The sequence below is a fragment of the Gastrolobium bilobum genome, unplaced genomic scaffold (assembly GCF_033153095.1).
Source record: "Gastrolobium bilobum isolate Gb01-03AN ecotype WA unplaced genomic scaffold, APGP_CSIRO_Gbil_v1 utg1827, whole genome shotgun sequence".
Taxonomy (NCBI): Eukaryota; Viridiplantae; Streptophyta; class Magnoliopsida; order Fabales; family Fabaceae; genus Gastrolobium; species Gastrolobium bilobum.
The window spans coordinates 385,765-529,943 of record NW_026898477.1 but is presented as its reverse complement, the minus strand read 5'-3'; the positions used below and the strand labels follow the sequence as shown (position 1 = coordinate 529,943).

Here is a 144,179-nt window from a genome sequence, read left to right as displayed (position 1 = left end):
TCTCTGACCACCACCCCTCTTGAATTGACCCGGAGGCTGCCTTACCTGCAACCCCCTACCTCTATTATTATTCTGATGGTAGCCACCTCTGTTATTATTACCAGAAGGACAGATTTCCTCGCAGAACTAGACTTCGGATACCTGTTATAAACACTTTCAACCCTTTTGCACTGGGTCACTAGATCAGCAAAATTTCTAATAGCTGTATTGGACATTCTTTTGAAAATCTTCTCATTTAATCCCCTCTGAAATTTAGCAGATAAAAACTCAGGAGTCGGCAGCACACCCTCGTAATTTGCAAACTTCACTAATTCATTAAACTTCGCCATATAGGCATCAACAGTCATGGTACCCTATACCAATTTATCAAACTCACCTTGTTTGGCTTCCCGAACATCCCTGGGAAAATACTCTTCATGAAATAGCCTTTCATATAATGCCCAAGTAATTTCTTCCCCCTGAATAATAAAAGGGCGAGATGCATTGTACCACCACTCGTGGGCATCCCCCTCAAGCATATACACAGAATAAAGTAATCTCTGGGGATCCTGGAACCTCATAACCTGAAATATTTTCTCCATCCCCATCAGCTAAGTAGTCACTATCTTCGGGTCCCTTGACCCCTGAAATGCTGGTGGTTTATGTTTTCGAAAAGATGTGAGCCTCTGTTCATCAGTACCAGCAAATACCTGCCCAGCAACCCCAAAAGACTGAGCAACAACAGAAGGATCCACAGAAGGCTCTGGGATATAAGTAGGATCAGTAGTGTGGCAACTAGCCTCCTCAGAATGACGACTAGCCCCACTCCCCTCCTGATGAGGTGTAACAGATGGCGTACGGGTATGAGTCTCTGTAGCCGTATGTGGAGGAGAATCATCCCTCCTGTGCCAAGTCCTATCTGCCTTATTTCATTCATGAAGGCATGCATCATATCTTGATTATTCTTCATCAGGTTCTCAGTAATTGTTCTATTCGCAGCAGTCTCTTCCTGCAGAGCATTTAGAACTGCAGTAATAGGATCTGGTGCTGCTAGACGACCTGCACCTCGAGTTCCACAGTGACCTCGTGCCCTACTCATGATATCTGTACATGTAACACAAAGGAATGAGCTAATCAGACCCACACTGCGGCATCACATATACATTAATCATAAACAGTTCACAGATAGCTATGCAACACAAAATACAGTTATACATTATCAGAGTTCCCTTACAAAACTGCTCTGATACCATAAAATGTAACATCCCGTTGTACACCGGTATTATTAACATTAATTATGATATTAAGCACAGTTACAATCACAACAATTCATTTATAAAAATGCGAGTAAACTTTTTTCGTTTATTACGCGAGTATTTAAAACAATAAAAAGCGTAATAATAAAAGCTGTGACCGTAACTGTAAAATCTTTGCGGAATAATTATTTAAATTAATTTTATAACATATTTTACTTTCCACAAGTCACTAAGGGGTTCCCATAAACCCACTTAGCATAAATCTCACTTTTACGTTTTCTACCCTTCCGAACATGGCTCAGTCTCTAATTTTCTGCGGACAAATCGCATACGACAAGACTCCCATATTTTAGTATGTTATTCTAGACTCCACTAACTTTCTATTAAGCTATTACATGAGTCATAAAGTTCTTGTTTGCTCCGGATATCGCCGTTTGAAGTTGGACAAGCAAATCTGCCAGCCAACCCCAAAACAGCTCTAAACATCCTTCACTCAATCAATTATTCTGGAAAATCCACTCAACCAATTTCTCTCATATTTTTATGCAACAATCTAGACACCACAAAATTCAATTTTATATATCATACACCTAATTTGACCAAGAAAATAAGCGGGAATAAACTTCCCAAAACTGGTCCAGAACTACCACATGTGCAGTAACCGCATGGGCAGTCTGTTTTCTCTGCCTTCTACAAGTGGGCTCTCAACCTAGAAAATCCCATATTTTGACACGAGATAGAGGACATCTCAAGCTTCAAAATGGCATATGGAACGTCCCTATCGGAACGCTGTGAAGGGAGATATGCTCTCCCGAAGTTTGCCTAAATTATGCCAATTTCTAGAAAATTCGCTAGAATTTCCTTTAGTTTGACAAAAATTTCCAAATTTGCAAAGTGATCTAAGATCTCAAATTGTACCTAATAATCATAGAGTGGCACACACAAGGACCAGCAATGCCTTAAGGCTCTTACAACCCTTCACAGTTTATATCACATTACTCAATTCATATCATATTGCTTACTTTATTAACACTTAACATATTTCAATCACCAATGTCCATTTGCATGCATTTTCTAAACATACACATAATCATAATCCTACAATAGGCCTATTTCCCTTTCATCATATTACATGCTTCTGTATTACATCAAGTATTCATGTAAAAATTACAACTTCCAAATGAAATATTACATTTTACAACTCATAATCTTTAAATACAACATAATGGATAAACCTCAAAATGACATATGTAACTAGACTTAGGCAAAATGACATGAACAAATATGACAATAAATCTCATCCTAAATTCCATATGCAATGTTCATGCCCTAAGTCTAGCCTAGGCCCAGTGGCCACCAAAATGCAAAACATAAAGTCCACCAGCTAATCATCCTACGGGCTTTTTCCCCGCCGCTCCTACACCACTGCTACCTCCTGAAATAAAGCCCCTGAGACGGGGTGAGATATACGAATATATCTCAGTAACCCAGAGGTTCCAGAGAATACTCTGCCCAATGGCTCACTTCGATGCATATAAATAATATAAAATAATATCTTGAAAACGGCATAAAGCAAGAGATTTAGAGAAATAGGGGAGCATAGGGATATAAAATACGACGAAGCTCGAATGGTCGATGCCAATACCATGCAACGTCCAGCCTATTGGCTCGGCATATAAGCCTACAAGTCTCAACCAAGGCTTGTTTCCAGAACATCTAACCAAGGCACCCTCCATCTATATTCACCCGAGACTTCCTAGTGTGCTCCTATCCGGATCACACACCACGACTCTAGGTTAACTGGAACTCCCTTTCGGAGACTTATCCAGTGGAAGTCCGTAACGCCCGAAGGCAAACTGTCTACTGGCCAGAGACACGGTACATCCTATGTACCAACACACATACTAAATGCATGAACATGTTATTCTACATTACTTACATACACTTCCAACCATCACCCTCAACAGGCATGGTGGAACACACAAGGGGATCAAGCCCCAGTACCAAGAGGTTACCTGTATAATCCTCTCCACGTAGCTCCAATGTAATTTATATTCCGATCTCATTTCACAACAGAAATGCCTACACAGAGGACATTCCCAATCAATTACCACTCATACAAACGCAAGCAACTTACTAATTCTACAAGCATGGTTCAAATTACTCACCTCAATCCCACTTGGTCCGGGACCAAGGGCAACCCACCGAGCTCACGGTTCGAGGTTCAAATCCATGTACGGCAACCTACAACGACCATATACGGATCGTCAGAACACGACAATTCTATCAAAATACAAAAACGTCAAAATCCTCCCCCACCCTAGGTAGGTTCGGCCATATTAGTGTTATTTTGTAAATTATTTTTCTAAATTTTCTTTCTCATTTTCTTAAGCATCCTTAAGGTTATCAAAACACCATTTTAGGTGCCACTTTTCGTTTTACATCATCCTAACATCATTTTGCCCAACTATTTCATGTAGGTTCAATTACACCACTCAACATTATCAAATATTTTTTCATTGGTTTTCCAACCATCACACAACCCTTCTAGTTACCATGCAATACACAACACATGATCCAATTAATTTTACAACATCTCATTCCTCTCATTTCCTCTCTTGGCCGAATTCAACATATACCAACTCCAAGGGATTTTCAATCAAATTCAACTATTCCACACCTCATACAATCCTATTATAACATCATTCAATCATACAACCACTCACCAACACAATCCTATCACAATTCCAAAACATAAAGTCATGGCCCCATCAAAATTTTCCTGTTAAAATTATATTTTCACCAATAATTTTTATTGCATTTATAGCTCTAACACATCATTCTAAGATATAATTATCTAATACACATTTTCCATTTGCGCTCTCTAACAACACAAATCATCAAAACCAAGCTTAGGGTTCATGAAACTAAATCCATGAATCAAACCATTGAAATGCAAGGAAACTTACTCAAAAGCTTGGCACAAGGCTCCTCCAAGACATACTAAACCATTGGAGCATCAATCAACACCATGAACACAAATCTAAGGAAAAGGGCCGCGGACTTTGGGGAGGAATTTCTCAAAATCTAATGGTTTTCAAGTCTCAAGGATACCACCAATGGGTTTAGGAGATGATTTCCAACCAATTGCAAGTTAAACTTTAATGGATTTGGTGCTTGGATGAGTGACTTAAGTGAGGAAGAAAATGGAAGTGTCTTTGGAGGGAGGGGGCCGCAGGTTTGTGATGGAGAGGAGGAGAGAAGATGATGAATAGTAGGGAGGCTTAGGTGGCTTAAGTGATTTTAAGTTAAGTGGGCCCCACCGCCACCTCACGCGATTTCAAACTAATTTGAATTTTCCTCCGATTCCACTAAACGTCCATAAATTCACAATCTATTTAGAAACTCTAATCTTTAACATTAACCATTTTCCTTTAATTACCCTTGATCAAATGAATTCGGAGTTTTTCGGTCGTTTGTAGAAAATGTTGTTTTAAGCTGTTGGGTGCGTCGTGGGCACGCTTCCCCAAACTTACTGATTTCCATCAATTTTCATCATAAATCACATTTTCTAGTTCTTTATACCATTTATAACTTTTATTCAAGACCTTGAGCTCAAAACTCAATCGGCACGCTTTACGGTGCAACTGTATCGCGATATTTTGACCCAGTAAAATTACTATTCACTGAATTTTCTGAAACTTGCCTACCCACTCAATTTTTCGTTCTGAATCCATTTCCAGGGTTATTTTTATCATTTGAGACCTCCTACTCAATTTTTTTATCTTCCTAGGGTTGCGAGTTGGCTAATTACCGTTTTACCCTTCCTTTGTATTTTGACCTAATTTCCAAGATTTTCACTAATCATTCCCTTTAATTCATGTTTAATATTTTAATATATAATTTAGAAATGCGAGGTGTTATACATAAGACTAGGAATCTGATTTTTGGTGAAAATTGATCAAAATTAGGGTTTATGGAGAAGTGTGCCCACATCGCGCAAAACAACTTACAACTGTGATTTCTCCGAATGACCGGATAACTCCGAATTCATCTTGTCAAGTACATTGGTTAATGTTAAAAATTTGAGTTTCTAAATAGTTTAGGAATTTATGGACGTTTAGTGGAATAAGCGGGAGATTTGAATTAGTTTAAATCGTGTGAGGTGGCAGTGGGACCCACCCTACTTAAGTTATATCATGACACATTGACCAAGACCACTATTCATCATCTCGTTCCCTCTTCTCTCTCTTGAAACCGCAGCCCCCTTTCCATGTGAAAGTTCTTGGTTGAATTTTCTTTCCCACCAAACTACATCAAATCCTACTCAAAATCAACAATGTCCTACATCAAACTTTAAGTAAAGGACATTCTAGACACAATCATGGTAGTTTTAAGCCTTGAAACCCACTAATTTGAGAGAGCAATCCCACTCAAATCAGCGTCCAAGTGAGAAGATTTGGTGTTTTTGGGTTGTTTGATCAAGCCATTGCTTGGATATCACTTGGAGGAGTCCTAGGTCTTGCTTGTGGGTAAGTTTCAACACATTTCATTGGTTGATTCATTGGATTTGATTTTTGTGACCTAGAGCTTGCATGCTTGGATTGATATGGTTAGAGAGCTCAAATTAAAAATGTGTATTAGATAAAAGTGGCTTAGAATGATGTTTTATAGTGACTAAACTCATAAAAATTATTGAGGAATTGATTGGTAACTTAGGAAAATTTTGATGTGGGAATGCATGACTTTATGAAATTGACATATTGTAGGATTGTGTAATTGAGTTGTGGAGTATTTGTATGAGTTAATTATAGGATTGTATGATTTGTGGAAGTGTTGAAATGAATCAAAAGTCCCTAGGTATCCAAGCATGTGGAATTCAGCCATTTGAGGGGTTATAAGGTTGGATGATGTAAAAATTGTGTAATTGGTGTTGTGTGATTTTTAAATGTGTTTAAGTAGGTTGTATGTTGGTGTGATGTAGTTGAATTGGAAGGAAAATATTGGTTGTGTGTGAGTGTGTGTATTCGGCCATAATGGCATAAATTAAGGAAAATGGTGCTATGATGGTATTAGATGGAATCAAGGGCTTGAATTGGTGTTGTAGTAAGCTTAGGAAACTAGTGGGAACTTGAAATAAAATTAAGAACATGGTTTGGTAATTTTGGGCCACTTGGCCGAATTGTGATGTGTGTGGGTGGGCTTGTGGTGCTTGTGATTTTGGTTGGTTGCACCTTGTGTTGATGATCCTTAAGTGATCATTGAAGGTTGCCTCCCACGGACGTAAACTTGGAGCATTGAGCTTGGTGGGTTGCTTTTGGTCCTTGACCAAAAGGATTGTGGTAAGTGATTGTGTAAAGAAGCATGAGTGCTTGAATAATCATGTTTATGCTTTTGTTTGGTTATAATTGAAATGGGAATGACCTATGTGTAGGAATTTCTTGTTGGACCAAGCTCGGTGACATATTGCATTGGAGCTACCTAGAGAGGGAGTTTCCATCAGGTAATCCCTTGATACTGGGGTTAGTCCCCATCTGTGCTCCACCATGCCCCTTGAGGTAGTGGTTGGAGTGTATGTTGATAGTGTATTATAACATGCTCATGCATATATGTATCTATAGTGGGTACATAGGATGTATCGTGTCTCTGGCCAGTAGACGGTTGCCTTCCGGCGTTACGGACTTCCACTGGATAGGTCTCCGTGAGGGAGTACCAGTTGACCAGAGGTCATGGGGTGTCATCTGTTGAGGAGCACTCTAGGAATATCTCTAGTGTATATGGATGGGGGGTACCTTGGTTGATGTTCTGGGAACACTTCCTTGGATGAGAACCCGTAGGCTATATGTCGAGGACAATAGGTCGGATGTTGCGTGGCTTTGGCATCGACCACTCCAGCTTCATCGTATTTTTACTCCCTACACATCCTTACTTCACTAAATACCTCGCTTTATCCCTCTTTGGTTGTTGTAATATAGTGTTGATTTACATCTGAGTGAGCCATTGGGCGGAGTAATCTCCAGAACCTCTAGGTTACTGAGATATATTCGTATATCTCACCCCATTTTGAGGACTTTATTTCAGGTAGTAGCAGTGGGGCAGGATCTGTGGGCAAGAGGCTCGTAGGATGAGCATTGGAGACTTAGGGCATGAACATTATATGTTGATTTAGGATTATGCATATTGTCATCTTTTTCATGCCATATTTTGTCTAAGTTTAGTTGATGATTTACTATGTTTTATTTGGAGGAATTGGTTATATTCATATTTATTATTTTGGAGAATTGTAATTTATAAATATTGGACCTCGTGTACTATTGAAGGATGATGTATGATGAAAGGGAAATAGGCCTGTTTTAGTTGATGATTATGTGTATGTTTAAAGAATGCATGTAAATGGATCAAAGTGATTGAAACGGCTTAAGTTTTGAAATTGTAAGTAATGAGATGTAAACTGAGTAAATTGATATAAATTGTGATGGGTTGTAAGAGCATCAAGACATTACTGGTTCTTAAGTTCCACCCTTGTATATTAGGTACCATTTATGATAGATAACACACTTTTGATAAAGTGGGATACGTTGAATAAACAAAGGAGATGCCATCGAATTTTCTAGAAAATAGCAGATTTTGGATGAAATTTGGGAGAGTATATCTCCCTCCATAGAAGTCCAATAGGGACGTGCCATACACCATTTTTAAGATTGAGATTTCAAATTGTGTCACAATTTCGTAGCCATTGGACTTGTACGCGGACCTAAAGTGGCGTTTGAATAGGGATTGTCCAGAATTTCCCTGCACAGGGGACTGTCGGATGCTGTTTGTGGGGAATTTATTTCCACCTCAATTATTGGTCAAATTAGGCCTATGATATGTCAAATTGAATCTTGAGATATCTAGTTTATTGTATAAAAATTTTAGAACAATTGGTGGAGTAAATTATCCAGAATCGCTGATAGAGTAGAGGCTGTTTGGAGCCCTGTTTGAGGTTGGCTGGCAGCTTTACTTGTTCAACTTCAAATGGCGATAACCGGAGCAAACGAGAAATTTATGGAGCATGTGATAGCTTGTTGGAAATATAATTAAGTCTAGAATAACATACTAAAATATGGGAGGCTCGTAGCATGCGGATCTCTCGCAATATCCATATTACTAAACCATGTTCAGTTATGTAAAAATCGTAAAAGTGAGAGTTATGCTAAGTGGGTTTATGGGAATCCCTTAGTGACTTGAGAGAAGTATTATATGATAGTTAGGCAATTGTTTTAAATTATTCCACGTTTAGTTTTCAGTTATGGTCACAGCTTTTATTAATTACGCTTTATTATTGTTTTAAATGCTCGTGTAATGACAAGGAAAAAGTTTACTCGCATTTTTATAAATGAACCGCTGTGATTGTAACTGCGCTTAATATCATAATCAATATTAACAATACTGGTATACAAAGGGCTATTACGCTTAGAGCTTTTTGGATTGCCTTTGGTCTTGAACATAAGGATTTTGGTAAGTGATGACTTACTTGTTGTGTGGTTAATTGGATAACTAATTAAGTTATCATGTGGCAGTTTGTAATTGTTGAAATGACTACTTGTTGTAGGCATTTCTTGTTGAAGGAAAAATTATAAAGTAACTTGTGATTAAAGCAACCTAGCTTGTGAGCTTCAAAGAGGTAATTCCTTGAAAATGGGGTTAATCTTCGTGTGTGCTCCACCATGGCCAGTGGGGTAGTGGTTGAAAGTTGTTGGATGTAATAATATGTGCTATAACATGATCATGCATTATGGATGTTGTTTGGGTATATGTGTGATTATACTTGTGTCTCTGGCCAGTAGATTATTGCCATATTTGCTGTAGGGGACTTCTACTAGAGAGGCCTCCGTAGGGAGTTCCAGTTGACCGAATGCCATAAAGTCATTATCCGTTGAGGAGCACTCTAGGAATGTCTCGGGAGTTATAGAGTGGGTACCTTGAATTATATCCAGGGGATATATTCTTGGATGTGGACCCGATTGAGATTGTCATCTGTCGTATTATCGTATTGTATGCATGTCCATTTATATCTGTATTATTCTTATATATCTGAGTGAGCCATTGGATGGAGTGATCCTCCAGAACCTTTAGGTTACTGAGATATATTCTTATATCTCACCCCGCATTATGGGGCTATATTTCAGGTTCATCTAGCAGTTTGCATGAGTGTTGGGCAAGAGGCCACAGAGTGATTTGGAGTAGAGCCATTGGAGTACAATATGCATTTCGCATCTTTTGTATTTTGAGATTTCATATGGTATGCTAGACTTAGTGTATGAACATGTAGCCTTTCATGAGTGAGATGTACCATGTCTAGGGTTTGTTCATGTAGCATTTGGGGCTAAGTTTAGTAATTATGTATTTATGATTATTTTGGGCATCATGGTATAATAGTTATATTTATTAGTGATTTAAATGTAATTGATGTAATGAGGATCTTGTGTAATCAATTATGAATATATGTGATGGAAGGGCAATAGGCCTATTTTAGGTAATGATGTTGTTCAATTATGGTAAATGCATGTAAATGGGATTATGTGATTGAAATGATTAACAATTTGTAAACCGATTAAGTGGTGAATGATAACTTGTGGATTAAACAATGAGTTGAGTAAATGTATATTATGGGTTGTAAGAGCACCAAGGTATGTTGAACCTTGTGAGCCACCCTTGATCAATTAGGTATCAATTGGAGGTTAAAACACACTTAGAGTAAGTGAGATTAGTTAATAAAACAAATGAGATACCGTCAAAATTTCTAAGAAAATAATCAATTTTATTCCTAACTTTGGAAGACCATATCTCCCTCCATTGATATCCAAATGAGGCGTTCTATACCTCATTTTTTAAAATTTGGTGTCATTTGGAGTTGTATAGCACTCTATAGGTCAAAATAAGTGGAGACTTCCCAAAATTGGTCTGCTGGACACTAGTCTCGGGTTATAGTTTCTGAATTTGATATCTCCCTCATTTCTTAATTGAGGGCAATTAGACTTGTGGATCGTTGGGAAACACAGAAACAGTGAGGGATATTAAGTGCCTTGTTTGGGGTTAGTTGGTAGTTTTGCTTGTCTGATTTCAAGCTATTATAACTAAAGCTAGAGAACTCTAATTGAAGCGTGAAAGAGTCTAATTTAATATAGTAAAAGATGGGAATTTATTGATGAGTGAATCATGCCCAGTTTTAGAAAAATCGAAGCATACTCTGTTTTGGTAAAGTTCGAATAATGGGTTTTGTGCTTAGTTGGTTTATGGGAATCTCTTAGCAACTTTAGATAGGTGTTGTGTGATAATTAGGCATTTTAAATATTACTTCCGCATTTACATTTCAGTTGCGATCACAGTTTCATAATACGGTTGTTTTAAATCATTACGTTATAAACTAGAAAAAGTTTTTTCGTATTTTTAAATAAACTGTTGTGATTGTAATTGCACTTAATATCATAATCAATGTTAACACACTGATCCGGTAATAGGGTGTTACAATTCCAACTCTGCTCCCTTTACTATTTGAAGAACCATCGACATAAAATTTCCATATGTCATTATCCTCATTACTTCCCCTCATTTGATGGAGTGAGTTCCATTATTAAGTCCGCTAGCGCTTGGGATTTGATGGCATGCCAAGCTTCATATGTGATATAATATTCAGAGAGCTCAATTGCCCCGTTAGTCGTCCTTCCAGCCAAATTCGACTTACGCAACATTTGTCGTATTGGTTGATTAGTTCTAACAACAACTTAACGCCCTTGAAAGTATGTCCGAATTCTTCTTGCTATAGTGAGTAAGGCAAATGCAACTTTTTCTAATTGTTGGTATCTCAATTCAGGACCCTAGAGAGCCCCGCTAACAAAATATATTGGCTCTTGGCCTTTATTTGTTTCTCTCACTAGCACAACACTTATTGCTTCTTCTCCAACGGCCAAATATAAGATTAAGACTTCTTCTGGTTCTGGTTTTGATAAAACTAGTGGGGCTGCCAAACATCTTTTAATCTTTTCAAATGCAGCTTCACAATTCGAGTTTCATCCATGTTCAGCTTCTTTCTTCAACAATTTGAAGAAAATAGTACATTTTCAGCCGACTTTGGCAAGGATCTAGTCAAGGTAGCCAATCTTCCTGTTAATTGTTGAAGTACTTTCTTATTTCTTGGGGGTTTCATGTCCAGTACAAATTTGTACTTTTTCGGGCTTGCTTCAATCCCCCTGTGGGTTAACATAAAACCCAAGAAATTTCCAGTCGGGACTCCAAATACAAATTTAACTGGGTTTAATCGAATACGATGAGCTCTCAACTTTTCAAAAGTCTGGTTCAAATCTTGAACATGACTTGTAGGATCTATTGACTTGACGATCATTTCATTTATATAAACCTCGAGTTGATCTTTAAATACTTGGTTCATTATTCTCTGGTATGTGGCCCTTGAATTTTTCAGTCCAAAGGGTATTACATTGTAACCGTAATTGGCCTTTTTAGCAATGAAAGATGTCTTCTCTTGATCTTCTGGATACATTGATATCTGGTTATAGCCGGAATACACATCCATGAAGGATAGCAGCTGGAACTCAGATGAATTATCCACAAGCTGATCTAGATTGGGAATTGTATATGAATCTTTAGGACACACTTTATTGAGGTCAGTGTAATGCGTGCAGACCTTCCATTTCCCATTAGGCTTCTTTACCATAACCACATTGGCTAGCCATGTAGTATATTGAATCTCCCTTATGAAACCAGCATCCAGAAGCTCCTTTATATGCTCCTCTAAAACCCATTTTCTTTCAGGCACCAGCTTCCTTTTATTCTGTGCAACTGGAGTTGATCTGGGATATATTGCCAGTTTATGACAACAAAATTTGGGATCAATCATAGGAATCTCGGATGATTTCCATGCAAAAACATCTTTGTCTTCTTCAAAAATTCTATTAACCCGGCTTTTACATCCGAGTTAATAGTTTTACCAATTTTGGTAAATTGCCCAGGCTCATTGCCTAAGATAAGATCTTCTAATTTACCATCTGGTTCGGGTCTTGGAATGACAGTCTTTTCTCTCATATCCAATTCAACCATGTTGACTGGTTTACTTGGATGACGAGAGATATCTTGCTTTCCGTCTTTATCTCCTAGACGAATCCAGGGTGGAGACAAATGCCCTCTTTTATTATCTTTGATAGCTTCAAAGTAACATTGCTGCAACTCCTTTGATCTTATTGGATAGTGATAACTTCATTTTTATTGCTCACCATCTTCAATTTCTGATGTTTAGTGGAAACAAGCTATCCTACTACTTATGAAGAGTTGGTCTTCCCAAAATTACATTATAAGGAGAGGGAAAGTTAGCTACGATAAATCTTGCTCGTTCTGACTTAAACGCCTCTTTCGTTCCCAGAGTTAATATGAGATCTATGTGTCCTTTTAGGGGGTATTCTCTCCATTGAAGGCTATCAGTGTAGTCTTACGTGGTTTGAGATCTTCCTCATTAAGGTTCATCCTCTTAAAAGCATCCTACAAGATAATATCAGCATAATTACCAGCATCCACAAAGATCTTCTTAACTCGACAATTCACCAAAGTTCCCGTAATAACCACGCCATCTTCATGTCCTGGTACTACATATTTCATATCTTCTTTAGTGAAATATAATAAAGGAGTATCCAATTTATTAGGATCTTCCTGATTAGTCGATCCATAACCGAAAGTACCTCTCTAAGATATTTTCTCCTTGCACTCATTGTATCTCCTCCTCCACTTAGAGCTCCACTGATAACATTGCAGTCCAACTCGGCTTCTGGGAATTCATCGTCATTGGAGTCTGCCCTCTTTCCTTAATCCTCCTTCTTATTCTTCTTTTTAGGACCCAGACTCTTGCTTTTGATCCGACCTCTCAATTTTCGTTTATTATTCTTCCATCACTGAGTCTTGATTATGTATTGACACAACTTTCCATCTCTGATGAATTTCTCAACAGCATCTCTAAGATCCCAGAACTAGTCTGTAGTGTGCCCGTGTCCATTGTGAAATGCACAAAATCTACATTGATCCAAACCTCCTTTATTAAACACAGATCGAGGTCGCTCTACTTTTTTCATCTTTGTCATTGCTACTTCTCTCTATATTTGAGACCGGGGTACATTCAGGGGAGTATATCTCTCATACCTCCTTATCCAGAATCTATCATCCGGGTTTCTTCCTCAGAAATCTTGTTTTTAATTCCCTGGTCATTCTATTTCCTTTGGAGCTTGACCTTTTCTTTTTGGACTCTGATTTCTATTCTCCTTGCCCGAAGCATTTGCTATTTCCATTTACTCAAGCTCCAAGTACTTCTTTGACCGAGCTCTGAATTCTTCCAGCTTTTCACTGGATCTTTATATATTGACTTTGCTAGCCGAGATGAACCATCTAAGCCGGCTACAATCAAATGCACATGTACATTTTCTTGTAATCCTGGGACATGTGCATGCATCCTTAAAATAATCCAAATATTTCTGGATAGTTTCTTCAGATTGCTACCGGATTTTACCAAGCGGAAACACGAATTTCATATGCTTGTTGCAAAGTTCAATAAAAACTTCTCTCTAAAATCTTCAAAGGATGCAACCGAATTTGCAGTAAAAGTTGAGAACTATGTCTGCACAGCTCCAGTCAGAGTTATAGCGAATATCTGGGACATGATAGGCTCATTAATTCCTCTTATATACATATTAGTGTCAAACATATCAATATGGACCCGTGGATCCTGGCTTCAATCATATTTCGATAAGTGTCCCGAGTCAAACTCTTCTGGGAATAGAGCACTAATAATCTAGTTAGTAAAAGGACTATTATTGTATTATCCCCAATGATATTTTCTTCTATACATCCCAACTTCGGCACGACCATGAATCTGAATATCACGGTTACGATCAGGTTCATACAAATTTTGCTGAACTTGCGAATCTCTGTTGCAATCAGCTTCATACTCATTCTACTGAACTTGCAAATCTCAGTTGTGATCAGCTTCAACCCATTTAGGTTCCACATTCCTTCATATTCCAGCATTCAGGTTGCGAGCTATCACATTTGCATTGTTATCATTGTTGTCCAGGCCACAAACTTCATTATTTTTAACCTGGACCTGATTATCAGCATTTGAATTACGGCCAGTGTTAGCTACACCACGTCCTTTAGTAACTCCAACCTGGATTTGATTATTGAGGTTATGATCGGTATTAACCTGGACCTGATTATGGTCCGCATTAACTCGGACATGATTATTTGTTTCATTGGCATTCCTGGGCCCATGAGCCTCTCTAAGCCTTTCTCTTCTTCTATTCTCTTCATTTCGGATCTGGCCTCCAACATGTTCCAGATTTCTTAATTGCATGAGACACTCTTCCTCCTGCATTCTTCGAATATCCTCTTGCCTTTGGATATTATTACGGCACTCCATCTCCTCCTGCATCCTTTGAACATCTTCCTGCCTGTGAAGATTGCTACGATGTTCCATCTCCTCCATCCGCCTTAAGATCATGTTGAAAGCGGCTTGTGTGAGGCATGCTCCTGGATTTGTAGGTTGATATTTAAGAGGCATTGTTTGATTCTGAGGATTAGCAACTGGAGCTGGCGTGGAGGCCGTATCTGAGACATCTTCGCTTACATAAACTGCAACATAATCTAGTGCCGCCTCATGTTCAGGCTTATTTTGTGGTTGATCTACCTCCTCCAAAATAGGATTCGACGGTAGATTCGGATGTGGCGACAATTGGTTGCTACTTCTTATGTGAACCACCATTCTTGATTGTGGGAATAACAATTTATATGTTCCCCCCCCCCCCCCCCACAGATGGCGCCAATATTTTATCCTGAAGACAGAGATGACTAGCCCAACAGACTAGTGAGTTTCTTTTAGATTTGGGTGCTTTCTATGGGTTAGATATCCTTGAGTTTAGTGGATCACTGTGCACAAAAGAGTAAAACAGCTTTCGCCAAAGGGTGGGTGTGTGTGCACAGTGACAACATAACAGTAAATAGAGAGAGAATCATCATAGATGTAGGCTTTACCTCTTATTTATAAGATTTACCTGTGGATATTAGAATTGTGGGCCTTCTGTGTATCTTCTAGTAGCCCAAGCTCATGTTTAATGATGTCGTATTAGGATTGATATCTTTGATGGATATTCATTCTCCTTTGATTATATCAGATTTTATTTGAATTGCTTGTTATTGGGTCATATAATGAATGAGCCTCACATATGAGTCCATAACACCACTTAAACTTTCTATTTCCAAAAAAAAAGGTGTTAAAGATGGTTATGCGTATTTTCTATTATAGGGTACACTAATTAAAAAAATCTTAGGGGTATTTTTTATTCTAAAGTGTACCTTGGGTTAAACTAATATAAAGTAATCTCTTATGACATTTATTTTCATGCAATTTTCAAGGTTATGGTGGCTAAGTCTAAACTAATAATATTAATTTTGAAATTCTTATAATATTAAATGGTTAAAGTGTTTAAAATTGTATTTACTTTTTTTAAAGTTCTAATGTCAATCATGAATTATTTAAAATTAACTGAGACGTACAAAATTGTCCATAAGTTATTCATTTATAATTACCCATTACAATTAATAAGTTTTTTTACGTTAACATAATGTAATATATCCTATTTTGTAAACACATGTTATTTGTTTTAAAAGATTCAAGTTTTATAAATAGGAGAGGTGATACTTACTACCTCTTTTTCTTACTACTTATTATTATTAAATCTTAACCGTTGATTTCCGTCAATCTAACGGTTATAATTGTTGGAAATCGACAATCACACAGAATCGAGAAAACAGAAAAAGAGATAAGAGTAGAGAGATTAGACACAACGATTTACCCTGGTTCACCCAATATAGGCTACGTCTAGCTTGTCTGTACTATATTCACCTCACCGCCACTCGTTACAAGTCACTCGGTTTACAAGGCAAATATAAATTGGATTAGAAAACCCTAACAACAGCTATTCATGAGCCCAAGCCCAAACTGGTAAGAAAATTACAATAAAACAGAGGTCCAAAATAGTACCTAGCCTTCATCAACATGGGCCATACCCAACATTCTGCTGACCCCGACAACTAGGGCCTTCATCAACATGTGAAGTATGAGCCATACCCAACATTCTCCCACTTGCTGAATGCTTCACATGTTTCTTTAATCCCAATGCAGATGTACACCATTCAAACTTATCTGAAGTCATTGCCTTGGTCAGAAAATCAGCATTGTTGACCTTTGTGTCAACCTTTTCCAGCAATACAACCTTGTCTTCAATCTTCTCTCTGATGAAGTGGTATTGTATGCTGATATGCTTGGTCCTCGCATGGAAACCTGGGTTCTTAGCCAAGAAAATGGCGCTCTGACTGTCACACCCAACGATCATCTCTCCTTGTGCAAAGCCAAGCTCTTTGCACAACCTCCGTAACCAGATAGCTTCCTTAACAGCATGTGTCAAGGCCATGTACTCAGCCTCTGTAGTAGATAAAGCAACAGTGCTCTGCCTCTTACTCATCCAATTGATAGCTCCGACGAATGATGAAACAACATATCCACTTGTAGACCTTTTACTATCAATGTCACTCCCCAATTAGCGTCCACAAAGCATCTCAGTTCTAACAATGTCTGTCCCCTTGAACCCTTCACGCCTTCATAGCATAACCCAAGGTCAGAGTACCACGAAGATAGCGGAACACACGCTTCACAATCGTCCAATGCTCCTTTCCTGGCTTGGACATATATCTGCTCAATACTCCCACTGCTTGAGCAATATCAGGTCGAGTACAAATCATGGCATACATCAGACTCCCAACTGCACTAGCATAAGGAACTGACGCCATCTCCTCTTTTTCTTCTTCAGTCTTGGGACACTGGTCAGCCGATAACTTAGAACCAGTAGACATGGGAGTCAACACAGGCTTACAGTCAATCATCTTGAATTTCTTCAGGACATCTTCTATATACTTCCACTGACTTAACCATAATCTTCCTTTGTCACGCTCCTTCTTAATCTGCATACCCAAGATCACATTTGCAGCGCCTAGATCTTTCATTTCAAACTGCTTTGCTAGTAGTCCTTTAACAGTGTTGATCATCTTTGAACTATTTCCAACGAGTAACATATTGTCAACATACAAAGTTAGAATAACAAAGTCACCTTCTAACCTTTTCACATAAACACAGTGATCAGCATCACAGCGGTCAAAGCCAAGCTTCACCGCATAAGTGTCGAGCTTCATGTACCACATCCTCGGGGACTGCTTCAGGCCATACAGAGATTTATTCAGCTTGCAGACTAGCTCCTCTTTGCCTCTTGCAATGAACCCCTCTGGTTGCTTCATGAAAATAACCTCCTCCAAATCACCATGAAGGAAAGCCGTCTTCACATCCAGCTGCTCCACCTCTAGGTCATATGCAGCTGCTACAGACAAAACCAGTCTTATGGAATTTAACTTTGCAACAGGTGAAAATACCTCACCATAATCAACCCCTTCTGTCTGTGAATATCCCTTTGCAACCAATCGAGCCTTGTAGCGCTCAATCTCCCCATTGGCACCAACTTTCTTCTTGAACACCCACTGCAACCAATTGCTTTTCGGTCTGTAGGTAGATTCACCAAACTCCAAATTTGATTTTTCATCAGAGATTTCATCTCTTCTTTCATAGCTTCCTCCAACTGTTTGGCATCCTCTGAGCTCCTCGCATGTTTTACAGTGCTCGGATCATCACCTGTAATACTAAATGCACAAACATCATCACTAGCACAAAGGATATAATTTTCAGGTGTATACCTCTCAGATGGTCTTCTTTCCCTCGTGGATCTCCTCATCACTGGTGCTTCAACCTCAGCCTCGGTTTCAGAAAATTCATCCTCTACCTCGTTATATTCAGCAGCTTCAGAATTCAAATTTCCCAATTAAACTTGTGAGTTTATTGTATCCTCTTTCAAACCCACATCCAACTCCACCGTGTGTGACTTTTCAGGAGCTTCAGGAAAAATTTGATTCAACTTAGATTCTCTGAATACAACGTCTCTGCTGTAAGTTACACTTCTAGTATCCGGATTCCACAACTTATAACCTTTGACGCCATCCTTATACCCAATAAAGATACACTTTTCAGATTTACTGTCAAGCTTGCTTCTTTTCTCCTTGGGTACGTGCATATATGCTTCACAGCCAAACACTCTGACATGAGATACGTCTGTCCTTTTTCCAAACAGTGCTTCATACGGAGTCTTCTCCTTCAAGGCCGATGTAGGAGACCTGTTCTTCAAATAACAAGCAGTAGCCACTGCCTCTGCCCAAAATTCAGCTGCCAAGCCTGCACCGCTCAGCATACTCCGTGCTTTCTCCATGAGAGATCGATTCAACCTCTCTGCCACCCCATTCTGTTGAGGTGAGTAAAGCGTAGTCTTCTGCCTTACAATTCCATTGCTAGCACAAAACTGGTCAAATTTTGTTGAACAGAACTCCCCTCCATCGTCAGTTCTCAGCACCTTAATCGTTCGATCAAACTGATTTTCCACCAAAGCCTTAAACTTGCGGAACTTATCGAACACTTCATCCTTACTGCGCAGAAAATATAACCACACATGTCTAGAAAAATCATCAGTAAAAGAAACATAATACCTTGATTTTCCATGTGATGCTACAGGTGTGGGGCCAAACACGTCGCTGTGTATCAGGTCCAGAATCCCCTCAGCTCTTCCTCCTATGAATCAAAAGATACCCGATTTTGCTTCCCTTGTAGGCAATGCTCGCAAAATCCAAACCCCATAGAGCAGCTCAGAATTCCATCCACCAGCTTCTTTGATGTCAGAGTCTCTAGACCTTTTCCTCCAATATGCCCCAGCCTCCTATGCCATAGCATAGCAGTGTCCTCCTCCGCCTGTTCTGAAACATAGCTTTCACCACTGAATATTGTGCTACCCAGCAGTTTCCACAATTTACCATGACGCTCTCCTCTTGCAATAACCAAAGATCCTCGAGTCAGCTTGCAAGAATACTTGTTACTGCTAAAATTAATACCAGCATCTGCCATACTACCAACGGAGATCAGATTTCTGGTAAGCCCCGGAATATGCATCACACCCGGGAGATTCTTGACTGTCCCGTCACTCATCTTCAGCTTTACCTTCCCACGCCCCAAAATTGCATGAGTCATGTCATCTCCCATTCTAACTATACCGCCAGAATATGATTCATAGGTGCAGAACCATTCCCTATGAGGTTTCATATGAAACGATGCTCCAGTGTCAATAATCCAGTCATTACAGTCACTATGACTTTCAAACGCAATGTACAGGTCCCCTGTACTATCATCATCATCCTTCTTTGTACCCGAAGCAGAAGGTTGTGAATCATCCCGCTTCTCAGGACCTACGCTTTTACTTCTGCAATTCCTTCTCAGATGTCCAACCTGTTTGCACCTCCAGCACCTCATTTCAGATTTATCAGATTTATCACAGGACTTTGACCGTCCCCTCGATCTTCCTTTGTGACCAGACTTTGATCTGTCACCACTCCTCCCTCTAGCAACCAGAGCCTCATTGCTGGTACCTTCAGAACCTACCCTTCTCATCTCCTCAGACAATAAGGCAGCAATAACCGTCTCAAACGACAGTTTATTAACACCAGTACCAATTGACACAATGATGTGCTCCCAAGAGTTGGGCAGTGAACACAACTAGGTGCAAGCTTTGTCTTCCTCATCCAGGTTAATGTCTATAGACGAAAGTTGTGCACAAACAGTATTAAATTCATTTAAATGAGCAGAGAAAGAATCACCTTCGCTCATCCGCAGATTGTACAGCCTCCTTCGCAGGAACAACTTGTTCACGAGTGACTTGCTTTGATAGAGACCTCTCAGCTTTGTCCAGAGATCCTTTGCAGTCTTCTCAGAAGTTACGTTCACCATAACGTTATCTTCCAGGCATAACCAGATCAGGCTTCGCGCCTTTCGATCGTCTCTGGTCCACGCCTTCAACTCCTTCGACTCGACTTCACCTGACGTTTCATCACCGACAGGTTTCGTTGGTACCGATGGCTTATCATCTTCGATCACGTGCCATACGTCCCTGTCAACGAGCAGAGCCTCCATCTTCAGCTTCCATAACTCGAACCTTTTTCCTCCGAACTTTTCAACCTCGACCCGTGATTGGCCAGTCGACATCCTCTTCAGATCAATTTCCAGTTTTCTTTATGCACATAAAAAATCCAAATCGCGAAACCCTAATCTGTCACAGGAACTCTGGTCGCAGAACCAAAGCTCTGATACCAAATGTTGGAAATCGACAATCACACAGAATCGAGAAAACATAAAAAGAGATAAGAGTAGAGAGATTAGATACAACGATTTACCCTGGTTCACCCAATATAAGCTACGTCCAGCTTGTCTGTACTATATTCACCTCACTGCCACTCGTTACAAGTCACTCGGTTTACAAGACAAATATAAATAGGATTAGAAAACCCTAACAGCAGCTATTCATGGACCCCCGCCCGCTCACCTGGGAGCAGGACCCCAGTTGCCTTTCTGCTGACCCCGACAACTAGGGCCTTCATCAACATGCGAAGTATGAGCCATACCCAACAATAATTTATTAGATCATACTTATTAATTAATTACTAATTTTCAATAAATTATAACCATTAGATTGACGGAAATTAACGATTACGATTTCGTAATAACAAATAATAAAAAAAAGAGGTAGTAACTATAATCTTTCCTTGTAATATTATTTTTTTGGTTCTATAACCTCGAGCTCGAAAGACCAAAATAGAGAGAGATGACTAATAGAGAGGAAGAGATTTTTGCCAGGAATCATGTAGACGTGAAAAGATGCTATTGAAGAGATCGAGATATCAGCGGAGAAACGGAAAGATTGTGACGGTTCGAGAGCGAGGAAGGAGCGGTGATCAATGGTGGAATAAGAGAGGGGGTTAGATCTTAGATGGGCAATCGCACCTTTCAATTTCACCTAACATTTATCTTAAATTGCATTTAAACTTAAAAAAGTCTCGACCCATTGTCGAGTATTCCAATTAAATTAGTGTGACTTTTGATTCCCCCCTCCCCTCCCAGTGAAATGAGAAATGTTTAGTATGGAGTGATTGTATATTTTGCCACTTTTTTCTTTACATCTTTATTTTTTTGTCAATTCTCTCTTTTTTTATCTATCTTTTTCTCTCTCTTAAAATGATATAGTTTTTTTTTTTTTTTTTCTTTTTACATAATAAGGGTATTTGGATTTCACTTAGTTGTTCTTCAGTGACTGTTGCTCGCTCTTGTAGATGCGAATTCCTTTTTATTAATTTTGAAGATAATTCTGTTTAAAGAAATTTTTTGACATACGATACTGTTCTTTTTTGTTTTTTCATGAAGATAATTTGTTGTTTGCCATAGGACAGGAGTTAAATGAAGATTGAATAATTATTGAACAAATGAGATTCTACGAATGTCGATACATGAACGACCAAATAAGTTAAAAATCATTTTGTATATCCTAAACATGATTTTCGTTGTTTTGAGGGACGAAACTTACACATTGTATTAAAGATTGGATATCATCCATTTACAAATTATTTTTGCAAATTACACTAAGTACGACCGGTCGTACACTGTGTATGATTAAAGTGTGACCAGTACTTTAGTGTAGTTTGTAAACAAAAAAGTTTATAAATATAACATGCCCCATTAAAGATTACCCATTATCCTGCTTTTTTACCCTTATAACCCTTTATTAATAATTAATTATCAAATTGACTTTCATTACAAACTATTTCAAAAATTTAATCCCCTCAAAAAAATATAACAACAATCTGCTCATGTTTGACAGTTGACCACTAAGCCTATCCGGGTACACCCTTCTCTACTCGGGTATTTTTTGAATTTTTTTGCGTAAGTACCTAGGTATTGTTCTTGGCACCTGAGAAATTGCTTGAATTATTTACCCGGGTAGGAAGGAGTGTACCCGGGTAAATATCCACATCTTCATCTCCATCTACGAGTTGGGTGTCGTGCCATTTTCTGTGTTTTAACATTTTTATTTGAACCACATATTGCTTTACAACTTCAGGTCAGCCAGAAAAATTTAAGTAATGCTCTGAAAACAGGACTTAATTTAAATGATCTCAGCTGCTGTCTTCAGTGTTTGTCATTTCAGTTTTTTCTCCAAAAAGTAAAATCTGTTTGCACTTTGTAGAGGTATTTAAGCTAGTCTATTCTTTTAAAAGAAGAAATAATAGACTAAAAAGTTTTACATCCTTGTAACAATACCCAAAGACTTTCTGTAAACTGGTTAAAAGGTATACTGGGTACATAATACTTTCTTCTAGTTTGCTGATTGAATGAAAAAGAATAGTACTTCTTGAATGCAAACACCAACAGGTTCTTAAACACTGAGTTCTTCATTCAGATGACATCAATCTAGTAAGTAAAAGTAAATTAACATGCATTATGTGACGTGTGATTTCTTTTGATAATGAGTGTGATTACAAATCAATCTAAATAACCCACAGTCTTAATTGTTATATTCTTTTCTACTTTTCCAGGGGATCAACCAACCCTCCATATGAATAACTCACTGACAGAGAAAAATAGTGAATTATAAAACAATCTCTTCATATAACCAAAAAGAAAAAAAATAACAATCTCTTCAGGATAGAAGCCTCAAGAAAGAAACTATTATGCAAGTTTGAACACTTAAAGAGGTATAAATGCATAAACTAATAAGAAACATAGATAGAAATATATACGTACATGTATGACTAAGACTGGGCAGCTAACATGCCTTATTTTGTCTATATTCTGAAATGATAAAAGAGATCTTTGTCAATACAAAACATCAGTGATAAATAATGCAACAAGTTAAGAATATGAATAACAACACTTTAAGGCAAAACTTACTTTGAATATGTCAAACCAAAATGTCATCTTGACAGGATACAAGACCCTTAGCCCTGAAAGGATGCCACTGTGAATAACAACACCCAACTCGTAGATGAAGATGAAGATGTGGAGATTTACCCGGGTACTCCCCTTCCTACCCGGGTAAATAATTCAAACAATTTCTCAGGTGCCAAGAACAATACCCGGATACACTCCTTCCTATCTGGGTAGGCAAAAAATTTCAAAAAATACCCGGGTAAGGAGGGGAGTACCCGGGTAGGCTTAGTGGTCAACGGTCAAACATGAGCAGATTGGTGTTATATTTTTTAAGGGTGTTAAATTTTTGAAATAGTTTATAATAAAGGTCAATTTAATAATTAATTATTAATAAAGAGTTATAAGGGTCAAAAAGTCTCCGTTATCCCGTTTATATGTAAACGAATCCAGCAGTTGTCAGTTTCTAAGACTACATCTACAGGGGAATAGATCTTATCTTGTGTTTTTTAATATAATCATGTTATATGACATGATAATGTTATATGGAAGAATTCTAATAAGGAAGAAAAAATATATATTAAAATAAGTAGTTATAAAATTATTACCTTTAATTCACCCGAATCTGAATTCTCTTATGTTAAAAAATATATAACATAGTTATGTGAGGAATTAAAATAATACATAGGTAGATCAATAATTAAAATAAGACATACTTATGTGAAGAATTAAATAATTACAAAATCATAATCATTAATTCACTTTTATATAATTATCATCTTTTTTACTTGATTATATATATATTTTTTTAATCGAGCACGAATGTTCCTAATTTCACGTTGAGCAGTGAATACGAAACCTGTGTATGTAAGCTGGAAAGAAAAAATAGTGGGTGCAATTAATTGCACAGTCTTCCACCTGAATTGAGAATTTTACTTCTTCTACGGAGATTGAGTACCTAATATCATTAAACTTTTCAATTATTACATTTTTTAGAAGAGATTTGATTTTCTTATGTTGCATGAGAATTAAATTCTGATGTTGTGACTCAACTAATGGTGAACTCCATATTTATTAAAAAGAAAAAAATAAAAGAAAAAATTTGTACACAAATCAAAAAGTCACAACATAAAAATTGAATTCTTATACAAGATGAGAAATTGTTTTCTCTTTTTACAATTACTCAATGGACATTTAGGATGTATACTAGTGGCGGACCTAGCTAGGCGCCCTGGCTGCAAGTGTGGATATGAAATCTATCTATGTAATTTTTTCAAAATACCCTACACTCGTTGATTTACCCACCACAACAACCAGAAAAATAAAAGCAGAAGTAATATTCGCCACTAAACTCTGTTTCCTAACTATTTATCAATTAACAACAACACTGAAAACGTAACAACAAATCTTGGTATTTAGTATTTTAAATATGGGCATGTTATATGCATTGATTTCACATGTGGAAAGTGGAATGCTTCTTAAAAAAATATATTCTTTTGTTAAATTGATTTTTTTTTATTCTTTTATTTTTTAATACATTTAAAACTTTGTTTAAAAAAAAAAATTCGAGAACGCTGTCACCGAACTCTCAGCACATAATGTGAAGACATAAATCAAAATTTAAATCCGCCACGGATGTATATGACAACATTCTTAGAAATTTATATTCTAAAAAATAAAAATGATTACAAATTATATTTGGTAAAATTAGTTTATTTTTCTATTTTAAAGAATGAACCGGTTATTCAGAATACAAATTGACTGAAATAAAAAATATTATTTTTTTGCTTTTGTATTTCCTGACATTATTATTTATTAAATGGGATAGGTTATTGTGCCTACTCTTATTTTACCTACCTTTGCCTACCCCTTCAATACCGTTAGATTACAACCTCATCCAACGGTAGATATTTATGAAATAAAATAAACATTTTTTTTCCTTTTCTTTCTCTTCACTTTCTCACGCATCCTTTCTCTCTTCTGCACTTTCTCTCTTCCTCATTATCGATGAAAAAATTACATCATCAATACAACATCGAATCAAAATACAAATAAACACAAAACATAATACAACAATCGAAAGATTCAAATAAACGAAACGACAAATAAACGAATCAGATCCCAACACATCCTTAATCAGTTCCTGTATGCTCAGTGAAATTAAGACCCGCTCTATGAACCCTAAGGAATAAGCACCTTTTGGAGATTTTTGTTTAGGGATACGCAATGAATATTGATTTTGGTTACCGGAGGTGTTTTTAAATCTATATTTTTATATTCTAATTAATTACATATATGTGTTTATCTTTCGCAAACAGCAACACGGTTTGCTTGCTGCTGGGAATGGCGCTGAGATTTTTCTGCTCAACAACATCATGTTTATGCTAAAACTCTTGTCTGCACTACAAATAAGCCCCTTCTCTGAAATTGTTTGTGTTTTTTGTTATGTGGATTTATGATTTTTTGAAACAATTACCATAAGGATGAAATCGTCGTTTTTGATCCACGCCCTGGATTTTGAAACAATTACTTTGGATCCACACCCTTTATGCTTTTTGAAACAATTTCTTTTGATCCACACCCTTTATGGTTTTTGAAATCGTCTTTATTCAACCTTTAGTAATTGTTATAAGGATGTGAAATTCTTTCAATCGAAATCGTTTCTATTTTATTGTTGATGATTGGTTATTCATTATTTTATTTTGTTTTATTTTTCATTATATTGAAACGATGATTGAAAAATCACAAAAAATGTAAATCACGATCCATATTAGCGATGTTGGCATTCTCTGGAACCATCATACGATGATTTCAAATGTTGTGGTAATTGATTTCAAATGCTTCCGCGCCGTTCATCTAGGCAAAGATTAACGATAAAGGAAAAAAGAAGAAGGTATATGGCAGCAGAAGAGAGAAAGGGGAGGAAAGAGTAAGGGTACGGAAGAAAGTGAGAAGAAAGAGAGAGAGAAAAAGATTTATTTTATATCACAAATATGGATCGTTGGATGAGATGATAATCGAACGGTAACAAAAAGGGTAGGCAAAAGTAGGTAAAATGGGAGTAAGCACAATAACCTATCCCTTATTAAATACAGATAAATATAATATTTTATCAATATTAAATACACATTATTTATTAAAAATACTATTTTTAAATACACACTCACTATTTAAGTATAGAAATAAGTTGGGCAAACATATATTTTTATCCAAATATTCTTGCTAAACAGAGAAATAAAAAAAATATTTCTTTTCAAAAATTATGCCTATTAACTTGAGAATTATGCTTTTAAATTAACCTTAAGATTTAACAGTGTTTTTTTTTCAAGTATCATAGTGAAATATCCAAGTTAGTTCGCTCATATAAACTAATTTATCTTCTTCTTTTTTGTTGGTAAAACTAATGTATCTTTTTAATATAGCTAAGGACAAGTCATTCATGTCAAATTGTCAATGTTATGTATGGAATTTATAAGAAAATTGCTTGTTACTTCAGATATTGGTAAAATTAGAAATTTAACATGTAACACTACCTGCTAATATGATCTCCACTAGTTTTACCATGAAATTTGAAACAGAAAATTCCCCTACTGTGGCTTAAATGGCTTGTGATGTAAGAAATTTTATATGCTGGTAGGGGAGACAGTTAAGTGGCATTACAAAAAAGATCCCTTTTTTTACTGTTATTATTATTATCATCATCATATATAATATAAGAACTTAACAATACCGCAACACATGCTGGCATTGCCTGGCACCATATACCGGAAAACTGATTTAAGAAACGAATCATTGTAACAACTATCGTTAATTACATTATTTTAGTTAAATATTAAATTCATTTATGATTGATATCGATTTGTAGTAATAAGATAATTAAACTGATATAAATTATAATTGATATCAATTGAGATTATATTATAATCTAATTTAAATTGTTATTACTTATTATCATTAACGTTTTATAATAACTTTTTATTATAAAAGAATAGTTTGGCACAAGAGGGAAAAAAATTTCTCTTGATAATTCTGTGATTCTCACAATTCCTCTCATTTTCTACTATCTCCTCTTATTCTTCACTGCCTCAAATCCTTTTCGTTACAATCTTGCACTGTTATAAAAATTGACCCTACTTAATCGATTCGACGAATTGATTTGTAAACCTAATCCCCAACCGGTTCTATTTAAATATCAGATTGGTTATTATTCTGGACAAACATTAATATGGATCTATATTCTGGTTATCTGCCTGTGTTATCTCTATCCTTGGTGTATATATGGGGCTAGCTTCTGAACAGTTTTTGGCGCCGTCTGTGGGAAAGGTAAAGCTAATCCTACGCATTTTCTTGAGTCATGGCAAGCAACAACCATGATGAGCGAGTGGAGGAGAATGAAGAAAACAGAAGGGAAGAAGAGTCTTTCCGATCCAGTGGAGGGATTCGATCATTAGATACCATTGGAGAAGCTTTAATTTAGTTAATGGAGGAGATAAGGAATCGGCAACATCAAGAAGGAAGAGGAAGAAGGCAATATTCAGAAGAGACATTATCTGAGAGGAACGTGCTACATGATTGGGATAGGTGGAGAGGTTCTGTATCTCCCTTTCCTGATTATATTCCATTATCACCTCCACCCGAGACTGGGCATAGGAGGACAGAAGTTCAAAGAGGGCAAGGATCTCAAATATCCAGAAGTCTTTTAGAGAGGAGAAATTATCAGGGAGGAGGACGTGGAGTAAACCGGAGGGTAGAAGAAGAAGATTATGAGGCAAATGTCAGAGACGCAAGACGAGGACGTGGGCGTCAAGAACAAGATGATGAGCAACCTCGTGGGGATGCTTGGGAAGACGAACAACGACAGGAAGGTTGTCATTATTACACTCGCCATAGGGGGCAAGGGCGAGGTCAGAGACGTTATGAAGAAGCTGAGGAGAGGAGGAGGACAGATGGAGAAAGACGGTATATTTATTACAGAGATGATTTTCCACAAGATGAGGGTGAGTACTATTATACATCAGGAACTCGGGCTCAGAGAGGAGGGTGACAATCAGTAGAGAATTATAGTCCTCGTGGTTATGAAGGACAGATGATGAGACAAGAAGGACCAAGCTGGAACGAGCAGACGAGGAGATTAACACAACAGATGCCGCAGGAGATTCGAGAGCCGCCGGGTAGTCAGGGTCCTTCAGGAACCCTTTTATCTTGGAGATTTAGGGCAGAGCCTATTCCGAGTTGGTTCAAACAACCCACTGAGATGAAAGCTTATGATGGAAGTTAAGATCCAAAGGAGTTTGTAACCGTTTTTCGGGCAACGATGTCATTATGTGGAGAATCAGACTCTTTGTTATGTCGGACATTTCCAGTTTTCTTAAGGAAGCAGGCGTTAGAATGGTTTACGGGCTTGCCAGTCAATTCCATTGACAGTTGGTCCGATTTATCTATTCGTTTCATACAGCAGTTTGCTCATTGAGAACCCCAACCAAAAACCACACACAATTTATGTGGAGTGAGACAGAAGCCGGGAGAAAAGGTCAGAGAATATTATGAACGGTTTCAAGCAGAAGCTAGACAAGTGAAGGGGTTGGAGAATCATAGGTATTTGCTGTTGTTTACCACCGGGTTACAGCCTGGCGGGTTGGCGGATTCTTTGGCGAAAAAAGGACCGGCTACAAAGGAAGAGTTGATGGAAAGGATTCGAAAGTATATTGATTTGGAAGAATTTAGATCTTCTCAGAAGCAAATTGAACAAGGATTCAGAGAAGCTACATTTAGGAGGTCAGACAAGCCTGCTGAAAGAGGACAGTTTGACGAAAGGCGACCTCGGGTAGTAGGGGAAAGATTTAAAGAAGCATATAAGAGAGACTTCACACCATTAAATACGTCCAGAGCCCAGATATTGAAGGAGGTAATGTGTCTACAGAAATGCGAAATGTTCCACGGCCTCCGCCTATTCGGTCGAGTTATGCCCAGGCAGATAAAACGAAATGGTGTGAATTTCATCGGGGATATGGACATTATACGAATGATTGTTTTAACCTGCAGAATGTTATTGAAAGGTTGATTCAAGAAGGAAACTACAAAAATATGTAAGAAGAGGAGAAGGAGATGGGTGTAAGGAAGATAAGATCCGGCGATTAGACCGAAGTCGCAGCCCGCCTGGGGGAAGGAATAAGGAGGCTAACAGAAATCAAAAAGCAGAAAATCAATCGTCTCCGGGTCGAGTTCCGGTGGGGCATATTTGCACTATAGCTGGAGGGCGAGCAGGAGGAGGAGAATCTCAGAATGCCCGGAAAAAGCACTTAAAGATGTGTATGGCCATTTCAGAGAAACCGCGTTTTAAAGAAGAGCGAAAAAAGACGGGCAAGCAGGTAGTGTTTGAGGATTTAGACGATGAGATACTAGACCCGGAGCATGATGATCCCTTAGTGATTTCAGGATTGTTGGCAAATTATCAGGTTGATAGAATGTTGGTGGATCCAGGGAGTTCAGTTGATATTATATTTTGGTATGCTTTCAGAAGAATGGATTTAGATTATGATCAGTTGGAGCCGTGTGGAGCTGATTTGTTAGCATTTACTAGAGACAAGATTAAACCTTTGGGATACATTCCATTGAGGTTAACGTTGGGGACCGCGCCTACACACAAGACAATCACTTTATCGTTTGCGGTAGTGGATCTGGGTTCCGCGTATAATATTATCTTGGGCAGACCATTCATGAAGAAATTCAAGATCTTTTTGTCAATTCATCAGTTGGCAATGAAATTTGTAGCTAAGGATGACAAGGTGGCAACGATAAAGGCGGATCAGGTAATGGCAAGAAGCTGTTATAACATGAGTTTGAGGATTCCACAGGAAAGTAAGAAGGAGCGAGTAATAATGGGAGATGAGGCCAAAGAGAAGAGAGAAGCAAAAAAAGGAAGTAGACGAAAAGAAAGAGGAGCAAGTAATGGTAGTCGGGATGGATCCCCAGGTAGAAAATAAAGTGGAGAGACTAGAGCCCGTGGGGACCATGGAAGAAGTTCAGTTAGGAGCAGGTAAGGAGCAGGTTACTAAAATGGGTTCCGAGTTAGAACCTGATGTGAGGGCTAGCATGAAAGAGTTATTGCAAAAGAATGCTGATCTTTTCGCATGGAAACCTTCTGATATGCCCGGGATGGACCCTGCTTTATCTTGTCATCGTTTGGCAATAATTCCTGGAGCGAAGCCAGTGGCCTAGAAGAAGAGGAGATTCTGGGCTGAAAGGAGGAAGGCGATTGAGGAAAAAACCAAAGAGTTGTTAGAAGCAGGTTTCATTAGAGAAATAGAGTATGCAACATGGTTAGCCAACCCCGTGTTAATTAAGAAGCCGGATGGGAAATGAAGGATGTGTACAGATTACACGGATTTGAATAAAGTTTGTCCTAAAGACCCATTTCCTTTACCCAGTATCGATCATCTGGTGGATAAGGCGTCAGGATATAAAGTGTTGTCGTTCATGGATGCATATTCCGGGTACAATCAGATACTATTATGGAAAGAAGACCAGGAGAAGACAACATTTGTAACAGAAAATGCAGTGTATTGTTACAATGTCATGCCGTTTGGGCTCAAGAATGCATGGGCAACTTATATGAGGATGATGAATAAAGTGTTTAAGGAGCAGATGGGAAGAATGTTAGAGGTATACATGGATGACATGATTGTGAAGTCGGAAGATGGTAAGATGCATTTAGCAGATTTGCAAGAGGTTTTTGAGCAAGTTCGGAAGCATAATATGCGTTTAAATCCGAGTAAGTGTGCTTTTGGAGTTCCGGCAGGAAAGTTTTTGGGTTTTTTGTTGACAGAAAGGGGAATAGAAGCTAACCCGGATAAATGTAGAGCGGTGATGGAAATGAAGAGCCCAGAGAATGTTCAAGAAGTTCAGAAGTTAAATGGGCGAGTGATAGCTCTGTCAAGGTTTTTGGCTAAATCTGCGCAAGTGTCTTTACCACTTTTTCAACTCTTAAAAAAGGGATTTGAATTTACATGGACTGAGGAGTGTGAAGTTGCTTTTCAGCATTTCAAAAATATCTTAGCTTCACCACCAATTCTTAGTAAGCCGGAACCAGGGGAGCTTTTATATTTGTATCTGTCCGTTTCCCAAGAAGTAGTAAGTTCGGTGCTTGTCCGAGAAGGAAAGAGTGGGCAACAGCAGCCCGTGTACTTCGTCAGCAAAGTGTTGCAAGGAGCAGAAGTGAGGTATCAGCACGTAGAGAAAATGGCTTTTGCATTACTAATTTCAGCACGGCGGCTTCGTCACTATTTTCAGTGCCATCAAATAGTAGTCAGAACGAACCAGCCAATAAAGCAGATGTTACATAAGCCGAATTTGGCAGGGTGAATGGTGGTGTGGGCATTAGAGTTATCTGAGTTTGGTATTACCTTTAAAGCACGTAAAGCAATTAAAGCACAAACATTAGCTGATTTTCTGGTAGAAATGACACATCATGGAGGTACTGAAGAAAATAATTGGTGGAAGTTGTTTGTAGACGGATCATCCAATAAAAGAGGTAGTGGGGTTGGAATTATAGTTGAGAATTCAGAGGGGGTGGCAGTAGAGCATTCATTGTCGCTAGCATTCCACAAGTAATAATCAAGCCGAGTACGAAGCAATGATTGCTGGGTTGATTTTGGCAAAAGAGCTCGGAGCAGAGTGTTTGACAGTGTATAGTGATTCTCAGTTGGCGACTTCACAAATAAGCGGGGTGTACCAAGCAAGAGGGGAAGTTATGATTAAGTACTTAGCAAAAGTACAAGAATTGATGAGAGAATTTAAGGAGGTCCGCGTAGAGCATATTTGGAGAAGTGATAATGTACGAGCAGACGTCTTATCAAAGTTGGCCAGTACTAAAGCCACTGGAAGTTTGAGGACTATTATTCAGCAGAGCATTCGGGCTCCGAGTGTAGTATGGATGGTAGAAGAGGTAGATTGGAGGAGCCCAATTAAGGATTATCTGGTGAATGGTAAAGAACCAAATGAAAAGATGGAGGCAAGTCGTTTGAGAAGACGAGCAGCGTGGTTTGTGATGATAGAAGGACAGTTATACAGATGGGGAGTAAAATCACCTTTGCTGAAATGTATTGCTGCGCCGAACACATAATATGTGTTAGAAGAGATACATGAAGGAATTAACGGGCATCACCTTGGTGGAAGTCGTTGGCAAGGAAAGCTATACGAGCAGGATATTTTTGTCCAACGATGGGAGAGGATGCTAAAAGACATGTTCAGAAGTGTGACCAATGCCAGAAATTTTCTAATATATATCAAGCTCCTCCCGAAGAGTTATTTACTATTTTGTCACCTTGGCCATTCTATAAGTGGGGCTTAAATGTAACATCTCGTTACGTACCGGTAATGATATCATTGCATATGGTATTAAGCGCAGTTACAATCACAGTAATTGAGTTAATTAAATTACGGGTAAACTTTTTCTTTTATTACATTCATTTCTTTAAACATTAACCATTTTCGTAATCAATTAAAACAACGCCATAATTGTAAATGCAAAACTCGTGGAAGCATAAAATATACCAAATATAATCTCTCTAAGCAATACCATTTATTTTAGGCTTTAGAAAACACATTTTTAAAATTTAACACAGTGGTAATCGATTACCACCTTGAGGTAATCGATTACCAAAGGTTACTGTAGAAGTCAGAACCTTAATTTGGGCTCCCCTGTTTTCTGGTAATCGATTACCAGAGATTGGTAATCGATTACTGAACTAGGTAATTGATTACCAATGCTCTGGTAATCGATTACTTGGAAGACAGAAGCTCAAATTTATGAAATCTGACCCTCCTATAGTGTTCTGCCCATAACTTGAGTTATACAACTCCAATTTACACAATCTCGGTCTCATTGGAAAGCTAAGAGAAAGGCCTACAACTTTCATGAAGGCCAACGGGTTCAATTCTATTATATAAGGAGTGAAATGCTAGCAAAACTAGGTTTATTTTATAAATTTTGGCAGAACCTCCTTTGTTTTTACAACTCTCCAAATTTTGCCAAAGCAACCTAAGACATCAAGACATATATATATCAAATGGGTGGCACACACAAGGACCAACAAGCCTTGGGGCAATTACAACCCATCACAGTTCATCATTCCTATACTATATTGATTAGGTTTCAATCATAAGGTCCATTTGCATGCATTTTAACATTATTCACATATACAATCTTGAACTAGGCCTAAAGCCCTTTACATTACATTACATGCTTCCAATACATTATAGGTGGCTATGGACATGTTCTCATGCTCACCTCAAATATACAAATGGATCAAAACATAGTTATACATCATTTATTTGCAAGACTACATCTAGTCATGAATATACACAGCAGGGCATTTCAACATGTACAAATTCATACTCTAAATACAAAGCATAAAATCCTATACTATGCATATTCAACAGAATCTTCTAACATGCTAGGCCCTCCAAATGATCCTCACGCTATACTCTTCCACTAAGCGGGCCTCTTGCCCGGAGATCCATCATGCTCAGCAAGACCTGAAATGATGTCCCCAAACGCGGGGTGAGATATACAAATATATCTCAGTAAACCAAGGGTACTAGAGGATCACTCCACCCCATGGCTCACTCAATGTGCATACAATGATCATCATATAAAATGCATAACATACAATATCACACAACAACAACTGAGCACAAATCCAAGGACATCCACATCAGGATTCCCTTAAAGGACCCCATCATATAACTCCCGGAATCTTCCTGGTGCCTCTCCCATGGTTGAGACGACCCCATGGCAAAACCCAACTGGAACTCCTCATGAGACCTATCTAGCGGAAGTCCCACGTTTGGATCATCCTGGTACCGCTCCCAGAGTCGGTTCCACGGCAAAACCGACCGGAATCCCCAAAGGATATCTCCAGCGGACGTCCAAACCAACACACATCTACTGGCCAGAGATCACAATTATTTCACACAACATGCTCCAAGCATGTCACACAATCATGTCAATAATGCATGAACATACATTTATACATAATCAAAGGCATCAAATCCAACCACAACCTTCCACTAGGTGTGGTGGAACACACGAGGGAATAAAACCCAAGTTCCAAAGGTTTACCTCATTCCGAAGCCAATGCTCCACAACGTAAGCTCCAAGCTTAATTCCGCTCTATTGAGTCCGAGGGAGGAAACCTATAATGATCAATCAACATGATCATTAACACAATTTCAAGACAACTAATTCACTTTCAAAATACAATAATTCTCAACAAAACAACTTAGGCCTAATGGCCAACTACATTTACTCCAATTACTTCAACCATTTAAGTCATTAAACTAAATCACCACTTATGCACTAAGGCATCACTCATTGGTTATACCACATTTTCACATCATTTTCCTTATTTTCTTCAATATGGTTGAAATCTCACACACACATCACATCCAACATTTCTCCTTTCAATTTCACTACATCAAACCAACCTACCATTCACTTAAACACCAATCACGATCCTATAACATCAACTATATCATTTTTACATCATCTAACCATGTATCAACCATTGATTAAAGCCATTTTTCACTTCAATTCTTCCTTCTCACTATATGGTTCGAAAATCACAAGGAACCATTCAACAAGGTTCTCAATCCAATTCAACACTTATACTCATCATATAATCCTATTATTTACATATACCAACAGTCCATAATTCAATTATTCAATTACACCACATACCAATTTCACAAAGTCTTGAAAACTCAACACAAAATTTGCCTAAGTTAAAATTCCCACATCACTATAAATTTTATTGTATCAATCATCATCATTTGTCATTCTAAGCATTTAATTACAAAGGAGACATATCATTTGAAGCTCCTAACTATCATCACTTAACATACAACTTCAAAACCCTCATCAATATTATGATCTCACCAAAAACCAAGTGAGGGTGAGAAACATTACCACCAATAGCTTGCAAGTGGTCCAAGGAGTGATAATCAAGCCTCCACTCAAGCCAAAGCACCATCAATGGCCCTCAAAATCCACAAAACCGCCACCCCTTCACCATGGAAGATCTCATCACACTCACTTTCAAGACTCTCTCAAGAAGGGACACATAATCACAACCTCAATGCAAACAACTTTGATGTTGCAACTCTATTGATTTGGTGGCTAGATTTCAAGTTGGGAAAATCAAAAAAACTCTAAAGCTTCATCCATGGAGACGCTCACGGGAGAGGAGAAGAGAGGGAGGAGAGAGAAAATGAGAGAAAAGTGGGTCATGAGCCACTTAAGTCACTCCAATCCCTAGGTGGGTCCCACACTCGATTTAACTTTAATCAATCACTAATTTCAACCACAAATTCATAACCTACGTATTTTTCTGGTTCATGTCATATTTTTGTTTCCTAAAAGTATTGATAAAATTTCACGCTTATCGGTACAATTATACCGCAGTATTTTTACACCGGGAAAATCACTATTCATCAAAATTTTCAAAACTTGCCTATTCACTCGATTTTTCGTTCTGAATCCATTTCCGGCATTATTTTTATCATTTGAGGTCTTCTACTCAATTTTTCATGCCTCGGGTTACGTGTTTGGTAATTTACCATTTTGCCCTTTTCACACGGTTTGGCCTTAATTTCCGGATTTTCACTAATCCTTCCCTTTTAACCCACATTATAGCATATAATTTTCATATTTAGATTTACGAGGTGTTATATTAAATCTTCTAGGTCCCTTTCCTAGGGCAGCTGAATGATTTAGATATTTGATAGTGGCAACATATTATTTCACTAAGTGGATTGAAGCGGAACCGGTAGCACTATAACTGCTCGGAAGGTCCAGAAGTTTTTCATTGGAAAGATAGTTTGTAGATTTGGTATTCCAGCCATAATTATCACTGATAATGGGACACAGTTTATAGACAAGAAGTTTAGACAGATGGTAGCCGACTTGGGGATAAGGCACAAGTTTGCTGCAGTAGAACATCCCCAAACGAATGGACAAGTAGAGTCGGCTAACAAAATCTTGACGAATGGGCTGAAAAGGAGGGTGGAAGGGTGTAAAGGAAGTTGGGTGGAAGAGTTGGATAATGTGTTATGGGGATATAGGACCTCCGTGCAGTCCAGCATTCAAGAAACACCATTTAAGATGACGTATGGTTTTGAAGCTATGTTGCCGGTTGAAGTCGGAGAGCCAACCTGGAGAAGGAAAATGATATTAGAAGAAAATGAAGACGGGAATGCTGAGATGATGAAAATTGATTTACAATTGTTAGAAGAAGAACGAGAAAAGGTGGCAATGGTTGAGTTGGCATCTAAGCAACGAGCAGCAATGAGGTACAATCGGACTGTAGTCAAAAGGACGTTTCAGGAAGGAGATTTGGTGCTTAGGCGGGCAGACGTGGGTAATAAAAATGCAAGAGATGGAAAAATGGCAGCTAATTGGGAAGGTCCTTATCGAGTAACAGTTGCCACAAAGACTGGAGCTTATCAGATAGAGCACTTGGATGGGAAACCAATTTCGCGATATTGGAATGCTGCCAAGTTAAAAAGGTACTTTAGTTGAAGAAATCCAGATTTAGTTGGAAGTCGGATGGCAGATCGTAGGTCGTAAATTAGATGTAGTTTTATATTGATGATTAGGAAGTAAGTTTAGTTTGTTAATTTAGTAGGAGTATTTTATGTTATTATGTGTTGCATTTATTTTGCATTTAAGTATGGTATATTTGACATTGTGAGTTACAATATTTCAATTCAATAAAGCCAGTTCGACTTCAATACATATTATTAAGAAAAAACAAAGTCCCTTGCCGCCTTAATTGGCCTCTTGGGCAGCCGTGCAATTCCTACTCGAAAACGGGAAACAAAGTCCCTTGCTGCCTTAATTGGCCTCTTGGGCAGCCCTTCAATTCCTACTCGGAAACGGGAAAACAAAGTCCCTTGCCGCCTTAATTGGCCTCTTGGGCAGCCGTTCAATTCCTACTCGGAAACGGGAAAACAAAGTCCCTTGCCGCCTTAATTGGCCTCTTGGGCAGCCGTTTAATTCCTACTCGGAAACGGGAAAACAAAGTCCCTTGCCGCCTTAATTGGCCTCTTGGGCAGCCGTTTAATTCCTACTCGGAAACGGTTAAGCAAAGGCAGAATGATGCGTAGACAAAGTGACGTACATTTAAGTAATGAGGCAGTGTAATTGTGCCGAGAAGAATAAGCAAGTATTAGGATCACATAGTTATCAAATTCAAAGGAAAACAATAAGCAAACTAAAACACATCATTCTACTTCATGATTACGAGTGCAAAATATTGAAAAAAACAAGTAGCTTGGAAGTACAGGATTACAATAGTTATAATAGAAAAGTTGAGTACAAAATAAAGTGGTGTCCAGCTTTTTTAAGTAGTCTTAGGAACAGTATTTGAGGCAGCAGGGTCGGAAGTAAGAGTAAATCCCAGATAATCAGAGGGGTTTTCAGCAAGTACAACAATGGAGCCTTTTTCGTCATGAGTATATAGTCGGTCATTATCAATAAAATTGAAAGTTTCTATTTTGCTCAAATGAGGCAAGGGAGAGTCTGGATGGAAAATTTTCACTTGATCCACAACCCAGCCACGAATTTGATGACCGAAGGCAACATACTTAGAATCCATGTCATCAGCAGCCTGTTGTAAAGCTAGGACATTTTTCTTCAGAGTATCCACTTCTAGCTTTAACTCAGCTACCCGGAGGTCAGAATCTTCAAAGTTTTTTGTCAACACCTGGTGTTTGTCAGTCAACACTTGATGCTCTTTTTTGAGGGTAGCAAGTTCCTCATTGCTTTTCTTACTTGATTCTTCGTTTTCTTTGAGTTTAATTTGGAAGCCCTGAGCAACAAACTCGGCAGCTTCGGCCTTTTGAAGGGGCTTTGCTTTTTATGTTTGAAACTTTTCTTTTAAAAGTCGTGACTCTTTCAGCTCAGTTAGAATTTGTTGGCGTTCAGCTAAAGCGAGAAGGGCCATTTCGTAGTAGTGCGCCTCCCGGAGAGAGTGATCCCGGATGTCGGTGAATTTGGCAATAAGTTGATCTAAATAGAATTTGTCCCATTTTTCCCGGAGCCCGGGAGTAAAGCACGACTTCAATTTTTTCATAAAAGGGGGATCTGAGCGAGGGGTAGCCATGACAGAAGAAGGTGGAGTTGAAGACTTTTCAACAGAAGAGTCAGGACTAGGTTCGTTAATTCGAACTCGTTTTCTTCGAAGGAGCCCGCTCGAATCAATTGGGGCCTCCGCGTCCATTATAACAGTATCATCCGGGATAGAACCTGTAGCGGAAGTAGCTGGCATAGGAGAACGAGTTGGAGAGATGTCCTTTCCACCTGAAGCAGATGAATCGTCTTTACGGGTAGCCTTTTGCTTTTGGCGGGCAAAAAAAGTAGGGTCCATGACTTTATCTGGAAACCACAGATACAAAGAAAATATATTTGAGGTTAAAAGCAATATACAGATAAAAACATATTAGAATTATTTAAGTTACTTACTTAATTTCCTGCAAATCTAGTCAGAAGAATCTTTATAAGTTAGAATAGACCGAGGAATGAGGGAAATATTTTCCTTAGCTAATTCGGAGACAAGCTTTTTGAACCAAGTATAAGTTTCAGTTTCGTCTGGGCTCAAATTCTTTGAATTCGTCAAGAATGCTTTGGCAGAAGTTGTGTAATGATGACGGTTCCAACTGAGAGGAAAGCGCGGAGCTCCGTTGTGATCCAAAAAGAAAGCAGAAGGAGGGGCAGGTTGAGAAGAGGAGGAAGAGGCAGAAGGTGTAGCAGGAAGAGCTTCAGGAATACAGATTTTGAAGTATTCTCCTTTGAAATTTTTCCAGTTATCTTCATATATAGAACACCAACGTAACCCGGGTCGAGCTTTTAAGGATACCCAACTATGACGAGTACATCCTTTAGAAAAAGACCCGAAAGGAATAGGGGAATCCAAACGAACGACAGATTATCTCGAAGATATGTAAAAAACACCAACTGTTAGGATGTAGTTGAGAAGGAGCGACTTGCAAGTGATTTAAGACGTCCATTTGGAACTCGGAGAAAGGTAAAGGTATGAAAAGTTCAGAAAATAAACATTTGTAGGCAAAGAAGAAAGAGTTCTCACCTTGCCCGGAAGGCGAACACATATGTTCTTCTTCTCCAGGTACTGCAACTCGGAAAGAAGTGATAATTGAGTCACGAAATAGAGGTACAGTTTGTAAGGCAGTATGGAGGGAACTCGACTGGTTTTCATAAGAGGAACAAAGCCTTAAAGCCTCTTCCTCAACCCATTCTAAACCTTCAACAATAGAAGGTAGTGCGAAGCGAGAAAAGGGAAGCGAACGGTACGGACGATTCCTCGGCATGGCCTGGACGGAAAGGTACCAATAAAATCTATTTTAGAAGATATAGTGCAAGATAAAATGTATATAACGCAAAATGTGTTCCTAACCCGTCCAGAACACGATAGGGTGGTTAAAGAAAACCAAAGAAGAGGAAGAGATAAATATCAGGAAAGTATGGAGTAAAGGAAAGAGATAAGGGATAAGATGATACGTTCTGGGCAAAGGTTTGTTAATGAAATAGATGACAAGATAAGCATTAATATGCACAAATAATGCCAGAAATCAACCACGATGTAATACAAGAAATAGAAGAACTTACTTGTATAAGGTGCGGGGGGGGCTTCAAACAGGTGGTAAAAGAATGGTGGCAAGATCCACGCAGAAAAAGCAACGAAACAGAAAGGGAGAAAAACCAGGAAGAATAGCAAGAAAAGCGAAATGTCAAGAGGAAGAAGAAGAAGAAAAATGCAAAAAATGAAAAGACGCAAACGGTAATATAAGGGTAGATTGGGGTAAGTGACATTTCCGATTTTCAAAAGTAATGATAGATGTCAGGATGAGTTGTTTCAGATGTCAAGTCGTTTCGAAGATCAAGGTAATCAGAGAGTGACAAGTGGCTATTGGAAGCTGAATAGACAGGGAGTATTTAATAAGGATACTGACGTAAGGAAAAAGTAAAGGGCATAATAAGTGAAACCTTAAGAGTTAAACTCGGAGTAAAAATCCATTTAACTCCGACTTTGGGGGCTTAATGTTCCGGGTTCATACATTGAGCCATACTTGCTTATAAGAGTAAAAGACACGGAACCCGGATATACTTTACCCGGATAGGCGGTTAGTCATGTCAGTGAGTATTACACGTAGGGGAGTTAGCAGTTGATTGAGTCAACCAGTATTACAAGTAGTGGAGTTATAAGTGGGCCTACCACGATGCCACGATGGTACCCACCACTTCCATAATAAAGGTAACTGTTCAGAAGCTAGCCCCATATATACACCAAGGATAGAGATAACACATGCAGATAACCAGAATATAGATCCATATTAATGTTCATTCAGAACATGTGTCAAACTTTTAAATTTGACATCAATCCCAAAGGATTCTGCCCCATACATATTAAAAAAAATTAAGATCCGGGCCTTGTCCATTCTTTATTAAAAAAAATGATATTATTATGAGACAAAAACTAAGGTGTTTTTGTAATTATAATTTATCTAAGGTTATAATAATTTTTAATTTTTTAATCTTTTATCGTAAAATGACATTATTTTTAGAGTGAATGTAAATAATTTATCTGTATTCTTTGTAGACACATTAAAGGCTTTAATGATTATAATGAAAAATAATTTAATAATGAACATTTAAAAACTTTATCTAATGTTTATCGAAACGATGTTATTTTGGAGTTGAAAGATTAAAAAATTAAAATGATAAAAACTATTAAAACTATGAAATAAATTAAAATTACAAATACATTATGATTTTCGTTTAAAAACTATATCATTTTGAATCAACATTAGACAATTTTTTTTAAAGTAAGATTAAAAAAAAAAACCCTTTAATAATAATAAAAAAATCTCCCTTAAAATTTTGTCTTGTAACATAAATAAATAAATAAAAGAAAATGAGGGTAATCCTAAAATGGTAAGAACAAAAAGAAAACGAGGACATAATAGCAATTCCAGGGTCTGTCTGCATGTGCAGCACGCGACGGTTCGTTTTCTTACGATTTCCCTCTATTTTTCCCCATTTCTTGCGCGTTTACTCTCTCTGTCTATGGCAACTCTTCTTCTTGAGAGAGAGAGAGAGAGAGAGAGAGAGAGATAGAGAGAGAGAGTGACGTTTGAGGACACCGTTGACCTCAGCCACCACCACAGCCATGACGGCATCTGAGAAACCCAATCCAGAACTTCCAACCGTTCCTTCCAAAATCAGAGAAGAAGGCGAGCTCTCTTCCGACGACGAGGACGACGCCGACGTATTTTTCTTTAACGAAACCCTAGTTTTTTTTTTTTTTTTTGATTTCTGCTATTTTTTGCTTTTTCGTTCCCTTTTTTTCTTTTTAACATTCGTTGACTCCTGTTCTGCTCTTTCTTCTGCTGCTGCACCGCTGTTTGTTCTGTTTGTCTGCGAAGATAATCGAGGAATTTTAGGAGTCCGATTATTTGGTTTCGTATGTTGCATGTTGACTTCAGTTGTTAATCTTAGCTAGTTCGTGATTTTATGTGATTGCTGTAGATCTGAGAGATTCAAGAGAACAACACTTAGTTCTGTTTAGCTTCTATTTGTAAGCACGGCAGAGTAGGGGGTTATGTTTATTTATTTATTTGGCCAAAACGGTAGAAATAGAAAATGAGAGTGTATCAAAATTTTAAAGCATGTGGGAGAAGCGTAATCAATGTGTCGTTCTTACTAATTCAACTTGATTGCTTTTTTTTTTTTAATTGTTTTTAATGTTTATGGATTTGTTAATGGGTAATCTCTGTCCACCAGGAAAACCCCGATAGCTCTGCTGTGCAATCCACTCCTGCTTTGCAATCCACCCCTGCTGTGCAATCCACCCCGGCTGTTGAGTCTATTTCTGTTCCCGCGGAGCAAAAATGTACCCAAAGCGATCAGGGTGGTAAGTCTTGCTAACTGTCAATTAAAGGAAAGCTTGGCCCTGTTTGAATACTGTTTTTTGGTTTTCAGAACAGAAAAAAAAATACCCAAACCTGTTTTGTACAAAAAAAGTTCTATAAATTGTAACTGTTTTTTGTTTTTGTTTTTAGAATCAAATTTAGAGAACATGTCTGAGTTATTTTTGTTTTTTGTTTTGACTTTTAACTTTAAAAACAAAAGAAACACAGAAAACTCCTGTTTCCTTAACTATTCTACAAAACAGTTTTAAGAACAAAAAATTAGAACACAATCAAAGTATCAAACAGACCCTTTGCCTTTTGGTTTCTCTGGGTACGAATCCCTCTTATTGAGCATCACTCTTCTGGCACCATCTTGAGCTCTGTATTTTTTTCTGACTTGTCCAGGGCTTATTTCCAACAATACTCCAATTATTTTGTCAATAATTTTAGTCAGGTTTATGGGATTAGAAACTTCATCTTAACTGTTGCAAGATCAGGACATCTGTTTATCTGATGATTATACACACACATACGTACACATATGTATATGTGTGGTGCTCTAATTTTATTTAATGGTATAAGACTGCTTGAATATAATTTCTTTTAAATTTGTCTTGGTGCTTGTTCTTACATCAAGGAAGATATTTGAATTCACTGTGTATATCATCTTCCAAAAGGCATTTTAATGGCAAGTACAATATCTGGAGGGTAAGGTTTTGTGACAATATTTTACAGGTTCCAATAATATACTGTTGCAAACCATCGGAAAACCAACTTGTCAGAAGAGCTTAAAAAAGAACCAATTACCCCCTAAATCTTCTCCATGGACTGGTCATGCAGGCACTGATAAAAATCTTGTGATAAGCTTCTCTGATGATGACAGTGGTAGTGAATTTGAAACTAAAGGTAATGCTTCCAGGTTGGATAGCGATACAAAGCAACCTATCTCATCCTTGGAAAAATCAAACAAGTTACAGTTACAGCAAAATGCTAGAAGTTTACACAAGGCATTGCCCAAGAGATCATCTTTAAATCGCACATTTATCTCGTCAGTGACCAAAATTCCTGGTTCCAATTCTAAGGGTGCTGGATCTACATCACTAGGACAAGGTTCACGAGCTAGAAATTTCAATCCAATGAAAAAGAATTTAGCAAGTCAAGAGCGTGGACGTGATCAAGGAGTGGTACCGAATGACAGTAAACTTCAGGATTTGCGGCATCAGATTGCACTTCGGGAAAGTGAACTGAAGTTGAAGGCAGCCCAGCAAAATAAGGAGTTTGCCTCCGTTTTGGGTAGGGACCATAATGCCATGATTCTGAAGAATGACACAGCTAGGAAACATACTCTACTTTCCTCAGAGGCTGCACAATTGGAGCCAAAGGAACCAGATAGGAAACGTATGAAACTTGGCACATCTTATGGTATCCCTCAAGCTGTTGGCAGTCAGCAAGAAGTTCCTGCTGTGAAATCTATATTACCATCAAAAGATTCTGCATGGGAAAACTGTAATCCTCAGGAGAGAAACAAGGTTGATCGTAGCCAAAAAGAGATTCCGTTATGTAGAGGGGAGTCAACAACTATTATATCACAAAGGCAACCTGACAAACATCTTGACAATTCTTCTCAAAATATCCCTTGTAGATCAAGAGACGGTAAATACTTTGCTTTTGGCCATCTATATCTTAGACATTTTTGGTCTAGAAGTGACTTGGAAACTTTGTTGTACTTTTCTGAATTTTATAAATTACAACAAGTTTGAATCAAGTTACTTGTACTCTCAATTGATAACCCATTAGCTTTTATTATGTGGTATTCTCATTTCTCTTTTTTCCTGATCACAAGTTTATGTGAGGCTGCTTTCAAGTGCCGCGGAAAATTTGATGCTATCTTTTTTGGTCTAAATGTAAACTTATATTGTCATATTGTAAGAATATGTATATTATCTAATCTTACAATACTGTTTTGATTTAAATGATTTGGATAAGTATATCAAAGCTGTTGACTGATCACAACCTAACCCAAATACTAGCCAGTTAAAAATGTTTAGGTCCTTTTATGGTTAGAATCTCTCATGGTCTGATTATACTCTGCAGGTGATATCAATTATGTTTGCAATCAGACTGAGAAGAGTAGTGGGCTGGTTGACCCTTGTATTGCTTTCAATCAAAGTGCAGTGCCAACAAATATGACTCCCAATAGTGTGCCAAAAGATTTAGTGAGTTATAGTTTGCTATACATGACAGTTGCTTTTACTTGCTGTCTTCATTGAAACTATGCCTGTGCCTTTTCTGTTTAATAACAATTATGTTTGCAATCAGACTGAAAAGAGTAGTGGGCTGGTTGACCCTTGCATTGCTTTCAACCCAAGTGCAGTGCCAACAAATATGACTTCCAATAATGTGCCAAATGATTTAGTGAGTTATAGTTTGCGATACACGACAGTTGCTTTTACTTGCTGTCTTCACTGAAACTATGCCTGTGCCTTTTCTGTTTAATAACTCACCATAAGTTATAATTTGCTATACATGACATTTGCTTTTACTTGGCGACTTAACTGAAAACTCTGCCTATGCCTTTTCTGTTTATTAATTCAACATCAACAGCAACAACATCTTTATCCTAAACTAGTTGGGATCAATGGCAGATGAACCCAAATGAAAAGTACAGAAAAAATTGAGGAAGAAAGAGAAATAAAAGAAAAAGAAAAAAGAAGAAAGGAGAGGTAAAGAAGCAAATAGAAGGAGATATAGGGATAAAGGATTAAAAAGGGACCATTTGAAACATATGAAGAAAAATGGGTTCAAGCCTCCACAATGTTAATCGCTTTCCACTCCTCCAAACCTCCCTAAGACAACTTCTACCAATCCATATCCCACTCCATTAAGTCTTATTTTACTACCTTCCCTCAAGTAAGATTTGGTCATCCTCTTCCTCTTTTTATGTCAAGCTCTTGGTAACAAAATTTCGTTCTAACAAAAGCATCTAGGGGTCTTCGCATTATATGCCCAAACCACCTCAATCTATGTTTTTTCAACCACCGGTCCTACTTTTGGTTGAATATCTTCATTTCTTATCTTATTCATCCTTGTATGATTCCACATCCACCTTAATATCCTCATTTCCGCTACTCCCATTTTATGTTCATATTGTCTATCTGCTGGCCAACATTCAACTCTATATAACATTGCAGGTCTAACTGCTCCTTTTAACCTAAGGGGAAGTCACACAAAAACCCTAATACACTACACCATTTCATCCACCCTGTTCTAATTTTATGATTTATATCGTCATCATTTCTCCACCCTTTTGCAAAATTGAACCCAGATCTCTGATTCTGTTTACTAGTGGGAGCTTTATAGCACCAGGCTGCCTTTTAACTAACCATAGTAAATCTTTCTTTTATTTGAAAAGTTTATCATTTTGAAGTCTTTTAAATTTTTTTGAATACTGATCTATTTAATTTAGTATGGCATATAATGGTCTGACTCTTTTTCTCTTACTTGATTTATAGGAGATACGGGCCTTTTTAATTTGAAATCAGTTTGCCCCTCTTCATTGTTGTTTTTAAAAGTGTAGGTACCAATTGGTCATAGATCAGCCAAGTTAAACTTTTGACAATATAAACAGCAATGTTTCTAGTATAATTTTGAATTTCTTGATAGAGAAAATCGTTCCTGCATCGACTGCAGAAAGCTTTCAGCCACCGTACTCACATCGTTTTTCATTTTTTTCATTTTTTTTAAAATAAATTTGTGGGTCCCGGTTTTTTGGTCTGTGTGGCAGACAATTTGTTTTCTGCCACTACTGCAGAAAACTTAAGCCCTTCTTGATATCATGTTGTTCCTGTTTTCTTTAACTTTGCATAATAGTGTAGGGTTGATGCATTCATCAAGTTCCTCCCTGAATAAAGTACTAACAATAAACAATTGAAAAGAGGCCTTTAGTATATCTTAACATTATAATGTTCCTGTTTTTTCATGTTATTGACTCTCTACTTACTCCCTCCTCTCGTCTCATTTAGGAAGCATTAAGCAATGCAGTTCTTTTGAATCATAATGGTAATCCAAATGTCTTGGAGCCTAGCAACATAGATTTTCAGTCATTTTATAGTATGGAGGAATTGATAGACAAGGAACTGGAGGAAGCTCAAGAGCACAGACACAAGTGTGAAATTGCAGAAAGAAATGCACTTAAAGCTTATCTTAAAGCTCAGAGGTCTTTGCTTGAAGCTAATGCTCAATGCAACAATCTTTATCATAAAAGGGAATTGTATTCAGCAAAGTTACGATCTTTAATTTCAAACAATTCCAGCTTTTCTTGGTCTTCAGGGCAGCGCCAACATCTTGATATAGGGCTGGATTACTTACCTAGACATGCATATGAAATACCCACATCAAGCTTTCAGCGGCAGGCTGAATATAATGATATTATTAATCCATGTTTTGATTCTAATAATCGAGGCATCAATAATCGGCGTTCCAATACATCCTATCACCATATGACTGGAGCAAATTTAGGGTCTGAACCTTGCGGTGAACCAGATTCCAGTACATCAGAGCCATTACCTCAAAGGGGTAATAATGCTGCAGATGGAGTTTATTCTCTTTCAGATGAATTAGACACATCAACTAATGAAAATGAAGAGATTTCTCCAGCGGGACATGTGTCTAATCATCTTGATGCTGAATATCATAGAAAACAGGACCCTAAGGTCAAACCAATGGACATAGATACTGCGTCAAATGCAAAATTTTCCACTGACAGTACCCAGGATTCTTTGCAACTTGAAGCAACACTAAGGTCTGAATTATTTGCACGATTAAAGACACGAGCTATAAAGAGTAGCAATCCATGTAATAACGTAGAGCCTCCTGCTGAACGAGGAGCTGGAAATGAAGTTGGAAGTGAGAAAAGCCAGGAGCACCACAGTGTCATACCACTATCGGGGTTGGAAGATAATGATCTTAAAGGTACTTTTTTTTCTTCTAATGAACATGCTGTGGTGCTTTTTTTTTCTTATATAGATATGACTGCTAAATCTGTAATGCTGATTCTGAATCCTGACTTAGCGCACTGTGTAATGCTCTTATCTCAGTCAATATTGGGTTTTAGTATAATTTGTTTCCTTTATTGAATCCATGAGATGGTTTGTGTGGTGCAAAGAAATTGTTGATAAGGTGTCTGCCTATTGTAGAGAAACTTATTATAACTTGGTGCAACTGTTTTATGATGGCACTCCAGATGCATAGGCTATGATTTTATCTGAAATTCAAAGGTGTGCTCATAACAAGATTTTGAATTTTTTTTGTTTTCCTTAATTAAATATAGAAATCAAAGTTCATATATTCCCCAAATGCATAAAAAATAAGGCTGAAAAATAATGATACAAGGACTTTCAAATGTTGATATATTTTTCTAAAAATTCTAGGCGTATTATGTTGTCAATTGCAGTGTAGCAACCTATTAGCACATTTAGGTATTGCCAACTAATAGATCTCGGTGCAATGCTTCTTTGTCTTTAATTATGAGGAATCATGACTTGAAATTAGTTATACTTAAGTGCTGATCAACTTTCAAGTTTATCCCTTGTATTCCTGATTATTTTGTTCTATAACTCTAGGCATTGAGAGGCATAAAAGGAGTATCTATCTGGATTCCAATGAGATTCAAAGTCAGCAAAACATTGGTGGAAATTCTTTGAATTCCAACTGCAGTGCTGGTTCAGGAGATCAAGGAGATATGCCTAATGCAGTGAACATCCCTACTTTGATTTTAAGGAGTGCATTTAGTGAGCTAAGAAAAGTTTCTCCATTCAATTCAAATCAATTACAGGGTAAAGATGAGCTTATTCATGCCAATGATGGTCAAAATAAAAATGCAACATGCCTCATATCTGATCAAACAAAGTCGGGCAATATGTTAGCAATCTCCATGCCTGTCACTGTTGGGAATTTACTCTCAGGTGAAAGCTCTTATAGTTGTGGTACTGCAGTTGATCCATTTTGGCCACTTTGCATGTATGAACTCCGAGGAAAATGCAACAATGATGAGTGTCCTTGGCAGCATGTTAAGGACTATGGTGATGGAAACATTCATCAGCATAAGCACACTGCTTCTAATAATGCAGGTATAAAAGATTAGTGACAGTTTGATACCTACATGTTTTGCCTTAACTTGCTATGTGAGGGAACTTTCTGAAAATATCTATCTGATGATTGTCATCTGTATTTTTTGGGTAATTTCTGAAGCTGGACTATATATTGGTAGCGTGTAGGAGATAAGTGGGTTAATAGAGGATGAGTGGATGATACTATGTAGAAGAGGATGCATCTGGGAGAGAGTATATTTCTATTTTATCACTGGAGTTAGTGTTTAGGAGTAAATAATAGTTTATATCTTGATTGAAGTATGTCAGGTTTTGGATTAGGGTATGTCAAATTAGAAGGCTCGAATGATTGAATTTTTTTTTTAAAGGAGGATGGCGGGTGGGTAGGGGATATATATCATTTATAGGCTTACTAGAGCATTTAATTCCAGAGCTGTGCCAGAAATAGTAAATTTTCTCATGGGAAATTGGGTTAAGTCAATGTTCCATTGGAATTAGATGCGTGCTACAGATCTTTATTGAGACTAATATTTGTAAGTTGTTACTACCAGTCTTAGTGAGGTTGATGCTGCTCAGGAATGTTCTTAAAGGGGGTTGAATGGAATGGGGAAATATAAGAATCGGTTAGATTGATATGTGGGCTAAATGGGTTTATGTGGTAGGAGTCAGCCTTGATAGATAGAGATTTTATATTATTAGAATTCTTATCCTAAGTTGAAAAAGAAACACCTGAAGATATATTCTGAATCGCTTTACTGAATACTGTTGAAATTACCTTGAGAATCTCTATTTATAGACCCAATATGTTTCTAGAACTTACTGCTGGACCCTTAAGTGGCTTAATTAATGACTTTTGGATTTGCTATTATTACTTAGACTTCTAATTACGAGATTGGACTTTTCTAGGCATACTGCACTTATCAAATACATAGATGAACGACTCAAGTAGCTAAAATATCCAAGGCATTTGCTAATTAGCACCCTGAGAGCACTGTTTTATAAGCATTTAATAGTTTCCATTAACAGTATCTAATGAATAAATCCTCCTAATTTAAAACGAAAATATTAAATGCTTTTTTGGCTTCCTTCTATTTTTTAGTTTAATACTTTCTATTTTGTTACTTAACTACTGCAAGCACCCAATATCTAATACTCTTAAGTAATACAGATTTCAGATTCAACTACAGAACTACTAAATCTCTTAATGGAGTAATTGATACATAAAGATAGCTTCTTTATTCTTCATCAGAAATGAAGAACAATGTAGTGAAAATTATAATTCTCTTACAGTCAGAATACAATAATTGAATTGACACTTCATAAGATCTTCTATTTCTGTAGCACTATTATCGACTATTAGATATTGCAGATATTAATATTTAATATATGGAATACAATTACAAATTCTGAAGTATGATTTTATTTTGATATCAGCCACTTTCTAAATTTGTTAAAGTATTTTTTGATATATTTGTTAATATAATTTTCTTTTCTAAAGACACTGTTATAAACTGTATGAGCAGATTGTCAAGGTAGATTAGCATTGCATCAACAAAATTGTAATGGTGTGACAAAAGTTCCCAAGTTTCACAAAGCTACTATTATGCCAACTTACCTTGTTGGTTTAGATGTTCTGAAAGCGGATCAATTTGCATATAAACCTGTCATGGGACATAGAAATACTCAGTGCTGGCAGAAGCATTTCAGTATTACTTTAGCTACTTCAAATCTGCTTCGAAATGGTTTATCCACTGATGATCCACTATTACATGGTGACGATGAACGCATAGAGGTCCATGGGGCATGGAGCAATCAGTTATCTTATTTTCAGTGGAGAAGTGGAGCTGGGGTTTGTTGCTTCTAACTACCATTTTTATTTTCCTGGTTTATTACACTTCTATTGGTTTTCAACTTATCGAATATTATCTCTTTAATTATGGTTCAGGTCTAAGGTTATATCACCTGTTGATGCCCAAGTGCTCAAAATGGGTCAATTGTAATTATATTTTGTTTATGATTTTATTTTAATTTTCATAGGGATTATTTTTGACATTTTATTTGGTTATTTTAGATGATTTTAAGGTAGTTATAAGGTATACTAAACGGAGTCGTAGAAGAATGCTTGCTTGCCAATCAAGTTTTATTATGCCTGGGGAGGGACCTACTATTTGTAAAACGAGATGAAACTTTTATTCTGAGCAATCTATAGTATTCGAAGAACTTTTCCTTTTGTTATGGTAAAATACGAAGTTTCTGCCGGAACATTATCTAGTCCTTTCTTACTCCTTTCTCATCCCTTTAGCATGTCTGTCTCCCGTCACAGATTTTGCTTTTGATTCTTTTGATTCTTTTGATGATATTCCATTGTTTTAAATATAACATTCTTATATTTTGTGTACTTGGGCATATTAGTGCATGCACGTATATTAATAATGGCAATGGTTGTGTAACTTAATGAACTTACCAGGGAGTTCCCGTCATATTCTAGGAACATCAAAAAGTTAGTCTTGTGAACTTCGAAGTGCAAATTATTTGTCGTATATGAGGAGAACTTATTTTGAGTTTTAATGAGAACTTTTTGTTTTCATATTGGCTATAATGTGAATTTGACAATTATCCTGGTCAACACCTTTTGATTAATCTGGCTTTGATTCAGTTATTAACCAACGCAATATAGTTTGAATTTGAATTCCTTTGTTCATACTAACTTCCTCTTTATTTATTGCATACATAGAATCAAATTAAGCAGGCTATGGCTGATAGTGAACAAGCTGTCGAGTTGGCTCTTCTTATTTTTAACCAGGAAATGAATAAATTACAGGGTGTAAAAAAGGTAACAGTTGTTTATGCATTGACTGTCTTGATGGTTGGTGTTGGAATTTGCTCATGTATTTTTTTACCTCTTTATCAAAATTTGGATTTTTCAGGCTCTATCTGTACTGTCAAAAGCTCTGGAGACTGATCCAACATCTGTGGTTCTCTGGATTGTTTATCTGCTAATTTACTATGGAATTTTGATGCCAAATGAAAAGGATGACATGTTCTTGTGTGCGGTATGTATTTATTTGTTTCCTACTTTTATGTTGAGTGTGCTCTGGAGAATATTTTTTTCTTCTGATATGGGGAATTGGGAAATTTTGAGATATAGTGACTCTTGGAGTACTATTAATGTTCTCAGGAAAATCTACTGATAGACATCTTGTTTATTTATTTTCCTGACTCCTGATAAAGTTGTAGGCAGTAGCTTTATAAATCACCTGTCAGGCCTTTTGTATGGTTTGTGTTATATGTAATCATGTCTTTCGGAGTTGATTCTATTTCCACATAGAAGTGAACTAAACACTAATCCAAAATATCAAGCTCACACCACTTAATGTATCATAAGGAACTTTTAGCTGTACAGCAACCCATTGATACCCATCATTTTGAAATTGTACATTGTGAGAACCTGTCTATCATTTTGTGAAAGGCTGGTTGTTGGCTAGCTAGTCAAGTAGTGATGGGTGAATGAATGAGGTAAAATCCTTAAAAACGAATGATATTGGTGGGAAAGTGGTACATATGTTTTTCTTTGGGCTTTTGTCCACGTAAATAAGAGAGAATCCAATGCAATGCTTGTTTCCTTATTTTGTTTGAGAAGAAGAGCTTTTTGTCATATATCTGACTTTAGTTCCTTTTTAAATTTTTATTAGCATGTTAAGCCTTCCTTTTGAAAACAGAACATGTGTTTTCTCTGGAAACACTCAACTATTGTTTTCCAGGTTAAGCTCTGTGAAGGATCTTATGTACTGTGGCTCATGTACATCAACAGTCGGCAAAAGCTTCATGATCGGTTGGTTGCCTATGATACTGCCCTCTCAGTGCTCTGTCAGAATGCATCTGCTGCTCCCAAGGACAGAATGCATGAAAGTGCATGCATCTTAGACTTGTTTCTGCAGATGATTGATTGCTTATGCATGTCAGGGAATGTTGAGAAGGCCATTGAAAGAAGTTATGGCATACTCCCTGATACAACTATATCGGATGAGCCTTATCATCTGTCGCTCTCAGATATACTCAATTGCTTAACTCTTTCTGACAAATGTGTGTTCTGGGTTTGTTGCATTTACTTAGTTATTTACAGGAAACTGCCTGATGCTGTAGTGCAGAAGTTTGAATGTGAGAAGGATATCCTTGATATTGAATGGCCCTTTGTCTGTTTATCAGAAGATGGCAAGGAGATGGCTGTTAAACTTTTGGAAACAGCTATTGAATCTATTGACTCTTATGTCTATGATGAATTAGTGAAAAGTGAAGTAAATCTCAGTTCTGTTCAACTTTTTGCTCTCAATCATATTAGATGTATGGTTGCTCTTGATAGCCCAGTATGCTTAAGGAATTTGTTGGATAAATATGTTAAGTTGTACCCTTCCTGCATAGAATTGGTCCTGGCATCAGCTCGAATACAGAAACAGGAGATTGGTGTTGGCAGTTTCATGGGATTTGAGGAAGCCATTAGCATATGGCCAAAAGAAGTTCCTGGAATCCAGTGCATCTGGAATCAATATATTGAAAATGCCATCCGGAATCAAAGAATGGATCTTGCAAAAGAAATTGCAGTACGATGGTTCCACTCTGTCTGGCAAGTACAGCATCTCCCAAATGGAGGGATGCATGCCACTGATGGTGGTAATTCTTGTAGCTCATTGGGATTAAATTCAAAATCTGTTTCAGACACATCAAGTTCTGATAATAAACACATGGATATGATATTTGGATTTCTTAATCTGTCTCTTTATAAACTTTTCCAGAATGATAAAACAGAAGCATGCATAGCAGTTGACAAGGCTAGGAATATTGCCAGTTTTGGAGTTTTAGAGCAGCCGATGAGAAAACATGTAATGTTTCTGGTTTGTGATGCTTCGAGCATAAAGGAGGATGGTCCTAATGGTGCTATTAAGAAGATTTTGGAGGTATATATGGATGGTTCCTCTCACGCGTTGCAAGTCCCTGAGGTGCTAACAAGAAAATTTGTTGACAACATCAAGAAGCCAAGAATACAGCATCTTATTGGTAACATATTAATTCCAGTTTCATTTGATTGTTCGCTGCTAAACTTGATACTTCAATCATGGTTTGGTTCATCTCTTTTACCCCAAACTGTTAGTAACCCAAAACATCTGGTGGATTTTGTTGAAGCCATTATGGAGGTAGTTCCTTATAACTTTCAATTAGCTATTAGTGTTTGCAAGCAATTAAGCAAGGGCTACAATCCTTTTGACCTAAACTCAGCCAGTCTATGGTTTTGGGCTTGTTCAACCCTGGTAAATGCAATATTGGATGCCATCCCAATACCACCAGAATATGTCTGGGTTGAAGCTGCAGGGTTTTTGCACAGTACTACAGGCATTGAGGCAATATCTGAGAGGTTTTATAGAAGGGCTGTATCGGTATATCCCTTTTCTGTAATGTTGTGGAAATGCTTCTATAAGCTGTATGAGTCCATTGGAGAAGCAAATTCTGTTCTTGAAGCAGCAAAAGAAAGGGGCATTAAACTCGATTAACTATATAGATTTGGTAATTGATTGAGTGTTAGATTGATAGGATCAAAACAATTACTCAGGGTGACTTGCGGCCTCAACAGGTAGGTGATATTTTCATCTACGATAGACTTTCCACATTTGGAAGCAGTTCTGTTGACACAGAAGTTTCAGGTGTTTGAGAGTTTAACTTGCGTCAAACTTGTACAGGAAAGTGAATCGAAGGTAATGACTTGTTAAGTGCGGGGAGTAGGTTATGTAGGTGGTGCTCGTGAAACTTTAGGATTAGTGGATTTTCCCTGCTTTTGCCGTCTCCATTTTTTGTTTTCCGTTTCCCCCCCCCCCCCCCACACACACACTCACTCACACTGACACTGACACACTGCTATGTCATATATGGAGGTGTCACACACACACACACACACACACACACACACACTGCTATGTCATATATGGAGGTGTCATATATTTGACATTATATTTTCGTACGTTGTAAACTGAAACAGATGGAATGAAAGTATTTTCTTGTCTGCCTACCTACAGATTTGTGGTTAGTGTTAGTCTTCCACTTCATTGTCTTCATATTCATGTTGTCCAAACTAATACACAGTACATGTTCATCATTACCTTCTATGAGAAGCTTCAGATAAAACACTAGTATTATTCAATTATTTCTTTTTCTCAAGGTAATTTATCTTTTTTCTTTTTGATAAAAATGTTAGTAAACATGGTGGGTTTTGTGGTGGACCAGTGCACCACTAAATTATACCAGGGATTGTAGGTAAAGGCATTATATGCGGTGGACTACATACATAAGACAATAGTTTTTAAATCAACGGTTCTGATTAATGACCTGGAAATTTTTTAGGTGAGAATAGTTTGAAGATTGCAAACTGATCCTTCTCTTACAAACGGAGCTAGCTCTAGCTCACAGTAGTTTGTCTTTGAATCGTGATCGAATTTGTGCTGCCTCTGTAGGATTGATTAACAATCATGAGCTTTACATTTGCCTCTCTGTTACGGTTGCTAATGCAGTCGTTATGAAACCTACATCAAAAGAATCTCCTTGTCAAGTTACTTACAATAACAAATAATGAAGATCAGCATCGAGTTGGATGAATCCTGATTGTTGCGGTAAAAGATGTCATGTAGAATGTTCTAGCTCATATTGTTTCCCAGGTCAATTAAACTCCTCTTCGAGCTGTGGGATTGGCTCCTAATGCTTCAGGCTACATTCCAATTAATAAACAAAAATTTTGTCACGAAAGATAAAAAATCAAAAGAACTATTTTTTTAATAAGATGAAGTAATCAGTTAAAGTCAAATGTTTGAGATTAAATAAAATACTGCATAATTACGATTTGGAGCTTGCTTCCTTCTTTCTCTGCCTGTACCTACACGAGGAACATCTTCATCACCTTCAATTTCATTGGATGTATCAACTATTGCAGCCTGCTTCACGACGCATCCTTGCAATCTCTCTGCATAAACGAAGAGCTTCAGACATGCAGATTAAATGAATGCACCCGAGAAATTGGCTATGAGATGTCTAAGTAAGATTCAGTAGGGTAATTATAATTAACTCAATTTGACCTATTTTGACATTCGTAGAGCTTGAAAATATAAATTATTATTATTATTATTTTATTATTTTGGGTGTCTAGAGTAACAAATGCATAAAATTGAATATCAATATGGATTGACAACCCTTCCGTGGGTATTTCCTTTTGCTGTATCGATCTTATGCTTTCGTGGGTCCTGATATAAAGGAGAAATTAAATATATAGGAGCAAGAAGTGTGTACTTGGAAGCCAGGAGCTCATATGTACAACAGAATTTCGGTTATTGATATGGTCGAGATATTGGGTTAATGATTCAACCGATGGATCACCGATTGAATTGCATGACTTGAGTTAATATATAAAAACCTATATTTTATAAAGGAAAATTCATAAAATATTCAAATACATATAAAAAAAATTGTTATACTAGGCTGCAATTATATATAATTTTTGTAGGGACAAAAAAAGTCATATATGATAACCACATACAATATATAGTAAAAAAAATAAACAAAGAAAAAAGAAGATTCAACTATCAGGTACTGTTCCGCAAATTGTTTCATCCTGAAAGCTGAAATTTGAAGTCAATGTAAGATAATATACTATTAGCAAACAAAACTACAAAAGTTTCTAAAAGGAGTTTTACACTTTTCTCAGACAAGACGAGACAACTTTGGTTTATGATTTTCTTTTTTAAATGCATGACTCGCTGAGTTGCTGGTTTTCATGATCCAACCAGGTCACTGGTTTTGACCAGGTTCAATACGTGGCCGGTCCAATACTTGACTCGAACTAATCCGATGACTGATTCACTGAGTTCCGAGTTAACCCGGCCGATTTGAGCCGGGTCTGATAACAATGATCAAGACTGTTCTTCATCTTTTCCTTCTCTGAGTTATTCTCATTCTAGTAGTGCGAACATCATATTTTATCCTATCTTCTTTTTTCGACTCAAGAAAAGAACTTTCTTCCTCTTATAATTGATGAAATGGAGTAATCATATCAGGACAATTATCTTTTTGGCAAAAATTTATCGGATTGCCACGTTAGAACTTTTTTTGTCAAAATGCTACGTCATCAAACTCGCTGCACTGTGTAGCGAGATTACGTGGCACCATATCAGCAAGTTTAAGGCCACGTAATCTCGCTGCAATGTGGAGCGAGATTACGTGGTAGGGCCCAATTCGCTGCATTGTGCAACGTTTTATGTGGCGCTAGTAATAATTTGATACGTGGATTGAGAGGACCAATAAAAAATAGCACGTATATTAAATTGTCTTTATCATTTTCCCATGGATACTCCATTTGACACTCCAGTGTCTTTATTGTGTATTATATTTTCAAAAAGAAAACAAAAACAAATAAGCATTTATTGGATATTAAATCGTCTTTATCATTTTTCTATGAATACTCCATTTGGGCTCTCCATCGTCTTTATTGTGTATTATAATTTCCAAAAGGAAAATAAAAAATAAATCAATATTTATTGGACATTAAATCGTCTTTATCATTTTTCCAAGGACACTCCATCGTATTTATTGTGTATTATATCTTCCAAAAAGAAAACAAAAAATAAATCAGCATTTATTGGACATTAAATCATCTTTATCGTTTTTTCATGGGCAGTCCATTGTCTTTATTGTGTATTATATTTTCCAAAAAGAAAACAAAAAACAAATAAGCATTTATTGGACATTAATTCGTCTTTATCATTTTTCCATGGACACTCATCGTCTTTAAACTTGTTGACATGGTGCCACGTAATCTCACTGTATAGTGTAATGAGTTTGGTGACGTGATATTTTGACAATTTGTTTTCCTGACGTGACAATCCGATAAATTTTTGCCAATGACAAAATAGTTGTTATCCCAGTCATATCACATGAAAAACAGTGCTATCTTTTGCAAATTTATTTAAAATTCAATTAATTGAATATGTTTGTGTATTTTATGTAGTGGAGAAAAGTTATTTACACATAAAAGCAAAAACAAAACAAAATCCCACACATTTATTTAAGTTGGCTGACCTAGCAAGAAAGCGAGCAAAACATTCAACCAAAATTATAAATAGATGAGCTTGAGCAGTGGGCTAGCTGTTTGTGCAACTAACCCCATTCCTGTAAAGGAAAAAAAAGTTTACTTACACATAAAAAAGCAAAAATGGCACCTATAAAAACTTTTTTTTTTTTTTTTTTTAAATTTTAAAGCAAGCGTTGTTAACTCATGAAGAGGGAGAGAGGAAATCATTCACACAATGGTTATGTTATTGAAAGATAAGAATGTTTAAATGAACTCCTCTTTCATTGGCTATGTCAATTTCAAAAATAATAAAAAGGTTGAATTTCAAAAAACAATTGGATGCATCACAAAACCAAGCAGTTACAGCTAATCAAATTGGATCAACATCTCTAACACAAAACCATAAAAAAAATGGTGTGTAGTTTCTGTGGTTGGTTATGTGGGGAAGGGAAAGAACAAAGGGACTTGATTTAATAAGGAAAAAGTTACAAAATAGGGCCCAACCGGGTTCGAACCGGTGACCTCTTGATCTGCAGTCAAATGCTCTACCACTGAGCTATGGACCCACTTTGATACAAACTAAATTTAAAATATAAATAAAATAGTAATCATAATTTTGTACAGGGCTTAAAATATGTGGCTAATAATACATAGATGTTATAATAACTCTCAAGATACATATCATATTCACGCATATACGATTCAGATTGACATATATATCACGAATATGTATGATTCAGAAGAATTCGCGTATGGTTTTTAAGTATAAATACAGGGATTAAAAATTCTCAATCATGCATAGCTTATTATAATTGATAAAAAAAATACTATTGAAACTTTTGACATTGAATCTTTGACTGATTAGTAGAAACATACAAGATTTTTAAGTTTGAAAAACGTTCAAATAGGGGTGTTCAAAATATTTGAAACATCCAAACTGATCTGTAACCGAATCGGTCCGTTAGTAAAAAATCGGTTTTTCTAAAAACGGTTTTTATGTTAAACTATTTTTTATTTTTTAAAAGAATTCAGTTTACCGATTCGTAAAAGCAAATTGGATATCCATATTTTATCCTATTGAACCGTTTTTGTTTGATTTCAAGTTTTTATTCTTTTTTGATTTAGAATCAGAAGTAGCAATAGCTCACTGTAATTCCCAATTAAGTCCTCTCATGGAAGATAAGAGACCTTGATAAAGCTGTCTATAGGGTTGGCTTGGAACACCGAGGATGCTTCAACCATATGATCCTAGAAAAGGCCTTATTAGTTATGAAAGGTAGAATTTGATTCAAGAGCTGAAAGCTCATATGACATAGCAGCCTGCCATTCCGTTAGTTGGGAAGTTTGGGAATAAGTGGCAGGCTCGAAAATGGAAGAAATTGAATTAACAAAGGCATAATGGGAGGGAGAAAGTCGGGTATAAGAAATAAATTGGGATAAGGGATGAGTTGTGGAAGAGGAACACAGATAGTCAGAAAGATGGGAAGGAGGATGCCTAACCCGTGAAGGTCTTGTGGAAATAGAAGAGGGTGAGGGATCTGTAATAGGAGTGAAGGCGGGGTAAGTGGAAAAATTAAGTGTTAAAAGAAGAGGGTGTATGGTTGAGAGTAAAGAGAAAAATGTGCTCATAAAAAACAACATCACGAGAGATGAATATTTTATTTGAAGCCAAATCCAAGAGTTTATAACCCTCGTAACCTGCAGGGTAACAAAGAAAAACAGCAGGCAGAGCACGTGGTGAAAATTTGTGTCGAGTCTTTGGAAGTGTGGAACTATAGCATAGGCATCCAAAGGCTCGTAGATGAGTATAGGAAGGTGGTTTATGACACAACAACTCAAAAGGAGTTTTGAAATCAAGAAGGGGAGATGGGGTTCGGTTAATATGGTAGACTGCTGTAAGAACACAGTCTTGCCAATATTGAAGAGGGATTTTGGACTGAAAATGGAGGGCACGGACTGCATTGAGTAGGTGCTGGTGTTTCCTTTCTACCACAGAGTTCTGCCGGGGACGGTCAACACAGGAGTGAAAGATTTGAATACCGTTAGCAGAAAAAAGAGAGGACAAATTGAACTCAGGAGCATTGTCACATCTAAGAGATTTAATGGAAACTTTATACTTAGTAAAAATCAAATTATAAAAAACAGGAAAAACAACAGAAAAATCAGACTTATTATGCAGGAAATAGGTCCAAGTGAACCTGGTTGAATCATCAACCAAGGTTAGAAAATAACGAGATCCTTCCACAGAAACAGTACTGAAAGGTCCCCAAATATCACAATGGACCAAATCAAAAGAAGATGCACTAAGTTGGGGATTTAAAATAAAAGGGAGGCGTTTTTGTTTTGCCAAAGGACAAATAGTACACAAATGATCAGTATGTAAAGTATCAGAAAAACCCAAAACATGTTTCATGGAATTTAAAACAGAATGGGAAAGATGTCCCAAACGAGAACGCCAGAGAATAGCATTGTTTACAGAAATGGATGATTGTTTCGAATTTAATAATATTATTTTTTTAATTAAAAAATTATCAAAATAAATTATGTTGTATTGCATGTACAAATATGTGTAACTTGATGAAGACAAATTTGTATGTTCAATGACATTTGTATAACTATACGAAAAGCTATTTCTGACCAAATATCGTTCTAAGTGCAGTGCTTTGGAGTATATGGTACATTTTGATTTCAGGTTTGCAAGCAATCAATTTAACTCCATTACTTTTGTAATGAACCTTGGGATACATCGTCCCAAAAGCTAGCTCTAAGGGTGGGAGTGCCCAAGGCCTTATAAACTCCACATTTGTTGCTCATACAACCAATGTGGGACTATATATCTCAACACGTCCCCTCACACGAGAGCACACGAGAGCCCATTGGGCTTGAAGAGTGGACAATGCAACATGCCCAAACTACTTGTGCTAAAAAACTCCACAAGAGAAAGTGGGGGACGGCGAGGCTCTGATACCATGTAATGAACCTTGGGATACATCACCCCAAAAGCTAGCTCTAAGGGTGGGAGTGCCCAAGGCCTTATAAACTCCACATTTGTTGCTCATACAACCAATGTGGGACTATATATCTCAACAACTTTCAACAAAGTGAAATTAACTTTTAACTCTATACTACATTCTTACCCTCACCCCAACATGGTATGCCTCGTTTCACAGCTCCTATTCTGGTATCCCCATGATTTACAGTTAACACAGAGTTGAAGAATGATGAATCAAGTTCCTGAGAGTGCAGCAATAAGCTCCCATAAGACTGGCTTCCATTTCCATTCCCAAAGTTGTTCTTCTCTGTAGAATTGGACTGTTCTCTTGGTTTTACTTTGCAGAACTTGCATTCTTAGGTGCCTTCTGAAAAGCAAATTTGATCAACCCACTAGCTGAATTAACTTCATGTTGTTTTTGCTTCAACACCTCCAACTGCTGAATGACAGCTCAAACTAGGCAATGCAAAATGAGGAATCTTCTTACCTTGTACATGGCATACATGGATAGCCATTCCAGGTTTACAAAAATTATACATCATAACAATGTTTTTAAATTCTAGTATACATGATTATACAGCTTGGTGATTCTTATAGGCTTCTTTTGCACTTCTAATTGGAAAGAGAGAAAATTTGATTGCACACCTTCTCCTTTAATTCCTTGTTCTGTTGGTCCATATATATTATAACAAATTCTTATCAGGTCTCTCTGTTTGTAAGCTGTTTGGTGATAGATGTATCCATGCTAATTGTGGTTGGGCTTTGTCACTTGCCAGAAAGGCATGGACCTTGTTTATGAGCTCCAACCCAGCTATATCCAGGACTTTTCTTCAACCCATGGTCAATCATATTTGATCTTGTTCTTCTGGCGTCAGTCCACCTTCCACATTGAGCATATATATCTGACAAAACTACATAATGAGCTGCATTTCTTGGTTCAAGTTTAAGGAGGTGATGGAGGGAAACCTCTCCTAACTTCACATTGGAATGAATTTTACATGCTCCCAGGAGGGCGCCCCAAACTTGAGCATCAGGTTCTGCTGGCATTTTATTAATTAAATTTAAAACTTCATCAAATAAACCAGCACGGCCAAAAAGATCAACCATGCAAGCATAGTGTTCCATATTTGGTTCAAGATGGTGCTTTTCACACATAGACTGGAAAATGTTCCTTCCTTCTTGAATTAAACCAGCATGTCTGCAGGCAGATAATACACTGATATAGGAAACAGAGTCAACATGGACATTAGTCTCTTCCATAAGTGAAAAAAGAGTGAGGGCAAGGTCACCTTGGCCATGCATTGCATAACCTGAAAGCATTGCATTCCATGAGATAGTGTCTTTATTTTCCATCTCATGGAAGCATTTCTCAGAATAACTAAGTTGTCCACATTTAGCATACATATCTATGAGACTGTTTCCGACAAGGGTACTAGATATAAATCCCATTCGGATTATGCAGGCATGAAAAGCCATGACCTCTCTTAATGCTGACATACATGATACAGCTGGAAGGATGGTCACAAATGTGACTAAATTGGGCCTCACACTTTCTAATTTCATCTGGATAAAAGTGGAAATTGCTTCATTGGCACATCCGTTATGCAGATACCCAGCAATCATCACATTCCAACTTGCTTCGTCCTTTGCATGCTTGGTTAAGTGAAACAAGTTTTCCGCTGAAGAAAGGCCCCCACATTTGGCATACATGTCTATTAGAGCCACTTTTACATGAATGCCAGATTCAAACCCACTCTTTTTAATATTCCCATGATAGCAGATTCCCAAATCTAGGTCATCCAGAAGGGCGCAAGCTGAAACCAAACCCACCATGGTTCCTGTATCTGGTTGAATCCCACTTAGTTGTAACCTATGGAACATTTCCAATCCAAGACGTGGGTCACCATATTTGGTAAACCCATTTATCAAAGTATTCCATGCCACAACATCTTTATAGTGCATTCTGTTGAATAGCTTCATAGCATACATAAATAATGCACATCTAGTGTACATTGAGACAAGGGTTGTTACGGTTGAGATATCAGACTCCATATCACCTTTAATAGCATAGCAGTGCACCATCTTACCTAATCTGGGATTTGAAATTTCTGCACATGCGGAAACAAGACTTATAAGAGTCACTTTGTCTGGTTTCAAACCTTCATGCTGCATCTCTTGGAATATAGACAATGCTTCTCCAGGATACCCTGCTTGGACAAGAGCTGACAAAAAAGCAGACCAAGCAACCAAATCCCTTCCTTCAAGACTCAGAAACAATTCTTTAGCTTTACTCAGCTCACCACATTTTGCATACATGCTTATTATAGGGGTAGCAACAACAATATCTGACATTAACCCTAGCTGTAAAGCATAATTATGAACTTCTTTTCCTTTCTCTAGTTCTCTCATCTCTGCAGCAGCCAAAAGGGCATTTACAATTGATACTTTATTCATATTCTTCCGCTTCATTTTATCAAGTAATTGAAGAACCTCAAAAAAACAGCCATACTGTACATATCCAGCCATCATTGTTGCCCATGAGACATCATCCTTAGCCTGCATCTGGTCAAAAATCTGACGAGCAGAATTTACCTCACCACATTTAGAGTACATATCAATCAATGAGTTGGAAACCACACCATAAATACATCTCCTAACCACATAACCATGAATAGACCTGCAAGAATCAACATCCTTTAATTTAGAAACAGCTGGAGCCAGGTTCAAGATGCTCACATAGTCTGGCTCCACACGCTCCATCTGCATGGTCCACAACATTTCCAGTGCTTCATAAGGATTCAAGCTCTGAGATAAGCCTGAAATCATTGCATTCCAAGAAGCAATATCCTTCCTGGGCATTTTATCAAATACCTTTCTTGCACTATCTAAGTGACCCATTTTACAGTACATGTCAATGAGACCAGTCCCAATAAAGACATCACATTCTAACTCTCTGGAAGCTATATCTTGGTGAATGGCAACACCCTCATGGAAATCTAAAGCACCAGTACAAGCCTTCAAAACGAAGGTAAATGTGTACTTGTCTGGTTCAAGTCCCATTTCTAACATTCTATGATAAAGGTTTATTGCTTTCTGGAATTGGTGAAGTCTAGAATAAGCTCTAATCATAGAATTCCATAGAATCAAAGATGGGTTAGTGATAGAATTGAATGTTGATTGAGCCAAGCTACATTGGTGGAAGAAAGAGTACGAATTGATGAGATGGGCAGCGATGGAATGATGATGTTGTTGGAGTCCTGAGACAATCAAACGGGCATGGATTTGAAGCAGAGGGTTCAAGTGTTTGCATGAACGAAGAAGGTGAAGGTAATAGCTGTGGTGGTGGCAATGTTGTGGAATATTGTTGGTGGATGAAGATGAAGTTTGAGAAATTGCAGAGACATGGGCATGGTGAGTGTGGTGGAACCTATGGTTGTGAAGTGAATGTCTCACCTTCATGATGCTTCCCTTTCAAGGCACAATGAAAGTGACGATACGTTAAAAGGATTTGCATTTCTCATTTAGCAGGTAACAAATTTTTCTATACACATAATTTGTGGGTCCATATTTTTTGAAGAAAAAAAGAAAAAAGAAAAATTACAGCACGCAAAACGAATCTCTATAACATTAGAGAATCACTTTTCCTACAACATAACTATTATAAAACCCTATATTAATATATCATTACATGTAAATATAAAACTTTTTTACAATGACAGAGTGTACTTACAATATATATATATATGTTTTATAATATCTTACAATTATATTCTAATTATTAATTTTGTCAATTAATGGTTATCATTTATTGTAAATTAATAATTAATTAATAAATTTAATTTACGAAAAAAATAACCATCGATTAACAGAAATCAACTATTAAAATATGATTCTAAGAGATTATAAATAAAAATAGGTGGTAAGTATAATCTTATTCACAAAATTGTACCAAATTTAAATTCATTAAAACATCTACAAATTATTGTGATTCAGTTAAAGAAAACTGCCAAATTGCCAATAACCGTTGACACAAGTGGAAGGGTTCAAAACCTAGGATAGGACTTGTCTTAATAAATTATTGGGAGAAGTAGCTTTTAAATTACACACAACTTATATCTTTTTACTTTCATAAAAAAGTAAGACCTACATCTTTATATTTTTTTTATTCACTCTCACTCTTCATTTATCTATCTTTTTCTCTTACTTAAAATGATACAACTTCACATCCTTTAAAATGATATACACTTTTTCCAAAATTATTTAATTAAGGCCATGCAGCAGAGAACAAATTTTTAAAAAAGGAAAAGTTCAAAATAAATTTATTTTCTTCAATAGAAATTCACGTCGGATATAACGATTCTCCTTCCAAGGAGCCCAATATATGTGTAGATTACAGCAGTACGAGAAGAGAGTGAGAAGTCACGAAACTATTAAATTAACACTTAGAATCACACTATCAATTTAGTATTAAGATCCTTTAATATGAAAAAGGTGGTCATATTATTCGATGACAACCGCTCATTTAAAAATCATACTTTTTTTTATCTGTTATCTCATTATCAATGAGTAGTTATGATCAAATAACACGATCACATGAGATATTTTTTACACAGAGAAGATTCAGATTCATCAATTCAGTAGGCTCTCAGTCTTTTTGTTTACCAATTGCCAATACAGATGTACTAAATATGCACGAATGACGAAGGGGCTATAATTAATTAGGTGGTGACTTCTCATAGGAAATCATAAATTCATTTTATGGAATCAAGATACACGTACATGCATGTAACTGTGGTAAGTATTAACGTGGGCACATTTAGCTATAGTTTTCATATTTCTCCGGATATAAAAACCAACCCAGGATATTCAATAATGATATGTGTTCCAAAGCCTGAACAAAATTTTCTGTAGAGAAGTCTTCGTTCACTCGAAATAGAATGGCCAAAAACCATGAGGGAGTTGCTGTAGGAATTGACCTAGGCACGACTTACTCATGTGTTGCAGTATGGCAGGAGCAAAATGATCGAGCGGAGATCATACACAATGAACAAGACAACAGAACCACTCCTTCTTGTGTTGCTTTCACCAACACACACAGGTTGATTGGTGACCCTGCTAAAAATCAGGCTGCCACCAACCCATCCAACACTGTCTTCAGTAAATGATCTTCTTTAGTTTGTTAATATCTTTATAATAAACCAATTGGCATAGTTTATATTATATCTCTCTTACACATCCTTCACCCACGAGCCACGAGCCTTTTAAACTTGGAGAATGAATATTGCACGGACTCATTTTATAATTTTTTTTTGGCTCGATAATACTTAGAAATTATTTCAACTCAAAAACTTAAACATATTAATGATGGACATTATTTATCTGCAGAAATTAACACGTAACTATCATTTTTATTTTTTCAGATGCAAAGAGGCTAATTGGAAGGAAATATAGTGATTCCATTATTCAGAATGATATTCAGCTGTGGCCATTCAAGGTGGTTGCTGGTACTGATGACAGACCCATCATCCTTGTTAACTACAAGGATGAGGAAAAGCAACTTGCTGCAGAGGAAATCTCATCTATGATCCTCACAAAGATGAGGGAGATTGCGGAGACGTTTTTGGAGTCACCGGTAAAGAATGCTGTTGTTACTGTGCCTGCTTATTTTAATGACTCTCAGCGTCAAGCTACCAAAGATGCTGGTGCCATTGCTGGCCTCAATGTTATTCGGATAATCAATGAACCAACTGCTGCAGCTCTTGCATATGGCCTTCAGAAGAGAGCTAATATAATTGGAAAGCGAAATGTTTTCATCTTTGATCTCGGTGGTGGGACTTTTGACGTATCTCTTCTCTCGATTAAGGATGATACCTTTGAAGTTAAGGCCACTGCTGGAGACACTCACCTAGGAGGAGAGGATTTTGATAACAGAATGGTGAACCATTTTGTACAGGAATTTAGTAGGAAGAAGAAAGTGGACATTAGTGGAAACCCAAAAGCCCTTAGGAGGTTGAGAACTACTATTCCTGTGAAGAAGACACGAGAATATGTAACAGTTGAAGATAACCAATCCAAGGTATTGATTCAGGTTTACGAGGGAGAGAGGACAAGAGCCAGTGACAACAATTTGTTGGGTTCTTTTCGTCTTTATGGCTTTCCTCCTGCTCCTCGTGGGTCGTGGCTATCCTTTCGATGTATGTTTTACTATAGACGAAAATGGTATCCTAACTGTTTCTGCTAAAGAAAGAAAAACTGGGAACACGAGAGAGATTACTATAACAAATCAAAAAGGAAGACTTTCAACTGAAGAAGTCGAGAGAATGTTGATGGAAGCGTAGATTTACAAGGCTGAAGATATTAAGTTTAAGAATAAGGTTAAAGCAATGAATGCTTTGGATGAATATGTTTACATGATGGAGAAAAAATTGGAGGATTCCTTTGTTAGTGCCAAGATTTTACCTCAAGACAAACAGAAAGTTGGTGCTGCAATTAGAGTTCCTTGATTATATATGTTCATTAAAATATGCTATAATTGGGGTTATGACCCCCCCCCCCCCCCCCAATTTATATTACCACCAAGTACATAAATCAATTGGAATGTAGTAGTTGTCACTCTAGGCTCTGGGATCATACTATCTTGCAATTCCATTAACTATTTTATTTGCTTTTGCACTGCATACTGGTTGGAAGGTAAAAGAAAATCATAGTTTAGCAGCACAGTGCTGTGAGGTATTATCTCATTTTTATAAAAATTGCAGTCTTCTGATACAATTGTATACCTTTTAATCTCTATCTTGGGATGGTATGTGCACTCATTTAGCTCATTCTTCCTTTTATTTTCGGGATGATGCATGAGATGAAAATGTGCATATATTTTTCTGGAATTCTGCTGCTTATTTAGGAAAACAATAAAGACAGTCTATAATTCACTGACACCAGAGGGCATAGTCTCATGAAGCTACAAATATCTTGCGGGTTAAAAGTTTGTCTTTTTAAGTAAGTGTATGCCCTTTTAGCAATTTATAGGTATGTGTATTAAGACTAGTATATAGTTATAATATTAAAATTGTACCTTTTTCACTTTTCTTGTCAGCAAATAGTCTCAGAGAGAGAAAAAATACAACTTTAATATAGTTACCAGAAGGATATAAGTTACTTCTTTTAAAAGAATAGATAATCTTCCCATATCTTGCTGCTACATATTCTGATTAAGTTCTTTTTCGATTAAAGCCTGTTAAGAATTGTCACCATCCTTTTGGTAAAAAAATGCCAGAGAAATTAGATCTTGGAATGTAGGTGCAAATTTATTTGGCCAAAAGGATAATCTGATCATGGTAATGTAAGTATAGTAGATAAATTATGCAACCAGCCTCTGTCTGTATCATGGTGGAACTAAAGAATCGAACTATTTTTCAAAATACTGTTCGGGGTAATCTTTCCTCTCATAACGTGTGCAGATATAACATTTCATGTCTTATGTATTAAGATTGTTAATTGAAAAATTATATTTTAAAAGTAAATTTTAGTTTCATTGAAATTGTTTTTTAAGTGTTCGTGACTAACAAGGTAAAAACGACTTGAATCTTAAACTTGGATAGGTGGGATGGGTCAGGCCCATACTTCAGTGCAACTAATATTGTCATCAAATTGTTACAATTAGGGGTGAAACTGGACCGGGCCGGCCTATAGGGGCCTACGTCAGGCCAGAACTGGCCTAGTATATTTCGTAAAATAGGTCAGACTTGGGCCTTGAAAAAGTTTGTTTAATAAAAAGACCGTAGACTCACTTTCCCAAGGCCTGGCCTATAAGCCTACATGCCGGCTTATATTGTACTATTTATTTTAAATAAAATAAAATAAATTTGACTTGAAGAAAAAACAAAAGATATAAATTTAATCAATTGCAATTATTTATAATTTAATTATATTCGATTATATTTTAATAGAAATCTGACTTTATTTCTTATGTAGGAGGAACCAATATTTCAGCATGTTAGATTATGCATATGAATATATTAAAAGATTTTTGAGAGATATTATACTTACTATGAGCATCATGATGTGTTTGTTCAATTCATGTGGTTATTTTAATTTACATAGTATGGATTTGTTTGTTAGATATGATGAAATATATGTTATTTAGTTGAACATTTTGCTTTTGAAATTGACTTAAATGCAGTTTGTATGAGTTTTGTTGTGATTCATGATTCTATTTGGATGTTGAAATTATGATTTTTGGTTTAGCAACAGAATTTGAGCATTTTATAAAGTTGATTCATAGTTCTGCTTGGAAGTTAAAATTAACAGGTTAACGGGCTAGGCCAGGTCATTTATTTTTTTATAAACGGGTCAAGTCAAGCTAACAGTTAGACTCGTACTAGGTTTGGGTCAGGCCAAATTAAAATTTTGTGATGTAGGCTTGAGCTTTTTGGGGCAAAGCTTGGCCCAACCCAACCCACTTTCATCCCTAATTACAATGAATGAAGGCTTTATTTTAATTTTTTTTTCATTTTTTGATTCATATTACATTTATCAATATATAAGAAAAGATTTCCTCTTGCTAATAACTTATAGAATCATTCACATTTATAATCATTCATTCCAACTCATTTTTTATAATTAAGTTTGACCATGAGAGTTTAATTTAACCTTCCATAATTAAGTGACAACGAGACAATCAAATTAAGAAAGGAAAAAAAATTATACAATCACAGTCAATCATTCTTATAATCAAGTTTAATTTCTCAAGATTAAATCTGACCATAAGACAATCAAACTATTTTAAATGACTAATAAGTTCTTAGTCTCTCCTCGAATTTCTAAGTTAGTTTTAAGTGTGAGGGAGCTCGAAATAGGGAGTAATTAAAGGTAAGAATGAGAGAGCGCTATTGTTATTATTAGTGGTAAGAAAGGAAACAAAGTTTAATTTCATAATTAAATTTGATTTCCAAATTTGATGGGACAATTTAATTTGTATTTTCAAATTAAAAATAATATCTTAAAATAAAAAGATTTATTTTTATAAACAACAACGTTGTCTTTGTTTGAAATATGATGTAAAAAATTTCATAATGATAAAAAGAAAGTAGCTAGATTTCGAGGTTTGGTACTATCATGCAATGAAATCATCCGTAATATATATATATATATATATATATATATATATATATATATATATATTGTCTTGGACAAGAACATTCCTGTGGAGTTTGGACTATAACAAGCCCTAACCATCTCCTTGATAATCTTACGTAGCGGACACAGCATCTAGTTGTTGCTTGCTAAGTGCTAACAGAAGCCCCCATCGGTAAGAACGGTTTCTTCTTTGTTAATTTTAACTTCGTTCATTATTTTCATTCATGTTTTCTCATGATAAGTAGTGTTTTCTTTTTTGTAATGAAAAAAAATTGAAATATTGAAGAGATGTCGAACGGCATGGGATTTCAGGAGCAGCATTCGAACCACAACGCGAACAACGCAGCAACGATGATGCGCGGGAATGTCTCCATGACCCAAAAACAAATCGAGACTCTGAGGATACAAATTGCTGCTTACGAAACCCTCTCTGAACAACTCGCTGAGAAGTACAGGGCACACCGTGCCGCTCGCCAAGCTCCTCCTCAGGGTCATTCCCTATTTTCTTCCATTCATCTTTTTTCACAATTTTATTTTTTTATCACTTATTATTCACCGTAATAAATTTTTTTGTTATAGTAAGTTACCCATTCTAACCGTTTACATTCTAACCGTGTAACTGTAAACGGTTAGAATGTGTTAGGGTTGTTTTTGTTAAGAGTTTGTTACACTGGTCTGAGGCAGTTGTAACAAATATACTGAAACAAATGGGTGTGGTGTTTTCAGTGACGTCAGAGGTGGTTAAGCCGGTAAATATGTATGGAGGAGACACATCAAAGGGAATATTTAACATGAAGCCGAGGTGGACTCCAACAACTGAGCAGCTTCAGATCATGGAGAAAATATTTAAGCAGGTGACACCGAATCCAGACAGGAAAAGGATAAACGAGATTACTGCGGAACTCGCCAATCATGGAAATATTTCGGAGAAAAATGTCTGTAATTGGTTCCAGAATAAGCGTGCTCGGTCCAAGAAAAAACAGCCCATTGCGGTTATTGCAAATAATGTTAACACTAATGGCCAGTTGACATCAGGAGATAACCGCTATCAAATGAAATAAAAGGGGAAATGCGCATTTACTCTCCATTTCGATTTTTTTCTCATTCCTTGAAAGTTGAAATCATAGAGGAACAAGATTTTTAATGATAATTCTTCTGTGTATTTCCTCACTTTTTTGAAATTCGAATTCTGAATTGATTTCAAATTTTGGATTTCAATTTTAAATTTCAAATTGTAATGTTGGGAAAGGATTTGAAAATAAAAAATTAAATAAATAATAATTTCTTTTAAAAATCGAAATAAAAATCAATAGAAAACTAAGTTAGTCATTTATGGTGACAGACAACTCATTCAATGTCCCACTTATTTGTACATTGGAATTACTCAGCTCTTTTAAATGCTTTCTATATTGGAATTGCTCACTCTTTTGAAATTCGAATAATACTATTTGGACTTATTTATTGCGTTTCTCATTCAATAGTTGGATCAATCGCTTAACATTACAGCTGTAAACTTTTTCTATTTAGTATTTACTCTTATTAGCCGAAACGCAATAATTCGATCTGACTTTGATCCTATCATAATGAATTTTTTAATATAATCCAGAATTACCATGGTTCTTTCACTAAAACATTAATATCTTGACCAATTTTTTTTTTACTTCTCTCTTCTGTCCTCAACTTTTTTTCTCTTTCTCTCACTTTAATCCCACCAAAATATTTTCTTACCTAACCTTTTTTAATCCTACCCTAAGCCTTGTCAATGCAAGATATTGGCCTTTTTGTGCCAGTCTCAACTCCATAATAAACAAAGGGAAAGAAATCATTCCTTATGTCTTATTCCTATGATAAATGTGGATCATTAGAAATAATAAATTCTTTGAAATTTGGATTGAGAAGTACAAAAAAAATACTTAAGGAATCCATAAAAATGCAGCCTAATACAAAAAGGCAAAGAAAATCAACCACCGAACAATACTATTTTTATTTTTTAAAAATTAGGGTCATCATGGCTGCCCCTTGTCCTCCTTAATTAGTGTCCAGGTATACCTTTATAAGCTTCATCAATATGTATAGTTTTATCATTAATTAGACTTACAATTTCCAAGATGCATTGTAAGTAATTGAGTTTTTCCCAATATTATTTAGGAAAAAGTTCACCAATGTTTCTGTGGTTTACTCCAAAATCACTTATGCCTCTGTGGTTTTTTTCTCATCTCATATGCTCCTGTGGTTTGTAAAAAGGTATGTTTTTTTATCACATATACCCCTATGGTTTCTTATTTTTTACAAAGCACAGTGGCATATGTGATAGAAAAAAACCACAAGGGCATAAATGATTCTGAAGCAAACCACAAGGGCATTGATGAACTTTTTCCTATTATTTAATAAATTGACTATATTAGTGATTATATAAGATATTAATTTCATCAAATGATATGGTTATTGGGTATGGTTCATACTTCGCATGCTGATGAAGGCCCTAATTATCGGGGTCAGCAGGAAAGCCAACTAGGGTCCCGCTCCCAGGTGAGCGGACGAGGGTCCGGGGGAGCCGCTCCGGCTGGGTCCGGGGGACAGTGCCCCCAGGCCCGTAGAGGCTAGGTACTATTGTGAGCCTCTGTTTTATTGTAATTTTCTTAGCAGTTTGGGCTTGGGCCCATAAATAGCTGCTGTTAGGGTTTTTTAATCCTATTTATATTTTCCTTGTAAACCGAGTGACTTGTAACGAGTGGAGGTGAGGAGAATATAGTACAGACAAGCTGGACGTAGCCTTAATTGGGTGAACCAGGGTAAATCATCGTGTCAATCTCTCTACTCTTATCTCTTTTTCTGTTTTCTCGATTTTGTGTGATTGTCGATTTTCAACAATGGTAATATATCATATTACATATAAATATAATTTTTCTAACAATTATCAAACGATATTGCATCCCATTTTATGATAAAAAATAAAATAAAGTAAGAATAATTGTAATTTTGAAATTGTTAGTACTAAAGATATCTCCAAGTTACAATATCAACCATACATACTAATCCTTATCGTTAACAATGAACAAGACATATGTGGTTGTTAGATGAAAATGAGTAAATTAAAACATACATAATTGTCCGTCTGTAAACTTGTATAGACTAGTGTAGAAACTCTGCAGTTTCCTGAGAAAGAACGACCTGTCGACCTTGTAGAGTACGTGATAGCTAGGTCGTCCCATCACTTAGTGCCAAAAAAACCTTGACTAGCCAGTTTTGAAAGTGTCAACAGTAAATATCCATTGTTCAATTCATCATATGGCTGGCACATTATATTGGGCAAGCAAACTAAAAATTCCAACAAGATGTGTACCACAAAAAAGAAATGAAAATTCTAACAAGACTTTTTAAGAGTGCCCTCATCATCTGTCATGAAGCAGAAGCTACACAATTACTTGTTACGACTTACGAGGTATATATATATATATATATACATGAGAGGGGATATTTTGACTACCAAAAATGTTCACTACCACCTTACTACCTGTCAAATCACCATTGGATCAAAGAGAGAGAATGTTAAAAAGTTTTTGAAGAGAGAGAAAATGTTAATCCAATGATGATTAGATAGGTAGTAAGATAGCAGTGAAAATTTTTGGTAGTCAAAATATCTTCCCTCTCTCTCTATATATATATATATATATATATATATATATAGGGTTTTATAAGAGTTATGTGATAGGAAAAGTGATTGTGTAATGTTATAGAGATTCGTTTTGCGTGCCTTAATTTTTATTTATTTTTTTATTTTAAAAAGTGTGGGCCCCACAAAATTTTGTGAGTGTAGAAAAGTTTGTTATGTTATGTTAAAGGATAAAATGAAAACCCATATATATATCTTAGGTTTAAGTAAATAATATTTAAAAGAAATTATTTTAGGCGAAATAATAGCTGAAAGTTTTCATATCATTATGCAATAATGATTATTTACCCTACATAAGAAAATTAATAATAAGGAGCATAAAGAAAAGATATTTATTTTAAGGAATAAAAAAGTCAATATTTTTTTGGATAATCAGGTAATATAATTTAAAAGAACCAAAGAAAATTTATAGAAATGGAAAAATCATTTAATTCATTATAAAAAATTTATTTAACTTTCCATATTTTATCTCTCATTTTGTCTATTTATGTAGCTTCCTGGTTGTAACTTGAGTTCTTAATTTCCAAGCTTGACTCTCCTTCGTTAGTGCAAGTTTCTTGCTTTTCCAAACTTCATTGAATTGCAAGAGAGAATGGCAACAAAAGGTGAGGAACTAGCTATAGGAATCGATCTAGGAACGACCTACTCGTGCGTTGCAGTGTGGCTGAACAATCGGGTGGAGATCATTGTTAACGATCAAGGAAATAGAACAACACCCTCTTATGTTTCCTTCACTGACACCCATAGGATGATTGGTGATGCGTCTAAGGATCATGCTGCTACTAACCCAACCGACACTGTCTTCGGTAAAACTTAATTTATTTTGCTCATGCAACTTCTATTTATCATTTTGTGTTGGAAATATTCACATATATGTGAGTGGTATGAAATCTCATATTAATTAAACATAAATCTACCAAATAATGGTAGCTCAGTTGATGCTAGAGAACTGAGCAGGCGTGGGTGAGAGTATGTGTTCGATCCTCCTCAATACCGTCTTTGAAAGGAATTTAAAGTCTTAATTCCGGAACCCGTCCCGAATCAAACTAGTCGTGAAACGATGAACCGATTGAAATATCTCTGAAAAAATTAAACATAAATCTAATACGGGTCATATAAGTCTAAAAAGATTCATTTATATAGAATATTATAGTTTTAAGTTGAATGTAGTTTCAGTTCAATTTTGTCATTTAATCCCTTTATGAAGGTATCCTCCTCTGCAAAAGATTTAGGAATCCCCTATTCCCTTTATATAAAATATTCAGTATCATGACATGTTAATTACTAGAAGATGGAAAATCACACTTTCTCTATTGATTTTCATATTGAGAGTATTGAAAATTCAAGTGTCAGTAGGTTCACTTATATTATGAGTTACTGCTTCTCTATTGATGTATGGCTGTTAGTTTCCTTTTTCAGGGCTCCCCTAACCAAGTAAAGGTGGTATTAGAGCCAATATAATTGATTTGCATGTGTCAACCAGATAATTGATTGAGTCAAGAATTTGAAAATGGGGGTTGCTATTCCGATTTATAGGTTGCATCAAACTCATGTTATGGAATTAAGACTTACCCACTCTTGATTAGTAATTCCATGAATACTCCAATTCATAATTTGAGAGACATTTTTTTGAGAATTCAAGTATAAAAAATAAAGTAATATATTGGAAATAAATGGATTAAATAAGGGAAAATAAATCTTGATGTTATAAGAAAATCTTAATCTCATGTCATAGGTATATTAAGTGTGAGACCCATCTATTTAAAAAAAAAATTGAAAAAAAAAAAAAGAGTGACACACATTTTTCTGGTGTATAGGATTAAATAAATAAACACAGTATAAAGGATTAAATAAAACGATTGAGAAACCTAAGCCTTAAGGTTATTGGTACTCATTAAAGTTTGCCCGTTATTATATCATACATGATGGATATATTGTCATTTGTTTCTATTTATTTTTTTAGCCTGATGAATGGAACTCATTATTTCGCAGATGCAAAACGGTTAATTGGTAGGAGATTTAGCGACCCCACGGTTGGTTCAGAGTGATACGAAGCTATGGAATAAATCTTTGATACTACTGCTGTATCAAAGATTCAGTTCATCCCACTATAACAAAAATATTACATGTCAGCTAATTTTATTTTATTTTGTCTGTCAAATTTTTTCTCTCTCCTCTGATGTGTATTACTCTCGTTGATAAGATGCACTGAATCTTGGTAGAGCAGCGTATACTAAAGATTTATTCGAAGCTATGGCCATTCAAAGTTATTGCTGGTGTTAATGACAAGCCTATGATTGTTGTTAGTTACAATGGCGAGGAAAAGCATTTTTCTGCTGAGGAAATCTCATCCATGGTGTTGGCAAAGTTGCGTGAGATTGCGGAGGCTTTCCTTGGATCAATAGTGAAAAATGTCGTTGTCACTGTGCCTGCTTACTTTAATAACTCTCAGCGTCAAGCTACCAGAGATGCTGGTGCTATTGCTGGCCTCAATGTTATTCGAATAATCAATGAGCCTACTGCTGCAGCAATTGCATATGGCCAGCTTCACACTAAAGATTATAGTCTCGGAAGGAGGAATGTTTTCATCTTCGATCTTGGTGGTGGTACGTTGGATGTCTCTCTTCTCACAATTGAGAATGATGATATCCAAGTTAAGGCCATTGATGGAGACACTCACCTCGGTGGAGAGGACTTTGACAACAGAATGGTGAACTATTGTGTGGAGGAGTTCATGAGAAAGAACGACAAAATGGACATTACTGGAAACCCAAGATCCCTTAGGAGGTTGAGGACTGCTTGTGAGAAAGCAAAGAGGACACTCTCTTCCAATAAGGAGACCATCATTGAAGTAGATTGTTTATATGAGGGTATTGATTTCTTCTCATCAATCACTCGTGAAAAGTTTGAGGAACTCAACAAGGACCACTTTGACAAGTGTATGGAGCATGTGGAGAAGTGTCTGAAAGATTCCAAGATGGAAAAGAGCAGTGTTGATGATGTTGTCCTCGTAGGTAGCTCTACTAGGATTCCCAAAGTGCAGCAGCTATTAAGGGACTTCTTTGATGGAAAAGATCTATGCAAGCGCATCAATGCTGATGAGGCTGTTGCTTATGGTGCTGCTGTTCTTGCTTTTAGATTGAGTAGTAGTGAGTTCAATGATGAGAAGAAGGAGGTATCATGAAAATAATAATACCTAGGAATACTATCATTCCTACAAAGATGGAAGGTGTATTCACCACAGCTTGTGATAACCAAACCGAAATACCGATTGATGTTTACGAGGGTGAGAGGCAAGCAGCTAAGGACAACAACTTGCTAGGTAAATTTGTGCTAGAAATTCCTCCAGCTCCTCGGGCTGTTCCTCAAATCCGTGTTTGCTTTCAAATTGATGATGAAGGTATCTTGCATGTCTCTGCCATGGAAAATTAAATGGAATAAATAAGAAGGTTACCATAATAAATGACAAGGAAAGGCTTCCAAAGGAAGAAATTAAGAGGAAGATCACAGAAGCTGAGAAGTACAAGGCTGGAGATGAAAGGTACAGGAAGAAGGTACAAGCAAGGAATGCATTGGAGAGGTATGCATACAACATGAGGGATGCTGTAAATGATAAGGAGATTAGTTTGAAGCTTTCCCAACTAGACAAGAAAAGGATCAACAATGCAATTGATCTGGCCTTAAATTGGCTCTCAGTCAATGAGGTTGCAGAACAAGAAGATTTTGACAAGATAAGGAGTGCTCTTTCGAGTGTCTTTGATCCAATTATTGTGATGATGATAAAGGATGAGGAGGATGATGGTGTGCCCCCTGGTGGTACTGTTGTTGCTGGCTCTGGTATGAATAAGAAAAAGAAAAAGAAAAAGAATCCCTTGTTATCAATATTGGCACAATATGCTTTCCAGGCAGTAATTTCAGCTGTTACAGGTGATATCAATGGGTTGGTTAATTCTGCAATTGTTGGCGCAATTAATATTAATTCAAACTAAACATAAAATATTGATGGGCCTTCAATAATGTATCCAAGCTTATTAGTTAGAAAGTAATATATATATATATATAGATGTTAAGGTGTGGTTTATAGGGTATGAATTGAGTAATTGGTGAATATGGATATGTCTGGGGATCTTTTTGAGGCCTAGGTATGTTGGCCTTGGAGTCTGAGTGAGATCTTTTGGTTATCTGTTTTAGTTGTATTTTCCATTGTTATTTTTGTTTCTGCATTTCGTTTTGCTGTTGAATTCAATAATACATATTCTAGAGTCTTTGGGTATTTGTCCTTGTTTATTGTTAATCTGTAACAGAGATTGTCTCCGGTGAACTTTGGATTAATAGAGATATGTTGCTGTTATTCATTGTTATTTTATTGGGTTCCATTATTTTGATGGGCCTTCAATAAAATATTCAAATCCATTAGTTAGGAAGTAGTATATATAAATGCTTATGGTGTGATTTACGGGGTATGAATTTAGTAATGTGGTTAGGTTGATCATTTAGGACTTGTCCTTTAAATCTGCTCATATGAAGATCAAATTTTGTAACTAGTTAACTACAAAGAAACTAATACAGATCATCAAAGTAATTGATTAATTAATTAATGGGTCTTTGGTTGTAGGTCCCACGCTTAATCTTTGTTATCTCTTCACAAGAAAGAAATTAACAATATGACAAGATAGTAGGTGTAGCAAATTTTTTCATAGGAAATGAAAAACCATATATTCAAAAGGGTGAGAAAGCCACAAGTCCTTGCACAAATCAGCGAGCAACTACAAAAGCGAATCTCTCACCAAATAGAGTTGTATTTGCGAGTGATTTTCTGTTTAACGTAGCAAAGAAGAATGTTAGAGGAAACACACTTTCAAATTTCAAGAGATTGTAAGACTGTAACAAAAGAGGATGCTAACAAAAGTTATTTAATATATAAAAAGAATAATAATGCATCAATGCTAGTGATATTGATGTGCAGATTATTAATACAATTCCTTTTGTTGTCTCTTGCCTTGTTTTTCCGTATGATGATCGAGGTCAACGCTTGTGCTAGACTTGAGACATCTACTGACCAGTTCTTCCATAGGTTGTATAACAACCCGCATAGGCAAGGCAAGCAATAATAAGTCAAGAGTACAAGAATCAAGTGAATATGGGAATGTACTATAGCACTACAGCAGTTATGCAAAAATCCACACTATAAAGTGATTTAATTGATATTTATGACAAGTAAATCATATAATTAATATGATAATATGAAAAAGGATTATTTTGGTAATAAGAATGGTAAAATTAATATAAACTTATGATTTAGAGCATTCTGACACCTTTCGAGAAAAAAAAAATATGAAAAGTAAAATTCTGCCGGGTAAAGTGTTGCTATGAAAATTACCGAAAAAAACTCTGAAAGGAGGAAATTATGTAAATTATGGCATAATTATTAAATTATGTTTTTGGGGTTAAGTTATTATTGGTTTAAGTTAGAAATGTTATGTAGAATAGAGTGGAAGTTAAAGTCAACTCAAATGCTCACTCACTTAAGTGACATGGCAAGGAGAGAGAAGGCATAACATCAAAATTCATCTTCTCCTTTCTTCCTCCAATAGAAACCGTGACCATCCCCTCCTCTCTAGGGTTTGGGTTTGTTTCATTCCTTCTCCATTTCCATCTATTTCCATTCATCAAATCAAGAAACACTTAACATGGAATTTGTTCCTTTGCCTCTAAGGATCAAAACCCACCCACCATTTCTAGTTGGGAAGTATTGGAGTGAGAGATCTTTCCTCTTATGTAGCTCGAGTTACTGTTCACAAAGTGAAGAAGTTTTGATGATTTTGAATGATTTGAAGCTTGAAACTTGAAGCATTGGTTATATTGAAGCCATTCAAGGTCTATATCTAGAGACTCTGTGATTGTGGATCAAAGATTGGAAGGGGAGTTTTAGCTTTCTTGCTAAATAAGTAAGCATTTGGTAAAGCTTCTATAAGGTAAGCTCTTTCTTGCTAAATAAGTAAGCATTTGGTAAAGCTTCTATAAGGTAAGCTCTATGTTTAAGGAGTCTTTTTATGCTTGAGTGCTCCATCATAGTTAGTGAACTATGGTTGGATTGTATGATTGTTTTGATGCTTTGTATAGATGCATTCATATAGAGTTATTCGATAACATGATATGACTTGTTCTGATATGATTTCTGTATTGATTGCATGGTACACGGATGTCTTCTTGGGGTTCCCCTGAGATTGACGGTGTACGCCTCTGATATGTTCTGGTTCCGCTTGGGGTCCTCCCTTGGGAACACGTGCGTTGATTTTCGCTTGGGGTCCTCCCTTGGGAATGACTGTGTACGTCTCTGATAAGATATGTATAAGTGCTTTGTTCTGTTATGATATCTGTTATATGTTGCATTGGTATACTCTGTATCTGACTTTCATGCAGGAGTGGAACCAGGGTATGGAGAATTCTCTATAAACCTGGAGCTTATTGAGATTTGTTATCTCACCCCGTTTGGGGACATCATTTCAAGTGTACAGATTGCAGGTGAGCCTTCACAGGGCAAGGATATGACCCGTGGCTAGAGATGTCGTAATGGAGATGTGTATTCTGGATGATTCATCATCACTGTGTAGAGACATGATCTTTGGGTAGCATTATGCCGCCATTATTCTGGAGGACATGTATTATTGCTTATTCGTGTTTTATTCAAGTTGGGATCATGATGTCGGATCCATTATACTATATATGTTTTGTGCATGTTTCCTATTTTGATGCACGTACATTGGTGTACTCAGGCATGTTATATGATAATGTAGTATTCAAATATGTGCATGTGTTGAGTCATGTATGTTGTTAGACTTTATTGCACAGAGCCAATTATTCATGCGCCCATGGATGGGCATTAGGTCCGATGTTGGACAAGATATGATTATATGATATGTTTAAGATGATATCAGGTATGGATTATGAGAGTGGGATTTAATCCCCATTTGTTCGGTTTACAGTCGTTACGCTGTCCGATTTTAGACTCTGTTTGGATTGATACTGGTTGTCATATTCGGATGGTCAAGGGCCATTGTGTATGGTCACTAATGAAAGATGAATGTTTAGAAAAGGAACTATGATGGATAAGAAAGAAAGGATATAATGCTATATATTATGCGACAAGAAATAAAGAAAAGAAGGAAAAAAGTTAGCTCGTATTTTTGTAAGCTAATGCAAGATTATAAGTTAAGTCTTCCGCTTATGCATGTTTTAGTACCATAGGATGTTAATTGAACCAGCTCAAGACGGGGATGTTACAAGTTGACTGAGATCAACGCAAATATAAATAAATTTTAAAATCTCTTTTACTTAGAATCTTTATATCAACGAGTAGAACTATTTTTTAAAGCAAATTTTGGCTTGTTTTCTTAGAGAATTATTGTAGTGGTTTATCAACATTTTCACCAATTCATCCTTATATATTAAATTTATAATATGCCCTCTTTACAGTAATTTAATTTTTTGAAGATATTATGCTTCTAAGAATGTAAAAAAGTATTTTAATTATTTTAATTTTTTAAAATTCTTTTTAAATTAATTATGAATTTTTTATTATTTCCTTTAAAGACTTGAATCTCTGTTACATGTTGGAGTTTTCTGCAAGTTTGAATTTCGGGTCCTATTGAGCTTATAAACCTCTAAGGCCCGGATGATAACCTTTCGGCCTTGGGCTCTGGGCCCGAATCCAGCTCATGTTACTGTGGTGCCAAAAGTTATTACTTATTAGTTTTCAATAAGTTGATGTGTTTCTTATTTGAATTTTCTAATTTGATCTTAGTTATGGCTGAATCGGAAGCTTGAATTTCCACACGCTTTATTTCTTCAACATTGAAGGGCTGAAGCACGAGAAAGAAAAAGAAACAAAGCTAATTGAACAACTTGGCGGGGCATAGGGACCCTTGATTACCTTCCAAGAGAAGGTGACTAGCCACTACTTTTCTTTATGTCTATGCATGTCATTAACCAGACCATATATGTATTTTTGACAGCAAGACATTTTAAATGATGCTGTGAATATTTTAACAACCTAGGTGGATCTAAAGGATAAATAAACTTTAGCTTGGTATTATTTGGCTCAAGGATGAAAGTGTTGTAGAAGGATCTTAACTTATTGTGGTATAACCAATTAAGGTTTTTAACTTTTAAACTTACTAATTAAGGTCTTCAACTTTATTTTGATTACCAATTACCTTAACTTCAACAACAACAAAATTATTATTTGTAAATCGAAAAAATAGGCCATATTTACCACTTGTTTTGTTCATTAATAAAAATATATTTAAATAAAATTGAAGTCTGTAATTGGTATCAATAAAAGATCCATCCCTTGGTTTATAAAATGGTTATGTCCGCAAAGATTACTTCACTCTGGATGAAGTGTGCATTGTATTTTAATATATTTTTCCCAAAGTGATGTAAAATAAGTTTAGAAAAGTAGAAAGATGTGATTATACTATTTCAAGGAAAACATATAATAATATATAAGAAAAAAAAATGTGCCAACTTAGTCATAGAACAGTTTGTGTTAACTTAAATGTTATATTAGCTACAGCCTACAACTACTTAGAAACTAAGTTCCACTTTTCTAATAACCTAGGGTTCTATATTCATATGTACAATAGTTTTACCTCATGCACCTCCTAGTATTGATTAGACCTTGAGCCAGACCAGAAAAAGTGTTTTGAGAGTTTGAGCACTCTATATCAGCTGTTACATTTTATCTTTGTCACCTTGAACGCTTTGATAACAAGTTATTCTCCCCCCAAAGTAAGACCCAATTCAACTCACGGTACAATTTTCTCTCTATTGACATTTTATTAAGCTTTAAATAGTTTGAATAATAGCTTGAATTACAGAAGAAACCAACCCAGTGATATTACCTGTAACAGCTGAAATTACTGCCTCGAAAGCAAATTTTCCCAATATTGATAACAAGCGATTCTTTTTATTATTCATATCAGAGCCAGCAACAACAGTACCACCAGGGGGCACACCATCATCATCCTCATCCTTTATCATCTTCATAATAATTGGATCAAAGACACTCGAAAGAACACTCCTTATCTTGTCAAAATCTTCTTGTTCTGCAACCACATTGACTTCAAGCCATCCTAAGGCCATATCAATTGCACTGTTGATCCTTTTCTTGTCTTGTTGGGAAAGCTTCAAACTAATCTCCTTATTATTTATAGCATTCCTCATGTTGTATGCATACTTCTCCAATGCATTCCTTGCTTTTACCTTCTTCAGGTACTCCTCATCTCCAGCCTTGTACTTCTCAGCTTCTCTGATCATCCTCTTAATTTCTTCCATTGAAAGCCTTCCCTTGTCATTTATTATCACAACCTTCTTGTTTATTCCATTTAATTTTTCCGTGGCAGAGACGTGTAGGATACCATCATCATCAATTTGAAAGCTGACATTGATTTGAGGAACACCCCGAGGAGCTGGAGGTATTTCCAGCTCAAATTCACCTAGCAAGTTGTTGCCACTAGTTATTTGCCTCTCGCCCTCGTAAACATGAATCAATATAATGATTTGGTTATCAAAATGTGTGGTGAATACATGTTCCATCTTTGTAGGAAAGATAGTATTCCTAGGTATCATTACTTTCATGATACCTCCATTTATTTTCACCCCAAGGGACAGAGGAGTGACTTCACACACATGATTAACCTTCTCATTGAACTCACTACTACTCAATCTAAAAGCCTGGACAGCAGCACCATAAGCAACAGCCTCATCAGCATTGATGCTCATGCATAGATCCTTTCCATCAAAGAAGTCCCTCAATAGCTGCTGCACTTTTGGAATCCTTGTAGAGCCACCTACAAGGACAACATCATCAACCCTGCTCTTTTCCATCTTAGAATCTTTCAGACACTTCTCCACATGCTCCATACACTTGTCAAACTGGTCCCTGTTGAGTTCCTCAAACTTTGCACGAGTGATTGATGAGTAGAAATCAATACCCTGATATAAACAATCTAATTCAATAGTGGTCTCCGTAGTGGAAGAGAGTGTCCTCTTTGCTTTCTCACAAGCAGTCCTCAACCTCCTAAGGGCTCTTGGGTTTCCAGTAATGTCCATTTGGTTCTTTCTCTCGAACTCATTCACACAATAGTTCATCATTCTCTTGTCAAAGTCCTCTCCACCAAGGTGAGTGTCTCCATCAATGGCCCTAACTTGGATATCATCATTCTTAATTGTGAGAAGAGACACATCCAGAGTACCACCACCAAGATCGAAGATGAAAACATTTTTACTTCCCAGACTATAATCTTTAGTGTGAAGCTGGCCATATGCAATTGCTGCAGCAGTAGGCTCATTAATTATTCGAATAACATTGAGGCCAGCAATAGCACCAGCATCTCTGGTAGCTTGACGTTGAAAGTTATCAAAGTAAGCAGGCACAGTCACAACAACATCTGTCACCATTGATCCAAGAAAAGCCTCTGCAATCTCACGCATCTTTGTCAAGACCATGGATGAAATTTCCTCAGCAGAAAAATGTTTTTCCTCACCATTGTAATTAACAACAATCATGGGCCTGTCATTAACACCTGCAATAACTTTGAATGGCCATAACTTCATATCACTCTGAACCGTGGGGTCACTAAATCTCTTTCCAATTAACCGCTTTGCATCTGCAAAAATATAACAAGTCCCGTTTATCAGTTGTAGTACAATGAACAGCTATGTGCACAATATTTGAAAAAACAAGAAGAACCAAAGTAAATGACAATCGTGTTTTTTTTCTGAAATAGCACAAACTTATATATATGTCATATATATATAGTTTCCAGGTGCATGCAATAATGAAGCAGAAAGACTTTGAGCATAAGAAAAATGGGTTTAGAAATTTGACCAAAGACAGTGTTGACAGGGTTGGTAGCAGCCTGGTTCTGAGCAGCTTCACCAATCATCTTTTGGGTGGGAGTGAAGGCAACGCAAGATGGTGTTATTCGGTTGCCTTGATCGTTGACGATGATCTCCACTCGATCGTGGCGCCACACAGCAACGCATGAGTAGGTTGTGCCTAGATCGATTCCTATTGCCACTCTCTCACCATTTGTTGTTGCCATTTCTCTCTTGCAAGTTTAGAGAAGGGGAAGTTGTGTTGAATGAGAACAAAGCGTACGATATTAAGAGACACATAAAGATGCATATATAATAATCCTTGGTGTTCGGCTCGTGACCCTTTATGTTTTGTTTTGTTAATTTTCATGTATGTTTGTTTCTCAGAAGTTTCTACACATGGACAGAAAACAACTTGTCAGGGTTTAACCAAAAAAGATCAACAACTTGTTCAATTAGCTTAGTTTCTTTGTCTCTTTCGTGATTCAGCCCTCCAATGTTGAATAACTAGTCCGTTTGTAAACTTGTATAGAGTGTACAAACTTGGCAGTTTCCTGAGAAACAAACACGAAAATAAACAAAGCCCTCCTCACTCCATTTCAAGTCGACATAACAGGAAAATAAAGAGTACGAGAATTCCGGAATATGCAAGGATACTTCTTCCAGTAAATTTGACTAATATTCAATCTTTCTTATATTTATGTCGTTTTGTATGACAGGAATAAATTTTCTATATATACAAATGAGTGGTGGGTTCCATTTCTTTTTGTCTCTCTCTCATGTTATGGGTTCCACTTCTAATTTTATTTCTACAATATGAACTAACAATTTTCCTACAATATAAGAAAAATATTTTTCATATAATATTTCGACTTCATAAATACAGATTAATTGATGGTCTATTTATAATAGCAGGCATAGACCAAGAGTAATTTATTTATGGACTTCTCTTTTATTATATAACATGAGATAACATCTTTCATACCGACACAACAAGTGATGAGATCCACCACTTGTTAAAAGCAAAAAACAAAAAACAAAAAAATAACACGGATTTTGATGTATCACACAATATGAGAAAATTATTTCTTATTACATAAGAAAATGATTTCTCTTTATTTATTAGCGTAAATATCTTTTCTACACACTTATAATATAAGGTAAAATTTTAAGCTGTGAGCTTAGAGTTATTTAATGAAGTTAACAATAAGAAAGAGTGTATTGCTACCGTTCCTCTTGAATTTTTTACACCTTATTAAATTTATGTTTAAATACATTATGAATGGATTTTCTTATTAGTATAAAACAAAATGTTCATTTCCTATTTTTTATTACGGGCACCGCCACCTCATAGTTTGTTATAAATTACGGGATTTAATTTAATTTCTTAGGGAAAAAAATTTATTTCTAATTCCTTTGAAATTTAAAATAAACTCAATTAGTTGAAGTAGTGATTTCTTTGAAATTTAAAGAAGACCCATATTAATCTCTTAAAAGAACTAATATGAGTTTATTTTGAATTTAAAAAGAACTAGAAATTGACTTTTTTTTTCGTCTAAGCTATGACCCAAGAAAACAACCTACATCCTAAGTAAATAACCATCCTATTTTTTCTGATATAGTACAAAGTTATGTTTCATTTTTGATGTAAATAACAGTACAAGGAGAACAATACCTAACAAGTGATTGAATTACAATATTTGTATATGAGTCAGGATCATTTTATATCAATGTAAAATATATTCTCAATCTTGATCGTTGATCTTATTTATATCTATCGGTCATGATTTATTATATACTTGGTGATAGTTAGACACAAACAAATTAATAATCAAAATTTAATATAAGACTTTTTATTCTTATACCAGTGTAAGCTTACTCTCGCCGTATATATATATATATATATATATATATATATATATATATATATATATATATATATATATATATATATATATAGGGGAGGGTTCTTTTGACTCCAGAGTAAGACTTTTAAGTCTTATTCCAAATCTCAGTCGTTGATGGACGGAAATCAACGGTTGTCATTAATAGTATAATTAATAATTAATTAATTAATATAACTTCCTAAATTATAACCGTTGGATGGACGGAAATCAACGGTTAGGATGGAGAGTAACTTCCTAAATTATAAGTCTTACTCTTGAGTCAAATGATCTCTCTCCATATATATATATATATATATATATATATAGTTTCCAGATGCATGCAATAATGAAGCAGAAAGACTTTGAGCATAAGAAAAATGGGTTTAGAAATTTGACCAAAGACAGTGTTGACAGGGTTGGTAGCAGCCTGGTTCTGAGCAGCTTCACCAATCATCTTTTGGGTGTGAGTGAAGGCAACGCAAGATGGTGTTATTCGGTTGCCTTGATCGTTGACGATTATCTCCACTTTATCGTGGCGCCACACAGCAACGCATGAGTAGGTTGTGCCTAGATCGATTCCTATTGCCACTCTCTCACCATTTGTTGCCATTTCTCTCTTGCAAGTTTAGAGAAGGGGAAGCTGTTTTGAATGAGAACAAAGCGAGTGACATTAAGAGACACGTAAAGATGCGCGAGCATATATAATATTTGCAATTGACTTGTTCAAATTAAAGAACATTTCTTCTTTTTTTTTTTTTTTTTTCTTCTTTCTAGAATAAATTTTCATAATTAATTTTGGTACATCACTTTTAAAAATGCAATGTAGGCAATGACACGAGTTATTAAAAAAAAAAAGTATTAAGAGAATATGATTGGTCTAGTAATGAGAGGTTTGAGTAGTTTATATTAGATTGTGTGTTTAATTTCTATCATTGAATCAAAAAGAAAATATTTTTAGATAATTGTAATCTGTTATGGACTCATATAAGATATTCATATTCTAGAAACCAAAAAAAAAGTTACTCTAAAAGAAAACTAAAGAAAGTAAATTCTAAGGATTAGAATTCGTAAATGTCGTGTTAGTATTTGTGACAATCAAGAATTATTTCCTTTACTCTTTTTATTTTACTTTTTCAGTAATTCTTTTTTGTACTTTCTAGAATATGAGTCTCTTATACGAGCTCGTAACGAAATCAATATTTTAAAGGGGGAAGACATTGATAAAGATATAAATTATTGAATCATATGAAATGATATAGTACATATTGCAATTGCAAAATTCCTTTTATGTTAAATTTTTTTTATATAAAATTATAATAAGACCTGCAACATTATAGTGAGCAGTAAAAATGAAGATATTAAGGTATTAATAATGAATATTAAATAAATTGAAATGCTTTGGATATATAATATCATATATTATTCAAACACTCTTATATGTAACCAAGTGCATGTCTGATGACACAAAAAAAGGATGGGTCGGTCGAAACTTATTTAAGATAAAGTTATAAAACAAAATTTGATAGAGTGAAAATAGATTGATGTTGTATTATTTGTCTTAATACAATGAGGAGGAATGTTATAATTAATATCATAAAGGAATAGACACATTATTTCTTATGTTCTAAATGCAATTTTTAATCATATTTTTTCTATATTTACTTATGTATTCAATTTTCTCTCTTATTTAATTTTATATTTTTTTAATTTTTCTTACTTTTTATTTAAATTTATCAACCACTAATTTTGCGCTATTGCAGGGTAGAACAAATTTTGAAAAATAGGCTCTTGTATAATGAGCTTACTTTTACACTAAGTTAACGTGTATTGACTTTAAAATTTTAATTAATTAAGATTACAATAGACTTTAAGTTAAATTAATAATAAATATATCTTATAGCTTTTGTGATTTATCGTCATAATATTTTATTCTCCTCATATTTCTTTTTTTACTTTCTATATTTATTCTATCACTTCAATGACGTTAGTAATGGAAGTCAATGCGGAAATTTTACATCTGTCACTTCAGTGACTTCACTGGACTAAGGTCATTTGCTAGTTCTATAAAAAAAAAAAAAAAAGTTCATTTGCTAGTTGCTTTTTTTTTATTCCACAACTAGCTATATGTTCCCATTATGGAGTCAAGGAGGGAAAGGAACAAAAAGGAATATAAAAAGTAGCTCCTTCAAACACTATTGAATTCCCTATAATAAAAATTATAAACAAATATCTCAACTATTAATTTATTTTGAATAAATATTTTTTTTGTCCCTGACAAAAAATACGGTCCCCACTTTAGTACCTTACAAAAATAAATTAGTCAGTTAGTCCCTCACAAATTCAAAGTGGACCTATTTAGTTGAAATTGTGGTCCCTCACAAATTCAAAAAAGACTCATATTAGTCCCTCAAAAGGACTAAAATGGGTTCACTTTGAATTTGTCAGGGATTAACTGACTAATTTATTTTTATAAGAGACTAAAGTGAGGACCGTATTTTTTGTTAGGGACCCAAAATGGTATTTACTCGTTTATTTTTTTTTATAGTTAATATCTCGACTATTTTAATATAGCGCATAGGACATTTTCGCCGAAACTATCATTAGCTATTCACACCGTCAGCATGACAATTTTTTTTATTTCATGAGCTTGACATTTATTTGACGATGCCTTTTCATGTGGTTGCTGGTTCATTAGTAATTTAGTATTAGCTTACTATTGGGTTTTTCAAACTTGAAAGAAAATTTTTAATTTCAATAGTTTAAGATTTGTTTATTTGGCCAACTGTTTAGAATATTTTACAAATTTGAATTAATATGTTTTAGATAGATATAATATCTTTTTCATTTACTGATCAACATAATTTTTAAAATAAATTATCTGTAGTATATACAATATTCCTTTTCGTAAGAGCTAATAATCATTTAAAGACGTGAACCAAACTAAGTATTTTAAATAATTGATTTCTATATTTTTTTTCATATTTTAATTCTATGAACTAAAACACTTAGGTAAGGATGATAAGTTCAGTATTTAAAATGAAATTAGGCTCCGTTTGGTACAGAGAATAAAGAGGATATGATATGATATATTATCATATTTTATTCTTATCTATTGTTTGGTGAACGAATAGAATATGATAATTTATCTTGTTAGTTCATTTCATCATGTTCGCAATATGATAAGTTATCTTAAAGGGAGACTCGAGATAGGAAATAGATAGAATAAGATAGCATATGTCACATCCCCTCATTCCAAATACAAGCGTATATTTTCCCCCTACGAATATTACTGGGCATGTGATGGTTCGCCCTTGCCACCGACCAGCTACTGTCGCCGCCATTGCTATCAGCCACCTCTACCACCCACTACTGCCACCACCATCATCACTAATCATTACCATGAGCTACCAGCCACCACCATTGTCACCGGCTACAACCAACCACCACATCGATTAGCCCCACAATTCCCTCCACTCACCACCATCACTGCCACTGCCACCAACCAGCCACCACTTCGGGCTGCCACCACCGCTAACCACAAAGCACCAATTGTCACTGCCACTGCTACCACCATTTACCTCCATCAATTAGCTTCCACAATTGCCACCTGTCAACGTCGGTGTTGTCACCACCACTACTTCTACCAACCACCCTCACCTGCCACTATCGCAGCAACAACTACCACCATTGCTGTCGTTGCCACTGACCACCAGCACCCCCAACCACCAGGCACCAACCATCACGGCTATCAATCAATCACCATAATTGTTGGCGATTATTGTTGGCGTTATCACCACCACCCACTATCACCTGCTCCCACAACTAATATCACCACCAATCCAATCGGCATCCATATTAGCAGTTGTCGTCGCCCTATATACTATTGACATTAGCCACCGGCTACCAATATTGACAATCAATTTAAAATTTAATTTTTAAAAATTTATTTGGTGAGAATATAATTTTTAATATTAAAAAAAATTGAAAGTTATTTATGTATTTTAATATATTTTATTTAAACCTATGACTTTTAAAAAAAATTAATACTATAAAATAAATAATGTGTAAATAAGTAAAAAATAGTTTAAAAATTAATTTTAAAATATTATATGAAATTCTATCAAAAGAGTATTTCTATCAAACACCGGATAGGATAACAATATAACATTACTAGTGTCTTACCCGTGCGTTGCACGGAGGAAAAAAAATTCAGTTTGTTTGTCTCGTAAAAACTAACGCAACACATGCAAGTATATTGCTGCATTTTACCTTGTCATGTGGTCATTCAAAATTTACAAAGTTCGACTCAGCTTCTTTCAGTATTTTCCAGAGATGATCAGAACATGTAACAACGTTTTTGTATGACATATCTGAAATAGAGTCAAGCATAATAAATATAATAACGCAACATGTGAACAAAAAATATTTAAATGTTGTGCTTGACATGAAGGTAATAAGAAAGATGCCTAAAATAAGACAGTTTCATATATTAAATTAAGAAAATGCGCACCATGTTGACTATCAGTAGGAAACAACTGTTCTCGAAGATGATCTGTAAAAAAAAACAATTGCGTTGATTCTAACATTTATCATTCAGAATTTTAATCTGTAATAAAAAATAGAAAAATGTGGGTCAAAATAATTCATTCATGACACACAAATGGGAAATAGTTTAAACAAATAAAAAATGTGGTGTCATGCACGTTTATATTTTAATTGTTTCAAATCGTATAAATGCATTTGTGCGTGTATTTTAAAAATACTATACAAACAGTGACAGGTGTTTTAACTCACTTCGTTGATCAACTTCAGCTGAAGTCCTACTTGTACCGTAATCATCTGGGGAACTATATTGTCACATATACAAAAAATGGAGACCACATTAATGCATTTATACGACGTTGATGAAGGAGGTGCATGTAATAATATTGAATTACAACATAGTGTTCCCAAAAAATATAATTTTTTGTATAATCATACAGTGATATACAGTTCTCATCACACAACGTAGTAACAGTTGAACGCACTGAATTCTCATCATTCACATCAATTCCTATATGAAAAATTCCAATGCGGAATAAATTATACAGTCGAATGAATGGCACGTCAAAAAATAGTTAACACATTACATATATTATCCTCTTATAATACATGGTTGTAGTTAAATCACTCGAAGACGAATTACCTGTTAAGTCAAGCATCTTTGGTATATCGTTTATCTTTACAAATTGCTTAGAAGTCTTCTTTTGAACCATTATATCTTTCCACCTTAATCTAGCATTTTTGCTATCTAAGAAATAAAATAAAAATAAAAATGGCAACCACTATAATTTTTAAATCTCATTTCACAAGAAATATTACCTTATATATTTCTAGGAAATGCGTATTTTATAGAAAACATTACCTTTGTGGGATGAGAATGAAGACAATCTTTAGCAATTGAGGAGGAAATATTCGAGAGAGTCTGGTTTGTGTTTTCGTAAGTACTGATTGGTTTAAAAAATTAAAAAGATTATACAACATATGAAGCAGTTATAAAAACGTAATGTACGTGAAATTTAAACGATCAAACAACACACGTCATTTACCTGCCAACGGATGAGGGAGTCAACGGAGATAGATTTTCTACACAATATAGATAATGTAAATTAGATGCCAACATAATAATGCTAAGTTTCTTGAGGATAGTAATTTAAAGTTAGCGGTTGAATGAGAGAAGGGATTACAATTCGCAGGGGAGTACTAAAATAATAATAAAACTTGTCTGTTGTTGTACAACAATTCAAATAGGAGTTTTTATTTATAAAAGAAACTACGATACAAAAAAATCAGACATTCAGGTTCGTTTTTTTTTTTTAAATTAAAATAACGTTTCGTTTGGGAAAAACATACCCCTAAAACATTTGATCCTTCCCAGTTGAACTATTATGACGTTATGAGGAGTGTCACTGTTTGCCAAAAAAGATAGCACCTCATCCACATAATGCTCCCACAAAGTGCACTCGAGCTTGTGACCCCTACATATGAGTTGCAGCGGAACAGCGTCATACACGAAACTCGTAAGGTAACAGAGCGACAACAAAATTATTTTCTTTAACTATAACATTTAAAATACCTCAGGTTGTCCAACTCCAACACAACCATTTTCGTTTTCCTACCAGAAATCACACGATCACATACTTCCTTAATTCCTGAGATCAAACCAAAGACGCCTACAAAACAAAAAGGGCAGCAAAGAGTTCGTCAAAAAGAATGCAATAATTGAAAAATGAACATCAGTAAGGAAAAATATATTACCCACTAAATAAGGAGAGTCAGATGATTCTTTTTCAATGATGTCATAATCAACAAAATCAAATTCACTCGCAGAAAGATTAGAATCAACAATTGATTTAACATCAGTCCTCAAGTTGAACGAGAAACGATGTGGATGCTTGGTTGGCCTGAACATATTGCTATTGAATCCAACTCCAAATTTTTTTTATAAAATAGCACTCTCCTTCATGGATTTTCTTCCGCACCTGCATAGAACCTTTGACAGTGGCGTGGATCCTACCACCCTACAAAAAAAAGCAGCCAACTTACATCAATAACGTTAATTAAAATGATCAGAACAAAGATGGAAGATTTTAAAAAACGCAGACAACTACCTATTCATCCAATAAAACCATTTCAACATTGTCGTCAAAATCTTTACGTTGAAAGTTAGGAACTTTCCAAGCCCGAACCACCTTCACCTTAATCCTCCAGTCCTCCTTGGCAGGATTGACATCCTTCAAAAAATCATATTTTGAAAACATATTTTTGGTAAGACGAAAAAAGAGAGAAGCACGAAGCGATTTCGTTGAGGAAGCAATGCGCAAACAGCTGATATTTGGCAGCAGCAAAAAAAGAAAAAATCAATAGAAGCAACAAAGGAAAAATCGTCCCCAAGCGTTCATATTTTATACACAGAAGCAGATGTATTTTTAAATTCTTTAACAAATCCAATGCTAGTTCAACATTAAATGAGTTGTCTGCTACCATTCAGAATTCAAAAATCAAATTTAAAATTTCATGTTAAAATTCAAATTTGGAAATTCAGAAAGCATTTAGATATTAATAATTTGTAGAAAGTAGAGGTACATTAAATGAACTGTCTGCCACCAACATTTATAACAAATATTGACCATTGATTTAAATTAAGAAATCTTGCCCATTGATTTAAATTGAAAATTCGATTTTCTTTTATATTTTTTTATTTACTGATTTACCAAAGAAGGAAAGGTTTTAAATATTTTATAGTGTGAACACAAAGCTGAAAGTGAAGGAGAAAGCGACACGTCAGCAAATTTGCCAAAGAATGAGTTTCCTTTAGAATATTAGATTCTTGCATATTGCTTATCTAGTGCACTTCAAATACTTGATAGGATATAAACTTATCAGGTTCATATCTTATCATACTCTTATCCAGCCCTCCTATCCTATTTTGTCCATCAAACGAGCCCTTAATCTCATACCTAAAGAATAGATATACTCATAAAATACAACTAAAAAATCTGTTGTATTTTGTTACCAAAAATAAAATAAATAATAACTTATGTATTTAGAAATAACAAGTAATAATAACACCTGAGTGAATACAAGTGAAAAGAAAAAAAGAAAAAAAGAAAAAAAGAAAAAGTTACACATAGGGTGTGGAAGTTAGAATAAGAAATATTCTTTGAATAAAATTAGTTTCTATTGCACAAGGGAAATAAATGTTTTAATGTGCACTATAAAATTAATAAAAAGGAATCCAATAAAAAAAATAGAAGAAAATAAGTGAAAGTTTAATTGTTAATATTGATTTAATAATAATTAATATTATTTTATAACTGTTGGTTTAATTTTAATCCAATGATTAAAAAAATACTTATAAAAGATTATAAAGAAAAATTTAAATTATAATGATGTCATAAGAAATAGCATGTGCTAATATAAATTTTCATTCTGAGAAGACTCCTCAATCTAACTCCATTCCCATCATAGGACGACGTCGTCGTTTTCTCCAATGTTGCACACATTAACCATCGCTGATTTGGTTAGTAGTTAGTACTATTAAGTTGTTTTGTGTTTTTTACTTGCTCTCTTTTATTATCAATTACACTCATTAGTGTAAACGTAGCCTACGTGTTCGACTAAATGCTTCAACAAGATTCCCTCCTCTCTTGCATTTTTTACCATTAGAAACATAATGATATTACGGTGTTAAAATGCAGGGTTTCTTGTTCTAGCAAAGCCTATTAATTATGAATACCCATTACCATAGCAATGCTGTGTATTATTGCTATTTGCTAATAAGAAATGTTTGGGTCGTGGTGCTCTTATGTGAGCACTCTATGTGTATTTATTTAACAATGCATTTTATACGGAGGAGTTTTTATTATATCTGCAGATAATGGATATTGGAACTCATAGAATGTGTCCCTATAACAATTCTTCTGTTTTATTTGTATATGAATTGTGTCCAATGTTTTAGATTTTATGGGCTAATTTACAACTAATTGTTATTTGCTCCCCATTTTCATTCTATCTGTATCTTTCGTTCATCATCCCTTCGAAACTTAAGAAAATGTAAATTTGCCAATGTTCTATTCATTGAAATTTATGTTTCAATCTTGAGCACGTGTGTATGATTATGAAATATTAACTTTATTTGTATATGAAAAAACACATTTTCTTCACTGCCAATGAAATCTGTAATATATTTTTACCGTGATTTAGTTTACTTCCCTTGATATGTATTGGACTTATTAGCATCCAGTGCTGATATAAAGGTGGGCCTGTTGCATTTTATGGAATGATATCAATTTAAAATGTGTTATGATGTTGTCTATAGAAACAATTTTTTGGCTTTATTAATTTCTGTTACATTTCAGGGGGAATGCAAATTACCAAACATACTGTGGATAATGCATTATCCTGGTACTAATTCCTGCAACGTGCTCTAATGTAGGCTGGGAAAAAGCAATCAGAATTGAATGGAGATTCAAACAGCTGGACACCAGAAACTGAATAGGTTATACTTCACGGTTTATCTTTTTGAAGTGCTTTAGTTGATATGAGGTTGGAATTTGCTAATAAATATTGAAAGATAATGGACACAGCCCCATGGCTTGGAAACTCCTTAGCTTATCTTTACTTACTACAAAAAATCACAAGGTTACAACTTCTGAAATTCGCACATACTTGATCCCCAAGTTTATCAAACATTTTTGTTCTTCATCAGCTCTTCGTCTTGAACATTCTGTTAACCTTGACCATTGCTTCAATTCAGATTCTTTCTATGCGTCTCTTATTGATAATTCTACCCACAAGAGACACCTTAATCAAATACATAATCAGTTACTTGTCTCCGGATTGCAACATAACGGGTTTCTTATAACAAAACTGGTTAATGGCAGTTCAAATTTGGGACAAATTTGTTATGCTCGCAAGCTGTTTGATGAATTTTGCAACCCGGATGTGTTTATGTGGAATGCAATTATTAGGAGTTATTCGAGGAAAAATATGTTTAGGGACACTATTGAAATGTATAGATGGATGAGATGGACCGGAGTGCATCCGGATGAATTCACTTTTCCTTATGTACTTAAAGCTTGTACTGGACTGTTAGATTTTGGTTTGAGTTGCGTACTTCATGGACAGATAATGAGATATGGGTTTGGGTTGGATGTGTTTGTGCAGAATGGCCTTGTGGCATTGTATGCTAAATGTGGTCATATTGGTATGGCAAGAGGGGTGTTTGATGCGTTATATGATAGAACGATTGTTTCATGGACTTCCATCATTTCTGGATATGCACAGAATGGGGAAGCTATGGAAGCACTGAGAATGTTCAATCAAATGAGAAATACTGATGTGAAACCAGATTGGATTGCACTGGTAAGCATCCTAAGGGCTTATACTGATGTAGATGACTTGGAGCAAGGAAGATCTCTTCATGGTTGTGTCATCAAAATGGGTCTTGAAGATGAGCCTGATTTGCTTATCTCACTTACAGCATTTTATGCAAAATGTGGGCAGGTGACAGTTGCAAGATCTTTCTTTGATCAAATGAAGACAGCAAACGTTATTATGTGGAATGCAATGATATCTGGCTATGCAAAGAACGGACATGCTGAGGAAGCAGTACATCTATTTCGCGACATGATCTCAAGAAATATTAAACCAGATTCTGTCACTGTGAGATCTGCAGTCTTAGCCTGTGCACAAGTTGGTTCCCTCGAATTGGCAAAATGGATGGATGACTATGTCAGCAAGAGTAAATATGGAAGTGACATTTTTGTTAATACAGCCCTCATCGATATGTATGCAAAATGTGGAAGTGTAGAATCTGCTCGCATGGTATTTGATCGTACTTCTGATAAGGATGTTGTTATATGGAGTGCCATGGTTATGGGATATGGATTGCATGGTCAAGGTTGGGAAGCCATTAATCTCTACCATGCAATGAAGCGAGCAGGGGTGTACCCAAATGATGTCACCTTTATTGGGCTTCTCACTGCATGCAATCACTCTGGCCTTGTAAAAGAGGGATGGGAGCTATTCCATTGCATGAGAGACTTTGGAATTGTGCCGCGCAATGAGCATTATTCTTGTGTGGTTGATCTCTTGGGACGTGCCGGTTTTCTGGACCAAGCTTGTGCTTTTATCATGAAAATGCCCATAGAACCAGGTGTAAGTGTATGGGGGGCACTTCTGAGTGCAAGCAAGATCCATCGTCGTGTAACATTGGGAGAATATGCTGCAAAGAAGCTATTCTCATTAGATCCTTATAATACAGGGCATTATGTACAACTCTCTAATCTCTATGCTTCCTCCCGCTTATGGGATCGTGTTGCACATGTTCGGGTTCTGATGAGGGAGAAAGGATTGAGTAAGGACCTTGGTTACAGTTTAATTGAAATCAATGGGAAGCTAGAGGTATTTCATGTAGGGGACAAGTCACATCCGAGGGCTGAGGAGATTTTCTATGAACTTCAGAGATTAGAAAGAAGGTTAAAGGAGGTTGGGTTTGTTCCACATACAGAATCTGTTTTGCATGATCTGAATTATGAAGAGAAGGAGGAGAATCTTTGTATTCATAGTGAAAGGATAGCGGTTGCTTACGGGCTTATTAGTACTGCTCCTGGAACTACACTTAGAATAACAAAGAATCTTCGAGCATGTGTAAACTGTCATTCTGCAATAAAGCTTATATCCAAGCTTGTTGAAAGGGAGATAATTGTAAGGGATGCAAACCGGTTTCATCATTTTAAGGATGGTTCGTGTTCGTGTGGAGACTATTGGTAAGAAGAATGGCTCAACCTCATCAAACCAGCAGTTGAGGCTTGCTGGCACTTCACCAGATAAATTGACTGCTACTTTTGTGAAATACCATACTGGGCTGGAATCTTTGGCAGGAACTTTTCCTCAAGATCAGTAGATATAGCATGGATATTTAGGTGATCAATTACAGTTGTATGCTGATATATGCATCAATAGTGATTGACATTTTGTTATTGAAACCGGAGAATTCCGATCTTTTAAGTGTTTTTTGCATCTTGATGGAGGAGGAGAAGAAGAAAGGAGAAAAGTAGTATGTCATTGGCTTTTTTTGTGTGTTCAAGATGGAAATAACAGAACTAGGATAGGATGACGGATAGGTAGGCAATTTTTATATCGCTTAATTGAGCTTTTTTGTATAATACTGAATTTTTCTTATTGTAGTTTGTTCTTATCATATGCAATCTGTGAGCTTATTACTATTGTTGGGTTATGCAGATTTTAGAGGCGGTCTTCAGTGTTCATTTCTTAACCTCACGGAATTGAAAACAAATGGTTTGAGCAAACCGATACTGCTGAAAAGTGAAAACCATCATGGTATTAAGGAGTTTGGACAAATTTGCATTTTTGTTTTCATTCTTACAACAGCGTATGCATCGTAAAATGTTTAAAATAACTGATATCTAATATTCTATTGTCCTGTCCTCAACAAACTACTATGACATCATTATGGATGACAATCATTTTTACACTGTTTTCGGGGTTTCCGTTTCTCCTTAATCTTCTGGACAATAAAGCCAACTTTCATCATCATATCGATTTTATAATGGTTAGTGAGTTCGACCATTATATCTTTTAGTTAACAAAATATAGTAGGGGAATCAAGTTACATGGGAGTAATTCTTTCATGTTACAGAGAGAATTCAAGTGGAGCCCATAATTAAAAAGTAAAAAAGAAAAAAGAGAGGGTGTGATTTTTGAAGTGAAAAAAATGAGATAACTATCTCACGTAAATCTAAGATAAGAGTAGTATTTCTCGGTGCAGTAACCTTATAAGTTTGTCAGCAGCCAACGATGATGGACAATTTCAGTTGACCATTGAAATACTTTTTAAAAATTGTATCCCCCCCCCCCCCCCCCCCCCCCCCCCCCCCCCAATCTATTTTGTTATATGAAATTCTCATTTGTATTTTGAAAAGTTTAAATTATGTAAATTTTTTATTTTATTTTTTCAACAGTTTTTTTAGAAACTATAACAATTATTTTTTTTAAAAATAAACTAATCCAAATACATGTTTAATATGCCAGTTATTTCATAATTTTTTAGTTGGTAAGTATTATAGAAAATAATAATGAAAAGTATATATATATATATATATATATATATATATATATATATATATATATGGAACAACATAATTTGATAATTATAATTTACTAAAAATTAATAAGCAATTAATATAATTCAACAAATTATAGTTATTAAATTGACCTAAATCAATAATTTAAATGGATGTCACACTTTTTAGTATGATACTAATTTTAAATAATCCTATCTACTATATATATATATATATTGGTAAAATTATTTCTGCAGTCGTTTTACGTACAGCAACGACAGTTGTATGGTTATGATCTCCCACATTTAATGATTTCATCCTTTGTATGGTTATGATTCATCGCATTTAATGCTTTCAAGTATATATATATATATATATATATATATATATATATATATATATATATATATATATATATAGCAAGTATTTGATTGCTGCACGTACAGCAGCTACAGAAATGTAAATCCCCAAAAAATGATAAGGTTATCTACAAGCAGCTGCAGAAATGTAAACCCCAAAAAAACGATAAGGTTATCTACAACTACCCAAAAATTACATCGTTTTGATCAATGAAGGGTGTTTCTGTAATTTTAGGTGAATTAATGAAGGGTATTTCCGTAATTTTTTGTTTATTTTTTTATCATATTCATTTTACTGAAACACCCTTCCTAAATTCACCTAAAATTACAGAAACACCTTTTTATTAATCAAAACGACGTAATTTTTGGGGTAGCTGTAGATAATCTTATTTAAAGTGAATGTATTTTCTACACCCACTTTAGATAAAATTATCTACAGCTACCCAAAAACTACGTCGTTTTGATTAATGAAGGGTGTTTCCATAATTTTGTTTAATTTTTTTTCATATGCATTTTACCGAAACACTCGTCATTAATTCACCTAAAATTACATAAACATTCTTCATTAATCAAAACGATGTAATTTTTGGGGTAGCTGTAGATAACCTTATCTAAAGTGGCTATAGAAATATATTTTTCATATATGGGAAAAGTATTTCTACAGCCACTTTAGATAAGGTTATCTACAACCACCATTTTTAACTATGTTCTCCCGGGAGAACATAGTTATAACATTAAAGTGGATTTTTTCTCTTTCTCCACGTCAGCTAACTAGTTCTGAAAAGTAAATGAGGAGAGAAAAAAAAAGCAACTTTAATATTATAACTATGTTCTCCTGGGAGAACATAGTTAAAAATTGTGGCTGTAGATAACCTTATCTAAAGTGGCTGTAGAAATGTTTACCCCTTCATATATATATATATATATATATATATATATATATATATATATTAAATGACTATAATGTTTCTAAAGTGAATGTAGATAAGTTATCTACATTCGATCCCAAAACGAAGTCGTTTTGGGTTAAAAAATTAAAAAATTATAATGAAAAAGACTATTATAACCCTAAAATAAATTATAATTACAAAAATACCTTGATTTTCGCCTCAAAACGACATCGTTTTGGGTTCAATATAGATAAGTTATCTACATTGACAATAGAAAAAGCGAACTCATATTAAATACATCTCCTTTGCTACAAAATGACTCTTCCCACCTACAATTTGAGTCAGCTGGAAAGTTTCTCTTCTCCTATTAAATGAGATATATATATATATATATATATATATATATATATATATGGGGTAGGATACTGGTGTCAAACTTTAAAATTTGACACTAAATTCTAACCATTGATTTCCGTCAATCAACGATTATAATTTCCGTCAATCAAACTTATTAATTAATTATTAATTTTCAATAAATGATAACCGTTGATTGACGGAAATCGACTATATATGTGTGTGTGTGTGAAAGCATCAAATATGGAGAATCATAATCATACAACAGATGAAAGCATTAAATAAGGAAAATCATAGTCATACACTTGTTACTGGTAGAGGTGGCAAAACGGGTTGGCAGGCCTCCAACCCGCCAAAAATGGGTTGTCCCTCCCCGCCCCGCATTTTGGTATGGGTTGAAAATTCCAATTCACCCAGTTTTGTGGTGGGTTGGCGGGTCAACCCGCCTAAAAAATAAATTATATTTTATTAAATTTATAATATTACTTATTTTCATTTAACAATCCCCTTAAGGGGTATATTTGTTTTGAATTTTAAAAGATTTTTTTGAGATACATTTTTTTACAGATTTTAAAAGACATTTTAGAATTGGAGGGACTTTAAAGACTTTTTTAAAAGACTTTTTTTACAATCAAGATTCATAAGATTAGATTTTAATAGAATTTATAAGATTTGAAAGGACAATATGGATTTATAAGATTTTAAAAAATCGTATGAATTTTTAACAAACATTCAAAATTACAAGAGTCAGTAAAAAAATAACAAAGAAATGCAATGAAATTAATACAAAAAAAGTATAACCTAATATAATTTTCTCAATCAGTAAAACAAATATAATTTTAAACAAATATTCAAAATTACTGAGTAACAACTCTTCATATATCTAAAGTTATACTAGTCCTCCACGCATTAACATTTTCTTGTTCATGCTCTTGGGTTTGACCATTGGATTAAAAATTATCTTCTTCATTTGGTATCAAAGATTCAAAACTATACATATATGATTATAAAACTCAAATTTTTAATAATTAAAATAATTCTAAATTTGCATACAGAACTTAAAGTTCATGATAATTTTTTTTTTGAAATTTTTTGCAATTGATCTTGAAAATCTTGGAGGTTTTGTTCTATGTGATGAGAGTTTTTTAACCATATATCATATGCATAAGAAAATTTTAAATCTGAATTTTTGGATTTTATTATATGAAAGTATAGAAAGTTTCTCAAATTTTTTTTAATCGATACATTGAAACCTTAAATTGCTTTGGGGCTTTTGAAAAATAATTTTTTAGTTATCTATTGATACAAAAATTGTTTAAAATCCTTTCATATAGTGAAGAAATTTCGTTCATGAATGTATTGTTACGAAATATAGGGTTCATATTATGAAAGTTTCAATTTTTCTTTAATTGATATTGTTTCATTGATGTGAAACGAGAATTGGTTTGAGGGTTTTAGTTCCCTGTTAATTTTCCACTATTTATCTTGTTTTTAATACAAAAACCACATCTTTTTGTGTCAAGAAAAACTGCGACCCATAGCTTGAAAATAACTTTTTAAACTTTCAAATTTCTGAAAAAATGACTAAAAAATCTCGTTGGTTTGTTGTTTCTGGGTTTTGTAATGAAAATCGCTAAAAAATATGTTATTTTTGAGTTTTGATGAAACTCCCACGGTGGAATCCGATTTCGAGCGAGTCAACCTGCCAAAAGAAGAAGAAAACATTGCAATAAAGAGATCTCAAGAAATCCTAAAGGTTAGGGTAAGATTGTGAGAGAAGCATCCTATTTATATTTTTCACTAAAAAGTCTCACGAAATTCACACCAATAGAAAATCCATTAAAATTGTCGAATTTTTGAATACCACGAGATTGTGATTCCCTTATTTAAAATCCTGACTGAATACCAACGGATTTGGACGGATTCTAAAATAATTTTTTAAAATCCTAATCGAATACCACATGATTTTTTTTCAATCCATTAAAATACTAATTGAATACCAACGGATTTTTTTGTCCAAAAACAATCCATTAAAATCCTAATCCAATACACCTCCTAAAGTAATTTTTCCAATCTAAAGCCTAAATGTATACTAATATTCAGTCATACATTTTTTAAGAACTTATTTTTGCTTCCATATATGTATAACCTTTGTCATAAATAAAAATTTTCTTCTTTATTTTTTTCTTGGGAAGTAATAAGATAAAAAAAAAATTTCATATCACAAAAGCTTAGTAACAAATAAAGTATTGCCCAATAGTAAAAAAAAAAATTAACCCACGGGCCAACCCGCCCGCTCCACCACCAACCCTCTTTGACCCGCAACTAAGCGGGGCGGGTTGAGGTGGGTTGAAATGTACAATCTGTCCCGCCCCATTTTGACGGGTTGATCCATCGAGTTTAACCCATATTGCCATCTCTAGTTAGTGGTGTACGTAAAATTACTATAAAAATGGTATATATACTGATATTAAATAATAAATTTTATCTCATATTTTTTTTTTTTTGGTGAATTTATCTCATATCTTAATTAAATTCAAAAATTATATTTATTAATTGCATGAATCGTTAAAATATAAAATTAATAATTAATATTGAAATTATAATTCATAGGCTATAAGATAATCTAATGAGGGATGGGTAGAACTTAGAAGTATATTAAGGAAAGTGGTCACATCTAAGCTCCCACTGTAGAGCGAGAGACGGAGGAGAGGCACGCAGTATACGCGGAGAGAAAGAAAGAAAACACCCCAAACTCTCTCCCAAAACCAAAAACCGTAACCCATTTGGATCCTTTCTTCTCTGATCTCTGATACCCTTTTCTTTTTTCAACACTTTTCACGTCTTTCTTCACAGAGACAGAGACACAGAGAGAGAAAGAAAAAAAGAGTCTTTTTGCGTTTGCGTGTGTTGTGTGGTCACCGATGGCAGCACCTACTGCAAGGGCACGTGCCGATTACGATTACCTCATCAAGCTTCTTCTTATTGGCGACAGCGGTTAGTTATGCCTTCCCTTTATTATGCAAAATTAAATGGCCTTGTTTTTAGTTTTCAGATCTTAATGCTTTTTTGCTTTGGCTTTGGGTTTACTAACCAAAAGGGTTGGTTATTGATTCTCTTAGGGACGCTCCATTTGTCGTTTTGAATTATGGGTTCATTTCAATTTAGTTTTTTTCTTGGGGGGGAGGGGTGTTTGATTGTTAACTGTGGTATGACCACTATTGATTGAAGCAAATTTTATTTTTTTTTAATTTTTTTTAAAAAAAAAATACGAGATTGCTATATTTGACACTCTTTAAGAAAAGCAATTAGACTGGATGATATGCACGGTAAAGTTTTGAAGTGTTTGGGGAGGAAAGGTATAACTTGGCATATAAGTTGTTCAATGAGATAATTAGGTTTAAGAAAATGTATGAGGAGTACTTAGATCACCTATTCACAAGAATATAGCCATATAGGAGACATACAAAATTATGCAAACTACCGAGGGATGAAGCTCATGAGTCACTCTATGAAATTGTGGTAAAGAGTGATTAAGACAAGAGACTTGCATATTAGAGTCACTCTATGCATGATGTGGCGATAACTAACATGTGAACTCTAGGATGTGTCATCAATGATTTTCCTATGATAGTAGGTTACGGTTTGCACCAATAGTGGACTTTGAGCCTATATGATTTTATGTTGGTAATGGACATACTCACTGGGAACATTCAAGAGCTAGTGCCGGCAGATGATATATTCCTAGTTGATGAGAGCATTGATGTGGATCAATGGGCATACAGGAAAAGATAACATTTTGAACCAATTCAAGAGTTTTATGAATTATAGCATGTGCTCAGTATTTAAATGGGAGTACTGAATATGTGGGGTACTCTGGTATCCTATAATAGTATAATTGATCTTGTCCACATTATATGACATATTGCCTGACACAATTGTGATCATGGCCTATCAATCTCTCTATGTTTTTTCTTATAGAGATAACAAACTCACTGAAGGTGATTTGTTCATGTGAAGAGAAAACCAATAAAGGCTCATACTCTAATATCCTATAATTGCTCTTGTACATATTATATGACTTAATGCCTAATAATGGCCTATCAATCTATGTTTATGTTTTCTCTTTCTCTTATGTAACGGGAAGAAAGTTAGAGTAGCACCTATTATGGAGGAGATGACAAAAAATCACCTGAGGTCAGGTGGTTTGCTCATTTGAAGACTGAAGAGTATACCAATGAGATCAAAGTCAAATTGAAGATAATTTGATTAAAAAGAGTGAAGGAAGAGCATAAAAATCTTTTGGATAAACTGTTGACAAAGAACTTACTCTAAATGGTTTAATTGAAAATTAGGATTTTGATAGAGTCCAATGGTATTGATTAACTCATGTAATCCACCCATCCTAGCACGATAAGCTGATATGGCTTGGTTGTTGTTGTCGAGCCATTGACTATTCATTAGTCAACTCTGTATAAAAATATATGTATGCAATACATAAATGTGCACTATATGTAATACGCACATATGTATATTGGGTGTCTCTAGTGTCATAAGTTGCAAAAGTAGTTCCTATAGTAAGGTATGGTTAATGGGTACTTATTTAAGATTTTATAATTCCTTAAAAATTCTGAAATTTTGGTCGATTTCGTAATTGTTTTAGAATTTTAGAATTTTTGAAGTATTTAAAAAAAAAAAAAAAAACTAAATAGAAGGCAGATTGATAAGTATGCAAATTGCAATATGCCTCTGGTAAGGATCTAGTATCCCGGTGTCTCCAAATGTAAAATATTCACAAACATGCTCACCTGAATATTCAAATTATACATATTTATGCATGTTTGCTTTTTTGTATGTATGTGTGCTTGTGAAGTTGTGCATATGTATTAGCATCTAATATCATGGTGTCTTGTTTTCTTTTTCTTTTTATATTTCACCTGAACTTTTGTCCTCTTTTTTATATTAAAAGAAATAGCTTTCTGACTAACTCTTGCAGGTGTGGGGAAGAGTTGTCTGCTTTTGCGATTTTCTGATGGTTCTTTCACAACCAGTTTTATCACCACCATTGGGTTAGTATCTGTTGACTTTTTTTTCCCTTGTGAAAATGCTTAGTATCGAAGTTACTGGCTACTGCCTTGTGCTACTGTTGATATTGAGATGCTTATATCAATGTTTCCACTTTCCACTCAGTAATGACTATAGTCTACCAAGTAATTAGTAAGGCGGCCTGAAATTTTTGTCCTGTTTCTCTTTAATGTGCTTTGGAAAACACAGCAGGGAAGATTCAATGTCCAGACTTCATGTGGCATGCTGTACTTATCAAACATCATATTTATTATAGACAATTATCTCATTGTTGGGAGTACCATATTGGTCAATATGTTTAGCCTCTGTTTGCACATAAGTAATTCTACACAAGCTTAAATGTGCACTTTCATTGATGGAAATAATACTCTATTTTGCAGCATTGATTTTAAGATAAGAACCATCGAACTCGATGGCAAACGCATTAAGTTACAAATTTGGGATACAGCTGGTCAGGAGCGATTTCGAACTATTACCACAGGTATTTGTTTTGTCTTCTGCGACCTGGATAAATCAATTATGTTTTAAGTTTAAACATTCCAATTTTAAGGGTTAGGCTTCGAACTATTACCACAGTGATTTCGAACCATCGAACTATTACCACTATTACCACATAAGTATATATATATATATACTCGTACACTTCATTAAAAGTGTTAGGCTTCCTAAGTATTGGCTGTAATAGTTAATTTCTGTAATGATTTGGCAATACATGATAGGATCATCAGTAAAAGTTAATTGATGTGTTGTATTTGTGATTAATTGAAAATGAAATTTTAAGGGATATTAATTTTTATAGGCATTCATAGTAATTTGATTTGATTACTTTTTGAGAGTTTTCTGTAGAAAATAATTTTTTTGGAGGATCCTTCAATTTTGAAGATTGCTTTGAATCATTATGGATTATATGAATCACTCACAATTCATAAATCCAAAATGAATGTGGACTTGATAGATGGACAAAATACTTAGTCTAACAGGCTTCCCATCTTATTGCCTAATAAATTTATTCAGACATTACGGTAATTTATGTTCATACTGAGGGTAGATGTCCTAGTTTTAATTGCAACCTCCATTTCTTTGATGAAAGAAATTTTTTCTTACAATATCACTTGCTTTTGCAGCTTATTACCGTGGAGCCATGGGCATCTTGCTCGTTTATGATGTTACTGATGAAGCATCTTTCAATAGTACTCTCCTTCCCTTTCTGATGTTTTTATGTGCTTATTTATGCAGTAATGTTTGGGAGTATTTATTGTATACTTCATTTTTGGTGTGGCTGACATATCAAATTGTGTTTTCTTCTTCTTCTTCCCCCCAACACACACACACACACACACACAAAAATAAACAAATAAATCTCGTTTTTGTCCCTTTGACTGTCTTGCTCTCTGATTTACATTGATTTATGTGGACAAAAAGATCTGTCTTTTGTGGTTAAGTTTCGTTAGTTCAATTTGCCTGCCTTTCATTTTTAATATATCTTGCTTCTCTCTGTCAAGATATTCGGAACTGGATTCGCAACATTGAACAACATGCTTCTGACAATGTAAACAAGATACTTGTGGGTAACAAGGCTGATATGGATGAAAGTAAAAGGGTATGTACCTCTGGAAGTCCTTTCCTATCTACATCTTACATCTTGGTTGGCTGGAGATTAAAACTAGTGGACTAAGCAAATGGTGCATAATTGACTCTGTTCAAGCCACATTTGTTAACTGATATGACATTGAGCATTCTCTCTCTCTCTCTCTCTCTCTCTCTCTGTTTATATCTATCTTTATGGTAATTTATCCATAATCCATTGGTTCCAACAAAGAATCTTTTTTCTCCTTTAGGCTGTGCCTACCTCCAAAGGTCAAGCTCTTGCTGACGAGTATGGTATCAAGTTTTTTGAAACCGTGAGTAGAACAATGTTGACAACCACAATTTTCATTGAATTATATGCGACTTTGTTATATTTATATTGGAAGAACTCTTGCAGAGTGCAAAGACAAACTTGAATGTGGAGGAGGTTTTCTTTTCAATAGCAAAAGATATCAAGCAAAGGCTTGCTGACACAGATTCTAAGGCTGAGGTTTCATTTTTCTCTAAATTTTTATTTCTTTTCTGAAAGACTAAACTTTTGTCGTCTTGTATCCAGTTAGTTCTATTGGTTTTTTTTTTTAGACTTTTTGAGGAAATATCTGGAGTTTCTTAATGCTAACTTCTGAAAGAAATGGATGGAATTGTTGATTCTTTTTCTCTATGCTGAATGGTGATATTATCTTCTTGTGTGATTCAGCCTCAGACTATCAAGATTAACCAACCAGACCAAGGTGCCAGTGGGGGTCAAGCTGCTCAAAAGTCGGCTTGCTGTGGCTCATGAACAGAATCACATCTGCAGTAAGAGGGTGCAGATTCAACACTTGCCCTCATCTGGGTGCTAAAGTTATTTTGATGACATTAGAAGTGGGAGCATGTATTTGTCCCTGTATTTCCCAACTGCAAAGATTATGTTTTTAAGATACTATTTCGAATTTTTTTTTTCTCTCCTAGTGTTTGGATTTGTCGTGATTAGTTCATTTGCTCCCCCACTCTCCTCTTTCATTTGTACTTTGACTATTTAAAAAACATCTCACTTGACTAGATTCAGATAGATCATAAGAAAAACTTTTATCTCTTGGAAATAGTATCCCAGAAGTTCTTATTTTGATGGTTGGCTTAGGAAAGGTTGTATGCCATGCTTACTGAAATGGCACGTAGCTTTTAGGATTATTTGGGTGTGATGTTGATTTGAGAAGCTTCATCTTCAACCAAGACGCTTCTCTCCTTCCCATACCTAATGCTTGCATGTGTTTGATCTTTCAATAACAAAGTCAATAATATAATGCAGTATTTTCACCTTTGCTCAAATTTTATAATTCATGCACTCTTCCCAGTGGTCTATGATCATATGAGATTTATTCGTGAGCGCTGAGAAGTTGCATAAAATTATGGACATTGTTATTTGCTAACACCACAACCAGTTGATGGCGTCGGTGTTATCGTATCAATGTATCATTCACAAGGGAATGAAATTTGCATAAAGTTATACGCATATATGTATTTAAAATAAAATGTTTAGAATTTTTCATATGCAAAAATGTTAATAAAACAGCATTCTCTTTTAATTTTTGTTTTATTGAATGAAATTTCACTTTAATCGTCAAGTCAATAACCTAAAATCAATTCTCATTTTATCTCATGAGTATATTTTAATAAATAAGATAACTACCTGCATCACAAAACGCACAACAAAAGACTAAAATAAAGTGCGTCATCAATCAGAAGAAATAATTTTTATCTACTATACTATTTATTTACATCGATATATTATTATATTAATTTTGATTTGGAAAAGAAGTCTGGCCTATTCAAATATAGACAAAGAGAGCAGGGTTTGAAATTTCAATTTGTAAAAAATATCAATTGAAGTCAAAGTTGGTTACCCCAAATGCAATATGTTCCTATTCGAATTGTCCATCACATGTGTCCATTTAATTTTATTCATTATATATATATATATATATATATATATATATATATATATATATATGAGTAAATACCTTTTTTAGTCCCTGGAAATATTCACGAAGCCCTTTTCAGTCCCTAACAATAAAAAAGGGACAAATTGGTCCCTGAAATAACAAAAAAGAGGCCACGTTCATCCTTCTGTTAACTCCCACCTAACGGCCCAACTAACGGTGCACAGTTGGCACGTTAGTTTGCTGACGCAACTTGAATGTGGGACACCATGGAAGACGAGACGACGACGTTTTGGTCCCTGTCAAAACCATGAGGGCCATTTTGGTCCCTGTCAAAATGCATGAGGACGTTTTTAGTCCCTGACAAAAAGCACGGGGCCCTTATTGGTCCCTAACCAGAGAAAAATAGGCACATGACTTCATTGCTTTTCTATGCAGTCCAATTTTGCAAAACAGAAGTGCATTACATCAGAAATATGAGTGCAATCCAATTTTGAAAAACAGGAACATGACATTAAATTGGATTTGTATGCAGTCCAATTTGTTAAACCAGAAGACATGGATGTACAAGAACTACAACTACGTATATTAGTTAAAAAACATCAAAAATGGTAAACTTAAACATTCATCAACCCTATGAAACATACTAGCTGGAACATGATTTGAGTATCATTATATTTGAAGACATGGATGTACAGTAGTGCATTACAAAATAAAGCCAACTGCTAGGAATTAAAAGAAAGGCCTCTAATACAATATGGCCAGAATTTACAAAACAAACATTGACATAATAAGGCATCCAAATACATAATGGCCAGAATTTTCAAAAAAAGTCAGTCACATAATAATAAACCCTTCTCAGTTGGCTCATGCTCTACTCCCAGGTCATATACAGCAGCAGGTCATTTTCTTGAGGCAGGCCTTGGTGGCCTAAAACCAGGCGTGCTCATGAAGGCCAATAATCTACTTCGTGTGCCACTGGTTGCTGCATTCATTGTTTCATTACTCAACAGCTCATTTGCCTATTGTGGATTTGATGGAGGTGGGCTGCTTCCTCTCAAGTTGCCTTCATGTGGCTGAGAACTACCAACTGCGGCAGTCCAGTCAACTGTCATGCATTGCAATTATCAACAATCATTTACCTGGCTTCTTCTCTGATTTTTCTCTGTATTTAAATATCAACAATCATGCAATTATCTTTTATAGAAAAATAAATAGTATAATTGTAATGCTACACTACTGAAGATATTATTCGTAAATCGCATAACACTATGTCTTATACAGACTAAGAGAATTAAAGCAGTTCATAGTATTCTAGGGATCGTAAAAGCTGTTTGCAAGAGTAAGAATCCCTTTTAACAAAGTGGGAAGCTTAATTAGCATTGAAAAAGAAATGAATAATCGTTAATAAGGTCGAAACTTCAGTTAGAAACACAAACTTCGTTGAAATAAAATGCCAAGAAAGAGTATTTTACTTTGTGATGAAATTTAGTTTAATTATTTTGTGATGAACAAATGGATTGCACTCCTGTTTCTGATGTAATGCACTTCTGTTTTGCAAAGTTGGATTGCATAGAAAAGCAATGAAGTCATGTGCCTATTTTTCTCTGGTTAGGGACCAATAAGGGTCTCGTGCTTTTTGTCAGGAACTAAAAACGTCCTCGTGCATTTTGACAGGGACCAAAATGGCCCTCGTGGTTTTGACAGGGACCAAAACGTCATCGTCTCATCTTCCACGGTGTCCCACATCCAAGCCGCGTCAGCAAACTAACGTGCCAACTGTGCACCGTTAGGTGAGAGTTAACGGAAGGATGAACGTAGCATCTTTTTTGTTATTTCAGAGACTAATTTGTCCTTTTTTTATTGTTAGGGACTGAAAAAGGCTTCGTGGATATTGCCAGAGACTAAAAAAGATATTTACTATATATATATATATATATATGTATATATGTATGTGTGTGTGAAGCATTTTCTTACTTGATAAATATAAAGTTAATATTTCGTTCTTTTATTCTTTGAAAAAAACTAATTTATTATATGTTAATCTTAAGAGATTAACTTAAGTATTTATTCTAATTTATATTATTAAAAAATGATTTTTCCATTTAATCCCAAATTTATAATGATACAATGGTCGAAAATGATACCCATGTAAAATGGAGGTGTTCTGATTAGCCCAATCGATTAAGGGCCTTTTTCTGCAACACCTCAAAAGATCTTCCAAAGTGAGACACAGAACGTCTCACACAAGATCTCTCCCTTATTTTTCCTTTGCATATATGCATATAGCAGCAACCATATTAAATTGATAATGGTTTGTAGGATGCCTTGTCCCAACAAGGGCAGGTTAAACATGATTCTATACCATTTATGCCTTGCACAGTATATGGAAAACTCTAACAATCCCTTGATCTATATCATTGCTACTTAGAGCACCCCTAAAAGATACATACATGATTCTCTTACACATTAATCAATTCATTTAAGAGAATAAACCTAGTAATTGGACCCTCATATGTTAAAAGTTCACATAATCTAGTAATTGGACCTTACCTGTCTAATGCATGTGAAAACCTAGATAGATATAATAATTATATGACCGGATCTTATAAAATTTTAACAGAAAAATACACCCCCGAAAGGTAAAAGAAGAGCATACATTTAGGGGTATAAATAGGCTAAGCCGGGTCAGGTTTTAACTTAATTAAACTAGGCCTGTGTAAAATATTTAGATCTGGTCTAGTCTGTTAGCCTTATGTAGATCCAAATAATAAATCTGGTCTGACTTATATTCAAAAAACAAAAATCTTGGCTTAGGCCTCTTTAAGCTTATTGCACATTTAAAAATTAAAAAATATTACTTTATTATTAAAATAATAATTTATTTATTTAATTTAAAATAAATAAGCCTCTAAATTTATAAATTCGATATATAAAAAAAAAACGTATGACTTATTTTTTAAATAATTTTTTTTGAAATCTAAACATGCTCTTTTAATTATATGTGAAAAGCCGAATATGGCGCAAGCCATGTACCACTTATAGAAGTTGGCCTATTTATATGCCTACATTGTCCTACATAAATTCTTTTAGGACATGTTTGGTATATAGTATAGGATAAGGCCTAATAGTATAAGACCTGATAGTATAAGACATGATTAAATTTTAATACTATCCAGCATTTGGCATGATATTGTATAAGATAATATATTGTATAAGATAATATTATCCAATATTTGGTAATACAATGTACAATACTAGATAGATTAAAAAAAATATTTTTGTCAAAAATACCTTTTAATAATGAAGTTACATAATTTTTCCAAATATATCAGATGATATTATTTTTTATACAAATTTGTTGATTAGTGTGTCCAAAAATATATATTAATTTTTATAAAAGTAAAAATCTCCAATATTTTAAAAAATTATATATTGAAAAATTATTTTTTATTTTAATATACTAATATTAAAATAATATTAATTATTGAGAAATGCATTAGTTAATACATCAACCTCTTATCAGACATAATACAATTTTTCTAAGCCTGATTAAGTTATACATCATTCTAATGTATAAAGAGATCCTGTTGTATAAGCTTATACTATACGATGGTCATACCAAACAATTAAAAATATCATAATGTATAATATAAGCTTATACTATCAAGTGTTATACATCACATCAAATAGTTCGAGAACAGCGAGAATGAATTTGGATCCTCTTATGTGAAAATGTGATCATATGATCATATTATCTGATCACGATCGTTCATTTAAAAATTATATACTTTTCACAACCATTCATTCATTTAAAAATGTTATTGTGATCAAATAATATTTTTACATGGGGGCCCAACGTGGGAATGCAAATCAAATCGTTGAAAAACTGAATCAAATCAAAGCGTTGAATTTTCCATTTTTCCATCTCTTTATTTGTCTCTCCCTCACACACACACTCGCTTGGCTTTAACGCAATAGGGTTCGCACGTTCCAATTTCTCTCCCATTTTCTTCACACAGGTTCCTCTTTCCCTCCTCATCTATTCTCTCTTTTCCGTTTCTCGCTTCCTGATTCCAATGTACTTTACACTCACCCTAGGATTTCTTAACTTGAATCCATCAATCAATCTTTTAATCCTCAATTTTCGTTTTATTCTTTCAAAATTGAATCTTTTATTGCTGTTAATTCTATGCAATTATTCTAATAAACTGTATTTCTAGTAGTTTTCAAAATTGAATCGTTTATTGTTATCATTTATTTTTTTTATGGCTAATAATATTGTGTGTATATATGGTTGTGTCAGATGCGTTGTGATTATAAAGGCAGAGCCTTAAGGAGATAGGAATATTGGTGATTTTGTTAATTGTTTAGAGTGAGAGGCATCAGCCATGGCATGGTTTAGAGCTGGAGCTAGCATAGCAAAGCATGCAATTAGAAAGACCCTTTCTCAGGGCAGATCCTCATATGTTGTGTCAAGGGCTAGAGTCTTTCCATCACCACAGAGTAGAAGCTTTCAGACCACGGTTTTCAAATCCAAAGAGCAAGCTGCTCCTGTACCTCGCCCTGTTCCCCTTTCTAGGTTGACTGACAGCTTCTTGGATGGGACAAGCAGTGTTTACTTAGAGGAGCTTCAAAGAGCTTGGGAAGCTGACCCCAACAGTGTTGATGAGTCTTGGGACAATTTCTTTAGGAACTTTGTGGGTCAGGCTTCCACCTCTCCTGGGATTTCTGGTCAAACCATCCAGGAGAGTATGAGGTTGCTGTTGCTGGTCAGGGCATACCAGGTTAATGGCCACATGAAGGCTAAGTTGGATCCATTAAGTCTGGAAGCAAGGGAGATCCCAGATGATTTGGACCCTGCCCTATATGGTTTCTCTGAGGCTGATCTTGATAGGGAGTTCTTTTTGGGAGTGTGGAGGATGGCTGGTTTTTTGTCTGAGAATCGTCCTGTCCAAACCCTTAGGTCCATATTGACACGGCTTGAGCAGGCTTATTGTGGAAGCATTGGGTATGAGTATATGCACATTGCAGATCGCGAAAAGTGTAATTGGCTTAGGGACAAGATTGAAACCCCTACACCTACACACTTTAACCGGGAGCGTCGTGAGGCTATTTTTGATAGGCTTGCTTGGAGCTCACTGTTTGAGAACTTCTTGGCCACCAAGTGGACGTCAGCAAAGAGATTTGGGCTTGAAGGGGGAGAGACTCTTATTCCCGGCATGAAAGAAATGTTTGATCGATCGTCTGATCTTGGGGTCGAGAGCATAGTTATGGGAATGGCGCATAGGGGAAGACTGAATGTTTTGGGTAATGTAGTCCGGAAGCCGCTACGTCAAATTTTTTGTGAGTTTAGTGGTGGTGGTGGCCAGGCTGAGGATGAAATTGGGCTCTACGCAGGAACTGGTGATGTTAAGTATCATTTGGGAACATCTTATGATCGTCCTACTAGGGGTGGGAAGAGGATACATTTGTCTTTGGTGGCAAATCCCAGTCACTTGGAAGCTGTCAACCCAGTTGTTGTTGGGAAAACTCGAGCTAAGCAGTATTACTCAAATGATATGGACAGAACCAAAAACATGGCTGTTTTGATTCATGGAGATGGTAGTTTTGCCGGACAGGGCGTGGTCTATGAAACCCTACATCTAAGTGCTCTTCCAAATTACACTACTGGTGGGACTATTCACATTGTGTTCAATAATCAAGTTGCATTTACAACTGATCCAATGTCTGGCAGGTCTTCACAGTATTGCACTGATGTTGCCAAAGCTTTAGATGCTCCCATCTTTCATGTCAACGGTGATGATGTGGAAGCAGTTGTTCATGCCTGTGAACTTGCTGCTGAGTGGCGCCAGACTTTCCATTCCGATGTGGTTGTCGACTTGGTTTGTTATCGTCGATTTGGCCACAATGAGATTGATGAACCATCTTTCACACAGCCTAAAATGTATAAGGTTAGCTCTCTTGTTTATTATGCTTTTCTTCTATTTGTATGCATCTTGGTTTTGGACAAGTTAAGTAGATTTGCAATTTTGTGGGTTTAATAAGGTCATCCGAAGCCATCCATCAACTCTTGAGATCTATCAGAAGAAGCTTTTGGAATCAGGGGAGCTGACACAAGAAGACATTGATACGATACACAAGAAGGTCACATCAATTCTGAATCAAGAATTTTCGGCTAGCAAGGAATACATTCCAAAGAGAAGAGATTGGCTTTCGGCATATTGGACTGGATTCAAGTCACCTGAACAAGTTTCACGTGTCCGAAACACTGGGTATGGTAAACTCAATGTTCTTTTTGCTTTAGTCTTTTTTATTGTTTGTAAAACACTGCTAAAATCTTTGCACTTTTCCCTGCAGTGTGAAGCCAGATATCTTGAAAAATGTCGGTAAAGCAATCACAACCGTCCCTGAAAATTTCACACCTCATAAAGCAGTGAAGAGGATTTATGAACAACGTGCCCAAATGATTGAAACTGGGGAAGATATTGATTGGGGTTTTGCAGAGTCACTTGCTTATGCTACATTGCTTGTTGAAGGTAACCATGTTCGATTAAGTGGTCAGGATGTTGAAAGAGGAACTTTTAGTCACCGCCATGCTGTAGTTCATGATCAGACAACAGGGGATAAATATTGCCCCCTTGACCATGTTATAATGAACCAAAATGATGAGATGTTTACAGTCAGCAATAGGTAATATTTCTTCTATATATACATAGATATCTTGCCTGTTTCAGCTTTGTCAATATTATATCACTCGTATCTTTGTTTTCATAGATATAAATAAAATCTCTGTAACTGGTCTTTGCTTGCATTTGGCTCTGACTTCTTGGAATTTAAAAGATATATGAAATATTTGCAACTATACTGTATCACTAAACAGTTATAATGCATGCTCTGTTTTTGTATTATTATAATTTTTTATAGAATGCTATTTTGTAATTATCACTAAATTTAGTTAAAGATTCTTGTGTTTCCATTATTCTAGGAAGAAAATATTTTTTTATACATGGTTATTTGTTACTTCTACATCAGTCATGAAGCTTAAGCTGATTTTGGATTAATGTCTTGCTGGTCAAGTGATTATGGATATTTGGTTATAGTTGTTTTAGAATTTGAAATCTATCTTTGTTGTGCCCTATTTTTACGTTTTTTTTCTTAGACTTATTCATTGATTAACCCTGATTGCCTAATAATAGTTATATAATGCTTTCATTTTTATTTTTTTTCAAATACTTGTGTAGTTTTGGATTTGATTTGTGACGTGATTTGTTGTGGATTATATTGTTCATAGTACTTTGCTAGGACTGTATGTGCCTTTTAGAATTTTGTATAAAAGATGTTAAGAATGTAGAAAAATGCTGGGTCAAACTTTATAATATTATATTTGGGAAATTGGAATAATATGAGTCCAGTCAGACTGTGTTGATACTTTTTTTTTTTGTAAAAGACTGTGTTTACACTTTACAGGCAAATGTAATTATATTGGAATGTGATCTGGAATGGATCACTCAATGATGATTGGATTGCGGACTTTTTTCTCCAAAACTAACTAAAGTGTAATTCTAGACATGATTTTCACATTGCATGGGTTATCTTGTTCATTTCACTTAATTGAAAATGACAGTTCAGTTTAGCTTTGCATTTTGTATGAAGAATTCATCAAGGGTAACAATTAATACCAAACTTTATTTTGGCATTTTTACTTGTCTTTCTCTGGTTTTGTTGAACCTTTTTGTTTATCATCAATGATTGTTGTTTCTTTGTTAAGATACTGTTCTGGCATCTAATGTGTTTTACATATTCATGGCTTTGTTCTTTAAGTGTTTACAAGCACTTATATATATATATATATATTTATTTGGGTAGATACAAGCACTTATATTTTTAGTATAAGGATTGTCGTTCCTTCTATACCCTATTGTTCCTTCCTTAGGCAGTGTAATCCACTTGATAATTGAAAAAAAAAAAACTCTTGGTAATTATGTTGGAACTAATGATGGATTACTTTCTACTTTTAGTCTCTTATCTAAGAAGTTTTTGAAACAATATGCAGCTCACTGTCAGAGTTTGGTGTTCTTGGATTTGAATTGGGTTACTCAATGGAAAATCCCAATTCATTAGTTATTTGGGAGGCTCAGTTTGGTGATTTTGCTAATGGGGCTCATGTGATATTTGACAATTTCTTGGTTTCTGGTGAGGCTAAGTGGCTCCGTCAGACTGGGCTTGTTGTGTTACTTCCTCATGGTTATGATGGCCAGGGCCCTGAACATTCAAGTGCGAGATTGGAACGCTTCCTTCAGGTTCTCTTGTGAATCCTTGTTCAGATATACTTGAAACTACTTGAGCTTTTGTTCCTTCTGCATGAACCTGCTTGTCAACTTTGACAATTGTTTGTCTGCCTCATGTTATCTGTGATGGATTTGTTGATTGATGACAAGCATATGGGCAGTCCTTTTGAGTTGTATATTATGCTACATTGAGATTGATACATCAAGAACTAAATGATGCTTTCATATGAAAAATATACTTTGTTGATTGTGCGTTGTGTCTGTTTTGTCTTAAGATATATATGATATATGTTTACTGCTATAACAAGTAGATACTGTAAATACTGAATATGCATCGCTGCAGTAGCTTGAGGATACTAAAGTGTAATGGAAAAACACTGAAACTGAAACCAGACACGTTGGGAATTGGGATAATACATAGGGGAAAGGAGAAAAAAGAAACGACTTTTCTAAAATTTAGTTTTGTAGTTTGGATTTTGTTTCTCGTACAAACAAGTTTAACTTAACAATGCTATCTTGCTGCCTACTTTGTGTTAGGAGCAGAGATAAAAGATGTTGGGAAAAAGATTTGGATAGTATATACTAAAAGAAATAACATTGTATAGGGAGGTTATTTTAGGGGAATTGTTGTGACCTGGGCACATTGCTTTGGTGTAAAGGGGAGACCCTTGGAGTATGTCTCCTTGATTTGTAGAGATTCCATAACTAAAATTACTTTTCTTTCTCTCTCTCTTGTTTCAATTTGGAACTGCTTTAAGTTTTGTTGCATGTGCTCTGTTCATCTCTCAATTCTATCTTTATAGTATTTTAATAACAAATGTTGTTAAATAACATTTTATCTGTATTCAGTATTAAATAACATATGTTCACTAATTTCACGGCAGATGGCTGATGACAACCCTTATGTTATCCCTGAGATGGATCCAACTCTTCGGAAACAAATTCAGGAGTGTAATTTGCAGATTGTGAATGTCACAACTCCTGCTAACTTTTTCCATGTTTTAAGGAGGCAGGTTGGTATAATTAATTGATTTAATGTTGGATTTTTCTCTTAGTTTTGTTCCTTATTTTTCTTATACTCTGCTGCTTTTGTTCTTGCAGATACATAGAGAATTCCGTAAACCTCTTATTGTAATGTCCCCTAAGAATCTGCTTCGTAGTAAGGCTTGCAGATCAAATTTATCTGAGTTTGATGATGTCCAAGGCCACCCAGGTTTTGACAAACAGGGAACCAGATTTAAGCGCCTCATAAAAGACCAAAATGATCACTCAGACATTGAGCAGGGTATTAGACGTCTAGTACTGTGCTCTGGAAAGGTGTGTGGCACTGCGTACTCGTATTAAAATCATCTGTCTTCATATGAAGTAGTTCTTATGCTCTTTCATCTTATGCTTTGGTTACATATACGTTTTAAAGTCTAGGATATCCTTTGTTTTTTAAACATGTTGTTTATAACTGTTAAATCAACTATCCTTTGCAGGTTTACTATGAACTTGATGAACATCGATCAAAGGTTGATGGAAAGGATGTTGCAATATGTAGGGTGGAACAGCTTTGTCCTTTCCCTTATGACCTTGTCCAACGAGAGCTTAAACGATATCCAAGTATGTATATTTAGTTGTAGAAAATGTTCTTTGGAAATGGATTCTGATTGCTTTATTTTGCTTGCTGGAGGTCTGATTAAGTTATAGGTTGACCATTTTCTTGGAACTAATTTTCTTTTATGTCCTTCTGATAGGTAGAGAGATCTAAATGTTCAATTTTTGCTGTTAAGCAAGACTTACAAGGAGATAGTTGTTTACTATTGTTTGCGACAGATAGATATATGTTTTTTTAATATTGTTAAGCATTAAAATGGTTAGATTTTAATATTGTTAAGTTTATTGTTATCATCTGTCTTACATTTTATTCTGTTTTTGTTTCTTCTAGATGCGGAGATTGTTTGGTGTCAAGAAGAGCCAATGAACATGGGTGGATACACTTACGTTTTACCCCGACTTATATCTTCCATGAAAGCTGTAGGTAGGGGATCTTATGAAGATGTCAAATATGTTGGTCGTGCTCCATCTGCAGCCACAGCCACTGGTTTCCTCAAGGTTCACCAGAAGGAGCAAGCTGAGATTGCTGAGAAAGCCCTTCAAGGCGAACCCATCACCTTCCCATACTGAAAAGGCTTTGCACATGCATCCTTTTCGAGAATGATAATGCATATGATTTATCCATGTAAGGAGCAATAGTTGGAAGGTGGTTTAATATATTTGCTTGAGTTTTGACCTTTACGTTTCTGATTCTCTGAAAACATCAGGTAAACTGAATTTCATGGTGTATACTTATGCTGAGATATTTTTATTTCGTTGGTGCCAAGAGGTAATTGCTATAGGACACGGAAAGGCGGGTTGCCTTGCAAGTTGAATTGATGCATCGATATTTCGTCTCTCTTTTTTTGTGTGTGTATACTTTGTAACTTGGAAATGCATCTTCAATAATTTTTGTGAAATGTAATTCCACAGGCATTGCTTGGCTGCTACAGTTCCTCTAATAAATTGTTTTTTTTCTCAAGCAATATTTATTCTTGTACTACTTTCAATAGAAAAATAACTCTGGTCTTCCAATGAGTTCGTCTTTCTATGTTATGTTCTACTGCTAGTATAGTCTACATCAATGTGTCTTGTTTTTGTTATAAAATTGGAGAACATGGCTTCCCAATTTCAACCAACAGGATCTATTAAAACATCTTAAATTCAGGAACAAAATAAAACTTGCCTAATCTAGATAGTGTCAGCATATGAGGATGTCTAATTATATTTATAAAATTCCTCTTATGTAGCTTTCGTACGTAATGCTGCTGGCATAATTTGCCGCCAACGATTTGTGTGACATGAAGATTATGAGATGTGCGATAAAGAATACGAATCTGGGGACAATAAAAAAGGGAGACACGTCCTGTCATTGTTCTCTAATTAAGAAACACGTAGAATTATTCAAGACTTTCAAACCAATCGAATGAATCAAAAATTCTTTTTCTTTCATCAGTCCTCAAAAAAGAAATTAAAAAGTAAATAAAATTAAATTGTTAAATTAAAAGAAACCTAAGGGCCTTTGGATGAGCTTGTAAGAAAATGATTTTTATGTTTTGTTTATTTTCAAACTGTTTTTTACAAAAGTTAAAATTACTTAGATTTAAAAAAAAAAATTAGTTTTTGAAAAAAATATTTGCCTTTTGATTCCTGCTTTTTTTAGAAGTTAAAATTTGTAGCTTAACAAAAAAAATAGGTTTTTGAATATATTTTTTTTTTTACTTCTGCTTTTTTAAAACAGATATCCAAATAGATTTTGTAGTGAAAAGTGTTTTTTTTTTTTTATATAAAAAAAGTAGCTTTTGGAAGAAGAAAAAAAATCCATCCAAATGGACTCTAATGGGACGCTACTAAATTTATTCTCATTGTCCTTTTCTCATTTTTCTTAAACAAGGCTTTGGCATAATCACTTACTCATTTTGTGCATTTTAACTTGTTGTTTCAATGCTTTATTTTCTTTCTTTTGAAACACAGACTTTATAAACGTACTGTATATGCACCCTATTTTGGTTATATTTACTTTATGTGACTCAATTATTACTTACAACTTATCATCTTGACTTGAGAATTATGATTAAGTTATTCTGTCTATTCCTAATTTAAAATTATTATACTAAACATCATATGTTATGATATTAAGATATTTTTAATATGATATTTAGATACTTTTGTGTCTACAAATCTTTTGATTTGATACGATTTACCATTGACGATTGGACCATTATCTATTGGTAAACTTGCATTAGAGGCAAGAGACTATAACTGAAAAAAATATAAAATATAGCAAACAGTCGATCAAATTTAGCTGGATGACCAGAGAAACTATTCTCACCTGAACCAAAACCTAGTACAATAAATTGTTAGTGGTTCACAATGCCCAACAAAAACATAAAACTGCTAGCTAAGCCGTCAGCGTGCTCTCATTTGTTCTACATATACCAGGAAATATACTCTCTCCTCTCCCATGTAATAACTTTTTTTCAACTTCTTACCAAGTTTCCTTAAACATAATAGATGAGATGGGGTGAGTTACTACCTGCAAAATAGACAATGACAATTTAATATTGAATAGATCCTCTCAAAGATTCACAAAGGAACAAAGGAATTTAATAAAGGTGACAAGAGATCAGTAAATAGTGAGGGAAAGAATGATGCTAAACCACAAAAAAGACATCCTCATTTCCATAAATAAATCAATTAAGTTCCTACAAGAAGCATCAGCTAAAACTTTTAAATTTCAAATAGTCTTAAACACTATTAGGCTGCCATTCACTCGCTATGAACAGATTACATATCTACCATTGTTCTGAACTTCCAAGAAGAGAATTAAACTCAAGATGGTATGACAACTTCATCCTTTCCATAGATACGCTGAAGCTCCCGCGTAGCAGCTTGGTATGATGCTGATAAGGGGAAAATATATTACTAGTAGAAAAGATCAAAGAATTTGAATCGTATTTAATCTTAAGTATAAACAATTGAAGCAAGGAATGCCAGGTGTTTTTAACCACAACCAAGCAAACTGAAATTTCTCGTTACCTTTCCAAATACGAAAGTTCTTTTGGTTGATGGGGGAGCCAGTCACACTTTGAATTGCATCAAAAAGCTTCTCCTGAGGAGTGTTTTTCAGCTCTTGGACAACAGCATAGATGGTTTTTCCATTCTTAAAGTATATGTGATTGTTAGGGTGTTTTGTCTTGGCACCAGCATGACGTTCAAACTCATATGCATTAAGAGCCTTCATGACAGAATTTAATGTATAAGCACATCACTTGGATTATGCAGATTATCAGAATGTGAGTAATTTGAACTGCTAACCTTTGACTGATTGCAGTCATCACACGAGCATAAATACCCAGTTCCTTTTATGATTCCTGTAAGATTTTTCTGCCAAGCAGAACACCAAACATGTTAAAAACATTAGTATAAAAACTACAACAGCTCAGAAACAAAACGAGATAAAATGAAAGACACATTCTACCTCCCGTGACCATGAGTAATATTCAACCGGAACACCATCAAAAATACCAGTTGACAACAAACTTTTGACATTTGAAGGGAAGTTGTTAGGAGTTGCCTTCTTAGTTGTCTTGGGCTCTTTGTTCTTAAGGATAGTATCACTTTTAGTATTAGGTTTTAGAATGCTATTTACAGGTGGTTCAGAGTTCGACTCAGTCAGATCCTTTTGGCTATCCAAACCCTGAGCTGAATTCTGGATGCCCATCAACAGATCATATCCACTAATGATTCCACCAGAGGGATTTGGCTCAGGGTCATCATGAAAACCTCCAAAAGATATAGTACTGCTCTGACCCTTATTGTGGTTTTGATCTACAGGTAAAGAGCTAGAATCTCCTCTGTCATATGATGGAACTGTTGATGCAATGTTTGAATCCACCTTATCATATGTTGGACCCATTGATATTATATGATCAGTGCCCTTGTCATAAGAAGGAGCAATGGTTATGAAATCTTCTCCTGATTTACTATAGGTTGCACCCATTGACATAAAGCTCTCATGCCCCTTGGCAAATGAGGTACCCAGAGATATCAAATTGCCGCCTTCCTTTTCATATGACTGACCCATTGATATGAAATTTTCATCCCCCCTGTCAAAGGGCTGACCCATTGATAAGATGCTTTCGGCTCCCTTGCCATAATTGTGCCCCATCAACATAAAACTCCCATCCTCTTTATTGATGGCGTGACCCATAGAAACAAGATTGTCATCAGTCCTACTTATTCTGGTACCCATAGCGATGGTACAGTCATTTCCACTGTTATAAGTTGGGCCCAACGAAATGTTGCCATCATTCTTATTGTAGCCAGTACCTATTGAAATTGTACTATTATCTGCCCTACTATAGGAGTCCCCTATGTAAAAAGGCATACAATTGTCAGAATCTCTGACCTGATTAACTTTAACTTTTCTGATGCCACCAAGATTGAGACATGATGAGGGGTCTGCTATGGGATGAGATATTGACAAGCCCACAGATGGATCATTAAAATATTGCTTCTCAAAATCCTTCCTTACTACATTCAGATTTCCACTTCCAATTGATGGCATGTTCTTATCAACCAAACTGCCAGTCTGTACAAGATCAGATCCAAAGAGACGGTCAGAAAATTGACCTGTGGCTGAGTGAAATCCGGAATTGGTGTCCCATTGAGTAACATTCACATGTGAAACTCCCGGAACTGGCCTGCCACTAACAGCTTCAACTGCTTGTTTCTTGTTGCTGAATATTTCTGGTTCCCCTATATCCATAAACCACTGATGACTTCGCTTTGGTTCAATTCTGGAAGAATTCTCAAGTCCCATATTTTCTTCAGCTAAGCATCCAGCATCCCGCAGCATCCAGAAGCTTTTGTGCTGAAAAGACTGCAAAAAAAATATAGCTTAGAATGTTGCTTATTGACAGAACTTGCAATATTAAAAAAATGACCAACTGTAGAAGGGAAAAACAAATATCACCATAGATATTTCTCATAAGTTTTGGCGAAGTAACTATCCTTAAAATGAAAATTCAGCACCAAGATCATATAAACAGATAATCAGATTAATGATACAAGACATTTTCCAGAATTCAACCTTGAGGACAAGGTTGTTTTGCAGGGAGCGGCATTATCACAACCCGTATTATGAATAGAGAGGGGCAACCTACAGCTTGGCAAGTATATTTCCAAAGGAATATACCCTAGTTATCAAACACGGTAGTGGCCGATGTCTGAAAATGCTATAACGCTATAGCAGGTAGAAAAGAGCGCAATAGCGAAGTTCTATGCATAAACCTGTTATATAGATATACCACACATATAAATGCCAAAAAATAAAGAAATTCATTCATAATTAAATAATTATATGTAAAAATGGGTTTGGGTTCAGATTTAAAAATGATACCCACACTCGATAGCTACCCACCCACAATCCTCTCTTTACTCATGAAATGGATTTGGATCAGACTTAAATAATTACCTGTAAAATTTTTGATTACTAGAGTACTCAACCCGTCCCGTCTTCTACCAACACAAATAACCAGTAATCAAAAAGGGGAGCCATGGTATCATTGACAACAAAGAAATAAATGGGTATAAAATTGGGGTTGGAGAACAGATTTAACCCTTAAAATATGGCTGTTGGGACTTCAAATCAAGGGCAAAAATAGATGCTATTGGCTGCAATAGCAGCCGCTATAGTGAACGTGCCATAGTGGCCAGTAGTGGCTGGGTGCCGCAATGAGCTACGATAGTGCAATAGTGCGCAAAAGCGGTGCTATCAATAACTCTGACCTAGGCAGTGGTTAGTTCTGTTTAGGGAAGTTGGTCAGGGCCCAGGGTAATTAGCAGCTATTAATAAGGCAGTTATGCCATTAGAGAGTCAGGAGGGAAACCCAGGTGGTGCATGTAAGGGAGGTTAACCCCTATCGATAGACACCTTTGTATATTTTGTTATAGAACTGAGGCTTTGCCCAGAGTAAGGGAGAATTTCCTTGTAAGAGGATTTCCTCTTGTATTCATTTATGGATCATTCATCGATAACAACATTATTTTCTCTCATTTTCCTTTTCTTTCCTTCTTACCAAACCCCATTGCTATCATTCTTACCTTTCAAGAATCCAGAACCGTAAAATACCATGCATGGAGTTTATAATCAAATATTATTGGTTACTAATAATAGGGCATAGATTAGTTACACAAGAACATGCCTAATTGTCAAGAATCACAAAATCCATCATCAATGTAAGATATTAAAGGAGTTTTAACAAGAATGTAACTTATGTTTATCAGAAGCATGTAGTATTGTGTATCTTGATCCAAACTGCATAAACTAAAATCTCTAAGGATACTTTAAAACACTCAAAATAAAACAAATGAAAATGAGTAAAGAATTTTCACAGAAATGATATCCAGAATTCATTTCACGCATTGCACATATATCATGGATTAGTCATATCATCATTACCTCAATGTTGACAATTTACATTTACATTAAAATTTATGAATCATTAGAAAAACTAGCTTATGAGTAAGCTCCCAAAAACAGTAGCAGAGTGATATGGGGCTCAAAGTAGTTCTTTATCCTGGTGGCCCGAGTGAGTGAATAATTTTATAACAATGCAGGTTCATGGAACTATTCAAAAAATCCTCACACTGTTAAATCAAGTTGCACACACATGACAACATTATGTGTAAAAAGAAGAAACATTTCATCTGTTAACCCTAAAATGAATATATAAATTTCAAACATGTTTTAGATAAACGATAAATATAATTATAATTTTATTTTATTTTATTTTTTTAAAAAAAGACAGAGGAACAATACTATATATAGTCCATCATGCAAAACCAGGCAACCACAAAATCATATATCAGACCAGGCATTTGCATGCAAATAGCTTGTAAGAATCTTGAACCTACCATTTCGCTCGTTGATGTTTCAAAACAAGTATAATCTGACTCAACGATTCACGGTGGCCACTTTACCCTCTTTGGCCCAATACACAGCTGCACCATAAAATCAAAATCTTCAAACTCGATCAACTACACCACAAAAACCAGATGAAGATCAACTCTACGGCACCATAAAATCAAAATCTTCGTACTTGATCAAACCAAATATAGCTATAAACAAATTCAAGAATAGCAAATAAAAATAAAAAACCAACCTAGAATGGGAAAACGGATCGAACGATTGAATCTGCGATAGCTTCAGCGAACGGAAAAGGTTCGGAGCACCTAATCGGAACGATCACCGGAGAGTTTTACCGGTGGAGGCGCTCCACCGGAGATAGAGACAGTTCGAAGGAAGTGTTGGGATTTGGAATGGGTTTAAAAGAAGATGAATCAAAGGTATATAGAGTGGGCCTCAGTATAGACAAATGAAGTTATATTTAATGATATTTAAATAAAAATTTAATAATATAAAAGGAATATATATACATATATAATAAGTAAATTTCTTAATAAGGTTATAATTAAAAAATAGATTATTAAATGCCAAGAATATTAAATATTATTAATTGAATAAAGGGATCGATTTATCTCATGTTGCATGAGATGAGATAGTTATCTCATGTAACATAGACAAGATAATGAAATTCACTACTTTTTCAATAAAAAGATTGTGAACTATATTATTTTATCTCTGTTATATGAGATGATTATCTCTCAATAATAAAATTGTATTAAGATGCACATAAATCATGATACTCTGTTGATAGATACGTTGAATCCTGAATGTGACCAAAACTGTGCAGTTGCCTCTTTGTTTGGCCAAATGGGGTAATTTATTTTGCTTGGAGGGAAATACATTTATACATAAGATATGCACAGATTCATTAGTATTAATTAGAAGCAATATTTCTCATACATCTGTATCCAGATATAATAATATTATAGATTTTCCTTTTTAAAAAATTTAAAAATGAATCTATTATCTAGTGTGTTATCAAATTTACTTCAATATTCATGGATGTTAAGGTTATAGTTTTATTTTATAAACAAATTATATATAGAGTCTATTAATTCTACACATTTATTATATTTTCTTGTCAGCTTAGGTGTTATATATTAAGATAATATTATGTTTTTTTTTCATAACAAATTAGTAGTTATTGCTATTATCTTTTTAATTAAGAAAAGGTTCACCTTAAAAATTCACTGTCGTGTGATACATACTTTTGTCAAGATTTTTTCCTCCAAACTTACTATTAAAGAGACCTAAAAAGTTATACCTTCGGTACCAAATAAAATAAAATATATAGTTGATTGCAAATGTAAAGCAACTTTAATTTAATAAAAAATTAATTCAATAAACATATCATTTTTTTTTAAGTTTGGATACCGTAAAAAAAAAAATACAAGAGGTCCCTCCTAGTGGACAAACTAACCACTATACTATCACATGCGAAGAGATTATTCATTCCTAATTAAGGGAATGTTTTGATAAGAGGTAAACCTTGATTTTTCATGTAGAACTTTTTTAGCAAGTCATATTAATAGAGTCTTTCCAACAAAATCATCATACTTTTTTACGTCACTGTAAGTGAATTAGTGGTGAAGAATTTGAATAGTTTGCAATTTTGCATGTTCAAATCTTGATGCCACCACTGTATTCAAAATCACCATGCTTAGTACACCAAGTATATTTACTAATAACCTAAAATAGAACATATATTATCAATTAAGCTTCATATGAGCTTCACGCATGACGGCATGAATATATATGATATACTGTTTTGATATTCAAAATAGTATATTCACTCTTTTTTTTCTTTTTTTGGAAAATATAAGCATATTCACCCATGGGTAGTCAGCATTATAAACAATATTATGCAACTAAAATAGAGTTCGGAAAAAAATTTGATAAGTGGAAAAAATTACCAAGAATAGTAGAAGAATTTTTATTTAAGTGGAAGAAATTATAATATCTCTAAATATTGAACAAATGGTTTCAAAACTCAAGATGGGAATAAATTAAGTTTTAAAAATATTTGTGCAAATATTTTGTCGCAAGTTCATGAAGAAGGTGCGTTCCATGCATTAAAATCTGAGCCAGCCTTTGATAATTTTTATCTGAAATAAAGCGGCAAAATATGAATAATACCACCCCACCTGTCATGTATCACTTCTGAAGCCGCCTGTTATTTTTGAATTCTCGAAAAAATAAATTTTTTAAAATTTTTAATTTTCAAATATTATCGTGAACTGAACGTAAAAATCATAATTTTAAAAATTAAGATTTCCAAAAAAAAAAAATTCTCTTCTATTAAACACAGTGTGTGGGGATCTCCATTAACACTGATCAGTCACTTTTTTCTCAGTTGGCTATTGAAAATCGTCCAATTCAAGAACCCTTGATATTCTTGGCAAAATGTTCGATATTGGTGAGGGAGGGGCGTTCCACAATGACAGTTCTTAATGCAATGGACACGCATTATTCCACAAGATGCATTATTCAAAATCCTTCACCACTATACCAATTTTAATAAAATGTGAGAGTTATTAGTTGTTAAAAAGTTAGATTCTGTTATCCAAAACAAAAAAAAAGGTTAGATTCTATAATGTTAGCCTAAATATCTGACCATTCAGGAAAAAGAGACCTGAAAAGTGAATAGAAAAGAGAAAGAAACGTATAATAAAATGACTTTAACTTATATTTACAAAATTTTTGTTTATAAATTTTTATAAATTATGTTACGTATTCTGTGATGTACATATTTCAGTGTAAATGAAAATGTTTTTTTTTTTTAATATAATGATGAGAATTGAACACATAATCTAATATAAATTTTTTAAATTTTTCACCACTAAATCAAATCTAATAGCTTAAAGACACTTATTATTATTATTATTATTATTAGGGATAACTAGGATATTGTGACACCCAAGTTATGTTACACCCATGTGACACCCAGTTAATCTCACCGTTAGATCGCTTATGTTGATCCAACGGTTATATTTATTTCCATCTTTATATGGTCATGATTTCCTAAATTTAAAGTGAAAGCATTAAATATGGGAAATCATAACCATACAAAGGTAGAAATAAATATAAAATATTAAATTTGGGAAATCATGACCATACAAAGATGGAAATAAATATAACATAAGCGATCTAACGGTGAGATTGACTGAGTGTCACATGGGTGTAACATAACTTGGGTGTCACAATATCCTATCCCTTATTATTATTATTATTTTTTGTAAACTTATTTTGTCCAAGCAAACATTAGTCTCGTTTTTATATTCATTTAGTAAGTTTCATAAAGACACTTATTTAGTTGTAATTAATTGTAAGCTTGATTTCTCTTTAAAGTGTAACATGCATTTCAATTCCACATTTTTTTTTTTGAAAAATTTCGTCGTGTTACATGATAATAAAAAGGATAACTTAATTCACCAAAAAAAAAAAAAAAAAGATAACTTAAAAGATAACGACTAAAAATGTAAAAATAAAAAATTACTACGAAGTAAGAATATTTTCAGTACGTGAATTAGTGAATATATATGTCATTTTTTGTAATAAAATTTTTTGGGAGTCTGATGTCATGCATCCAAAGATTGTGACACGTTATCTAAAAAATATATATGAATGATGTTGGTTTCAGATGTCAAACTAGGGAGCAATTGATGTATTTTTTTTTGGGTTTTATTTTTTTATGTCATATAAGATAAATTTTCTCTCCAACTCTTACAACAAATGGTGGGATCCACTTTATTTTAAAAACAAAAAGAGAAAAAAAAAAATAGGGCACAAAAATCAAAGTGAAAGTAAGAAATAAAATTTCTCTTATGTAACATAAAAGGAATAAAACTTTTTTGTTTTACCAACTGTTCAAATTTCGACCAGAATTTTATATGCAGACATTGCCTAGCACCTCACTTTAAGAGAACAAAAAAGAACGCTAAAATTAAAGGTTGAGAAACAGATAAGAAAGCAAATGAAAATAATGGGCAGAGTATGTATTTTTCTATTTATGTATATATGACTATAATTATACAAATTTATTTCATACAAAATTAAATTACCAGAGAAATGTAACAGGAAGGAAAAATCTTAATCTACAAATTTTATATATAGCATGAAATTATGTTATCAAATAAGGTTGTTTTATGTAATTATATGATTCGGTCGGTCTATCTTTTTTGGTAGTCTTGGTTTGTCTATCTTACACAAGAAGATAATAAACAACGGTTCGTCTCATTAATGAAATATGATTTGATTGTTGAGTCTTTCTTAAAACACTCATTTCTTTTTAGACTAGGAAAAAAACAATTAATTCACTCTTTATTAGGTCATATTATTATTCCCTTTCACTGGACCTTATAAATTATGGCACCTTTTTTGTTTCAATAAGAACAGAGCAACATCTTAAACTACAGAAAAACTAAAAGACTTTTTTTTAAAAAAAATAAGATAAAAATAAAAATTGTGTAAACTAAAATCATTAATAATAATATATCATCACTTTAAACGTAAAATAATTGTGTGATACAAGAATTTATATAGCTATTTAACATAAAAATTATAATATATCATCACTTTAAATAAAAATTGTGTAAACTATCATCATTAATTACATGCTGTAGTGAAAGACTTGGTCTGAGTCGAGTTGGGGGGGGGGGGGGGGTGTTTCAATTTTTTTTTTTTTTGGTATCCTGGATGGGGTAAGACCCCAACCAGGTTAAGAAGAAGAAATACAACGCGACTCCTACTCAAACCACTTAAATCAGCTAAATACAATAAATGAATTCCTAAAGGTCCTAAAGGAGGATCAGGAAATGAATAGTAATCCTCTTGCTTTAGATTTTCAAATGGCAAGTTAGCGAGCCAATCAGCGCAACAATTTCCTTCTCTATAAGTGTGGTTTATCTTCACTATCCAATCTTTATTCATCCATGTCCGTATACGAGTCATAATGTGAGACTCACAGGTTGGCTCACCTATATGGGTGAGCCACGTGATTGCTACTACCGAATCACTTTCAATGATGATCTTCCGCCAACCTGACTCCCAAGCCAATTCAACCCCCTTTAATATTCCCAAAGCTCCGCCACAATAGCATTGCAAATACCAATTCGGTAAGAAAATCCATGTAACCACTTACCCGTACAGTCTCTAATCACTCCCCCACAAGCTGCCATACTCGGATTTCCTTTGGCCGCTCCATCGGTGTTTACTTTGACCCATCCCATATCAGGAAAAATCCAACGAATTAGGATTTCCTCTTTAATGCGATGAGTGTCACCAATCTCCTTCTTACTTGCCACTGCCCATATATCCTCTGCAAAACTCACAATACTGTTAAGATTGATTTCATTTGAGGAGCCTTGACGTCCATGAAGCCTATCATTACGCCATAACCAGATTTTCCAAATGGTCACTGCAAACACAGTATTCCAAGGAGTTCCTCGCAATACTAATGTTTGCAATTTTAAATTGGAAATGAGCCATTTCTGGATATCAAATGAGAGGAAATCAATACAAACCGTGCTAGCACCAAGCTTATTCCAAATTTTCCTCAGCAGGGACTCTTCATCATTGCTGCACAGCAAGCAAATCGGTTCACCTAAATGAAGGGTCGCCAATCTTTTTCTTGTTGGTAACTTATCACGAGCTACTTTCCACATAAATAGTTTAATTCGCTATGGGCCCTTCCAATTCCAAAGTAATTTCCAAACTTCAGAATGCTCAGTAAAAGGTCCGATTTGATTATCCAGGCTTTTATAGATATTACTCACTGATACTTTTCCATCTCCTGAAACATACCACTTTAACATATTCGGACCATCTAACGCATTGGGAGGCAGGTGTCTTCTAATTATTTGAATCACCTCATGAGGAAGCCAGCTTGACAGCTCTTCATATGTCCAGTCACCATTATCATCCACATAATCTGCTACCTTTTTGTGGCTCTTCCCAAGGAACTGGTAACAATGATCGGTCCATGAGCCTACTGTCCCCTATTGCCCATTTGTCTTTCCAGAACATGATACTCTGACCATTTGCTATCTCCCAACTGGAATGATCTTCCATTTTCTTCCACATGCGACAGATATTTTTCCAAAGCAAAGAATCACCAATATTACAAGAAAATACCTCCATACCTGATCTGTTACCAGAATATTTAGCTTTCAGCACTTTAGCCCATAATGTGTTTGGATTAGTGAATATATTCCAAGCCATTTTAGCTAAAAAAGCATCATTGAATAATGCTGTCTTTTTTAATCCCAAACCCCCTGTTAACTTAGGAGTGGTCAAAATGTTCCAGTTTACCAGATGCATTCTTTTTTTTTCTTCCTTGTCCCCCCATATAAACTGACGTTGGAGTTTATCCAGCTCATTACACACCCCAATGGGCAGTTTTCCACATTGCATTTGGAATGACGGAATAGTGGCCAACACTGATAGTGTAAGGGTCACTCTCCCTGCATGTGAAAGACATTGTGCTTGCCACCCTGATAATCTTTGCTTGACTCTGTCTATAATATCACCATAATGTTGCTTGGTCACTCTACCATGCTGCATCCAAGCCCCCAAATATCTCCCAACATTTTTCACTCTTTTGAATCCACTCAGCGTTGTTAATCTCAAAGCTAAATCTTCATCTGTATTTTTTGAGAAGAAAATGCTGCTCTTCTGCACATTAACTTTTTGTCCTGATGTTTCTTCAAATAGTCTAAGGCATTTAGACATATTCTGGATCTGATCTTCATTTGCTTCAGCAAACAACACCAAATCATCAGCAAAACTGAGATGAGAAATTCTTGGCCCTTCCTTACCAGCTCTAATAGGCAACCAAATATTTCCTTTAACAGCAGTTTCAATGATGTGAGAGAGTTTCTCCATTCCCAGGACAAAAAGATAATGCGAAATTGGATCACCCTGTCGAATACCTCTTGATGGATGAAATTCTTGTGACATTCCTCCATTCCAGAGAATATTAATAGAGATAGATTTCACTGATACCATTATAATCTCAATTAGTTTCTCCGGGATTTGAGCCTCCTTCAATATCTGATGTATGAAATTCCAGCTTAGTCTATCATATGCCTTTTCTAAGTCTATCTTCACTGCCATATAAGTTTTTCTTCCCCTCATTCGATGCATACTGTGAATAAGTTCCTGGACTATCACAATATTATCTTGGATATGCCTTTTTGGAACAAAACTAGCTTGTGTAGGAGAGATGATCTTCTCCAAAATCGGTCTCAAACGTTGCACAACCAATTTAGATATAAGCTTGTAGAGGACTGGGCAAAGTGAAATAGGTCTAAGCTGCTTGATGCTAGTTGGACCCTGGACCTTAGGGATAAGCACCAATAAATTTGAATTAATTGTTGAAAGCAGATTCGGTGTAACATCCCTGGCGCTGACGAGGGCGGGGAGTGATCGCCAGTGCGCAAGGGCACAGACAAGGAGCGGCTCCTGGCAGGCTTCTAGGGACGGGGGTACATGAATGAATCGAATCAACACCCGAAAGAGAGGGATTCCAGATACTGTGCTGGTATGGGACGGTACAGTTGGGAATGACTTATAAGAATTAATTGGTACTACCTATACTAACAAGATGCATCTACTTTTCGGTAGCCCGGATCGGAAGAACTCCACAGTTAAGCGTGCTTGACTTGGAGCAATTCAGGGATGAGTGACCTCCTGGGAAGTTTTCCCGGGAAGTGTGCGAGTGAGGACAAAGCACGCTGAAAAGTCTCGTGTTAGTGTGTGGGGACAGTCGTTGATCCTTGCAAGTTGCCAGGCGTTTGAGTGGTATCAGAGCAGGGCCTCTCATCCAGTACGGTGTGGTTCGAGGACGAACCAGGCGGAAGCTGGTGGGCATGTAACATCCCGGGCGCTGACGAGGGCGGGGAGTGATCGCCGGTGCGCAAGGGCACGGACAAGGAGCGGCTCCTGGCAGGCTTCTAGGGACGGGGGTACATGAATGAATCGAATCAACACCCGAAAGAGAGGGATTCTAGAGACTGTGCTGGTATGGGACGGTACAGTTGGGAATGACTTATAAGAATTAATTGGTACTACCTATACTAACAATATGCATCTACTTTTCGGTGGCCCGGATCGGAAGAACTCCACAGTTAAGCGTGCTTGACTTGGAGCAATTCAGGGATGGGTGACCTCCTGGGAAGTTTTCCCGGGAAGTGTGCGAGTGAGGACAAAGCACGCTGAAAAGTCTCGTGTTAGTGTGTGGGGACAGTCGTTTATCCTTGCAAGTTGCCAGGCGTTATATTCGGGTTCTGCCAAACTTCATGCACAAACCTGAAAACCTGCTCCTTTAAATTCCTCCAGTTTCTTTGAAAAAACAAGGCCAGGAACCCATCAATTCCTGGAGCCTTATAAGGATGCATGTCGAATATACAGTGCCTAATTTCCTCTAGAGATGGGATCTTGACCATATTATCATGATCCTGGTTGGTTAAAGGAGGCCACAAGCTCGCTGAATCCAACCATCTCCTATTAGGAGTATCTTCTGTAAATAGACTTTTGTAGAACAGAATAATCATTTCTTTAAGCTCCGTCGAATCCGAAATCCATTTATTACTATAATTCTGAAGCCTATTTATCCTGTTGAAATTTCTTCTGATTACCGTATTCAAATGGTAGAATCTTGTATTACGATCCCTATCTTCAATCCACTTATGTCTTGACTTTTGAAACCACAGTAGTTCCTCTTCCTCTAGAACAATTTGAAGTTGATTTTGCAAATCCAATTCCATTCTCTTCAATCTCTCTGAATCATTCAAGATAACCTGATTCTGAACCTTCTCAATATTCATCATGATTCTTTCTTTTTTCTTGTTAATATCCCCAAAGACTTTCCTATTCCAATTTCTGATTTTTGGTATGAACCGTTGTAACATGTAAGGGATGTCAAAACCTTTATCCCATTGAGCATCCATTAAATTATTGAATCCGCTATGTTCCTGCCATGCAGCAAGAAACCTAAATGGTTTTTTTCCTCCCGGATCACAATTGGAGAAGAGATTAACCCAAATGGGACAATGATCTGATAAAATTTTTGGGAGGTGGCATACCTTAGCATTATCAAACTGAAGACGCCACTAGGGATTTGCCACAACTCTGTCCAGTCTTTTATGAACTCTACGAAGATTGCCCCATTTCGAACCTTGCCACGTAAACTTCGAACCATCAAATTCCATATCACCAAGTTCACACTCCTCCAGAACAGAAGCAAAGAAGTCACACTTTGTTTTGCTAGGGGGTGTACCACCTGTTTTCTCCAGAACACTAGAGATTTCAGTAAAGTCCCCACCTACTAGCCAAGGATCTGAAATATTGCTGCTGAGTCTCTTTAAATCATCCCAAAGCACCCTACAGTTAATTTCTTTTGGGTGGGCATATATAGCCGTGCATAGGAACGACATATTGTTACCACTGTTACCTTCATATGGATCAATTGATTTGTTTGCTCTATTGGCTCAACCTGACACCACTTTGTAGACCAAAGGATCCAAATTCCTTCTGAAAAGCCATTTGCTTCTTCTACCCAACACTTATCAAATTTTATTTTTTTCATCAAAGAATCACATTTCACTCTACTGGTTCTAGTTTCAAGCAAAATTACCAGCTGTAATCTATGTTTATCCACCAACAATCTAAGGGTCCGCCCCATTTCTTTATTGGCAGCCCCTCTACAGTTTCAGAAAAGGATAGACATTAAAAACTAGAGTTTGGTTTAGCAGGAATACGGAGTACCTGCTTCTCCTGATTCTTGGCTTTATGGCCAATGTTCTGTCGTGCTTTGTTGCTGTTGATTTCCTTCTGATCAATTCTTGCCCCTTGATCCGGTGGTTTCGGGTCAGGTGGCTCGTCCATGTCTTTCATCTGGTGGTCATTGAATTGGCTCATCTCCAATCCTTTCCCTGAATTTTGGTTTTGGATTAAAGGCAGCTCAAGAGTGTGCTGACTGTTGTTTCTGTTAATGATTCGCTCCTCCGAATGATCAACAGCCATACAATCCTCTTTATTCCCGTCATCATGGTTTAAACCAGTAAGCATTTTGCCCGAATTGGCTGCTAATATTTCAACATTGTCCACCCTCTCTACTGTATTATATGCATCTGTATCTTGAATGTGCTTCCAGACTAGTTTGTAAGTTGTAGATGTTTCAATCAACTTTGGTTTATCATTATGACTCCCTTTACCTCTACCTTGAACAGTCTCACTTTTTTCTTTCCCTTGCTTCAGCTGAGTTTCACTAACCCTTACCACTCTGCCCATGTCTTCCTCTTCTGGTTCCTCTCTACTTAACACTTCAAAATGAGAAGATTTGCTCCCTGCATTTTTCAGTAATCTAAGTTCCTTCCCTTTAGAATCAGTTCCTTTAGTGCCCTGTTCCTTTTTCCTCTTTGCCTGTTAACAAGCATCCAGGGCCCGTACTTTCCCTCTGCCCCCTGAGGTTGATCAACTCTAGTACTTTCCTCCTTCTCATGACTATCTTGATCCGCCTTATCTTTTTCACCTGCATTTGTATCTGTCCTACAGATGTTTGGGCAATTTTCGACCCTATGGCCATACTGACCACAAGAGTAGCATACTATATGCAGGCCTTCATATTTTATTTGCTTCAACTTTCCTTCAATCTTGTATTCTGACTGAAGCGGCTTTCCCAGGTCCAATTCCACACATAGCCTTGCAAATCTGCCTCTAGCCAAAGAAGTAGTAACAACATCAAGCTTGATGAATTTTCCTATCCAATTTCCAACCTGCTTCACCAACTCCGTATTAACATATTCAATAGGAAATTGTGGAAGCCTTACCCAAGCCATTATTTTACTGATTGCTGCTTGGTATGGATGAAAATCAGGTTCCCAGCTTCGAATTGCGAGATAGTGGTCCATAATCACCCATGGACCCGCTGTTAATGCATGATCCATGTCTTTCTTCGCCGAGAACCTTACCAAAAAGAAACCATTTTCAACATCTGTAATCAACAGTTGTCCCTCCCTAGCCCACATGTTTTCCAGCTTTTTCTTCATGAAAGCAATAGATAGCTTCTTCCCCAATAGTTTAACATATACCGATTGATGCCATGGCTTCCACACTCTGCGCTTGAATTCATTAGACAGTAAGAAATTAGTTCTACCATCACCATCTACTTGGCAAGTGACCTCTGGCCCTTTTTGTGTCTCTTCCTCCCCTGGATTTTCTTGCTCAGTCTCCTCATCAGTCAGATCCAGATCCTCCGCCGGGGGCCATTCTCCATTACTTCTCATGAGCATCTCTTTGAAAGAAATATTTTCATGCATCCATTCATCATCTCTAGTCTTCATAGTTTCTTCATTGCTGAATTCTCCTACCTCTCGCTTTTTCTTTCGAGTTGAGCGCTGTAGATTGTCTTTCTCTTCCACAGACGGTGCAATTTTTTCCGTTGACGACATGAACAACAGAAACCCTAGCAGAACAAATAACTTAAAAATTCATGGTTCTATTTTAATATTTGATCGGTTTTGTTGTTTACAAAACCACATACTAATGGTTAATGGTTTATTTGATTGTGTTCCGTTTTTTCTATTTTTAAAACTATTTTGTATATTAGTTAATGAAATAGGTGTTTTCTCTGTTGTTTTTGTTTTGAAAGTGAAAAGTCAAAACACACAACAAAAACAACTCAAATATGTTCTGTAAATTTGATTCTAAAAATTAAAAAAAAATTATACTTTTTAGATTTTTCATAAAATAAGCTTTATCAAATATGTTTTTTTTTCTTTTCTGGAAATCAAAAAATTATTTTCCAAAATACAATTCAAACAAGCCATTTTTGTTTAAATTTTGAATTTATGTTCTTGCCAATAATTAATGTATAGCTATACATAATTTGCACCTAAATTATTTTATCTTGCTGTAAATAATTTATAAACACTTTACCTATGTGAAACTTTCTCTGATTTTGTACCAAGAATCACTAGCAACTTTTAATCCTTCGTGCACAATTAGATTCAATATGTGTACAAAATAACGCACATGAAAAAAAGCTCCATTACATAACAATCAATTTTACATAGTGAGTATCTCAAAAGACCTACCATAATGTCATTCCAAATGCATTATCCAAAGTAATACTAAATATATTCGTCTCCATTTCTCAGTCTTTCAACAAATCACCTATTTTTCGAGACAACTCAAATCTAGTGTGAGGAGGAGGCAGGGGACAAAAACTGAGAATTTTGTTGTTTAGCTTCCAACTCAATCACCGAAGAATTTAAAAAATTATCACACACTTTTAATTTTTCAAAAATGTAATTATATTTAACTATATTAATCTTTTATTTATTTTGTTTTTCTTATTTAACTTAGTGAAACAAGATATTTTCTCTAGAACACTGATATTTTGAATCGGAAGGAGTACTTTTTAATAATTTATTTTTTAATATCATTTTTTATGATTTTATCATGTATCATTTGACACCCTACAATTCCTTACCAGTTAACTCACCTGATTTCTCTGTTCTTATTCATCTATGCATTGAATGACTTAAAATAAAAATAATTTAATTTAATTCATTTGAATTGAAATTTATTAATTTCATTTGAAAATAAATCTCCGTGTTTGAATTTCAATACACTTAAAGAAGACTTACTAGGTTTTACCAAAAAAAAAAAAAAAAAAAACAGAGAGAAGAAAACTTACTAGGAAAGGGGATTTTATATTTTTTCTCTGTACAACAGGGATAAATATTTTCTTCGTATAATATATATATATATATATATATATATATATATATATATATATATTCAACAGGGATAAAAACCATTAATAAATATTTTTTTTCCTGATTTCTTCGGTCTATATATAACAAAAATTCAAAGCAAAAAAAATATTGACTAATAGACAGTGTTACAGAAACAAGACCAGACCGGCCGGTTCGAACCCAAAATTGATAAATCGGCCATGTGACCTGTCGGGGCAGAGTAATAGATTAGAGATATAAGTGACTCGGCGAGAATCAGAATGAACCGGCTGATTTTACTAAAACTTGTTTGGGATGAAACCGAATAGTGTAGATACTGAGAGGAGAAGGAGAAGGAGGAGGAGGAGTCGAAGACATCATAAAAAGCATCGGCATGATATCCAGCGGCCATTGAAGAGAAGACATAATGAAAGAGAGAAAAATTGAAATTTCAAAACCATGCCCAGGAGAAAGAGAAAATGAGAGAGAGACTTGCGCAAATAATATCATAAAAGCGAAAACTTTATTTTCCCTTACTGTGATTTTATAATTTATCGTTTGACCCCATGCGATTTTAAACTTATCACTCAGATCCATTGTGATAAAAAAATTTATCATTTGACTCCCTATGATTTCAAATTTTTAGTTAGACCTCTCGTGGTTACAAAAAATTTGACTTAGACCTCTTGTGTTTTAAAAAATAAAAATTTGGAAAAATAAATATTTAAAATAAATTTTCTTTCTCTTTTTATTTTATATCTTCATGTAATGCATTTAGGGTCTAAAAAATATTTCAAATTATTTATTCTAAATTAATTTATAAATTATCTTAAATTTTATATTTATTTTAAAAATATATTTAAAATTAAAAAATATTATTCAAGATAAATTAATATGTATTTTCAAAATAAGATATTTACTTTCTTTAGATAATTTTATAACGATAGCGGGTAAAAAATAGATACAATAAAATAATATTTGATTTCTTGATAAAAATAAGTGAATTTTTTAATTTTTAATTTTATTTTTTAAACCATAAATGCATTAGGTGATGATATAAAATAAAAAGAGAGAAAATTTATTTTAAATATTTATTTTTTAAAAAAATTATTTTTGTAACTACAAGGGTTCTATGTGAAATATTTTTCTAACCACAAGATATCTAAGTGAAAATTTGAAATCACGAGAGGTTAAATGAGAAATTATTTAAGCACATTGGGTCTAAGTGATATATTTAAAACCATAGGATATCAAATGATAAATTACAAAATCACAATGAGTGAAAATGAAGTTTTAACACAATAAAACCATGCGAAGGTTTACTTTTTTGTTTCTAGTTTCATACGGGCGTCTTATTTCTTATTTATATCTTCATTTTTTACAGCTTTTTTATAATTTAAATTTACAATTCTTTATTTCTATTATTTTTACTTTCTTTATTATAATGGGTACTGTTCTTGTTTTTTTTTTATTTTGATGCCATAAATATTTATTTTGTCATAATTTAAAAAAATTGAAAATAGAAATAGAAATTTTAAATTTATATATATATTTATTCGGTTCAAGCGGTTTGACCCACTGGTTGAATCAATGACCCAGTAATTCAGTACCTCGACCGGTTCAATCTCTGGGCCGGGACTGATAACATTGCTAACAGATAAAGTGTTGTGTATGGCTCATACATACTTCGCATTCATTGTCGACTCATGGTTGATTCATTACCAACTCATGATTGACTGGTTGCCAATTCATTGTCAACTCATGACAGACTGCCAACTTATGACTGACTCATTGCCAACTCATGATTGATTCATCGTCAACTCATGGCTGACTAATTGCCTACTTATGACTGACTCATTGCCAACTCATGATTGATTCATCGTCAACTCATGGCTGACTAATTGCCTACTTATGACTGACTCATTATATTTTATTTTCTTTCTTTCTTAGTAGTTTGGGTTTGAGCCCACAAATAGCTGCTGTTTTAGTAGTTTTCTAAAACTTATTTATATTCGCATGTAAATTAAATACAATATAGTGTCATTTTTTCTCTTTCTCTTTCTCTTTCTTATTTTGATTATGTGTCAATTTCCAACTAAAGGTGTAATGTCTTTAATATATAGATTAATGAGAATAAATAATTATCTTTTTGTAAGGATTTGTTTCCTTAATATTTGAGATTTTACAAATTTATATTTACAAAATTAAAATCATATCTAGGAGTTTAATTATAAAATAAGAATGGTGGAATTTTAATTTAATTACAAATCAAATATGTGTCCTGAGTATTTATTTTTAATTTATGTTTAGGAATAATTTATATTAGAAACTTTAAAAAATAAGTTTAAAAATAGATATATCGTAAAACACATGCAAGCAAAAAACAAAGTTAAAAATAATAAGTTATACCTAATTTATATTTTAAAATCTCATGTAATTTTTTTGTTAAAAAAAGTACCATTTTAAAACATAATTAATTTTACTTTTCGTTTACCAATTTTTTTTCCTTTTTTAAATTATTTTAATCAATTCATTTAGACATTCATAAAAAATATTATAAATTACTTACTTGGTGATCTTGCAATCTTAAATTATTTAAGTTCATACTTGGCCCAAGTGTGATCTTGCAATCTTAAATATATGAGCAAATACTTGGTGAACTCAAAGACATGATGTGATGGCTTTAAGGATGTAATATTAATATTCATTACATCCAAATCTTTATAAATATCTTAAATCTTAATTTGGTTAAAATAATTATTTTTTTGGTTTAAAAAGTTCTACAATTTTTTTGGTTAAAATAAAATAATATTTTATTTGAATTTATTTTCTTGATAAAAATTAGTGAATTTTTTAATTTTTACTTTATTTCTTAAGCCCTAAATGCATCAGGTGATGATATAAAATAAAAAGAGTAAAAATTTATTTTAAATATATATTTTTTAAATTTTTATTTTGTAACTACAAAGGGTTTAAGTGAAATTTTTTCCAACCACAATATATCTAAGTAAAAATTTGAAATCACAAGAGGTTAAATGATAAATTATTTAAGCACAATGAGTCTAAGTGATATATTTAAAACCACAGGATATCAAATGATAAATTACAAAACCACAATGGGTGAAAATGAAGTTTTCACATCATAAAACCATGCGCTGGTTTTACTTTTTGGTTTCTTGTTTCATATGAGCTACTCATTTCTTATCTATATCTTCTTCTTTATCAATTTTTTTATTATTAAATTTACAATTCTTTATTTCTATTTTTTTTACTTTCTTTATTATATAGGTACTGCATTTTTTTTATTTATTTTGATGCCATAAATATTTATTTTGTCATAATTTAAAAAAAATTGAAAATTGAAAAATAAATTTTAAATTTATATATATTTATTCGGTTCAAGCGGTTGAACCAGTGACCCACTGGTTGAATCGATGACCCATTAACCCATTACCTCGACTGATTCAATCATCGTGCCGGGTCTGATAACATTGCTAACAGAGAAAGTGTTGGGCATGACTCATACATACTTTGTATTCATTGCCACCTCATGGTTGATTCATTACCAACTCATGACTGACTGATTGCCAACTCATGACAGACTGATTGTCAACTCATGGCTGACTAATTGTCGACTTACGACTGACTCATTATTTTTTTTCTTTCTTAATATTTTGGGTTTGAGCCCACAGATAACTGCTGTTTTAGGAGTTTTCTAAAACTTATTTATATCCGTTTGTAAATTGAATACAGTATAGTCTCATTTTTTCTCTTTCTCTTTCTCATTTTGATAATGTCTCTCTTTGCCAAAAGTATTCTCCTTCTATGGGTGCTTACCTTGCTTTCAATAAGAAATGCTTCGGGACTACTTTTTCTAAAAAAGACACATGTGAGGGTAACAAATACTATGCCTAGGGATGTAACCCTTCACTGCAAATCTGCTGACGATGATCTTGGAGTGCATCTTCTCCAACCTTTTGCTTCATTTGAATGGAGTTTTAGATATGGCAGTTTCACTAATACACAGTTCTATTGTTCTTTTCAATGGCAAGGTGACTTCGAGTGGTTTGATATATACATAAGAGATAGGGATCGCTTGGTATGTCGGTTGTGCAATTGGATTATAAGGGAAGAAGGTCCATGTCGCATTTCATCTGAGAATGAATCTCATTGTTATTATTGGAATAAGGAGTAACTAGAGATGATATGTTTCATCTTAATTTATATTGTTCTTGCATTTCCCCCATCTTATTTCGAAAATATTATTCATGCCTTTGCAAGGTTTGATTCGTTGATTTTTTATTTATTTGTTTTTTTTATCATTTTTTGGAGTCTTCAATTTGAACAAAAGATAATATACCCCAACAATGGGGTATGTGTTGCTGTGTTAGTTTTCTATCTGCGTGTTTGGGCAGTACTGTTGGCACAATCTTAATCCCTCAAAAAGAAAAAAATTCACATTAAACGAAAAAAAGAAATAAAAAAAAGATTGTGCTTACTTCTTTTTCTATATGCTTGTTTGTGTATTTTATACGATGAAAATATTTTATAAAACTATCAACCACGTAAATCAATTAAGATGTTTATTTATCCTTAATTAGTGATTTGGTATGAAAAGCTGTACTGTGATTGTAATCTTTCTTGACTCGTCTTCAATCGGTCAATAAATCTGAAAAAAAAATGTACTGTTGTAATTTTTGATAAATTTGTTTTGAAATCAGAAAATTCTATAGAAGTCAGAACGTCATTAATGCTGTTACAAAATTTGTTTTAATTCATCAATATATGGGGGCCGAAAAGATGGTTTTGCGATTCTGATTCTTTTTAAATGACCTTGAATTTTATTGAAATTCTCAAAACTATAATTACAGAAAATTTAGAGTTCAACTACTGTTTCTTGGAGACTGTTATAGGAAAAGCCGCAAAATTTAAAAAATTTATTTCTTAAAAGTCAATTGCGTAATATATATATATATATAGTAAAATCATTTCTCCAGCCGCTTTACATACAGCAACGACAACGACAGGTGTATGGTTATGATTCTCTACATTTCATGCTTTCATCCTTTGTATGGTTATGATTCCCTGCATTTAATGCTTTCAAGTATATATATGGCAATTATTTGATTGCTGCACGTACAACAGCTGCAGAAATGTAAACCCCTATATATATATATATATGAAAAAATATTTCTTCGACAACTTGAAATAAGTTTATCTCCGGTCATCCTAAAACTACTTCATTTTATTTATTTATTTTTTTATATTAATTTATTCATATTTGAATAGTTATAATTCCTTTTCTCTCTCTTTCTTCATTACCATTTATTCATCTTTGTACGGTTATGATTTAGTAGCCAGAGACAAAATTATTGATAAGCCCATATATATATATATATATATATTCAATTTACCTAAAAACCTTTAAAAGCAAATATATATATATATATATATATGGAGAGAGATCATTTGACTCAAGAGTAAGACTTATAAGTCTTACTCTCCATCCTAACCGTTGATTTTCGTCCATCTAACGGTTATAATTTAGGAAGTTATATTAATTAATTAATTATTAATTATACTATTAATGACAACCGTTGATTTTCGTCCATCAACGACTGAGATTTGGAGTAAGACTTAAAAGTCTTACTCTGGAGTCAAAAGAACCCTCCCCTATATATATATATATATATTGACTAATAGACACTGTTACATAACCAGGACCGGATTGGCCGGTTCAAACCAAAAATCGGTAATCTGGCCATGTGACCGTTCCTGGTAGAGTAATAGATCAGAGATATAAGTGACTCGGCATGACTCGATGTTGATCAAAGTGAACCGGCCGAT

At 35.1% G+C, this 144,179-nt stretch overlaps 8 protein-coding genes, 1 non-coding gene and 2 pseudogenes across 12 annotated transcripts; 7 read left to right on the top strand and 4 right to left on the bottom strand.

Annotated features, from left to right (window-relative positions):
• The first annotated feature begins 41,313 nt into the window (after window positions 1–41,313).
• Window positions 41,314–54,308, top strand: LOC133316658 (uncharacterized). Of its 3 annotated transcripts, none has more exons than XM_061518443.1 (11): window positions 41,314–41,507; window positions 42,023–42,152; window positions 42,991–43,803; window positions 44,245–44,366; window positions 44,470–44,565; window positions 46,173–47,121; window positions 47,772–48,278; window positions 49,781–50,106; window positions 50,992–51,090; window positions 51,185–51,310; window positions 52,019–54,308. In XM_061518443.1, the coding sequence occupies exons 1-11, from the start codon at window positions 41,409–41,411 to the stop codon at window positions 53,798–53,800; spliced, it is 5,049 nt and encodes a 1,682-aa protein (XP_061374427.1). In that variant the 5' UTR covers window positions 41,314–41,408; the 3' UTR covers window positions 53,801–54,308. The 3 variants fall into 3 exon arrangements, with proteins under 3 accessions (XP_061374427.1, XP_061374425.1, XP_061374426.1); XM_061518441.1 differs by having other exon boundaries at window positions 42,886–43,803; XM_061518442.1 differs by lacking the exon at window positions 44,470–44,565 and having other exon boundaries at window positions 42,886–43,803.
• Window positions 54,309–54,960: 652 nt separating this feature from the next.
• LOC133316648 (pentatricopeptide repeat-containing protein At2g39620) lies at window positions 54,961–63,808 on the bottom strand. Its single transcript, XM_061518430.1, has 7 exons — window positions 63,621–63,808; window positions 61,138–63,521; window positions 60,918–60,961; window positions 60,702–60,785; window positions 60,495–60,591; window positions 55,124–55,257; window positions 54,961–55,005 (listed from the first exon to the last, which is right to left on the bottom strand). The coding sequence occupies exons 1-7, from the start codon at window positions 63,806–63,808 to the stop codon at window positions 54,961–54,963; spliced, it is 2,976 nt and encodes a 991-aa protein (XP_061374414.1).
• On the bottom strand, window positions 57,852–57,923 carry TRNAC-GCA (transfer RNA cysteine (anticodon GCA)). Its single transcript has one exon. It is a non-coding gene; the product is annotated as a tRNA-Cys (tRNA).
• Window positions 63,809–65,286: 1,478 nt separating the features above from the next.
• Window positions 65,287–66,852, top strand: LOC133316647 (heat shock cognate 70 kDa protein-like; annotated as a pseudogene).
• Window positions 66,853–69,772: 2,920 nt separating this feature from the next.
• LOC133316646 (putative WUSCHEL-related homeobox 10) lies at window positions 69,773–70,545 on the top strand. Its single transcript, XM_061518429.1, has 2 exons — window positions 69,773–69,974; window positions 70,169–70,545. The coding sequence occupies exons 1-2, from the start codon at window positions 69,773–69,775 to the stop codon at window positions 70,543–70,545; spliced, it is 579 nt and encodes a 192-aa protein (XP_061374413.1).
• A 3,127-nt stretch (window positions 70,546–73,672) lies between these two features.
• LOC133316659 (heat shock cognate 70 kDa protein-like) lies at window positions 73,673–78,007 on the top strand (annotated as a pseudogene).
• Window positions 78,008–82,007: 4,000 nt separating this feature from the next.
• On the bottom strand, window positions 82,008–84,268 carry LOC133316645 (heat shock cognate 70 kDa protein 2-like). Its single transcript, XM_061518427.1, has 2 exons — window positions 84,052–84,268; window positions 82,008–83,830 (listed from the first exon to the last, which is right to left on the bottom strand). The coding sequence occupies exons 1-2, from the start codon at window positions 84,266–84,268 to the stop codon at window positions 82,008–82,010; spliced, it is 2,040 nt and encodes a 679-aa protein (XP_061374411.1).
• Window positions 84,269–95,059: 10,791 nt separating this feature from the next.
• Window positions 95,060–97,377, top strand: LOC133316644 (pentatricopeptide repeat-containing protein At3g12770). The gene has a single exon (XM_061518426.1). It carries the CDS (start codon window positions 95,060–95,062, stop codon window positions 97,241–97,243), a length of 2,184 nt encoding a protein of 727 aa, XP_061374410.1. The 3' UTR covers window positions 97,244–97,377.
• A 5,446-nt stretch (window positions 97,378–102,823) lies between these two features.
• On the top strand, window positions 102,824–108,019 carry LOC133316624 (ras-related protein RABE1a-like). The gene is made up of 8 exons (XM_061518401.1): window positions 102,824–103,156; window positions 105,156–105,228; window positions 105,625–105,725; window positions 106,369–106,434; window positions 106,747–106,844; window positions 107,083–107,145; window positions 107,229–107,321; window positions 107,529–108,019. The coding sequence occupies exons 1-8, from the start codon at window positions 103,084–103,086 to the stop codon at window positions 107,610–107,612; spliced, it is 651 nt and encodes a 216-aa protein (XP_061374385.1). The 5' UTR covers window positions 102,824–103,083; the 3' UTR covers window positions 107,613–108,019.
• A 4,681-nt stretch (window positions 108,020–112,700) lies between these two features.
• On the top strand, window positions 112,701–119,597 carry LOC133316623 (uncharacterized). Its single transcript, XM_061518399.1, has 9 exons — window positions 112,701–112,772; window positions 113,057–114,704; window positions 114,799–115,025; window positions 115,111–115,443; window positions 116,807–117,053; window positions 117,926–118,054; window positions 118,143–118,358; window positions 118,523–118,646; window positions 118,972–119,597. Exons 2-9 carry the CDS (start codon window positions 113,142–113,144, stop codon window positions 119,208–119,210), a joined length of 3,078 nt encoding a protein of 1,025 aa, XP_061374383.1. The 5' UTR covers window positions 112,701–112,772; window positions 113,057–113,141; the 3' UTR covers window positions 119,211–119,597.
• A 1,664-nt stretch (window positions 119,598–121,261) lies between these two features.
• On the bottom strand, window positions 121,262–125,921 carry LOC133316655 (uncharacterized). Of its 2 annotated transcripts, XM_061518438.1 has the most exons (7): window positions 125,789–125,921; window positions 125,541–125,663; window positions 123,207–123,504; window positions 122,101–122,951; window positions 121,938–122,006; window positions 121,659–121,857; window positions 121,262–121,522 (listed from the first exon to the last, which is right to left on the bottom strand). In XM_061518438.1, exons 2-7 carry the CDS (start codon window positions 125,541–125,543, stop codon window positions 121,452–121,454), a joined length of 1,491 nt encoding a protein of 496 aa, XP_061374422.1. In that variant the 5' UTR covers window positions 125,544–125,663; window positions 125,789–125,921; the 3' UTR covers window positions 121,262–121,451. The 2 variants fall into 2 exon arrangements, with proteins under 2 accessions (XP_061374422.1, XP_061374420.1); XM_061518436.1 differs by having other exon boundaries at window positions 122,101–123,504.
• Window positions 125,922–144,179: the final 18,258 nt, after the last annotated feature.

Coding starts and splice junctions, on each gene's coding strand:
- LOC133316658 (XM_061518441.1), top strand. CDS start 41,409: ATGACGGCATCTGAGAAACCCAATCCAGAACTTCCAACCGTTCCTTCC. Junction 47,122..47,771: donor GGAAGATAATGATCTTAAAG/GTACTTTTTTTT, acceptor CTATAACTCTAG/GCATTGAGAGGCATAAAAGG. Junction 51,311..52,018: donor ATGACATGTTCTTGTGTGCG/GTATGTATTTAT, acceptor ATTGTTTTCCAG/GTTAAGCTCTGTGAAGGATC.
- LOC133316648 (XM_061518430.1), bottom strand. CDS start 63,808: ATGAAGGTGAGACATTCACTTCACAACCATAGGTTCCACCACACTCAC. Junction 63,522..63,620: donor CTGCTTCAAATCCATGCCCG/TTTGATTGTCTC, acceptor GGCTCAATCAAC/ATTCAATTCTATCACTAACC. Junction 60,786..60,917: donor TCACCAAGCTGTATAATCAT/GTATACTAGAAT, acceptor GTCATTCAGCAG/TTGGAGGTGTTGAAGCAAAA.
- LOC133316646 (XM_061518429.1), top strand. CDS start 69,773: ATGTCGAACGGCATGGGATTTCAGGAGCAGCATTCGAACCACAACGCG. Junction 69,975..70,168: donor TCGCCAAGCTCCTCCTCAGG/GTCATTCCCTAT, acceptor GGTCTGAGGCAG/TTGTAACAAATATACTGAAA.
- LOC133316645 (XM_061518427.1), bottom strand. CDS start 84,268: ATGGCAACAACAAATGGTGAGAGAGTGGCAATAGGAATCGATCTAGGC. Junction 83,831..84,051: donor CCCTGTCAACACTGTCTTTG/GTCAAATTTCTA, acceptor ATATTTTTGCAG/ATGCAAAGCGGTTAATTGGA.
- LOC133316644 (XM_061518426.1), top strand. CDS start 95,060: ATGGCTTGGAAACTCCTTAGCTTATCTTTACTTACTACAAAAAATCAC.
- LOC133316624 (XM_061518401.1), top strand. CDS start 103,084: ATGGCAGCACCTACTGCAAGGGCACGTGCCGATTACGATTACCTCATC. Junction 106,845..107,082: donor ATATGGATGAAAGTAAAAGG/GTATGTACCTCT, acceptor TTTCTCCTTTAG/GCTGTGCCTACCTCCAAAGG. Junction 107,322..107,528: donor ACACAGATTCTAAGGCTGAG/GTTTCATTTTTC, acceptor TGTGTGATTCAG/CCTCAGACTATCAAGATTAA.
- LOC133316623 (XM_061518399.1), top strand. CDS start 113,142: ATGGCATGGTTTAGAGCTGGAGCTAGCATAGCAAAGCATGCAATTAGA. Junction 117,054..117,925: donor GATTGGAACGCTTCCTTCAG/GTTCTCTTGTGA, acceptor ATTTCACGGCAG/ATGGCTGATGACAACCCTTA. Junction 118,359..118,522: donor TAGTACTGTGCTCTGGAAAG/GTGTGTGGCACT, acceptor TATCCTTTGCAG/GTTTACTATGAACTTGATGA.
- LOC133316655 (XM_061518436.1), bottom strand. Junction 122,007..122,100: donor ATTACTCATGGTCACGGGAG/GTAGAATGTGTC, acceptor TCTGCTTGGCAG/AAAAATCTTACAGGAATCAT. Junction 121,858..121,937: donor ATGACTGCAATCAGTCAAAG/GTTAGCAGTTCA, acceptor TCTGTCATGAAG/GCTCTTAATGCATATGAGTT.